Raw genomic sequence first — 144,179 nt, 5'->3', positions numbered from 1 at the left:
CCTTGGCATTCTTGTTAAAATCATAAACTGAAAGGGGCTGGCCCCGTGGCCGAGTGGTTAAGTTCGCGCGCTCCGCTGTAGGCGGCCCAGTGTTTCGTTGGTTCGAATCCTGGGCGTGGACATGGCACTGCTCATCAGACCACGCTGAGGCAGCGTCCCACATGCCACAACTAGAAGAACCCACAACGAAGAATACACAACTATGTACTGGGGGGCTTTGGAGAGAAAAAGGAAAAAGAAAATAAAATCTTTAAAAAAAAAATCATAAACTGAAAGTGCTCTGCTGAACAAAATTAAATACAAAGACCTTTCCTTGTTATTAATGTAAATTAGTTTGAACTTCTTTTAGGCCATTTGTACAGCTTCCTTTAGTTTTAATCACTTGCTATATAAATATACAGTTGTTGAATTGGGGATTGAGATGGCAGACTAGGCAGCTGAATTCTCTTCTCATCCCTCCCAAGATTCTACTGAATTAATGCATCGAAAAGTACATAAAAGGAATAAATACGTACAGTAGAAAAGACACTTAGGGCTGGGTGAGTACCAGTGAATGAGATACTTTATTTCTGGAACAAAGGCAAAAACAGATGGATGAAACAAACAGAGAAAGCCTCAGCCTTAAAAATTATAAAAGGAAGCTTCTTTAAACATGGAAGCCAATTTCTCCAATAGAATGCTACCAAGGCCCTGGACCGAGAGTCAGACGACATAATAGAAGGGGGAGTAAGAAGTGGGCTGAAACTGGTGTATTAGTTGAATGTCTACACGTGGAACATCTATAGTAATGACAATAGTCCTCGCCCATCCCCAGCACTAAGCTCCAGCCAAAACACCAAAGGGCTTAAAAATTCCAAGACTGGAAAAAAGTCTCTGAGAAACTGGACTAAAAATACAAAAATAAAAAGAATGTTAGATGAAAGGTAAGAGGCATAGAAAACAAATTTATGATTAAAGCATTCAACTAATATAGTCTCATGAAGAGACAATGGAGAAAAATGGGGGGGAAAAGCAATAATTAAATATTAGAAGAGAATTTTCTAGCATTGAAGAAAAAAAATATCTTCAGATTGAAAAGGTCCAATGAATGGGCATAAGAAAACAAATTTTGAGTCAAAATCTTTTCAACTTTAAATTCTATACTCAATTAACCTATCATCAAATTTGAAAGAAGAACAAAGACACTTCCCAATACAAAAGCATTCAGAAATTTTATTTCTCACATATGCTCTTTTTCAAGAAAGTTACTTAAGGATATGTCCCAGAAAAATGAAAGAATATACAAAGAAAACAGGAGATCCAGAAAGTGTAAGGAGAGGAGTCAAAAAAAAATAAAGTCTCAGGATGATGGCTGCACATTAACCCAGCCAGCTTGAAACAGGACAGAAGACTCTACAAAGCACTTTAGGGAAAGAAGGGAGCTTGATAGAAGATAAAGTGACATTTAAATGGAGAGAGGGAGGGAAATCAAAAAAATTAAGAATGAAATGAAAGGTAATTTAAATATTCAGGATATGTGCTAACTAGTAATCTTCCAAGTATCAAACAAAGTAAAGCAGAAAATGAAGCACTTGATGGTACTCCAGAAAAAAAGATTCTGGTCATAATTACTGCAGGGAAGAATTTTCTTCTTGTGGCCCAGGTACTTCTTGTATCCACTGGGTAGTCTAGAGAAGGAAATTTAACACCCTAGTTGAACCAATATTAAACAATAGCCATAATCATGCAAATACCATTCATTGTTCTTCAACTATTCCATTCGTTCCACAAAGAATGGAATACTTGGTTATGATTGTGGGACAGACTAGGTTGTTAACAGTCTTAACAATGTAAAAATAAAAATAAGCTGAGAGAAAATGCTATGTGAAAGGGAGAAGAGAGGAGAAAGAAAGAACAGGAATAATACTTTCTTCTTACAAATTTCGGAGTCAAGAAATAAAATGGAAATTGATGAAGCAAGAAATAACGTTTAAGGATAATACTTTAAGTTACAAAAATAATGTAAGGACTAAAAATCATATAAATGTCATCTATTTGAAGGAGGAAATGTGGTGTAAATGAGCCAGATCTTCATCTTTTGTTTCAGAGCTAATCGATATTGACAAAAGTGTATGAATCCTGAAACAGAAGCAGAAATACATTATCCAGTCTTTGGAAAGGAAGCACCGAAAGAAAAGGTAAACAGTTGAAAGAGATTGACTCTTGGGATTGGGACTAGGGAAGGGAGAGAATTGATGAGACACTAACATATTTGTATTATTTATTACCACATGCATATATTTGATACAAATAATAAAAATTTTTAAAATGAACACAAGTGTTAAATTCCAGAGAAAGAGAGAGATATATTTGGGGAGCTGAACTCACTCTCTCCCAGGGTAATCCGTCTCTGTTTCTTCCTTTTCCTTAGTGACGATGTATTCCACTTAACTCTACAGCTCTCCAGTGTCTCTCAATTCTCATTCTTTGCTGACTCAGAAATTACTTCTAATTGGGAAACTTGTAATGTCACTGTGACTTCCCTAACTTTTTCTAACATTCTGCACCTCTTTCCTTTCACCTGCAATAGAATATGAATATGAATACGATAGAATGACACACGCAATTTGTAGAGAGACAAAATGTCTTGGCGCTTTAAGCAATGATAGAATATTCTTTCACCAGCATAAATCAGTCTGAACCCTTGACTGCAAGTAACAGAAACCAAATTCAACCTAATTAACAAGATAAAGAAGTAATTGTTGACGCCAAGGAATCCTTAAATGACTAATTGCAGGAGTAGGGGTACAGGTGGACCTCAGAAAAAAAATGGAACCAGGAACTTAAGCCAGGATCCCCTATCTCCATCATCATCTGATTTTTCTTTGCATACAACTTTATCTCCCTCTTTGAAGACCAGAGGCCTCCACAAGGTGGCCAATATAGGGCAAGCATGGCAGTAGGCAGCTCTCAGTCCTCGCAGTACCCAATTTTATCACCTAAGAGAGACTTCCTCAGGTCAAGCTTTTAAAATCCTAGAGAAGAAATCTAATTGGCCTACCTTGGGTCAGACGCCCGACTGTGGATGAATTAGCTATGATCAGGAAACACTATAATTGGACAGGTTGAGTTGTGTGACATGTTCTCTCACCCCCACTGATCAATCAGCTGTTGTCAGGGGCAAGGGCCATGTAAGACCTAGGCAGCTCTTGCTGGAACTATATGGTTAGAACAGAAGGAAAGAAACTCAAAAGAAGACAGGTGTTATTCCAGGGAGTAGAATAAGGAGATAGAAATACTAGACAGAAAAAACAACAAATGTTTACTATCTAGGAGATAAAATTATTTCAAAGAAATCACTTGGTGCATAATAATTGTTAAAAATATATCAGTGTTCACTGCATTGGGGCTTTACTATTGAGAAACAATAGTTAAAGCATTAATTCAACTTCATATTTCAAAAAGGCCCATAAATGGGAAGAAGAATGATTATTTACAGCCTTAAAGATTATCTAACTTTTGCACACTACCCCCCTACAAAACAATTTCATTTGAATATCCCCAAAGCTGGCAAAATTTTGTTCTTTGGATGTATATGTAGCTTAAAACAACTAAAACTTAATTGGGTACATGAGTGATGATAAACAAGGAAGGCGACCAGGCTAAAAGTTTTTATTTTGAAACAATGTTTTAGGTTTAAAGAAATAAAGTAAATGGCTAAATAATACAACCAGTTTTCCTGTGTAACTCTAAAGGTAATCCCAAAAATGGGATACAGAAAACATATTTGGAGCAAGAGAAGTATTTTTTAAGCAAATCTGTAGCCACCTAGAAAGAGTTCTTAGAAATAAACAGATTGTTTAGAGACATGTGTCTATCATCAGCTTGTTACTCTATGCCAAGCGTTGAGAAATATTTTCTATAAAGGGCCAGATAAATAGTTTAGGCTTAGCAGGCCGTACTGTCTCTATAAACACTGTTTAACTCTGCCGTTGATGCTTGAAAACATAGGTAAATGAATGGATACGACTGTGTTTCAATAAAACTTTATTTACAAACCAAGTTGTTGCATTTGGCCAGCAAGGCGTAATTTGCTGAATTGTATTCTACACTAAGCAAGTATTCATCACCTTTATTCTATCACTCTCTTCTTCCATGTACCTTACATACTACTTTCACTCTGTTTTCGAGCACAAATGTGATCATGTCACAGTCTCACTTAAAAGCTTTTACTGATAAATCCCAGTTCTGGTCATGACAGAGGAGACTGTATCAGACCATCCTCCCTGCTCAGAATATCTGTGAAAGCAAAATAAGATATAGAACACAGTTGCTTGAAGTAAACAGACAGGAACCAAGGTAGCCAGGACTTGAGAAGCCATGTTCCCAAGGAGAAGGAAAACACGTTGAGGTGAGCTGCCCGGCTCCTTCAAGTTTTCCCCTGGGTATATTTTGAGAGAAGCAGCATAGAGCTTTGGCATTCTCACAGACCTAGAGAGGCAAGTTCAAAGTTCCCCAGACAGTCAGAACTTAAGGAACCAAAATTCCAGAGAAGAGGGAACTTTCTGCATAACAGTCTGCACAGCTTTTGCTTTTGAGATGTTTGCTGAATCCTCAGTTGCAAAGGACTGAAAGACTCAGAAACCAACATCTTGGCTTGAATACAGCACCTTGTTCTGTGCTTTGCACACTATAAATATTTATAAAGCAAATATTTAATCAAGAACCAAAAGACATGGCCTTTAACTTCAATATACTTACTATTTGATTGGAAAGTATCTAGTATCAGCAAATGAAATGGCATTTAAACAAGTCACAAAGAAATTAAAATAGAATAATGAAACATAGCACTGATAGAACATCAAACTCTTTAGGGTTCTTCAGCCTGTTATTCCTTAAGCCTCTCTGATTTCAGTTCCATCTAATCCTCTTTGTCAATTCCTAGATGGGTTCAATTAACCTTGCTAAATCCTTTTCTTATTCATCAAGTTCAACTTTCTTGCCTATTTCCAAAAAATACTTTGACTAGTCTTATCTTCCAACTCTGCAAAACTATCACAGTCATTTATGAACTGAGACAACAAGTTCTTTTTTTTTTTTTTGAGGAAGATTAGCCCTGAGCTAACATCTGCTGCCAATCCTCCTCTTTTTGCTGAGGAAGACTGGCCCTGAACTAACATCTGTGCCCATCTTCCTCTACTTTATATGTGGGACGCCTACCACAGCATGGCTTGCCATGCGGTTCCATGTCTGCACCCAGGATCCAAACCAGCGAACCCCAGGCCGCCGAAGCAGAACATGTAAACTTAACCACTGCGCAACCAGGCCAGCCCGGAGACCACAAGTTCTATACACTATTCACATTTGTGTTTGCAATCTCACACAAGAAAGCATCAAGATAATTTTCAACCTCGTAGATGTCAGAATCCTTTTAAAACTGTCCGTAGTCTACTATTCCCATTTGTTACTTGATTTAAACATCTTCTCAGGTAATATATTTAAAGAATAGTAAATGTATTGTTTGTATAGAAATAATATAAACTCATGTAACATTTTAAACAATATGGAAATTTTTTTAAAAAATTTACATCTCACTTGATATCTCCCACTCAGTAATAACTATCCTTAATATTCCTGACAAACATTAAAATAGATGGATTGATGGATAGTGTGATAGGCAGAATAATGACCCCCAGAGATGTCCACACTCCAATCCTCATTGCCATGTTACTTTACTTGGTAAAAGGGACTTTGGAGATATAACTAATGTTATGGACCTTGATATGGAGAGATTATCCTAGATTGTCTGGGTGAGTCTAATCTAACCACGAGTCCTTAGAAGCAAAGAACTTTTCCAAGTTGCAGTCAGAGTGATGTCGTGATGGAAGAAGGATCAGAGACATGTAGCATGAGAACTCAACCTGCCTTTTCTTGCTCTGAAGATGAAGGAGGAGGACATAAGCCAAGGAATGTGAGTGGCTTCTGGAAGCTCGGAATGGCCTTTGGCTTATAGCCAGGAAGAAAATCAGAAACCAGTCCTATAAACTCAAGAAACTGAATTCTCCCAACACCTCAAAAGAGCAGGAAAAAGATTCTCTCCTGGAGCATACTGATGGGAACACAGTCCTACCAACATCTTGATTTTAGCCCATTGAGATCCATGTTAGACTTCTGACCTATAGAACTGTAGTTCTGGTAAATTGTTATGGTAACAATAGAAAATTAACACACATAGGTAGATAGATGGATGCAGGACTTTGCAAAACTGAATCCTTCTATATATCCCATTTTAGAATAAAAATACTTTGTTATATTTTATATGATTTTAACAGAAACTAAAAGTTAAAATTGAAACATTTCTTTACCACAAGAGATGTTTATAAAAAGAAATTCATCTAACATTAAAAAAAGATTATGGGGCCAGCCCAGTGGCACAGCGGTTAAGTTCGCATGTTCCACTTCAGTGGCCCAGGGTTTGCTGGTTCAGATCCCGGGTGTGGACCTATGCACTGGTTGTCAAGCCATGCTGTGGCAGGCATTGCACATATAAAGTAGAAGAAGATGGGCACGAATGTTAGCTCAGCGCCAGTCTTCCTCAGCAAAAAGAGGAGGATTGGCGGCAGATGTTAGCTCAGGGCTAATCTTCCTCAAAAAAAAAAGATTATGAAAAATATTGAGATGTTGGAATCAGTTTTTAAAAAACTATATGTTTCTGATTTAGGCAATATCTATTGTCTTTGTTATAAAAATACAGAAATTAGCATATTCACACTTCTTCCCATTCCTCTCCCATATCACCGAATTTCATTAATTATATTCATTTTACTATATCAGAGTTTATAATATTTACATTTTGTTCTCCATTCAATATTCCCAAGAATCTTTGAGTATATTATTTCTTATGTTTCAATGTTTAACACCAGTCCTCTTTATTGTGGCTTCTTTATTCATGAGTTTCTAATTTTGATTCATCTTTTTGTTGGCTGGGATTGCCTAATATATTTTCAAGCAAGACTCATGAGTGCTGTGTTGCCTGAGTTCTTGCATATGAAGAATTCTTCAAACTTTAAGCGTGAAGGATAAGATGGTTGGGTATAAAATTCTTTGATTATATTTTATTTCCTTAAGAAATTTGTAAATACTGCATCACTGCCGTCTGGCACTGGATGTTGGCTGTGGAAAGACTGAGGCTAGCCTAGTATTATGTTTGTGCACATTTTTGTATTTTAATTTTTCCTCTCCTGATAAAAAAAGGATTCTTTCATTACCCCTGAAGTCCTCTAGGATATCTCTTTTTCTGGATAGTTTTGTATCAATTGTTTTCTGGACTAGATAAACCATGTTTATCTATATATCCAGATATTTATCTCAAAGAATTTATCTGCTACTATATCATTTTATAGGTTTTTTTTTTCCTGTTCCATTTTTTTTAGTCCTTTCTTCAAAAACTAGGTTTGTATTTTAAGTCATATTTATTCTTTTTTTTCACATGGCTTTCATCCCTGCAATGTTTTTATTTTCTCTTCCATTTTTCTTCTGAACACTACAAGCTCTCTTTTCACATCCTACAGCTTTTCATTACTTTTTTCTTTAAAGACTAGCATATTTTCTTTGAGCTCTTTTTAAAGAGAAATCAGTGGCCTACATTTTCTTAAGCCTGAAATTTTTGCCTTTCCCTATTTAATTATTCCTGCAGTATATTCTTTTGTTTGCCTTCTGATTATGTTTTTCTCTTTTTATTTTGTAGTTTACACCTGTGGACCCCATGCTAGTTCTCCTGTGATTATTGCTCATCTTAAAATGTAGCTGACTACTTATGGAAGAATGTGTGAAGGGATGAAAAGAGGGTTAAGTTGAAGTAGTCAATAGTTTCTATGAGAGATGTGTCATAAACACTCTCTTAACAAGTCTATTATTGCCTGGGGGAAATGATATGGCCAGAGATAAGCAAGTGGAATTATTGCTGTCCCTGAACATGTCTTTCAAAACATAGCAACTTTTCGGCAATATTTTAAGGAATATATTGACATAATGTCTATAATGAAAAGACATTAGGATTGGTCTACTCATTGTACAATTGAAATGCCAACCTTCAGATTATGCTGGCTCCTTAAACTACAAAGCATCCCCTTTATCACATCTTGTACCACCCCTCCTTTACCTATAGCCCCACCTCCTTAGGATAGATGATTTAGAAATAAAGAGTAGGATTGTTTGTTGATGTGTTGTCTCCCTCAGTACCAACTTGAAGTTCTGTGATATTAAAGTTTCTACACAGATACTTCCTGCTTCTTTCTGGGCCCACTCACACCTAGAGTGATTCTAGAGATTTTATCTCTAATAAAAAGACCCTTAGATAATATCTTTTCAGATCAAAGACACTTACTTCTAGGGAAATGTCAGTTCTGCTCTGGGTTCAAGGTGGCATTTATCAGCTCTCAGCCTCCTTGCCAACTCCTACTCAGACTTCACACTAGGTGGGTATGCTTACTTATGCAAATTTTCAGTTGTCTCTGCACTTTGCTTTTTTATATGGAGTGTTTCTTTTTCTAGTTTACATTCTTATAGTTTTTATTGGTGGATTTTGAGAAAAAGAAGTTGAAAAAATGCTTTTACTCAGTCATTTTTAACCATTAGTCTCAGATAATCTTTCTTAAATCAAAAATAAATGAAACCCTATCCCACTGGTTATGGAACTGAGGTAGAATTTGGACACAGGTAAACAACTTGGACATCAGAATGATGATTTATTAAATGAAAAATGGGAAAAAAGTCAATGTCTATGGGCATTATCAGGATAAAGAAGTTTTTTAAAATTAGCATATTTAGGTTACAATATTTTTAATCTCAGGAATGCTGTGATAAAACAACAATCTTCAAAAGTAGTGGGCGTAATTTAACTCTTGGTTTAGCTTTTTAAATGACAGATCTTCAGCAATGTACTGAAGGGATCTCGGATATTCTACACAAAAAGCATGAAGGTTTCAGCTGCCATTTCAGATCATTTCCACAAAATAGGAGTGTGAGTTGGCCCATCACAGCTTTAAGCCTTGTTTATATCATATTATTAGGCATCTTTTTCTAAAATGGATGAATTTCATCTCTGTTGAAGATCCATTGAAGCAAATAACCCTCTTCTTGATAATCACAGCAAGGGTAATAGTGAACTCCTCAGCAGTTACGGTCCCACCTGCAATGTGCTGACCACTCACTTTGATGTTGTATAGATTAGAGTAAGTCCCATCTGGGGCTTGATGGAAGTTTCATCAGGGCTACACTATGCTTAGCTTTTAGGTTCTCAAATTCTTAACCTTCCATTGAATTTATGTTGAGCTAATGTGCACTCAGAATTTACTTTGATCCTCTAGTCACACGCTTAAAAGATTTTTCATCAATCACATTTTTTTTCATCTCTCACTAGTAATAGTTAGATGCATACATGCTGTACTTTTCACATTATGGCTGACTCATTCTCTATTTCAGAATTTTTTCACTGTCAAATGACAAATTCACAATGAATCACGATACTTATCATTGTCTCATCCTTTTCCATTGTTTATCTCAGCTCTGCATCATAACCTATGCCTCTCCTTACTAGAATTTGCTGTTATTGCTATTATTGTTATGTTGGGATTAGTAATGCTCCCAAAACTCCTTAAAACTAAATAGGAGCAAGGTCAATATGGAGGATTATACAAATGATGATGGCTAAGAATAAATTAGCTCCTTGTGGCCAATACTACACCTGTTGATTTAAGATAGTGTGCTCTAGCACACAACTTTCTTGTTCAAAAATTTGTGAAAATACACCTCTTTGAGGCTTGAAAGGCAAATTTAGTAATGTGGCTAAATCACTAGCTAGCTTAGTAATGCTGCTTTTCTGGGTGAGTGATCTCAATTACAAATATGGGCAAATATTACTGAGTATGCCACTAAAAGTATTAGAATATTTGGCTAAAAAATGGAGACAATTGGCATTACAATGATGCTTTTTGTATCTCAGTTTTCATGTGAGAAAAATTTTGACTTCCTACTCTGAGGAGACAGATCTCATTTTAATGATTACCAAATTCTCTTCCATTTGGTAGCATTTTCTCCTTTACAAGTTTAGAGATTTGCTACTTAATGCTTTTGAAGTTAGGAGGTGGGTTGTTATATTTTTACTTCTATCTACATGAATGTGAAAGTTACCCATGGGAACCAAAGGAAGCCTTCTTGGCATCATTGACATTTAGATGGAAAGCATATGCTATTCATTCGCTTCCAATTTGCTGAACAATTAAACTCGTAGATTTAACACATATACTTCCCACATTTTCCCTTCTTAGCCTAGCACCTTATACAGGGCATAAAGGCACATAATCTCATATTTTGATGATATGGAAGATATTTGATATTTGTGGCTGCCATGCAACAAAATGGCATTAAAATCATTTAATTCTCTGCTTGGGTTCAAACATGTTTTCAGCAGTCTTAAACCCAGGGCCAAAATGTTGGCTAAGAATTAATAAGAATTTATTTATCACCAGCATTTATACACAGAGCCTTTAAAAATCCCACAGAAGTAGTTTCTTATAGGTCCATCGCAGCCATTAAAGATGAAAAGGTATATATCATGAATTCCATTTATTCCTTCTCGAATACACAGTTTTCCAAATGGAATTCTATGGTTTTCCTAAAAGGAAAAAAAAAGCTGATCTTTGGTATGATTGCTGTTATTCAGGATATTGTTGAAATACATTTAACTAGGCATCTACTGTTTGGGGAATTTGCAGTGATTGAGTTCCAGTTCATTACTTTCAGGGCTGCGATGCTATTGTCAGGGTCTCAAAATCAGTGAGATGGCCTAAACCCAGGTCAGAGAGGCTACGATAGCACAAAGGCAATTATGCTGCAAGAAAAATGTTGTCCACTAATCAGCTGGCAATCAATTACTAAGAAGAGAAGATAACCCTCTCCCCACTCAAGCTCTTCAGTATTAATAGTGCCGTCGGGTAATTACTTTCGGCTTGGGCAGGTGCATGAAAGGACAGACTCTACAGCACACTGCATCGAAGATTAATGAGTTCTGTCAATTTGCCCAGCAGACATCTGATTCTCCAGCTTTCTGTAGCTACTAGTTTTACACTTGCCTCAGGGCTTTTTCCCCCTGAAAAAAATTAGCTAGTAATTTAAATACATTCAATAAGCATACTTCTTTAAGGAAGGGAAAGAAACACCCTAATTTTGCAATGAAGTACGAACCAAAAAAGGCTCTTCATCTGAATATTAACATAGCAAGTGGTTCATAATGGCAGTATTCTTTTAGTCATGCTTTATTTTTAGTTGTCGCAATTAGTAATGCGCAAGATTCAGAGGCTATATAAACCCCTTGAAGTGGGATTATGCAAACCCAACATCACTGATCATCTCCCTTCCCCTTGTTGGCCCAGAAGCAGAGAAGGGAAAAACTGCGAGAGCTCCAATAAATAATGGAACTGTTTTAAAGCCTCCTACACTACAAATGGCTTGACTAAGGAGGAGACCTTTAGCCCACGGATTTTCTGGGTAAAAGCCATTGAGACATCCCCCACCGGTGCATCCCGAAGGAAAATACAGCTTTCGCCCAGAGAACCTGGTCATCCAGGCCTATATATTTGTGTCAGAACAAGAATTGCCTATAAACTGAAATGAATATCAGGAAATTTGCTGTTACTCTAAATTGATATTTTATAACCCAACTACTGTAAAATCTCATAATCTTTAAATACATGAGGTCAATGTCCTAAATGGCTATTTCATGCTGCTACCTAAAGTGTCCGATTTGTTTCTCATGACGACCTAAGTCTTCCTGGTTCATGGCTCTTCCTCAATTGCTCCTTCAATGAGTGTATAAATAAAAGGAGAAAAAACAATTTCACTCAGAAACATTATTTGTTCGTTTACCTTTCTGCCTCCATTTAATGTTACAATCAGCCATCCATGAAATTTTTTTCCAGACTACATTTATTGGATATTAGATTTTGCTAATTAATTCTTCGTCTTAATTTCTTTTGAAGCAACGTTATCAATGGTATCCAGTAAAAGGAAAAAAAAAGAAAACAAAGAAAAAAAATCCAGTCCAGACATAACTCGATTTCCACAGAAATGGATTTAAGCCTACCCAAATGTTATAGCTGTGTTTATCACTGATCCATGTTCTTTGCTTGATGCTGTTTAAATTATTATTTTCTAGAGTAAGAGACAATAGAGCAGAAAATATTTTTGATCTGGAGAAACTGTTCCTAAGAAGATAGCAGTACCTGTGTTTCCCTGAAAAAGACAAAGTCTCATGCCTCTAAAGCCACTAATCTTCAAAGTTGGAAATGTTTTGAAACTCACATCACACACAGAATCTTCATCAAAAAGAGATGAGAGACACATTATCAAAGCCGTGACCTCATACGAATCAACAAGAACTAATGCCACCTCACTCCACTAGAAAAAGACCTTAACTGTTTGAATTTTCCTCTTTACAATATTTTTACCTGTATTGACATCTTTTTATTCATCCAGGGGTTGCAAAAGTGATTATTTTTCCCAAATATGTATTACCTTCTAATGAAGTCCTTGGCAGGCATTTCATGTGGCTTATCTATAAGAGTGTCCAGACCATTGCTGAGAGCTGTTCTGCCTGGAGACATCATCCTGGTGAGCCTACCCCTGATGTGTGACGACCCAGGCCACCAGCTGTGGTGCCAAAACAGGTGTCAAATATAGAGCTAATTATACATTCATTCAAATATATACACGTGTATGTATGTATGCATGTATGTATATTGAATTAGTATTTAAATACCATTTTGACTGCTAATTCCTGGTCAACATTAGCAGGGTACTTTGGAGACCAACATTTAAGATCTATTTGGACATTTTGTCTAAGAAAGAAAATCTAAATAGTGTAAAGCGAATAGACGGGCACGGAAAAGAGGCAATATTCTAGGCAATATTAGCGCTTTGGTCCAAAGGAAGCCTAGCTCCATGAGTCTCTTAATCTCACTGCTCCAGGATTGGATATATTACTGACTAATCCTAATGGGGATCTTATTATTATTAGATGGAAAAAGACAACTCTTAGTAGAGATATAAAACATCTGGACCTCCACAAGCCCAGACTACATAAAGCAGAAGAAAAAGTGGACTTAATCTCAACTCATCTCTAAGGGGGAGGAGATAAGGAAACTTAAGGAGCTACAAGCAGAGGAAGGTTATAGCAGAGCAGCGTGATTTCCCATATCTGATCCTCATCAGTCCTGGCATGTGTTTTATCCAGATTTTCTTCATCAGGCAGAGTGCTTCTCAGATCAGCTGACTTCCACTAGAAAGAGCCCACTATGACAGGCAGGGCCAGGCTTTTCCTCAACGCACACCCTGCAGGTGGCTGCATATAGAGGTATGTTTACATACCTGCTTACAAATAGAGGTGAGCCTGGGTCCACTTAAACCGAGAGGCATTTCCTGTGGGCCTCAAACCTCTCAATTTCTTTCATCCAGGAAACAGATTTAATTAGCATGCCCGGAAATAAAATGGCTGAAAGAAACAAACACCGTCTCTGTATTTCCCGCTCTGGGAAACCTATTACCTCTTCCAAGCCCGTGTACAGAACTTGCCAACACACGAGAGGGGTACATCTCCAAGGCAGGACACATTTACAGTTGAGGCCAGCAGAACAATTTTCTTTCCTGGTCCCACCATCTCTAGAAACATCCTCATCAGGTACTCTAAATAGGAAACCATATAACTTTGTAAAATGCAATTTTATATTTAACATTCAAAGTAAAGTCTAAAAGCTCTTTCAATAATTATAATAATAAAAATAAAATAATAATAGCTAACACTGTGCTGACTAAAGTCCGGCACTGTTCTAAGTGCTTTACCTGTGTTAACACTTGTAGTTCTCATAACAACTCTATATGGTAGGGACTATTACTGTTCCCATTTCACAGGTGGGGAAACTAAGGCGCAGTTTAGTGATTTGCTCAAGATAAGACTGCTAAGTGGCAAAACTTGGATTCAAATTCAAGGGGTTCCCCTTCAGAGTCTATGCTTTTTACTGCTAAATTAGGAACAGAAATTTTTAAACACTTATACTACCAACAAAGGACCAAAACAATAGAAATAATTTTTTAAATTGTGTGAAATAATAAACTCAATAATGAGCATAACATGTAATTGAGCGATACTGTGATAGAGCTATTTAATCAACCTAACAAATCAAAACACCCCACTTGCAAGCCCAAGGCTGAGTCAATTAAATTCCTGGATTCACAAAAGTTTGTCTCCAGTGCTCACCCTAAAGCTCATTTTTCATCCAACTAATTTTTGTGGTGGTCTGGCACTATGCTAATTGCATCATTGGATTTCATCCACAAAACAGATAATTATCCGACTCTCTCTGGTCAGTGCATCTACGAGGATCAACTTGGACTGAAGCTCATCTATCTCTTAGAAGACTTACTAAAGATTGCAAGAAGCCATCAACACCGTCCAGTACCCCGACATTGTCCACATGTCCTTCTTCTATACCCCAGGCTTTGTAGGCTTTGGATGGAGTCCCAAGACACACTGGTGACAGTTTAAGCAGCTGCCTAGCTGTATCATTTTGGAAACAGGTTCAACTTCACATAACAGAAAATTGAACTCATGGTGGCTCAACCAAATAGAGATTTGTTTGTCTGTTTTCACACAATAAGAGCTCAGGATGTTGAGGGGGCAGCCTGGTGGCATAGTGGTTAAATTCACGTGCTCCACTTCGGTGGCCCTGGGTTCTCAGGTTCAGATCCCAGACACAGACCTAGCACCGCTCATCAAGCCACACTGTGTGGGCACCCCACATAAAATAGAGGAAGACTGGCATAAATGTTAGCTCAGGGCCAATCTTACTCACAGAAAAAAAAAAAACAAACAAAGAAGTCAGGATGTTGAAAGTCCCAGGCTGGTGTGGCAGTACCATGATGTCATCGGCACAATGCCTTCTATCTCTGCTTCACCTCACACTTGGGGTGTGGACCCAGTCTGCATCAGTCTCAGACACTACGACACTGGCACAGACAGGAGGAAGGGGGAAGGGCAAGGTGAAAGGCATATGCCAGCTGGATCTGGATGTCACCTAAAGAATTTCCTTGATAGTCCTATGCTATGACTTCTGTTTATATGTCATTGTCCAAAACTACATCACATTGCCATCCCCACTTGGAAAAGGAGTCTGGAAAATCTGTTTCTTAGGTGGGGACTTTGCCACTTGGAAAAATAATTTGGATTATGATAGTAATAAAAGAGAGAGTAGGGGCCAGCCGATAGTGTAGTGGTTGGGTTTGTGCACTCTGCTTCAGCAGCTTGGGGTTCACTGATTTGGATCCTGGGCATGGACCTACATGCCACTCATCCAGCCATGCTGTGGCGGCATCCCACATACAAAATGGAGGAATATTGGTACAGATGTTAGCTCAGGGACAATCTTACTCAACCAAAAAGAGAAAGACTGGCAACAGATGTTAGCTCAGGGACAATCCTCCTCACCAAAAAAAAAAAAAAAATCACTGTTCAAAATAAAGAGAGTAGAATTGGGTTGTCAACCCTCAGTCTGCCATACTCACATTAGTCCTGAATGGGAGAATCCTCACACTGCTGTGGCTTGCCTCTGCTTAACCAATTCCATAATTTGGAATCTATTGACCGCATTTCTGGTATGCAAGGACATTTCTGGTTACAAGTAAAAAACCTCAATTCAAAGTAGCTTAAGTGTAAAAGAAATTTACTGAGTTCACATAAATTAAAAGTCTGGGATATATTGCTTTCCTATACAGCTAAATCGAGAGCTGAAATAGTGTCATCAGAGTCCTTCTCCTCTACCTCTTTTTTCTCCTCTTCCTCCTCATCTTAGACAGCTTTCTCAATGTAGCAGAGAAAATAAAATGGCTGCTGGCCATCCACATCCTATAAAATTAGTGTTCCTAGTGGAAACAGTGACTGTGTATGTTATTGAGGGTCCAAAGATGAATGATAAATGATCCTACATTTAAGGAGCTCAGCAGTCTCGGGGAAATGCTTTAATTTTATTGGATGAATCAAGCTATGTGAAAATAAAGTGTTATACTCCCACTAATTTAAAATACTTTTGAAATGTACTGCTCATCTCTAGTCTGTACTAGCATCCACCATTGTTATATAAGTTTCAAGTCTAAGACCATAAGACTGAGCATCATATCCCAAAAAGTATTCCAAAAAGCAGAAATTCTGGCATATGACATAGGAAAGTGGTTCCATGGCAAATAAGTGCCAGAAACCATGCATATTATACCCTATTCTTACAGACTTAAGATGTTTACTAACATATTAAAGATTCCAGAAGGTCCTCAAGTTAGGAAACCTGTATAATTTTGTATAGTCCAGCATTGTCCAGACTTTATCATGCAATAGTTTTCTGAGTTGAGTGAATAAACTTCAGCCCTTGGACTTGAAAGATAAGAAAGAAAAGAGAATTAGAATTTACATTTCATAACGTGTCACACAATCTGCCTCTTACCTGTAAAGACATAATTCCATGTTCATGCCATAATACACGTCATAACTACAGCAAAGGTAAGCAGGAGCCAGAGCAGCGAAAAGATAAGAGAATGGTTCACTTTGGTGTGTACTGGGAAATTGAGCTATTTCTTTTAGAAGTAGCACTGTCTTCCAACAGGAATCTAAGTGCATTTTGACAAGAGAATGCTGAATGGTTCACGTTGTTTACTATACAATGTTTCAGTTACTTAATTATACACTGAAGTACCTAGAAAAGAAATATCTCTTTTATGTACAACATACCTAATAGAGCATTGTGCAGGTTGAAACTACATGGCTCTCTGTATTCCGGCATGTTGCTCAGTGGCTCATACCTTAATAGGCTCTCTGTGTACTTGATGTTGACAATAACTATGAGCCTTCAGCAACAACTAAACTGGTCTAGTAACCCTCTCTCAGTACACTTTCTGCTTTGCTACATTCACGCTATTGTGCAAGCTATCCCTGCTATGTGAATGCCCTATTGTGAGGCTGACAAAATGCCACCCAGTTCCAATCTCACCTCCTCTATGAAGTCGTCCCTGATAATAATAATAGTAGATAATATTTACTAGGCACTTACCATTTGCCTTGATCTAAGTGCTTTGCACACATGATTTATTTGATCCCCACATATCTTAAAGTTCTATGGGGTCAGCTTAATAATTATCCCCATTTTATATGAGTCCTAGCCATCATGCCCTGGTCATGTCCCAAGAACCATTTTAGAAGATTTCCATTGATGTGTGGATCTATAGATAGGACATGACTGCTTCCATCCCTTGACCCTTTTGACACGGCACTAGTTATAGGTGTTTTGTGTCAGATTGCAAATATAAAAGGGTATACAGAGTATATGAACTAAGGCTGACTGTTGAGGGACATGGTAGGTTGTTAAAATCAAGTAAACAAGGGCTTACCGGGGCACATGGACCTTGAAAATCATTATCACCCAACTACACTCTAGGCTGTCCAAAGTCTGGATCAGATGCTATATATAAAGCCTGTTACATCAAAAGAAAGAGGCAGGAATCCATTCACTGAAACTGATATTGTGCCTTTAAAGAGTATTTGATTTGAGCATTTAAAATACTGTGCTCCACTGCTGGTTTAATTTTTATAAATGCTCCCTCTCTTATAGATCTTCTCAATAGCCACATCAGAGGAAAGTGAAGCAAGAAAAAGCTCCTCATTCAGGCACTCAGTACACTCCTGCTTGATTGGAATGGATATTGTACATAATATGTCCCTACAGATGTTTCCTCCAGTGGGGCACATTGAATTTCATTTAAATGCCAAGGCACAAAGTCTAAAACAATGTGACTTTAACAAAAAATCTGATGAGGAATTTGATGAGAAAATGGCAAGAATTCCTGTGGCATTTGGGTAACAATTTCAAGCCTTCATTTTAATAGAATAAACAGGATCATATTTCATTCAAATCTGGCAATGAGATGAGCTTTGGGTATTACATTGATATAAACCAATAAAGAATTTGCAAATTTGAAGCACTAATTAACAGACACAATATTAAATGAAAAAAGTTTGCTCCAGGGGCAAATACATTTTAAAGACTTTAAACTTTTATTAAAAGACATTTTTTGAATCACTTTTTTTGTAGTTTACTCTTTCACTGGTTTTCACAAAATATGGGGAGATTGTGATATTTTCAAACTGATATTTTTAATACAGCATCTGATATTCCTTTTTACCTTTTTGAGGCAATACATCAATGTCACAGTGTTTTGAAATGTGGAGAAAAATAAGCCAAAACATGAGCCCAAATATCACAGAATAATCAGAGCAGACGATTTAAGAGATTCTGTCAGTGCTCAGAGTCCAATAAACTACGGGTGTTCAAGTTGACTCAGTGGGTACAGCCTATAACAATTATCAGAGTCATTCCCAGGATATAGCAAATCAGGCCAACTACCCCCCAGGGTAAGAGCACATGTTCAGAAAGGCCATCATACTGGCAGAAAGAGTGGTTCTACCACCTTGGACTGGAAGAAACCTCAAGATTTTACTCATATAATCAGATAACACACTTCACTCCACCACCACCAAGTCAAGAGCATCCACCCAAACCCCTTGTGAGTCTGTGACTTTTTGTCCCCAGAAGTCTTTGGGATGCTAATTTGAACTCTATTTCATCTGGATACAAATTGGAAGGGAGGTGGAAGGATGAGCTGAGGGGATACCATAGATTTAACTCAGGTCTTACAAGCAGATAACACTTCTTAAATGAATGACCTATTAATTTTCAACTCCATGCAAATATTATTTCAAAATACTTCTAGAGGAAGAACTCTCTGAAGCCTTGGCTTACTGGTCACACATGCCCTACAGAAAGAGAATGTTCTCTCCCTAATTGCAGTGCTGCACAGAGTTACTTTCTTGAGACTACGTATCTAAGACATATGTATCCAAAGATTCATACTTCAGAAAATGGGGATGTCAGCCAGAATGTTAAAGAATCAAATACATGAGACTAACCTTCACATAAGATATTGTGGGCTGGTTCTGTGTGTGTGTGTGCGTGCGTGCGCACACCCAAGTACACATCTTTGTTTGAATGTGTGTATTTTTAAACAAGTAGTTATTTTATCCGAAGCATGTATTCAGCAGAAGTCAGCTGGTGTTACTATTACCTCTACTAACAACTCTGCAATCTGTGCGCCACTCACAGGTTTTCACAGAGAATTAATTTGTTTGCATTATAACTAAATACCACATTCTCTAAGAGGGAAGAGGGATTAAGTATAGTGCAAGGAGCTTTATATACATTTTATCCTCAGAGCCACTTTATGAGAGAGGCATTATTGCACTTGTATTACAAATGAGGAAAGTAAGACCCAGAAAGTTTAAGTAACTGGCCAAAGATCACACAACCAATAAAAAATGAGCCCGAATTTCAAACCAAGAAGATTTGGCTCCAGAATCCAAGCTTTTTCCCACTATATTAGAACATCAGAAAAATTGGTTTAAAAGTGAAAGATTTAATCAAATTAGTTAAGCCATCAAATAACTAACTTAACTTATTCTAACTCATTTTTCCCTCAGAAGAAACTCAAATCTGATCCAGTGCCAAGAATGCCTGTTTTATGGAAACTGTGAACCAGTTTTGGCTGTACAACGTTTAGGAACAAATTTGTGCTCGCCCACCCTACCCCTTTAGCATGTCACGTTATCAATTAGAACTTTATTCCTAGCTCCATTTTACCTCACCCTTTTTCCTATTTTGCCAATTTTTCATATTTTACATACTCTTACAGCTGTGAGAAGTGCTTTCTTGAAGAAAGTATACTGTAAATAAATTAATTTTCTTCTAGTGTATTAATCAGCTGTTGGGTAGAAGTTAATGAGTCACCCAGTGTTTTCAGTACCATTTTTCCTCCCCCTAGTTTCTGACATAAGAGATACTTCACTGATGTGTCTACATTGTCCTTAACACAAATAAATGATATTGTATTGTAACATAGGATGTATTGACTTTATGCCATAGTATTTGAGTATTGTCAATTTTATACCATAGTATTTAAGTTACAGGATGTCAAGGAGAAGAGTGCACATTGCTCAAGGCCCATACCTCCTCTACAGGAGAAGGAGTTAGTGCACTCCCAGTTGTACACAGGATAGTTGTAATGTTAGGTGGAATCGTGACCTTGTAATTGTCTATTTGGAGATTAAGTATGATTTAAGGAGATGTTTATGGGTACCAAGTTGACAAGGGGTGGACTTGTGATGGTTAATTTATGCATCAACTAGACTGGTCCATGGGGTGTCTAGATACTCAGTTAAACATTATTTCTGGGTGCGTCTGTGAGGGCATTTCTGAATGAGATTAACATCTGAATTGCTAGACTGGGTAAAGCAGACTACCCTCCGTAATGTGGATGGGCCTCATCTAATTCACTGAAGTCTTGAATAGAATAAAAGGCTGAGGAACAAAGAATTCTTGCTCTCTGCCTGACTGTCCTCAAGCTCGGACGTTGGTTTTTCTCCTGCCTCTGGTCTTAGACTTGGACTAGAACTTCTACCATTGCTTCTCCTGGTTCTAAGGCTTTTGGACTCAGACTAGAACTGTACCATCACATCTCTTGAGTCTGCAGCTTACCAAATGCAGATCTTGGACTTCTCAGCCTCTAAAAATCAGGTGAGCTAATTCCTTATAGTAAATCAATCTCTCCCTCTCTCCCTTTCTCTATCTCCCTCTCTCTCTCTTCATAGTGTATCTATATAGCTTCTGTTTCTCTGTAAAACCAAGACTAATATACATTTTAATACCAAGACATCAGGTTGTTGCTGTGACAAACACCTAAACATGTGGAAGTGGCTTTGGAATTGGGTAATGGGTAGAGACTGGAAGTTTTGAGGTACATGCTAGAAATACAAATGTTAAGGGCAATTCTGTAGATGGAAATGAGGATAATGTTATTGGAAACCAGAAGAAAGGCAATGCTTGATATTAAATGGCAAAGAACTTGGCAAAACTCTGTTCATGTGCCAGTGTTTTGTGGAAGGTATAACTTGCAAGTGATGAAATTGGATATTTAGCTGGGGAAATTTCTGAGCAAAATGTTCAAAGAGCAACTTTGTTTCTCTGGACTGCTTATAGCAAAATGTGAGAAGAGACAGATCAGTTGAAAAAGGAATTGCTAAAACAAAAAGGAACCAGAACTTAAAGATTTGGAAAACCCTCAGCCTGTTCATATGGCAAAAAATGAGAAATGGTGTTCATATAAGAACACCAAGGGCATAACTGGACTATCACTTGATAAAAAGTTTATGTGATGACATGAGCAGAGACACTGCCAGTTTGAACTGAAGGGGATGGAGACAGGATGAAATGAAGGAAGGCTCTCAGACTTAGATCCTGCAGGACTGGACCACAGAACTATTCAGCTGTGAACGTGTGTTATCCTTCAAGTAAAGGAAAGAATGACGACTAAAGCAATTCAGAGACCATCAGAGCTACCATCCCAGTTTCAATAGGCCAGACAGCGTCTGACTGGAGCCTAGGAGGCAAGAGCATCCTGTGGAACCAGGGTCTGGGACCCCCACCTAGAGCTGTGGGAGTGACGCTGCTGCCCCAGTGGGCCTGGAAGGCAGAGCATTGAACCAAAGGGATTATTTTTGAGCCTTAAGATCTGATGGAATTCACTTTGCTAGGCTTTGGACCTGTCACCTTTCCTTCTTTCTTATTTCTCCCTTTTAGAGTAGGAATATCTATCTTATGCCTGTCTCGTCATTGTATTTTGGAAGAACATAACTTGTATAGTTTCACAGGCTCACAGCTGGAGAGGAATTTTGCCTCAGGATGAATCATACCTCAAGTCTCATATCTGCTTTAGATGTTATTTAGAAGAGACTTTGAACTTTAGACTTTAGGGTCAATGCTGGAACAAGACTTTGAGGCTGTTGGGATGGAATGAATGTATTTTTTATGCAAGAAGGACATGAATTTTGGAGGGCCGGGGTGAAATGTTAGGGACTGAATGTTTGTGCCCCTTCCCCCAAAATTCATATGTTGAAGCCCTAACCTGAATGTGATGGTGTGTGAAGATGAGGGAAGTGATTAGGGTTAGATCAGGTCCTGAGGGTGGGGCCTTCATGATGTTATTAGTGCCCTCATAAGAAACAACACGCGAGAGCTTACTTGCTCCCTCTCTCTGTGTGCATACATTTAAAAAAGGCCACGGGAGAACACAGTGAGAAGGCGGCTCTCTACAAGCCACAAGGAAAGCCTTCAACAAACTCAACCATGTTTGCACTCTGATCTTAGCTTTCTAGCCTCCAGAACTGTGAGAAAATAAATTTCTGTTGTTTAAGCCACTCAGTCTATGGTATTTTGTTATGGCAGCCCAAGTAGACCAAGACATGTATTTTTAAAGGCCTGAGTTGAATTCTGTCAGTTGCTGAGTTTATCTATTCCAATTACGCATTCCAGAAGTAGGGAAATAGCCACAGGATGGGTTCATGTCTCAGTCCGTTCAGGCTGCTATAAATAACAAACATGAATTCCTCACAGTTGTGGACACTGAGAAGTCCAAGATCAAGGTTCTGGAAGATTCAGTTTCTGATGAGAGCCCACTTTCTGGTTCATAGATTGCACCTTCTCACTGTGTCTTCACACGGTGGAAGGGGCTAGGGAGCTCTGCGGAAACTCTTGCACAAGGCCACCAGTCCCATTCATGAGGGCTCCACCTTCATGAACTGAGGCCCTACTTCCCCAAGTCCCTACTTAATACCATTACATTGGGCATTAGGGGTAACATATGAATTTTGGGAAGACATGAACATTCAGTCCACAGAGGTACAAGAACCCACTGTGAGATGCGCCTAGACAAAAATTCCATTGATCACCTGACCTCTTTAAGATTCAACTCTGACTGCTAGACCACAGTAACATTTTTGGTCTCTTGTAATTAATGTCAGTTCAGAGCCAGTGTCCAATAATCCCCCCAAAGTGTGATTCTTTTCTTTTCTTTTCTTTTCTTTTCTTTTCTTTATTTTTTGGAGGAAGATTAGCCCTGAGCTAACTGCTGCCAATCCTCCTCTTTTTGCTGAGGAAGACTGGCCCTGAGCTAACATCCATGCCCATCTTCCTCTACTTTATATGTGGGACACCTACCACAGCATGGCATGCCAAATGATGCCATGTCTGCACCCGGGATCCAAACCGGCGAACCTGGGCCGCCAAAGTGGAGCATGCACACTTAACCACTGCACCACTGGGCCGGCCCCTATTTTGTTTTTTTCAATCCACAGTAACTCTGGTAAAAGGCCACAGGTCCCTTCAGGTGGCTGGGAGCAAGGTTAAGAGTATAATTTTGGCAGTGTAGCAGGGTCCTTCCTCAAGGAGACCTGGCCTCCCCTTCATTCATGGGATTCGGGTCTGTAAACTGGCTCAAGTCTGAGAATTGACTGAGGGGTTGTGACTCTCTGTTTTTGATGATTCCAGTTAGACTTCTACTCACTTTACCTAGAATTCTCCCACTTACACAGATAAAGTAAGACTTCAATGGACTGCCCATCAATTTCACTGCTAGGGACACCATGGTCAACCAGCCAGTGCCATAGGTCTGTGCAAGTCAAGAGTATTTTGATTACTGCTTTGACTCTGTTATCCACGCCCATTATGTTATCCACGCCCAACTCGTCTGTGGTGATTAAGTGCCACCAAATGGCCCTGCCACTCTGGATTCAGTTCTCCTCGTTGCATTTAGTTGTCCAGTTCAGCAGCAGTAACTACACTTTAATTTCTGACCTACAAAGGAGAGTGACTACAGACTCTTCAAGGATGCTGGGGCTCCCTCACAAATTCATTCCTCACAGTCGTGGTAAAAGGTGTATCCTCTGCACTCTCCCAAGGAAGATAAGCAGGCCTCACATGATAAATCCACTCTCATATGCCAGAGTTGGGTGTGTAGGCGTGTGTGAGCAAATGGCCCAGAGGGCAGGGGCCAGAGGGTCTTTATTTATGTATTTAAAAATTATATACTATTTTATTTTATTATTTATTCATTAAATTTACTAAAAATTACATATAAAACTTCTATATGTATTTAAACATTAAAATAAAAGAGAACTTTCAGGTAGAGATTTTAGTAATAAAGTGCTTTAGTCTTTGCAGTGCTAACTCCATCCAACCACAACCTTAGAAGCAAGGACTCAGCTTTTCCTTTTGGTTGAATATAGTCTTTCCAAGTTTGGGACATCTCAGTACCCTTCACACTAATTTTCCCTATCTTCCCAAGATAGTGACATCAGCTTTTCTTCCATTTCCAAGCAAGAGGTAGGTGCCTGCAAATACAAATGAGCTTGCAATGAAGGGCCAGATTGTCTTTTCGAGACACCGGCATGAATCAAAGCCAAAAGGGGAGGAAGGGACTGCCAGTCCAGCACTGATACCATCGACACAACTTGAAAACAATGAGCTTCTGTATTTAAAATGTCATTAACTGGGGAAATAACTTAACTGGCATGTGAAAAACCAAAAAGTAAATTATAAAATTTTTACCCCAATATCCATTCTAATAGTTTAGCCTTGCCACTTCAGTATACAGAGCAACACAGAGCTGTTCTTTAAAAGATTAAACTTGCCTACTTTCAAATAAAAAAAATCATCTGGGAAAGTGATTTGCATATTACACAATTTCAGTGCTAAGACTGCAATGGGTTTGCCTCCTAGCCTAGTGCATTTGAGACGTAAACCTTTTTTTTAAATTTTAATGAGTACTGTATGTATATGCATTCTAATCATGTATAAAGCTATTTTTCTTAGAAATTTTTGGAAACATTGGGTTTTACACAATAAAAAAGCAGACCAAAGGGTTTTTTTTTTCTGTTCCTCTACCTAAGGGTACCCGTTAGCTTCATGAATATGGGTATCAATGAGTCACTATCATTCAAGGACTGATATGGAAAGCTTGAGTTTTGAATGTCGAACATTGTTTTTTAATTCCAACTGATATCTATGATTGCATATACCATATAATTTTAATTACCTATTTATGTTTCTGTCTGCCCCACTAGACTGTGAGCTTTTGAACACAGAGATTCTGCCTTACTCAATTTTTCACATCCAGTGGCTAGCATTGTCCCTGGCATGGATCTCTATTGGCAGGATGTTTTCAGCCTAAGACCCCCATGTGAAGATTTTTTCTTCAGTTCTTACAATCAGATGGAATGCAGCAATTCAGGGGAGTAGAATTCACAAGAAAAACACCCTAACTCAGTCTAGCCAGCAGTCTGGCTGTTCTGATGTCTGTAACCACTGCAACCACTATTAGCGTTAGGAAAATAGTATTTTGTAATACTTTGTAATTGAATCCTAGAAATCCTCCATTTTCATTACGTATACAGCCCCATGTAGCAGTCTAGGAGCAGAAGTTCCGGGACTCCTACTACTGCCTCTGCTACCTAAGCTGTCAACCCCATCCCTATCTTCTTATTTTATTTTAAACCCTAGGTGCATAGAATTCACTTATCAGACACTCCAGTTTATGACACACTGCTATCATCTGTCTGTTCAAAAAACCACCCATTTTATTTTATTTTCATCCACCATATTAGATATATATTTCCTTAGAAATACAATGTTCCTTGAAAAGTAGAGTGTTGTTTAGTTTATATAAACTTAAAGCATAATTTTATTATATATACATTAATATTTAATTACTTATTGTACTAATAACCGCATGCTGTGCAGTCCAATGTGTTCACTAAACATTATGTTTTTGAATTCTGTTCATTTTGCTGGATATAAATATAATTCATTACTTCTGACTGCTGCATTCCATCATATGCATATATCACCATTTACTTATCCACCTTTTAAATACCTCCTAATCCTTGCTGCCACAAATAATCCTGCAATGGACATCCATTCCATTTGTGGACCTTATCAACATATTTCACTTCACTGAGTACTGCCAGATTTCCCTCCAGGGTGGCTGCACTAGTTTGTACTCCCATCAGCAGTTCTTAGAACTTCTCATTTCTCTATATTCCTGCCAACACTCGATAGTATGCATTTTTTAAATTTTTCCCAGTGTAATGGGTATGCAATGATGTCTCATGGTTATAATATAGGTTGAACATCGTTTCATATACTCATTGGCTATTTTTAATTTCCCCTTCTTTGAATTGCTGATTGTATCCTGTATATATTTTTCCTTTTGGATGCTTGGTTTGTGATATTCATTTGCAAGAATTTCTTATATATTCCAGATTTCTTTGTTGGTTTTAGATAATGCAAAAACTCCTCTCAACCTGTGCACGTCTCCTTTAACTTATCTCTGGTACCCATAATTTTGATGTTGTGAAATCCATCAGATTTCCTCTTCAGTTTGTTCTTTGTGACTCTTCCTGAGATCCTTTCTACTGCAAGATTACAAAGATACTCTTCAGTATTTTTTTCTATTAGCTTTATAGTTTTATCTTTCACATATAGAGGTTTCATCCACTTGAGGTATATTTTTATGTTAGACATCCAACTTTCATTGTCTAGTTTTTAAGAAACCTATTCTTTCTGCATTGATTTGTGATATTACTTCAGTTATAACAAAAACCTTACATATATGTGTGTTGTGTGTATATAAACACCTTCATGCATAGACAAGTATACCACAAAACCATGGGCAAAATGGAACCCAGGGATGAGTGGATATGCACACCTGGCTCTCCCTGCACTGGCTCCATTTTTGCCTATGGCACTGTGGTTTCATGGTATGCCTTCCATCTGGTAGGGCATACTCCCCCTACCTTTACTCTTAGTTTTCAACATTGTTTCGTCAGCTTATTTTTTTTCGTATAAATTGTGATTGGGGTCTTATTTTCTAGTTAGTGGTTGCTGCGCTAAAGTGATGCTACTGAGTTGTGTTGCAATGAGAGCTGGTATTCTTGTCTTACTCTCACTCTCAAAAGGAAAATATTGAATATCTTCCCAAGGAGGATGATACTGGCTGCATCTTTTCGGTGGATAGACTTTATTAAATTTAAGGAATATCCTTTTATTCTTATTTTTCTGAGAAGTTTTAAGTATTGACACTTATGTGTAATAGTCACTGTTGTAGGACCATCAGATACAACAGCGAACAAAACAGACAAAATCCCTGCACTTAAAGATCTTATAATTTAGTTAGAAAACCAGAAAATAAACAAGATAAGTAAGTTACGCAGTAATACGTCCTAGACCAAGATGCTGAACTAACACAACTTCTGGATCCCTCCCCGAAGACCAATCCCCTAAAAGTAGGAAGATTTTAAGAAAACCCTGGGGCATTGCTGGGAAAGGGAATGTTGAACTAGTGGGCGTGGAGTAGCAGCACTGGCCTGAGGCAGCAGGCAGATGGGTAGGACTGTAGGATGAGAGGATTAAAAAGAGAAGACACCATTGTTGGGGTGCTGCCCTGGCTTCCCCTTGCCTTTTACTCCATCCATCCCCACTGCTTCCATATCTTGAAACTCAGACTTCTGGTCCAGGTATTCTCAGAGGTTAAGTCTGAACAAGACAAAAGTCCTGTGCTTGTGAGCCACTGAGAGAAACAGATGAGAACTAATTAACCTCAGACAAGTAGCTTCTCACCCTTATCCCTCCAAATACCCAGGGCTGGTGAATTATAATCTATGTGTGTCTCATCCTACAGCTGATTTTCCTTAGGGTGCAAAGTGTGAAGATCTAAGGAGTTGTTTAATAGGCTCTTGTTTTCTGGTACCTGGTCTCTTCACCCTAGGTGTCTCACACACACTCAAAAACATAAACACTAAAATCTTTGGAGCTGACCTTGACAAGGGTCTGGCCTTCCTCGGTTTGTATTACTGAAGAGAATAGCTGGTACTCCCAGGAGAAAATGAATTCACAGGCCCAGATAACAAGACAGTTAAGGAGCACAACTATTCCAGTGTGCTGAATATGGATATCATTAGGAGGAAAATATTACAACAGTCAGACCCAGATTTCGAAATTGAAAAACATGTCAAAAGAAAGATATTAGTATATGGAGCAAAAATATTAAAAAGGAGGCAAAAGAGAAGGGCTGGCAATTTCCAATAGGGTATCTGGGGATGGCTTCCCTAGACAGGTAACCTTTAAATAAAGACCAAAAGAAACATAGGGAGTTTGTCATGTGGATACCTAGGAGAAGAGCAAAGCAACCTAGGCTGCTGAAAGTCAAATGCTGAGCTGGAGCCAAGAGAGAGGAGGAAGGGTGGTAGGACATGAAGCCCAAGAGGGAAGAAGAAGGCAGACACAAGAGTCCTAGAGGCCCTGTTACAGCTTGCATTTACTCTGAGGGAGCAGGGAAAGTCATTGTAGGGTTCTGAGCCAAGGAGTGGTGTAGGGGAGGAAGACATTTCCTCTACCGTCTCTGGGTTCTTCTGGCCGGAAAACGAATTAAATTCACATGAGACAGAAAATTAAACAAAGCTTTATAACATGTATACATGGGAGAGGTCAGGCAAGCTGAACAACTCGCCAAAATGGCTGAAGCCCCCCGCCCCCCTTAAATATCATATCCAGCTAAAGACAAAGCAGGAAGTTGGGGGTAGGGGGAGTCAGTTACAGGAGGTTACCAGAAACAGGAATAAGATTATTATGCAGATTTAAGTCCTTGCCTTTGGCATTGATTAAGAGTTTCTAGAGATAAGGTCATCCTCTTTCTTCTTCCTGGTACAGAGAGGGAGGTACCTTTACAGATAGAGATTTCCTTTACAATGTAAATGTCTCTTAACAAAAGGCAAGCAAGCTCCACTCCTCAGAGCCTCCTTCCCTGTCCCAAATAATCCTCATGCCAAAGAGACATATCTTGGCATGGCCAAGACCAGTCCCCCACAGTGGCATGATCTAACTTATGCTTTAACAGGATTAGTCTGTTAAAAATAGACTACAATGGGGCAAAGTGATAACAGGAAGACTAGCCAGTAGAGTATCCCAGGTGAAATGATGGCATCTAGGACTAGCATGGGAACAATAGAGATATTGAGAAATGGTCAGCTTCTAGGGTGGAATGGAAGAAAGCAGTGGCTACTTCCTGAGTGAGGGGAAGCTAAGAGAGGAGAAGATTTTGGAAGGAACACCAGCAAGTTTTTGGATGTGTTAATTTTGAGAATGCTTATAGAACATTCCAATGAAATGTCAATTAGGTAGACGGATATGGAAAGTCTGTATGTCAGAGGAAATACCTGAACTAGACATAAAAGTCTTGAAAGTCATGTGACGTTAAAGAACTAAAAAGTTCTTCAATGTGATGAATTAAATAGATGGATTTTCTGATTTTGAAGAAACCTATTCCTCCTGGAATAAAATGTACTCAATCGTGACATATTAGTTTTAATACAATGTAAGATTCATTGACCAATATTTTATATGCATAGATTTTTGTATTTATATCCATGAGTGATATTGACCTATAAGTCTTTTTTCTTGATAACAACTTTCCAACACTTAGACCTCAAGTGTTGGTAACAAGGCTTTACTTACTTCATAAAATGAGTTTAGCAGCTTTTCTTCTTTTGCTATTTTCTAGAACGACCTGTATACGATAGTCTATGCCTTATAGGCCAAGAGAAGGACTTTGGGGTTTATTCCAAGTGTGATGGGAAGGCATTGGAGGATTTTTGACCAGAAGGATGACAAAATTTGGTTTATATTTTAAAGAGATTAATTTGACTATGAGGGGGAGTATGAATTATAGGGGGCTCCTGCAGTAATCCAGGTGAAAGATAATGGTGTTTTGGACAAGAATGATAGCAGTAGAGATGGAAGACAGTGACCTGATTCACAATATCCTTTGGAGAATCTAGTTGGTGATTGTGTGCGTATACATGAGTTTCTAAAAGAGGAAATGGGGACCATTGTGAGGATGGTAACTTCTTAAAAGTCAAAAGAATCACGTGAAAGCAAGACAATAGCTGCACCATACACATGACATCTTTATCTATCCCTACTCTAACCACAAATTAAATATACAAATTATATTAAAATTGTTACTACCATAAATAGGATTAATCACAAGTCTCTCAATAGTGTTTCACCTTGTGAAGAAATACTTTTAAGATCATTTGCATTACTGCCAGGAGTTCATAACTATTTCAAAAAATCCTAGACTGGGATGTTTTCAATCAAAAACACTAGGTTTCATTTTTGTTGAACAGGAAGATGCAGCTACCAATCCCAGGTGAGGATTCCTACCACAGAGAGGATGACAAAGAGCATAACAATGCCAACTACCAGAAGTAGGAGCCCACAGACCCAGGCCCACAGCATCTTCTATGGGTTCAGAGTCACCAAGAAGGACTCAACACACGAGACACTGGTTGGAACAACGCCTTGCTCACAGAAAGAAGAAGAAACGCAGCAGTATCATCATCTGTAATGTGCTCTGGTCTCCCATGACCAAGGAGTCTCTCCTGATAGCCCACACAGGGCGATGGACTGCACATACCCCTCTTGGGCTGAGGAAGAGAGGAGAGTGGGGCTGGCCAGTTGCCATATGATGCAGACACTTAAGCAATACAAGGAAGTTCACTGCGCACCCAAGACGGGGAAAGATTTCTCCTAATAAGAAAGAAGAATCTGGAGCCAAGAGATAGCTTGGTACCCGGCCTCCATCTAAGGGAATGTCCCAGGCCCAGGGCACTGATTGGACAATCCCAATACAGACAACAGGTCGTGTGATGACTGCTTCCCCAACAATTTTTATAGGCGGCTGCTATTTATTCTAACTTTTCCATTCTCAAGTACTTTTTTACACGCACATCAGAAGGGCTACTGAGAGGAAATCACCAAACACTCTTCAGAAAAAGCTAACCAAGTGTTGCAGGATGCATTCAAATTTTCTAATCCATCCTTCTTCTCCAACATATGTCAGGTTGATTAAGAAAAATTGCTGACTTTAGAAATAGTAAAAAATAACTGTTATACTGATTTGTAGTGCATCAAAAATAAGTGTATCAAAGAGAGTCAAGCAAAGGTAGGAAATGCTCATAACAAAAATTTCATTGAAAACAAAAGTATCTGCTAAAAAATGTTTTCAACCTTTCACAAGCAGCAGGTGGGTTGTGGAATTCTACCAGGTCAAGTAATTTCAGTCTTTGTTTGGAGATGAAATTGCTTAAATCTTTACCACTATAGTGCTTACCTGTGAGACATATTTGAATCAGAGCAGACTTAATATCTGCTAAGAATCCTCTCTCAAACTTAAGAGCTCATTGTCACTGGTCCCCAGAGGACAGTTCATTTTTATGAGTTTACATATATTGATAATACTTTATTTAACAGGCTCTATCTATTTAAGACCATCAACAAAACTTGTATCAAACTGCAGAAAGGCAAAAATTCTAATATTCCACTAGTGAGAGGATCCATGGAAATAGATTGAAAAGATCAAAAGGAATTTACTGTGGCTTCTTTTGAGCATTCTACTTGTTGAGTGGAAAGCTGTTTGTCTATCCTGAGAAAGAACAAAAGGTCTAATTCCTAAATATATAGAGCTAACATACTGTGGTTGCTGAAAACACACTGAGAAAAACAGGACCCAGGCTTCTAAAAGGCAAAATACACTGCTCCTAAAACACAAAAGCCACACTGTGAGAATTTATAAACCAATCTGGGACTGTCATCTAGTGCTTACTGGTATAATGTTTTGGTAGACTATGCTACTATGACAACATTTTAGTTTTCACTTACACTCTTGCCACATTTGTGGCTATGTATATTTCTCTCACTTTTAAAGTGCAAGGTTGTTTAGGGCAGGGAATCTGGTATAATGGAAATAAGATGGATCCCAAAGTGGGAAAACTTGAGTTTGAACCTCATGTATGACACTTTTTACGTACTGAAATTTAGGCAAGTCACTGAGCCTTGGTCTTCTCCTCTGTAGATGGGGACAGCCAAAATAGCTACTTCCCAAGGTTTTAAAGGAGAAGATGTCTGGGAAGCAAAGGTGTAAGCTCTGGTGCAGTCTACCAATATTGATGACTATTACTGCAGATCTTTTTAGCCCCCAGGGTGCAGCACAGTGTTTTCTGAACATTCATAGCACTCAACACCTGCTTGTTGAATGGGACACACTCAATAGAAATAGTGAATTAATCTTACATACTAAGAATTGGGAGGGCCGGCCCTGTGGCCCAGTGGTTAAGTTCGTGCGCTCTGCTTTGGCAGCCAAGGTTTTTGCCAGTTTGGGTCTTGTGCATGGACATGGCACTGCTCATCAGGCCATGCTGAGGTGGCGTCTCACATAGCACAACCAGAAGGACCTACAACTAGAATATACAACTATGTACTGGGGGCTATGGGAGAAGAAGAAGGAAAAAAATTTTTAAAAAAAATGAACTGGGAGGTTTCCTCTTCAGGAGACACATTTCAGAGGCAGGGAAACTCAAATTGGGAAGCAAGCCTAGTTTTCCCCAAAATCCACATGTTTAGTGGCCTCAGCCGTCCCTTTGGCATCCCAGAGCTTGTGACTTCCCTCATTTAACCCAATCCTATCCTCAGTTGTCTGCTTCTCAAGAAACTTATTTCCATAGAACTCGAAGTGTCAGTTAGGCAACCAGCTAAACTAAGCTTTGCAAACAAGTAAGAGAGAAGTAGAGAGTCCAATAACACCTCCCCTCCCGCCATTATCTCAATATCTTCCATTGTGCGTACCAATTAATTTCTCACAAAACCCTAGGTCCCACTCTGAGCAATATAAAAAGCCTGCTTTCAGATGTTTAAAAAGTATATTCTGTTGTTATATTTAACTAATATTGCTGTAGCCTTGCATATTTCTGTAATTGTTATGAGAACCCGAGGTTCCACCTGGACAAGTTCAGGGTTCCACCAGTAGTATACTGACCACTGGGTGAGACCACAGATCCAACAAATGAACAACGATTCCTAGTAAACACTCAGACTAAGAGAGGAGATAGTCTTCAGATGTATTTTCTGCAGGCAAATCTTTAGAGGTCTGTGTCAGAGGAAATTTCAAAAGCTTGCAAATACAATAAAACTATTATATGGTATCCTACTCTTCTTGAATTCAGAGTGCTCCAAGTCAAATGAGCAAACCATAATTAGGAGTAAAGAATATGGAGTCAACTAGCGAAAATCTGAACATCTATGACTCACTGGTTATGTGATCCTGGACAATTGGCTTGGCTTCTTCAGGTTATAAAGGGGAAAAGAACAGCACATACCTCTAGCGCTCCTACAAAGCCACTGGGGCCCTATGGAAAAGCCACTCTCTCCTCAAACTACTTTATTGGCAGCCAGAAAATTGTCATTATATATACATATGTATGTATGTATATGTATGTATGTATGTATGTATGTATGTACGTATACACGTATATATACAAATCTACAATGACCACCAATGTGAATGATATTTCCTACAGTTTATGCAGCACACAACCTATAAAGCCACATGCAGTGATGCTCCCCTCCTCATGAGTAAAGGAGATTTTACCCTGCCATTTAAAGCATTTAGGACAAGTTTAATAAATGCCTATTATTATTATTATTAATAGTTATGCCCAGCCTGTAAGTCTACAGTACAAAGTACCTAAAATATTGATGTCGCCCTTCCAAGACAATAATATAACATGATTATAATCAAGTTCCACTGTACAAATGCTTGGCACTTTCTAAATGAGAAGAGCAATCAATAGAAACATTAAACCATTTTCTAATGATTTTAGAAAATCAATACTTTTCAATATTTTGAAGTCTGATAAAATTTCTAGTCAGTCCAAGAGTTTTGCTCTGGCCAATGCCACTCCAATTTTTCTTTCCTCATTAACATTCCTTACATTAACAGAAAATGAGCTTATAGCTACAGCAAAGGATGCTGGTAGTTCAAATCTGGACTCATATTCCCAGGAAAAGCAAGCACAAAAGCAATATCAAGGAGAAACAAAATATATTTAAATTACATTAGGTTCCCCTGTTGAACTGAAATTAAAATTTCTTTGAAAAGTTCAAATTTGCTTGTTTGTTCCCTTTGGTTTGGTTTTTTTCATTTTTTTTCTGGAAGAAAATAAAGTACTTTGTAGGGTAGAAGAGGGTTGTTAAGGATTTGGAACAGGAGACAAGAATCTTTCATTTTGAAAGAGATCGGGTTTATAGACTGATATTTATTTGCATGTAAAATGTTAAATCTTAGTTTCAGCCTTTGAGTTCCAGCCTCATGGCCACACTCAAGTCTAGAAGCAACTTCATTCACATCAAATGCAGGAGGAAAGAACATGTTTATAAACGGAAAAAGAAATAGTTTATAATTAAGCAGAGCTGAATGCTCTAACAGACAATACGCAAGGAATAAAAATGAAAAACATTTCGGTCCTTCTTTTGCTTTCGTGGTCTAACACATCTCTCCTTGATGAGCTGGTCTGACCACAGCTGGGCTTTACATTTCTGTAATTAGCACAGCAGAAGCCCAAGTGAGGACACAGCTTTTCCTCTTCTATTGTTTGCACATGGGGGGCAGGATTCTAAATGTCAGATGCTTCTTCCTATTACAAAGTGGCCTACTAACTCCTCAAAACCAGTTTGAAGACCTTTCAAGAATCATTGAGTCAGGCCCCATATCCCACATTAGATAAGGATTCTAGCAGCAGCAACCTCCAAAGGACTTGTCAATTTTCTTACTCAGGAAAAAGTAAGAATAAAAATAAACGAACGTTTAGGTTACCTTGTGGAAAGTTCTGATGTAGATTTAGAGGTACTGGACTCTGCCCCTTGATTTCATTTCCAGGTAATTCCATTGAAGGACAGATGCTTTCTTTTACATCAGCAGAGAAAGCTGGAGGAAAAGTCAAATTGTGAGTTCTGTTTGTAAGTTTTATAATTCCTAGTTGTTCATTTTCATACCTACTTACTGACAGCTAGATCACCTAAGTCAGTAAATAACCTAAGAAGAAAGAGTTTCGATTTTCTTTTTCCTGACAGTTGTTAATATGTAGGCCCTGTAAAAAACTAGGCACGGATTTTATATCACTAGAAAACCGCCGGCTATCCAGACACCTAAAAGTTTTATATAGTCCTAATTACTGCAGTGTAGGGTGGCAAGGAACTAAATCAACCCTTCCATTTTTTCCTCCTATGAGTTTCTAACACCTGGAAATAAAGGCCAGGATTACCTTAAATGGGAAAGAAATCCCACGTTGCTTAGGTTATTTGAAAAGTCCGTGTAACTTGGACACACCCTCTCATCTACTTTATCTGTTTTTCTAGGTTAGGTGAAATCCTAAAGACCATGATGCAAAACAGAAGAGTAATCTTTATTTTGGAAGCTATGCAAATCAGCCTTGCCTGAGAATCTGTGGCCCATTAGCAAGTAACACGGTATGAAATGCCACTGAGCAAAGCTGTGTACACCACCACAAAATGAAAGAGCGAGATGACAGATTCATAACATGAAGAACAAGAATCAGGTGACTGTGGGAAGGAGGATAGAGAGAATCAGAATCGTGTGGGATCATTTTTCACCCCTGCTGGGTCATGCTTCTGCCCCAAGTTAGAGAACCACTACACACAACAGGATTTCCTAAACCCTTCTCTACTTTTCTTTTACCTGAAAAAGGAAGAATTTGGTTCCACCACCACCAGGACAGTCTTGATGGAAAGGAGGAATCATATCCACAAGGTAGGAATCATTGTACTGATGAATGACAGTTTCTTTCTCCCATATCAGTAGTCCCATTAAGCAGCCAAGAGTTTACCTGCGGGGTAGTTTTTAATTTTTAGAGAATTAAACGAGGCTTAAGACAAGAAAAAGATAATTAGAAAGAAGGGTAACACCTTGTAGTTACTTGGGTCTGCTCCACCCTTAACCTTAATCTCTAGTGATAACGTCCACCGCTCTCCCATGAACTTCCATCATTTCTCCTCAAACCCACACGTTATTTGACCTACAGTAGAAAGGATACTGTGGAGAGTCGCAACTCAATCCACATATTTGGATCCATTCCACTTCCCTTCCCTTATATCTGTATGTATATGAGTTCATCTGTCTGTGTTTGTGTGTGTGTGTGTGTGTGTGTACTAAAGTACCTGTATGTGCCTGTAGAAGCATTTAGTTGTCAACAATATGGCTCAGTGTTGTCCATCAGAACTTTCTGTGATGGAAAAGTTCCACATCTGCACTGTCCAATATAGTACATGTGACTATTGAGCACTTGAAATATGGATAGTGTGACTGAGAAATTAAAATTTTAATTAATTTAAAGTTAAATAGCCACATGTGAGTAAGATAGCGGCTACTATATTGGATAAGGCAGGTAGAGAGGATCAAGTCTTTATTAGATACAATATTGGAACATTTTGGCACAAATAAATAAATGTTCTGGTTGTTCACAGATCAATCTCAAGTACATAGAACAGTAGATTGTATATACTAGATATATAATATGTATATATTATCATATGAATGGAGGAGTCCTAACCAGCTCATTTGTCAGGAACAAGATATGCAGTCATTCAGGAACTCAAGATTCCAGTGACTTCCAAGGTTGACCTAGGGATTGCCATTCTATTTAACTGGAATGGGAAAGAGCATGGAAGAGGCTGTCAGAGGTTTTGATAGGTCAGACCTGAAAATAGGGTACTTCCATTTATGTTCCACTGACCAGAACTCAGTCATGTGTGCATCTATCAGCAAAGGTCAGAAACATAGCTGTGTATTCAAGAAGAAGGGAAACAGATTTTGGTAACCAACTAATAGAATATGCCACTACAAATGATCTTACTTTTCTTTCTACATTTCTTTATTTTGAAAGTTTTCTGTAAAAGTATGTGTTTCCCCAAAACCAGAAAAAAACAGTTTTATTTTTGAAAGGAATACCAAATACCTTTCCATAAGAAGATGTGATAACTAATATTTAAGGTTAAAATACAACTTTCAGGCCCTTGTAAAGGATTAATCTGGAAACATAAGATTTATAGAAGATATAGGAAATTAGAGCTGTAATGGACGTTCAATACCATATAGTCATTTGTCAGATAAGTCAGCATTTCTCAATCTTTTTTACATCATTGTCCCACTAACGAACCTTTTAGGTTTTATTTTATTTCTAATAATTCCCTCTGTGAAATTTTAATACCACAGATATACTGTCCACCTATGTTCTAGATATAGATGTAGATATAGATATATAGATATAGCTGTGCTTTATACATAAAAAGAGTAAAGTTTTTTTTTCACCCTCTCATCCCCTTGGGGGCAATATGAGGTAAGTCCATTGAAGTTAAGTTACTTCCAGGGAGTCCAGAGAAGTTAAGTTACTTATCCAATGTCACAAAGCTAATCAGTTGATCAACCAGAACTGATTCTCAGGTGTCTTGCCCACCAATTCAGTGCGATTTCACCATCCTGGTAGTGAAAACTCAAATTAGTAAAAGACACATTAGCATCCCAATTGTTCGTGACATAGTAAGGATGAGAAAAAAAAATGAACAATGTCTTACAAGCTATGATATAGTTGGTGGTTGGGGTGTTTTTGTTTGTTTGCTTTTTGGTTTATTTTTCTTTTAGGTTTTTTTTGTCTTCCTGTGTGATAAATAACAGGCAGAGGTACACCCAGACTTTCAACACTCATCATTTGTAAAACTGCTGGGGAAGAGGAAATGAAAATTAAGTCAAAGTAAATCTCACACCCAGTCAGCCCTCTAATGACCAGATGACTTATTCAGGTCACAATGTGTTTCCCCTCTCTCTGCTTCCTTCAATGACAAAGAATGGTGAGTGTCAGGAAGGGTGGCTTATGCCTTCCCAAGTACAAATCTAAAACTTGATAAAGAGAAAATAAGTGTTTCAGCAATGCCAGCACCAAAGGGATCAAGATGGCTGAATTTTCTAAGGAAATAGCATTGCCATTTCTTCCAACCAAGCACTAGCTAATGGAAAAAAATTAAAAGTAATAACCACACCTCTCACAAGCACCTATCTGAAACATGCTCTGTATTCAGAGCCAAAAATGAGGGACAGCTGTCTGTCACATGAGAAATGGCTTTTCAAATCTATGAAAGTAATTTTTAGAGCTACTTTGTTTTATACAGGAAAGATGATGGTAGTGCTATATACATTAGGATAATTTGACAAGAACAAAGTTGGTGATGTTACATCAGCTTGATAATAATAACATTTTTATCAGATTTTACTATAGGATATGATAACAGTATTTGAGCGAGAAGAAACTGTGATGTTACAGAATTATTGTAGTCTTTTACAGTATCGCCAGAAATAAGCATAATCCAACTTTCCTTTTAGTAACTGCTTAATCTTATATTGTTAAGAAAAGTTATATTCTTTCCTTTTAGTAGGACAGGTAAAATTATCATTTAGAACATCAAGCCATTAAATTTGTTTTTTTTACAGGATCATCTCTTAGATTCCGTAAAACTAGCATTCTGCATAATTTTCTACTACCTTTACAATGAAAAATAAAATTCTGGCTAGAAGTGCGCTATCTGACCTTTGCATTAATAGTCTTGCTTCTTGCCTGTCAAGCTAATAAAGAGTTTGGGGAATCATAAGGACTCATCTGGAAACGATAGAATTTCTGCCTTTGTCTTTCTTCCCTGGACACTAATGGCTTTTTGTCAGTCCTCTTCATTCAGTGTATGACACATGAAGCCATTCCATTTTAGTTGTCCATTAACTTCAAGCATTATGACAAGAACAAAGCAACCCCCTAAAGAAACTGAACTCAAACACTCATATTAAATTTCTCCAATTCCTCAGCTTATAAGGTGCTGTTTTTAATTGTCAATAATGTTCATAGGAGTAACCAATATCCATTACTAATTAAAACAAGCTGTTTAAACAAACACAAAAGGTCACAAAGCCTGTAGATCAACATATCCTGCTATTGTTTGGCTTCCTGGTGCATTACACCTGATGATTTGTTTCTATCTTCTAGTCACCTATTTTTCTAAGTAGCAAATATAGAGAACAAACACACAGAAAGCAACCTTCCACAATAGGTGACATGAGGCCCAGGGCTCCGGTGTGCCAGTGGATATTGTTTCCCTAAGATCAGAAATGTGCATCATATAACTGCAATGAAAGCAAAGAAATTTTCATTTTATTTTTCCTGAGTTTGTGGGAATCAGAGGCATAAACTACAGGGAAAATGCAGTTTTTATTAGGAAAAGGGACACCTCTATCTTTGTGCAACATTTTTAAACAAGCTTTTATCTACATGGATGCACTATTAAGACACAAATAAAATACAATACCTTGTCTGACATACTGAACAATGGCTTATTTTAAAATTTTTCTTTATTTTCATGCCACTAAGTCCCCTATAAAATATTTTTGAAACTATTTGCTCAATCTTTGCTTGAGCTCTTACATTTGAAACTGCCTTTTCTTTTACAATTGTACTCCCTGACAGCATATTAATTACATAGAGAATATAATCTCTGAATTAATACCAAACCAATTAAGTAAGCCAGTAGAAGGAGCCAGATAGACTTTTTAAGCTACTTAATATTAAGTTGTGCGATTCACTTATTATAATCAATTTCAAATTATGAACAGAAGTAGAAAGGAGGAATAATTTAAATTAACAAAACTCCCAAACCTCACTTTAGACAGTAGTATCAACATTCTCCTCCAAAGCTTTTATCCAAAATGTTTATGCCCAATTGTGTTACTAATTTACAGATATTTAATTCATATTGTTTAATTTTTTTTCTGGCCCAAACCATACCAGATGTATGAATGAATCCTGAAAGAAGGAAGAGTAGGAAATAATCTTTGTTGCTCATCTGTTACTCCTCTCTGAGTGATAAACCCTTTACATACATCATCTCATCTCGTTCTCATTTCATTCTGTGAGACTGGTAATATTATCCACAAATAAGGTTACTTATTTGCAAATTAACGCTCAAAGAGTTTATGCGACTTACTCAAAGTCATCCAACTAGCAAGGAGTGGATTCCATGCTTTGACTCCAATTGTCTCATCAAGTGCAGCAGCCCTTGGAGTAGACTAAAGTCAATGTAATCCTTTCACTTGAGCTAACCAGAAGACATACTGAGTTTGAAAGTTTTAAATGGTGTTTATTTGCAGTACATAATGGAGTTGCCTTATTCCATTTTGACCCTATGATTATACAGATTGTGACTTTGTTTCCAACTTCACAGCATTGTAGTTCTTTGGTGCACAGAGGCGCTTCATTAGTTACCATACAGTGAAAACAATACAGCTGGATAGTAATGTTGACTTTGCCATTCAATGCAAAAAAAAATATTCAGATGTTTGTATCTGGAGAGCTATAATGTTTAGACATTTGAAAATTGTGATTCTTGTCATATTCTGAGATTCTGCCAACTTGTAGCATTTACTTTAACTCCACTTAAGCCTATTCTCATTTCACTGCCTGCAAAATTAAAAAGCAGGTACATTTTTTGGTACATCCAACACTGTGAAAAACAAGCAACCTCACAAGTAGAATCTACAGGACAGTGCATTGAAAGCTAAATCTGATAGTTTTCCTGCTCATTTAAATAGTTTCCAGTGAAAAATCTATTGCATCAGGTATAAACTAAGCCAAATGAAGATGTTTTGCCGACTTATACATCACCATTTTGTTTTGGCAAATCAAGTTGAAAACAGTTTGAATGATTAAAAGCATGAGAAATTGTGTATTAAATGTTTCTATACTTCAGAAAAAAATTGTTTCATAGGTATTCAAATTAATATAAAATAGAATATTTGATTTAAGAATGAACAAATCTGAATACTGGATTAAATATCCTTCAATAACCTTAGTTTCTAAAGCACAATAGGAAAGACATTTCCAATTTTTTTAAATTTTCTGAAACACAAAACATCATAAAAGGAACTTGAAATACTTTTGATAACAAGGAAAGAAAAGTTGATACAGCTTACTAGCACCATGCAGACATTCCATTGTTTTTCATTTTTTTTCTTCCTTCCCTCTTCCCTGGGTATTAACATATTCACCAGAGCCTTATAAGGAAAATCAATGGGTGTAAAATTCAAATCCGTTGACTCTTGCCATATTTTAGCTAGTCTGGTAAAAGGTTTGGTGGAGAAAAGGGTTTAAAGCACAAAGTAAAGTGCACATTTGATGACCTGTAAGATTGAATTTCTCCAGGAAATTGAGAGCTGACTATAGACTTCTTTACCCCTAATACTATTAGGAAGAAAGTAACTTCAGTGTGACATAGAACACATTTTGTGAAATATACAGTTAGTTGTTCATTAACCCTTAAGAAAATAAAGACTTCCTTACATAACCACCTCTGAACATCAGTCTTCATAACTTACTGGAAAGAACATAGGACTGGAAAAAAGGCCATGATTCAAATCCCTATTCTCCTACTAGTTATACGACCTTAGGATAGTCGTTTAACATTTTCAGAACTTTGTTTCTTCACACATGAAGCTGAGTAATAATACTCTAATTTGTTGCAAGAATTAAATAATATAACACACTTAAAGCACCTAGCACAGAATCTGCCACCTTAAAAATATCAGTAAATATCAAGGAGAATTCTGATAATGCAATTATTCTAATAAAGTGATATAAATCAGTAAAAATGTTCCAATGACCTCATTCTTATTGATCTTCACTTCCCATAAAAATATGATTTAAAAAAAAGAAAATCCCACCACATGTAATTGCAGAGTACAGCAGACCAAAGCAAAAGAAGAGGAATCAGGCTACAGTAAAAATTTTTACCATTTCTGCCACAAGCTCATGAGCACACATTCATGGACACATGGACAAAGCAAGGAGAGAATGGGGTAAGAATATTTGACTCCACTTTGTGTGGGTGTGTGTGAGGAAGATTGGCCCTGAACTAACATCCATTGCCAATCTTCCTCTTTTTGCTTGAGAAAGATTGTCCCTGTGCTAACATCTGTGGCAATGTTCCTCTGTTTTGTATGTGGGATGCCTCCACAGCATGGCTTGATGAGCAGTGTGTAGGTCCACTCCCAGGATCCAAATCCGTGAACCGTGGGCCACCAAAGCAGAGCGTGTGAACTTAACCACTAAGCCACCAGGCTGGCCCCTATTTGACTCCATTTTTAATGAAAACTCAGATGGCCACTTTATTTTGAAGAAGATCTCAGTGGCAAGTCTTACAGACTTGGTGGTCAGTTACTAATTTAACAGTATATCATAGGTATATATGTAGTTCTGTAATATATTAGAGAGCTCCAAGCTATAAAAAAAAAAAAAAAAGTAACCTACTGGCACATATTATGGGAAAAGTGGTAATAGTGGATGACTTGTGATTTGGAGGATGGGTTGAAAAATACAAGATGAACTAAATATTGAATATGGATCATTTAAATGGTGTTAAGGAGAAGTTCAAATATAAAATGGAAATTTACATTCATAGCAGAGGAGGATGCGATGAGAAAAAGATAGAAAATAGAATGAAAGATTTTACGACTAGTTATTTAAAGACAATAAAAATGTATAAATATCTTCTACAATGCCATTTTATTTCTGCAGCAAGATGTAATATGGGACTTTAATACATTGCACTTGAGGGAAACAAACAAAGTTCAGCTGATAACTCTGTACTAGACATTAACAGGTGCAAGTAATAATGAATGTCACAGTACAAGTATGGTAAATATGATAATGTATCGTATATACTCACAAAGATCACACTCAAAATGACCCTCCATGATCCTTGAAACAAAGTTTTCTCACTCTACTTCCCGTCTGTAGTAGTTAGAGATCCAAATACCTTTTTTATTTTGAATTGTCTCTGTCCCTTTTAGATTAAATTGGCAGTGCTTCCATCAATACAATTCTCTTAAAATTTTGAGGGTTTTCCACAAATCTTATTAAGGTTCTCTCTACCAGATAAAAGCCACACCCACCAATCTTGTTTTGAGAAGTACTTGTCTATCTTAACCTGTAATGCTGCTTCAGAAAAACACCCTAAAGATTCTTCAAAGCTCTGTTGTTAAATGGAAAGGTTTTGTGAAAGATACTCTTAAAATCTGTACAGGGACTTTTTTCTGTTAGAGGCTCTTCTGAGTTTTTTCACAAAGGCTTCTATAGTCACCGCTTGGCTTCATCTTTAGAGCATGTTTTTCTGACAGTGCCTAGATTCGATATTTGCCCAGAAGCTTTTTCTTATTTTTAGAATTGTTTGCTGTCTGGAGAGCCTGGGCATGAGAAACACTTTTATTTTTTGAATTCAGCTCCTTAGTATTTAACTGAACTTCTTTGAACTTATCGTGATTCTCTTGCATTTTACTCTAAACGAAGGAAATGACCAGGTGGCAATTTCCACACTCTACCTGAAAATAACCTTAGCTAGATCATCCAGTTTATTAAATACATTTTCTACTTTCAATGTTACCACAAGTGACAGTGCTGAACTTTCCCTAAATATATAACAATAATCTCCTTTTCTCCAGCTTATAAATAATATGTTTCTCACTTTCTTTAAGCCCTCAGGAATAGCCTCCTCAACAGTGGGCTACCACTAACAGTCTCTTCAAGGCCCTTCCAACTTCCACTCCCCACCTGGTCCCAAAGCAATTGCCACATTTTGGGGGTTTTGTCTCAGCAACACCCCACTTCTGGTACCAAAATCTATCAGTTATTATGGTTCTGCAACAAATTTCCCCCCAAAACATGGTGGCTTACCACCAAAATAGTCATTTATTATCTCTTGTGATTTCTGTGGATCACGAATTCAGAAAGATCCCAGCTGGGAACTTATCATTTGGGGGGGTCTCTCCTGCGATGTCAGTCAGATGTTTGCTAGAGATTCAGTTACCTGGAGGCCTTTTTTGTTGAAAAGGAAGGACAATTCAGGAGCCCAGAGGTCAAAGTGAATCATTCCCCGGCAGGAGAACTGAGCCTTAACCAAGGGACTAGCAACATGTGCCTGACTGGGCTTCAGAATGCTTTGGAACAGTGGCTCTCATGTGCCTCTCATTTTTCCCAGTCCAGAACAGGAGAGTCTATAGTGGTCATCCTTGCCCAGGACACTACTGTATGTTGGTTGAATGGAGAATCAGATGATGTATTGCTTTAGTTCAAAGGCCTTCAAATTAAGAACTATGCTGAAGGAGTGTTAAGGGAGGAGCCTTATTCACATCTGGACCTGAGTTAGACAACAAGATCTTGGACATAGAGTTCAGGCCAATGCTGTAATAGATGAGACTTTTTGAAGCCTTGAGAGAGGAGGTGTATTTTGCATTTGGGAGGGATATGAATTATTAGGGACCAAAGAGGGACCTGTGATTGCCAGCTTCCAAGATTCTTCGCTCCTAGTGTTCATATCCTTGTGTATTCCCTTTCCGCATCAAATTGCAGCTGGCTTATATGATCAATAGAATATGACAGACGGGATGGTATTTGACTTCCAACGCTAGGTCATAAAAGGTATTTCAGTTTCTGCCTTAGCCTCTTGGATCTCTCACTCTGGAGGATGCCAGTCTCCATCTTATGAGGACACCCAAGCAGCACTGTGGAGAGACTCAGGCAGAAAACTAAAGCTCATAGCCAGCTGTCAGTGCTGGTGATTATGTCACCTAGAAAGTGAAACCCCTAGCTCCAGTCAAGCCTTCAGATGGCTACAACCCTAGCCAACTTCTGACTGCAACTGCATGACAGATCCCAAGTGAGAACTACCCAGCTGAGCCCTTCCCAAATATTGAATCCACAGAAAAGGTGTTGTTGCTTTAAGCAGCTAAGTTTGGGAATGATTTGTTACACAGCCATTACAGTAGCTTATACAGAAATACAAGAGCAAAGTTTGAAAATAGGTAATTATTCAAAATTAAAAATATAATGAAGGAAACATAGACTATATTTTGTAGCAGAGAAGATACATCAAGAAAATATGACAGGAAGAAAGACATCATGACTCAAGAGAGGAAAATTTATGTGTGTTCTGCAATGCATTTTATTCCAGTAAGAAGATATAATATGAGAGATTAATAAGACACTATATATAAGATCATTCAAAAAGCATATATCATAATTATATACTAGACATTAGCAGGTACAATTAACCCAGAATTTCATAGTGTAATCATTATAAATATGTTAATACCATACATACTAACAAAGTGCACAGAATCAGTTAAAAAAAACTACAAGTACCTAAAAATGCATATTTTACAAATGGAGACCATGTTGTATAATTTCAGAATGTAAGAAAAGTTCATCTTATTTATCATTTTAACAAGAGTTTAAAATACTGTCAGAATTGCTTTTAAATGAACTGGTATTTACTATAAACATGGCACGAAAAGTTTATTTACTCTTATTTCGCCTGCAATAAGCAATACGTATTAACCTATCCAACTTTACATATAAACTAATGGTAATTATTACAATCCATATAATTTAGCAGATTTTTTTAAAAAATTACACCCAAGCAACACCTTTCCATATGGCCAATTAGTAGAGTCGTAAACTGCAGCAAATATATGATGCTGTATTGAACATCTGTGTTGGTTATCCTATGGGAATTTTTAATAAAGGACCAAGCAGCATATTGATGTTAATTCTACGTTACCGGGACTTTAAATAAAAAACTAAAATAAATAGCATCCATTAAACTGATCATACTGTTGTAACTCAAATTGTGTTTATTATGCTAATGGAACATGAAATTAAGAAAAAGACCTTTATGCCAGTGGAATTAATTAATGAGCTTTATGAAGGCATTGGGATGTAATTTATTTCTAGATAAGTAAGTCTAATTTGCAGTTCCATGGGCCTCTGCAATGCTGATTGTAATAGTCATTCCTGCAGATGTGCTGTTCACAGCATGTCTTTCCATTAGAACTGAACACCTCATTATATAAACTGTACCTAATTAAACATAATACAGTGGTGACTTGTTAAACTGGCCTTTTTAAGTCAGCAGCTGCCTAAGCTAATAATACTATACACAAGATTTATATCATCTTCCCTATAATACTGATATTAAAATATACTGCCCAAGGGATTGATAACTAATTTACAAGTATGTAACAGGTACAGTTCTGATTCTGTGATAAGAGATTAAAGGCTAGCAGCCCATAAAAATAAAATGAATTCAAGTCCATTTGGAACTCAAGAGGACTTGGGAAACTTTATTAAAACTACATACCTTTTTAAAAAATCAGTAAAATAGTCATGAAAAGAAAGTGAATACTAAAAGTAAAAAATATAAATAAATAAGTGGGAAAGATCTAGAGGTCCTTCAGGTACTTTTCTGAGTGCATACAAAGTTTTTTCAGACTCAACATGCTGCAGTTACGTTTGTCACTTATAGTCACATCTGGATGTGAGATATGGCATTTCTGCTAGAGATAGGAAGATACTTATAATACCAGACCTTGCTCTGCTTAAGTTGGGCTTTGAACTGCCATCTTAAGAGACACTATAATATTCTTCTTTTTTCAATTGTCAGCTAGTAAGGTGAAAATATAGTCACGAAGCCTGAGCTCCGTAACCAAAGTACAACATATACAGAAATCTCCAAGCTAATTTACGCTCCTCTCCAACTTCACATTCACCTGGTTATACCATTCATCATGCATCATCCAACTCAAGTCTGAAGTGCTCTGAAAAGTGATTCTTGACTCACCCAGTCTATCTTAGGTATCTGTTGTTATACCTCCTAAAGACCACTGCTTTTCTCTAATTATTGCAGGTTTAATGCTGTATATGGTAGATGTCCAGAATATGTGTCTGTCTGTTCCTTCTCCCCACTAACAAATTATAAGACAAAGGTTATCTATAATTTATCACTGCAACGCAACTCCTAACTGGAACATAGTGCTGCCTAATGAATATTAGTTGATTGAAGGATTCAAACAATCCTCAACCTGTGACTTTGCTGCTAATCCTTTCTGCATCTAATTCCAGCAACTTTATAGGAATATAGCAGGTCACTTGGTAAATATTTGTCAATTTAATCCATTGATGGACACTATTAAAACCAAAGTCCATTTAACTTGTCAATCACATATTAATTTAACATCAGACTTAGAAATTCCGCACTTCACCCAACTTCATATTTCCAAGTTGTCTCCTTCTGGTCCCCAGTGGCCACCTCCATTCAATATATAAATTATTTGAGTCATGAAAGAGTCTTATTTCAGCAGTTACAAATATCATCTAGCGGGAATATTTCAAAGTGTCCATATGGCTACTTTGAAACATTTAAACATAAGGCATAGTAAGTTTTGATAGTTATAAAATGCTATTTAGTTGCAGTAAATAGTAGAGCCACCATAGTCCCTGCTGTTAGCTCCTCCTAAAATGGTTATGAGCTCTGCTATCCTCATTTTAGGTAGCAAAGGACATCAACCCCAGGAAAAAAAAATCCAGAGGCTAGTCAAGGACCAATGGCCCATATGGACTGACTCAAAAAAAAAAAAATAGGCAAATGAGATTCCATTTTGAAGATGATTTTTAAAACAAACATGATTAGGTAATTGGAAATTAAGCTGTATGTGAAAATATTCACAAGATTGGGTAAAATCCACAGCAGGCCAAAGCCATTTCTAAGCTAAAGATAAGGGAGTACGTATTGAAAAGGCATGGATTATAAGATGAGAACTGTTGGTCAAACAAGAACAGGACAGTCACTCAATTGGAGATAGAGATGCTACAAGAGAGACAACTGAGCTTTCCTGTCATGATTTCAGTCCACAGAGGAAAAAGTCTTCTTTTTTTTTTTTCAAGCAACCTAAGTAGGGATCTCTTTTTTATAGTCAAAAGAAACAAAATCAAATGCATTATTAAAGGGGAGGCATATAAATTAGTATAATGTTAGCTGCTGTAGCAAATAAAGCCCAAAACTTCAGCAGCTGTTCTATTAAAAAGCAGTCTCATAGAGGCCTTCAAAGGTCAAAGAAACCACTGCTTTCAAACCATTTTCAATGATTGGACTAGAGGTGTTTATTTCCATAAGAAATGAATATACTGACTCTACCAAGGAGAAGTAATAGCTATGACAAAGACGAGAGAGAGATTTTTAGGTTCTATTTGTTTTTCAATACAGCTCTTACAATGCATGAAGAATACCAGAACCAGACCTAGGAGGATGGAAATTTGATGAATGTGAAAACTTGATTGAACACAACTGACATTAAGAGAAGGCAAACTTCATATTGCCAGACATGGAAGGAATGCTGTTTAATTTTAGATACTCTAGCTCCTACTTCATTTTCTTCATTGTTTTATCGCTATTGGCTACCTTAAAGAGGAAGCAACAGAGAATAACGGAAGGAGCCAGAGACCTAACTGAATCCTGTCTTAATAGTTATGCAATTTTTAGCAAGCTTTTAAAATATTTTTGAGCTTCCATTTCCACATCCGAAAATGAGATAACACCTACTTTGCAGCTGTGGTGTAAATTTAAAGGACAGTATGTAGAAAGCTCCTATTATCTGCTAGACTATAGACTATAGATCTTAGTTTTAAGGGGTATGGCGAGTTCAGATTTGAAATGTAACCTGAGTATGGCACTATTTTGATAACATGTTAAATCCAGGTTCCTTAGAGGATCAGAATTGCTCTCCTTCTGCTTTCCAAACAACTGAAGTCTCAAGCTGTGGATATGCCAACAACCGTTGAATTTAAGAACGCAACCCCTCAAATATCAGGGAGATCTTAGCTGTGTGTTAGCCATCAAACTAACAGTGCAAATTATTCTTCAAATCTGTCTTCAGCCGTGATCCATGCAGTAGAATATTAGACCTTTTGTTCTGAAGAAGAGACAGCATATAGCAATTGTCATCCAAAGTTTCCCCGAACCCTCTCCAAACTGCTGATAACCTGAAGAGTAATAACCCACATTTCGCTGTCACCTTTGCATAATGCTGGAACTCAGCCTCCAGTCAGTTTCCTCAAGCTATTTCAGGGAGTGTTGGGAGTTGTCTCACCTGTTCTCACAGAGACTATGTCTTATACTTACAATACGCCCCTTTCTCCCATCTCACTCCCTGCTTCTAGATTTCTACTACTCAGGAACTCACTTGAGGGAAATTTTTACCTCCGTTGCTACCAGTGCCATCCTTGAAAACAAAGATTCCCTGCCCAGGATGCTGTCTCCAGTATACCCAAAACTACAAATGCCAAAGTGTTAAAGTGAGGCTACATTATCTTCCAAGTTTGCTACACTGAAGCCTCTCTAGGCTTTCACAGAGATGGACAGAATGCACCCCTCCATCATTTTGTCATCTGGGCCCCAAAACAGCACTACTCTGCCCTCACAGCCTGAGTGTCTCCAGAAAACTGATCTACTCCCTTCTCCTAAGAACTGTGGGCAATCTTCCTCAGTTCCTCCATTCCCCCTCCCCCACTCTACTTCCAACAGAAATACCTTGTATATCCCTTTCCTTCATACAAATAAACTCATACGAATAAACACTAAATGCCACAGGCTCTACCAATGTATCACACAAGCCAGACATGAGAGAAAGTCAACGATGATTCAACCAGAGCTTGGATATAATAAAATATATAGAAATTCCCATACTAGGAGAGACCCAATCAAAATACCACTGGATTAGAAAAACCTGTCTTGTCCTATAAATCCAAGGTATTCAGTTCAATTGTGGACCCAAGATACACAAGCAGGCAACTAAGCTAGTAATTGGGTCCTTTCAAAGTTTGCCATGTAGAGGTCATCACAGGTCAACCAAAGAAAACTAAAACTACTAGATGTAGAAGTGAAGCTATCAACTCACAGAGCCAAACCTATCTAAGTCCTTTAGTATCAGCAGCCAATCTGTGCTTCCTATGGCCATGATAAGTGAATTTTGATTTTTTTAAAAATCCATATCCTTACCTGCATCTAGGAGTGTCTGCAATAACTTCTTTGGAGAGGATCCTAACTATTCGATTCTTCTAGGGTCAGCTTTCAGAGTCTTGAAAACAAGAACACTCCATAGGTGTCCTTAGAAAAACAAGAACAGAAAATTGAATGTTGTAACATCAAAACAAAAGCAGAAGATTGAATTTTGTAACATCAAAACAAAAATACAACTAACTGGGGCTGGCCCCCTGGCCGAGTGGTTAAGTTCACGCAATCTACTTCAGTGGCCCAGGGTTTACCAGTTCGGATCCTGGGCATGGACCTACACACCACTCATCAGGCCATGCTGTGGTGGCATCCGACATAGTAGAACTAGAATGACTACAACTAGGATATGCAACTATGTACTGGGGCTTTGGGGAGAAAAAAAAAAGAGAGGAAGATTGGCAACAGATGTCAGCTCAGGGTCAATCTTCCTCACCAAAAAAGTATACCTTAAAAAAAATACAACTAGCTGAAGATAATGCGGTCTCATTTCAGTTTGAAAGTGAATTATTGCTATCTTGAGTCCATTCCTTTCTCTCCAATTCCACTACCGTTATTTTTGTCTAAGCCTATCTCTTCCCATCTTAACTATCATAACAGCCTCCAACTTGCTGTGCTGTCCTGCATTCTCACCTGTATCCCTGTTTTCTCTTCACCTAGCTTACTCCCATCTATTCTTTAAGCTTCGATGTAAATATCAATCTCTCAAAAAAAAAAAAAACTTTCCTGACCTTTCCTTTTCCTAGATAGATAAAGATCCTGTGATGAGCAGAATAATAGCTGCCCCCTACGCACCCATGTGTCCTAATCCCTGGAAATTGGGAATATGTTACATTACATGGCAAAGAGAGGATTAAGATCACAGATGAAATTAATGTTACTAACCAGTGGACCTTGAAATAGGGAGATTAGCGTGGATTATCCAGGTGGGTCCAATGTAATCACAAGGATCTTTAAATGTGGAAGAAGGAGCAGAAGAGGAGATTAGAGTAAATGGGAAAAAAGACTCAACCTGCATTGGTAGCTTTGAAGATGGAGAAAGGGAACCACAAGCTAAAGAATGCAGGCAGCCTCTAGTCGTTGGAACGAGCAAGGAAACAGATTCTCCCATAGAGCATCTAAACACCTTGATAATAGCCCAGGGAGACCCATTTTGCACTTCTGACTTCCAAAACTCTAAGAGAATAAATCTATATTCTTTTAAGTCATGATGTTTGTGGTAATTTGTTACAGCAGTATAAAACTAATACATTCCTTTATTATAAATTCTCATGGGACAAGTTGGGACAAACTTGTCAAACTTGTAATTACACTAATTTTTTTGGTCAATATCTGTCTCCATCCCTAGAGAGAGTGCATGTCCAGGCTGTCCTGCTCGTAACTGGCTTAGCACATTGCCTGGAACATAGTAGGCTCTCTATAAATATTCGTTGAATTAGTGAACTGTATTTGTGGCAAAATATTCTCATCCTGTACAACAAAAATGATTGCACTCCAAGTGATGCCGAATCCAGCCCCAAAGCTGAAGTTTCTGGGACTAAATGATATATGTGAGGCCTTAGGTCTTTTTTTGAAAAATCACTTTAAAAAGAGAAACACTTTAACTTATGAATATTGAAAGGACTTAAGAGTGAACAAGACATATTAAGGATAGGCAAAGAAGATCCAACATGCATACAAGTCTGTGAAAAAGAAAACTAAAACAAAGGAATAGAACAAATACTAAAAATTTTAACTCAAAAGAACTTTTCGGAAATTAAAAAAAAAAAGATTTGAAAGTACATATTGAAAGAGTACTCTCTGCATCTGAGGTGTCAACTTAGAACAATCAACATTAGGCTTTTTTTAGTAATTATAAAATATTCTAATTCTGTCATTCCCTGTGTCCTTAAGAAGCAGGATTCTCAGTGTAGAAGAAAAGAAATACGGATGCAAGAAAAAGAGTGTAAGTAAAAACGTTTAGTTCTGAATTTAAAGGGCAAGTATCAGTATAAACTCCTGAGGTATGCAAACTTTCAGGGTACATACACACACACATTTCCTAGATCTGTCCACTGTAAAGCTCTGGAAACAATGATCAACTCAGAATCTGTGAACACCACGAGAGCCCAGGCTCCAGCCTCAGCATACCATTTCCATTTACAAAGAACTGTGACTGTTTAGAGAAATGGCTAATTTCAAGTCAGGGATAGTAAATGTACAAGGTTGGCCTGGAACATCAACCTGACATATCAGGTAGCGAGAAAATTATCAGACTACAAGGGTGATAGATATATGGATAGGTAGATAGATACAGATAACTCAGGAGACAACTTAAGAAGAGAATCCAATGGTCCAAAGATAGGAAAATTTGAGCTTTAATAAGGATAAGATTGCAGTGGGTTGAAATCTATGAACTATGCTTAAATCTATGAATTTATAAAAATATTTGTGAACCAAAGAAATTTGATCATTGTCTGTGAATGACAAGAAATGAGTTCATTAATTTGAAAACTTAACAAATAAAATGAAAATACCAAGAATTAATCCCTATGTGACGTGTACCAATAATAGATTATAGATAATAATAGGTGAGAGGAAGATCTCCTTATAAAATTATTACAGCTCATAATAAAAAAGAACTTGATAGAATTAGAATAGCATCATTTTACAACTCCCATTGAATTAATGACCCAGGTAATGAGCAGCGATGTCAGTTAAAAACAAAAACAACACAAATAGCAAAAACTAGATAACATGTGGCTCCTGAAAAAAATATATAATACCACGTATAATGTTGCAAAAGGATTAAACCTAAGTCTCATCCAGACTCTGGATCCAGCTGCCAAAAGCGCTACAGAGGAGGGAAGAACAGGAGCAACTGCTTCACGAGCATGTAATCGGGAAAATGCAGCCTGCGGGAAACGCTGCAAGTCAAATGCCAGGCTCTTTGACAGATAAATTATAAATAAAAGAAAGGTAAACGGTAAAATTTTAATTGTAGATTAAAAGAGACCTAAAAGACATCAATTTGTTTAATATGCAAGACTAAACTATAGTGTCTAGGAAAGTAATAAAACCAAAAAGAAAAGCAAAGAAGTGACAACTATGGAAGTCAGAATAACAGTTCCTTTTGGAAGGAGGGAGAGACTGTGACGAGGCCCTGGGAGGCTGGAGGTTCTCTTTCTTGTCCCAGATGGTGCTTACAATGGTTTTCACCTTATAATAATTTACTCGCTATATGTTTTGGTGTGATTTCTTGTACTTGCATCTTATTTTACAGTAAAAAGTTTAAAAAATATTAATGCAGTTTCTAAGAATACAGACAACAGAGGAATAGAGAAGTAACTTCTTACTCCCTGAGTTGGTCGGAGATATACATAGAAACCAGTGCTGAGGAGATTCAGAGTGAGAGAGTTATCAGTGGTATCAATTTATTAAAGATTCTTTTTAATTCTTAGGAAAATATGCTTGAAGAATAAAGTCAGGTTAGAGTCACCTAGATTGTAAACTCCCCAAGAGCCTATCATCTTCCCTACATAACTTTTTTTGGTTGAGGAAGATTGGCCCTGAGATAACATCTGCTGCCAATCCTCCTCTTTTTGCTGAGGAAGACTGGTCCTGAGCTAACATCTGTTCCCATCTTCCTCCACTTTATACATGGGACGCCTACCATAGCATGGTTTGATAAGCGGTGAATAGGTCTGCGCCTGGGATCTGAACCAGCGAACTCCGGGCTGCCAAAGTGGCACCACAAACTTAACTGCTATGCCACCCAGCCCGCCCCTATCCCTCCATAACTTTTGTTTTTCTTTTCTCTTAAGCCATTTTTTATTTTTTAGATTTTATTTTCCCTTATTCTCCCCAAAGCCCCCATACATAGCTGTGTATTTTTTGTTGTGGGTCCTTCTAGTTGTGGCATGTGGGATGTCGCCTCAGCATGGCTTGATGATTGGTGCCATGTCCTCACCCAGGATCCGAACAGGCGAAACCCTGGGCTGCCAAAGTGCAGGGTGCAAACTTAACCATTCGGCCATGGGACCAGCCCCTCCCCTTATAACTTTTAGCATGATTATGGGCATGGGGGAGTTGGGAAGTGGGTAGAGAGGATAATAATTTCAACATAATTATTAATAGTTTTGTATGCTTATTTGAAATTATCTTAGTTTCATACACATCAGAAAGTTGGGATTTTACTCAAAACTAAATTTCCAAAACACATACAGGATCAATATAATCATTCGCTAAACAATTTAGACCCAATTACAATGAAGTAAAATAAAGTTGGATATTGCCCTGGAAATATAATAAAATTAATAGGGACAGAGAGTAGATTAGTGGTTGCCAGGATCCGGGAGGAGGAGGGAAGGAAGAGTGACTGCTAGTGGGTATGCGATAAAAATGCTCTAAAGCTGGATAGTGGGATGGTGGCACAAGTCTGTGAATAGACTAAAAGCCGTTGAACAGGACACTTTAAAATGGTGAACTTTATGGTATGTGAATTATATCTCAATAAAGCTGTTAGACACACACATACAATAAAGAGGTGTTACACACACCTGTTAACACATACACACACCTTAACGAGCACCCCTCGCTCCCCCTCGCTCCCCCTCGCTCCTGCTCTCACCCACTCTTTTTCTATTTTTATTCTCTTGTCCCTTGACCAGAAAGGTAATCGAATTAATTCTTTTAAAAGTCAGTTATGTGTGTTTTCTCTAAATATCAGGGCACACACACAGTTATAAGAGGTTGCATCGTTTTATTTTACTTACTTTAAATTAGAGCTTTGGGAATTTGTCATGCAAATTTATGCAAAATAAGAATATGAGTGGGCTACTATTTCAATTCAGAGACAAGAGCACTGTCACTTTAAAAAATAGAACAAACCTACCTTACTGTTCTTCTGGTCTTTCTGATTACAAGAAATAGCAACTATTTCTGGTTGAAGTGCCTTCTCACTATTATATGTATTTCTAATAGACATCAATAGCACATTACACGTATTACATCCCGTAAGTGAAACACATATCGGCAAATTTGTGTGCAGCCTGCATTGAATGGAGCAGAGATGGTAGCATATTTGATTAAAATACTGGGTAAAAGTGTTTCTATCAGAAAAGTCTTCAGTATAGAAATAATTTGGTTTACGTATACATAAATTATATTAACTGCCTTGGTTTCTAAGTGTTTAAGTGTGACGCTACAGAGATTTTTAGCACTATGTCCCTCTACTACATTTCTCATGCCACTACAGATTAGATATGTCTTCAAAACGTAAATGTAACACCAGAATTTTATCTTATCTTTTCACGACTGCTGTCTATAAACCAAACACTTCAATAATGTTTTCTAAATTCAAACAAGACTACTGCAGTTTTGCACTGGAAATTTTAAAGACTTAACTGGGCTCTAATTGAATTCCATCTCCACAGACTCCCTGATTATTTGAAAGGCATATCAAATTTTACTTATAGCAAATGCTTAAAGCTTAAACATTTTATTTGCATTTGTTTCAAGGCCAGAGATTTATTGAAACAATATCAAAAAAACATTTTTTAAACTTTAGTAAATACAGTGTCTCATTTTATAAAGCAAAATACTCAAAATTTGTGCCAGTTTTCCTGTGGTTTGTAAAATCTGGTGTACAGTATGTTTGGTGAGTGAAGCCAAATCATTGGGATAGAAAATACAGTCCCAAGTTAATACATCACTTTACAATCTAGCATTTATCAAACACGTAGAGGAAAGCAGGGAAACTGCGCTAAACATGCTTTACATTTTAAGGTAGTGAATATAACGGAACATTTTCTTAAATGAGTGTGTCTTTCTCTAAAATAAACTAACTCCCATTCAAAAAGCAGATTCTTAAAAATGACAAGAAAACAAATTACAAGAGAAATCTGTCTGTCTATGATGATTTCTTTTTGCCTTCCTGCGGAAAAATGGAACATGTTCACACTGCCACTGTCCCTTTTAGCTATGTGATTTCAGTCACAACGATATTTAAAAAGCAGAATTTGAATCATTTAGTTAAGCCAGACATTAGCCTAAGACCATGGCATTCCTATACCGTGATCTTCTCATGCCAGGGTGCTATTTATAAGAAATGGTTTGACCAGTTACCGACATTCTGTTGGGTAGCACTACGAGGTTTTAAAGTTCGTGAATCCTTTTTCTCGTTTTTCCTAACACACTTTGTGTTTATTTCCTTTTCATTCCTAAAAGTTGTCTTTTTGCCCTAAAATTTCCTGTTAATTCTGTATATTTTTAACTCAACTTGCACTCTTAACGCACCAAATAACTTGTAACACTGCACAGCATGTTATGAAGCCACCGAATATGTATGAAACCTGTTTCTACCCTAAGTTGTCATTTCATAATCATCAAATATTAAGCTCAAAGCATAATCTAATGGCCTCACTAGTTTCATACATTCATGTACCTTAGACTTTGGCTATGAATCTCTCTGCTTAGCAAGACATTGATTAAAGTAAAAATGACATTGTATGTGGCAAGGGGTACACCAAAATATAAAACATTCACTGATTTATATGACTAGGAACGATTCTTCATGCAAAGACTGCTGGAATGGACTCCCCATAAGAGGAGGGCCTTCCTTCTCATTCACCGCTCTATCCCTGGCACCTAAAACAGAGTCGGGCACATATCACGGGTTCACTACATATGCACCAAACAAATAAATACATTACCAGTGAATTAATAAGTAAATGAAAGTCATGACGACTTGTAACTGTAGCAAAAATGCTTCATATAAATACCTGAAATGTGAACGCATAGAGAAGCATCACAGAATGGCTGTGAGTTTTAAAAAAAATTTAAAATACCTGGTATTAGTAAAAATGTAGAAAAATGAAAGAGGAGCTACCACCTACTGCTGGTGCAAATGTAAATTGAGACATTTTGGGATGACAATTTATAATATACGTTACAAGCTTTTCATCCAAAAAGTCGTTTTTTACAAATTTATCCTAAGAAAATGATCAGAGATGGGCACAAATGTTTATTGACAAAGAATAGAGTTGTTTATAATAATAAAAAGTTGAAAGGATTTATGCATCCCAAAATGATGGAGTGGTTAATTAAATTATGGAATACCAATAGAATGGAACACTATGCAGCATTAAAAATTGTCAGAGTATTCAATACCATAAAAAGAATGTTCTGGAAATACTGTTGATTAAAAAGAACATCGCAAAATAGCATGATCCCTTTTTCAAAAAAATATTCCTATTCATTAAAAAGAGTGGAAAACACTTCAAAATATTAATGGTAGTTATTTCTTGCTGGTGGGACTATGGGTAATATGTATTTTCAATATTTGTTATTGTTATTTTTCAATATTTTCTACAATAAAAAGACATTACATTTGAGGTCAGATGACTTTAATGATATTAATTTAAAATCAAAATACAAAAAAAACTTTTAAACCAGATAAACTTGGCTTTGAAATTACACTCAGGCACGATTTTCTTATCCTGTCCCCTTATGCATATAATACCATCTATATTGTGGGGCTTGGGCATAGAAAGTTGCACATAGATGCTCGATAAATGGTACCTAAAAGTAACTACATCCTGTAAATGCTACACACAGGTGTCTAGAGATGAAGATTAAGAAATGTATTTTTGGGAAACTTGTCCTTTAACATCTTTATCCACATCAAATATGTATTTCACTGACCATTACACAAGTCTATTAAAAAAACAATTAATTACATATTGAAGGACCGTGTGAAGTTACAGCCAATGCAATTGCTAATGCAGTTCACCAAAGTATTTTTGAGCATATTGCACAAATGCTTAAATGTGACTTAAAAAAAATTCTATCTAAAACATTTTATAACTGGCCAGCTTTTATGACAATTTAAATTTTTCCATATGGCCAACAGCTGACAGTATTATGCCAGCTTTAGTGTTCCTCTCCTTTTTTATATAAATATGCACTTTCAAAAACAGATTTAAATTATTGAGAAGAGAACTATGAATTTTTATAGAGTTCATGTTGACATAGGGCTTTGTAATACTTAAACTAAACCTTTATAGTATATCTTTTATATCATTTTTCTCCAAGGCACACGTGGATTTTAACTCTATGAAAATCTTGAAGAGGTGGGTTTAAAATCTCTTTAACACTATTGATTCTTCCATAACAAATTTTGTGCTAATGGCCTAGCTCAATCTTTTTGACTACTGAAGGAGATCCAGCCTTAGATTTCAAAGATCTGCGTTTGAGCCCTCACACCTCGCTTCAACTTACTCTCCTTATTTTTAGCATGGGGATAAAAATGTTTGTATCACAGGGACAGTAAGAGGATCAAATAAACTCAGACACAAGGAAGTGCTTTGTCAATGGTAAAACCACTGTATGAGGGTCTCCCAAAGAATATTTAGTCCACTGGCCCCAGCTCTGCATGAAACAGGTTTCCATACTCACACAAGCTTGGGAAACTATTTCCATGTTGGAGAATCGCTGGCACATTAGCACAGTCAACCTGTGATTCTCAAGATCGGACAGGAGGTTGGTGGAGAAGAGTAGAAATATTTCAGAATCGCCTGGAGAAGATGATCAGAAGAAACATACAACCCCATCCCCCAGCTCCCACATACCCAGCAACCAGATCTGAACTCGCCCTTGAGGTAGAGAGACACTGTTGTGGTGAAGAAAATAAACCTGTTTTTTGAAAGTATCTAAAGTTTTCTGATATATGCTCATGTCAGAGTGTTTAAAACTACTCTATTAAAGTTGATAATTTCTACATTAACATATGGGCTTAACTTTTTAATGCCATTATTTCACATGCTGTTTTGAGTAACATCTATTAATATGGCCACAAAAGGTGTGTTCTTCAGAACATACCTTAGAAAATACTGTAGTAAGTTACCATGATGGCAGTTGTTATTCACCACACTGGCTTAACGCCACATTGGTAGAGAGGCGCGGTCACCCAAAGATGCAACCCCTGCATGGGACTCTGAAAGGTCTGTGTGAGGTGTTCAAAGGCTATCAGTTAAGATGTTTTCTGAAACTGGGCAGGTATGTAATCAAAACGCTCAACTAAAGGAATGTATAGACGAATATGTCTATGACCTTGGGATAGGAAAAGCTCTCTTAAACAAAACGCACACACACTTAAACAGAAGACACAAGATTAATAAGTGCTCTTACGTAGTTAGCAAGTCTGATTTGTCATAATTGAAGTGTCAAAAGAAAATTAAATCCTTAGGTTTAAGTATGCCATTCATTCTTTCCTTTATTCATCCACTCACCAAATATTTGTTGCATATCTACTACGCAACAGGTTTAGAGGTGATTTTTTCAGATACTTGTGTACTAGTTATTTTCTCACAAAGATTTTCCTTGGGCGATCATATTCAGTAGTAGGAATTTTCAGTCATGACAGCTGGGCAAAATTTGAAATTGTGATCTCTCAATTCTGTCCTTTCTCCCCACTTCCTTCTCCTTCATAACATGAGGCTTAAGACAAAACACCGCCGGTCTTCACTTTCTGACCTGGCAAGATAACACATTTCTTCCAACATGATAAACCAACATTTAGGTGAGAGTAATTGCAATGCCTTGCACATAGTAGGAACTAGATAATAATTTAATATGATTTATTTGATTTTTGGTTTCATTTTTCAAAAGTAGGTCTTTTTAATTTAAAAAGTCACTGCAATACATTGATTTGTGTAAATGCGATCAACGTAGATTATGTACCATTTGAGGTTGAGGATTAGCAACTAGGAGAAAAAAGTTAAGACAGTTCCAGGACTCGCCTGTGAAGCAGTTAGCATTTCCAGCTTATGAAGTCTCTGAGGATATTCTGCATGTGTTGCTGCAATCTTATGAGCACGAAAGCAATCTGCTCATCGAGCCTGCCTCTTAGGATGCGTCTTGGTGTGATTTTCTTTGAATTTATCCTGTTTGGGATTAGCTCAGCTTCTTAAATCTGTAGGTTTGTCATTTGCCAAACTTGAGACATTTTCAGCCATTATTTCTTTGAATACTTTTTCAGCCCCACACTTGTCCTCCCCTCCTTCTGGGACTTGGTTGATATGATTGTCAGATCTTCTGTTATAGTTCCACAGGCCCCTGAGGCTCTGTTCATTATTTTTTAATCTATTTTCTGTTGTTCAGATTGAGTGATTTCTATTGTTCTATTTTCAAGTTCACTGATTCTTTCCTCTGTCCTCTGCATTTCACTGTTGATCCTATCCAATACACTTTTAATTTTGGTTATTGTATTTTTCCATTCTAGCATTTCCACTTGGTTCTTCTTCATATCTCCTATTTCTTTACTGATATTTTCTACTTTTGCATTTGTTTCTAGTGTGTTTATAATTGCTCACTGAAGCCTTTTTCTGATGGCTGCTTTAAAATCCTTTAAATCAGATAATTCCAACATCTATGCCATCTTGGTTCTGGCTACTGTTCCATGTATTTGCTCATTCAAGTTGAGATTTTCGTGCTTCTGGATATGACCCATGATTTTTTATTGTATTCTTGACATTGTGGGTGTTATGTGGTGAGACTTTGGATCTTATTTAAGTCTTCTGTTTTAGCAGGCCTCCTCTGACACAGCATCAGCTGGGGAAGGTGGAACCTCATTTCTGCTGGGCGAGAGTAGAAGTTCAGGCTCCCTACCAGGCCTCCACTGACATCGCCCTGGCTACAAGAGCAGGGGTACTTCATCACTGCTCCACACACGGCCTCCACTGACACCACAGTTCAGGGAGGGCAGCTCATGACCTCTGGAAGGAGGTCCAAGCCTTGGTTCCCACGCAGCCTCTCTGACACACCTCAGTGAGGAGTGAGAGAGGTGCCTTATTACCCCCAGGTGAGGGTGGAAGTCCAGGCTCCCCATTCAGCCTTTGCTGACACAGGTGGTGGTAAGGCCACCATTTTTTCCCATGTTGTTTGACTACAGTAAGGGGGTTATTTTCTAAAAGTTTTCTGTCTTGCTAAGCTGACCCTTCCTGATCCTTTTGTTAGGGAGATCAGACATTCATTGGGGTTTCCTTTGTTTGTAATTTTGGCATTTCTAAATTGCTAGCTTCTCCAGCACCCAGTCTGGGATTATACATGGCAAAAATAAAATCCAGGGAATTCACTGCCATATTATTCCTCGGGTCCCAAGGTCCCTAAATGGTCTGCCTTCTTCTCTCTTTCAGAAACTTCTTAGGTTTGTTTTACATACATAAGGTTCAGAATTTTTAACAGTATTTAGCAGGAGGAATAGAGAGAAGTGTGTGTGTTCTATCTTTTCCAGAACCAGAAGTCAACATATTTCATTTTAACGTTCTCTATGTTATATGCATGTTATTTCTCCAAGGATTTTTGTGGCCTGATACTATTATGATTTCATTCATTCAGAGGTATGTTTAGAAATGTTTTTCAAAACACTATACCTTGCATATTTCTCTGAGAAATTTTCATTTCACCATTAAAATTTTCTTAATCTGTAATGCACAGCCAATTGCATTTTTGCTGCAAATATATGTTTCTTAGAAGGTATAACATCCACAGGCACAAAACTCAATTTTACCGAAAGTACCAAGGTACTGATATGATCATTCCACTTGGGTGAAGGATGAGATGCTACTCATCATATCTTTCAGAGACTTTTTCCGAATGCACACGACCAGAGCCTGATTATTCTCTTAATTTCAGCCTCACCTGAACAGATGTTCCTAGTTGATTTTCTTCTACTTGTGCACTGATAGTCTCATTTATTCTGATTATCATTTTGTGTTTTTATTGAGCATGATCTTCTATTTGCTCATTTTCATTCCCCATTCCTGTTTGAGCACCTCCATCATCTTTCACACAGTTTGCTTTTGATGTCTGGAAAAGCCAATAATACCCACAAATCTGCTGTGGCTCAGATGCTCACTACAAAAGTCTTTTCCTTTTCAGTCCATCTCCTGAAGATATTTTCCTGGCAGGCAATAAAACAACTTTGGAGAAATAATGTCTCATTTACTTCTCTCCACTTAATTTGCTTTTTAAATTTTTTCTCATCTTGGGAATTTGTATGAGAGAAAAACTTCATTGTTTTGAGTCTGTCTCATGAACTAAACATAACCTTTGACAACATTTCAATGATACAAGGCTCATTTGGAAATTTGACTAAAAGTGGAAAACCTATTTGGTGTAGCATGCTATGCTAACCATTGCTATTTCCACATCTGCACTATTTTGAAACAAAGGACTGTAAAATCTGAGTAATCTTGTCCCTGACTGTTCACCTGGTTAGCAAAGGGGCTTCATGAAACTTAATAGGTAGGTAACATAAATCCACAAAAGTAAAACGAATTCTTAAGCTGATTAGAAGTCTCTGTACTACCACTCCTTTTATTTTCTCCAATCATCTAATAAAAAGTAAAAAAAAAAAAAAAGTAAAGAAAATAGGGTTAAAAAATCATAGAAACACTGGGCCCATTACTTTATTTTTTCCTCTTCTTGGCGTGAAAAGAATTGCTCCTGAAATCCTCTTGGCCCTTATGACGTCATTATAGAAATGCCCTCTCACAAACCTTCCCATTTGTTTCCTTCACTGCCTGCTCTGTAGTTGAAACAATTCTTTTCAGAATAATTTATAAATTGTTTTGTATGACACCAGTGACATTTATTACAGGCGTCAAGTTCAGCAAAAGATACCCAGTCATTTCTATCTAATTCATTTATCAAACGTTAAGGGCTACGGCAAGAATTTAGAGGTCATGTCACACAGTATCTCACAGTGAGGAAGACAGTCTTGTTCCCAGTCGAATGAGCTAACGTGGAAGGCATTGGTCAACAGGAAATCTTAAAGAGAAGAAGGAATGGCAGCATTGAAGAGAGAGGCTTGAGACAGAGGCCAAAGAGTAACCACAGTACCAAGAGTTGATCGGATTTGCTCCATTTTTTCTTTTAATTTTAGAAAGTGGCTATTTTCCATTATTTCTTTAAAATTGTTTTACTTGGTTTTTCAAGTTGTTGTATTACATGGGTAAAAGTGACGCTTCGGATAAATCTGACTCTTCAGCCTTAATTAAGATCTGACTTGGTATACCATTATGCACACCATGGGATTATATTTGAAATGTAGATAGAAACCACGTTCAATTTTCCTCCCTGTACTGCTCACCATAAAGTTTTAATGCAATGCAGCTATTTCCCCAAATTATTTTTCTCCATTGAAATTTTATTTGAAGAATTTGTTATCACAGAATGGGGTTTATAGAACTCTGCATCTGTCTGTTGGGCAATAGAATTCCTTTTCCTCCATCTTTGCTTCTACTCATTTGAGAGTATATTCAAAATCATAGGAATCAGTCTCTGCTTTAATTTCATTGACTCCATCCAACAAAAGAAAACAATAACTGTTGGATAAAACTGTAGCATCACTCTCTTATTAACTTCCACTCTTACTATGTTTATAACTCTGGCTGTAAAACTGACCACACTGGTGTTTTAGATGTAATTGATGCTCAACCTCAAAGAAGAAAATATTCCAAGATTTTTATTGAATGATATCTTAAATTGAAATATTTTTTAATTGAACTATTTTTAAGTCATGTTTCAACACTGATTATTGATGTATTATGGGTATTATGAGTTTACTCAAAAAAACATTATTTGGGCAGATATGAAGCTGTCCACTAGTCAATAGAAATGAGAAAAGATTCTCAAACTGATAACCAGAAATTTCTACACTCTGGGATCTTGAGGAATGTGTAAAACAGATGCCACTTAGAATCGTAACAAAGACCACTAATGAGTAAAGACTCTCACCAAAGTTGGCTGAAGCCCTGTTCAAATGGCTCCCTAACCCAGCTAAGGAGATGGCAGCAATCACAAACTGTTGCATCATCATGTGAGCTGGACTCTGTTACTAAGCATCCTCCACCGTGCTACCCTCACACTGGCACCTGCACCCTAGAACTTTCTTTTCTTGCAGCATGGGACAGTAGGAATTATTCGTTCTGGGATGCTTAATGCATTCATGTTTAATTCTTCACATACTATTCAAACACTTGCATGTTGATAGCACCTTGAGGTCTTTGAAGTTTATTTTTGTGCATTTTCTTGTCTCTTGGCCCACGTCCTCCCTTTTCTTCATCCGTCTGCCTTTATGTCTCCACCATATCTATCTATATCTTGCAAAGAAATGGGACTTTAACATTTCCCTTGCAGTACTCCTTCCTGAGAGTCAGTGCCAACAAACTGCAACCATTGACAGGCCCTGGTGTGCTCTCAGGCTTCTGTGCATCCCCACCAGAAGCAGTGAGAGACGACAAGCACCCGCAGATCGAGCATCCAGGGTGGGTGCAGAGCTAACATCTACCACTTGGCAAGCCGCGTTCTGGGAGGCTTACTTTGCTCTCATTCCGGGATTATTATAAAAATAAATCTTTTAACACTTGTTTGGGATTAAAAGTGAGGGAATCTAGACTCACATTTTAAAATGCACATCCTGATGAATAATAAATACACTTAGTAAATATACATTAAGGGAGAATTGTATTTTCTGCAGCTTGTTGTGTTTCACCGAAGGCATTCTCCACATAACAATGAATTAACAGAACTCAAATAGCATGTCGAGATTGGAGTAATGAGTGTGTAACTTGTACCACCTCCTGGAAATGAAAGAGACTGAAGAGATAGCAGACCAAAATGAAAGGGGCTCTCTATGGGAAGAAAGTGGAGTGGCCTTGAGGACCTTCCGGGGCAACAAATAGGAGACAGCCCAGGGTGTGCTGGGGAGAGCACTGGGCTCAGAGCAAATAACGAGAGTTCTAGTCTTGGCTTGGCCACCAATCCTCTGCCTCTCAAATGCCTGTGAGGATCACGAGACCTCATAGCTACAGAATTACATGCAGCGTATGTAACTGACCTACGTGAAAGAAGGGCAGAAGTCCTGCAACATCAAGATCGAGGAGACATCTAAGAAAATGACTCTATCAGCTTGGCCACAAACATATCTGTGAAATTAACCTTCTGCCTCCTTAGCTTCTCCCCTTTTTCCATGTTCATTTCCACTAGTCCTTCCCTTCCAAGCCCCGGCTGTAATCAGGAGCTCACAGGATCCACCTTCCCTCTCTTAGTCTTCCCTTCATGCCTAGTCCCTCAGCTGTTGGACCAACCCCTCCCAACTCACCACATCGAAGTCTGATTGTCCCATACCCTCTATTTTCTGGACCCCATTCTCTGTTGACGCCACGTCAGAGGAACACATGGCCTCAGGAATCAGAGAATCTAGGTTCAAACCTAGCTCCTGGCTTGCCAACTCTGAGACCTGGCAAATAACTTAACCTCAGGTGCCTTTGTCTCCTCATCTGTAACCTGAAGCTAATAATAATACTGGCTTCACAGCATTCTTGTGAGGGCAAATAAGTTAATAAGAATAATAATGGCACAGTGCCTGGCTCATAAATACACACTCAATAAATGGAAGTATTATTTGATCTAAAATGCTAATGATGGACATCAGTTTAATGTCACTCTTCCAAAGGAACTCCTGATTTTACCAGCAGCCTTAACCTATAAGAGTTAATTGTGTGATTTGTAAACCCCATGACAAGGTGGGAGACACTCTAGGGCAGCGGAAGAAGGGTCCCTTGGGACAGGCTATTCCAACCTTCATACAGGATATTCCAACACACCAGACAGCCCTACTTGCTGTGATTCTGATAGTGTGTCCACACATCCCCTCCCTCATTTGCATAATAACGGAAAATGCTGTGGCCTGGACCAGAAGACGGAAGCGTATATCTACCAGGATATTGTTTACTCTGGGGCCTTGTCAAATGATCTGCTCTTTATCCAGAACCGGGTAAACAGAAATACTTTTGCAGAAACAAGTAAACACTGTACTGTGCAGCGATTTCACAAACAACTATTTAATAGTCCATTACCAGCTTTTCCAGACAAGCAGTCACCGAACCTCCTTTTTTGTGGAAAGGGCAGTCATTGCTTTGTTTATGGCTTGCGGTGGGGGGGACAAGGAAGGTGACACTAAAATTACTTGTCCGTCTTTGAAGCTTTCCAGGTAAGCTGTGCCCAGACTCAAGGACAATGTGCTAAGACTGACTCCTGTGTCGCCCCTGAAAAGCCCTGGGAATTTTAATTGAAATTGCTTTTCAGTACTGGCAAGCTGCCTTATTTGCAATTTGTATTATGAAGGACAATGCTAAATAAGAAGGGTGACTTTTTTAAAAATACAAACTGCAAAACCGTATGTTGGCAACCCTCCCCTCCCCACCTAAGGAATAAACACGAGATATTTTTTCACTAAGGGACAGTCAACATCTTTGGTTATCGATATTCAAAACCCAACTGAAACAGTGCAGCAAGCTGTAGTGGGAGATGGTCCCCAAAGTAGAAAGCTATTCATGGAGATGGAAACAAGCAGAACAAACAGAAAAATCTCCATGTTTTCATCCTATATTTCAAAGCCATGTTAAAGTCACAGTCCCCAAAATTCATGAAACTCCATAAAACAGAAAGACTTTTACTTTTTCCCCTCTCATTTCTACTTTAGTTTGTTTACTAATTTAACAAAGTAATTTTTTTTTTTTTTTGGTAAGGAAGATTGACCCTGGGCTAACATCTTTTGCCAGTCTTCCTCTTTTTGCTTGAGGAAGATTGTCACTGAGCTAACATCTGTGCCAACCTTCCTATATTTTGTATGTGGGATGCCACCACAGCATGGCTTGATGAGCAGTGTGTAGGTCTGTGCCCAGGATCTGAACCTATGAACCCAGGGCCACTGCTCAAGTGGAGCACATGAAATTAACTACTATGCCAACAGGCCAGCCCCCAGAGTAATATTTTTTAAAACTAAAAATTGACAACTTCCCATAAATACCTTTCCTGCAAAGGTCCCCTCCCCCCGGCTCTCACTTTTATAATGTCTAAGCTGATGGGCCTGCTGCTTTTCTGTGACTTACGAACAGTTTTCCCTAGAAGGAAATACCACACTAAAAAAGATTTATCTTTTCAAAAACATGCCCAAATTAGAGAATGATGCTTAGCCAATTGTGAGATATGATAGTATCTTAGGGTAAAAAAATCAAATCCTGCTATGGAAAGGAGGCAATCTCAACAAGCCCCCAGCTTCTTAACATCGGAACATGGAAACCGTTTTCTCAGGGCCCAAACATGTGCCAGAGATAATATGCTGAGAGAATAATTATTTCCCTGTGATGGGCTACTATGATTATCTATCCCATTATAAGTCTAGCCCTTGAAAATCCAAAGGTAAGCAGCAGTTAAACAGCTATAAACAGTGGTTAATGAGAATTTTGAGGAAATATGATGAGGTGACAACACTGTGAAACCCACTGCAGAAATGATCCCTGGGTATGAGAATGTTTCCTAAACGTCAGACTCTGTGCACGCTCTTTTTTCCCTCATGATCATCTCCCTTTTTCTCTGTCTCTCCCATTCTTTTTCCTTCTTTCTCCCATCCTGTGTTCCTTTTTCCAGCTCATTGTTCTCTCTCCCTGCTTCCTCAGCCCTCTCTCCTCATCGTTGTTGCCTCCATTTTCCCTTTTTCTCTTTTCCCCATATCTTACTTCATTCCCCCTATGACGTGTCACAATATTGCAAGGAAGTTTACTATAAGCATAATTGGGTTTCCTGTTGTTATTTTTTAAATCAAAGTTAACTCTTTTATATCACTCATTCTGTGTACAAAAGGAAACCCAGTCAAGATGCTTTTTATTTTCATATTCTGTGCCTGTTTATTTCAAAGCCATTTGCTACTGACATAGGGGGAGAGGTAAGGAATAAAATATATGATCCTTACCCTCAAAAAAATGCCAAAGCTCTAAGGACTTCTTCAGATTAGATTCCTTTTACTCTATCTGCCTTGTTTTCCAACTTTTTTTTTTAACATTTGCTCATCATAAATTTATTGATTACTTAATGTTTGCCCAGAAGTTTAAGCATGTAAACAATGGATTGGTGGAAGGATTATAAGGAAAAGAGAAAGTTTTTCTACTTTTGCTTCCCAAATTTATTCCTTATCTTTTCCTTGTGAGGAAATCAAGGCAGAAAGAAATGAAAGGACAGGAACGGCACCCACACTACACTACACACACACACACACACACACACACACAGTCTGAAGTATGGGAACTTCCTCTTTCCTCCCTTCCCCTGCCTCAACACAGGCCTCACCCTGAGACTTGGCCTTTCTTCCAGGCACATTAAAGGGAAAAAATTGGGGCAGGTGTTTGGAGGGGGACAGTAGGCAGAGGCCAAATTCTTTCCTTCCCAAATCTGAAGAACTTCATCCAGGAGTGCAGATGCGCAGACACTCTGACAGGTATGTGTGACCACCTGTCCTGCACAGTGGATATTATCATTCCTGAACGTTGAGTTTTAGAGAGGTGAAACACTTGGCTCAGCAAGTATATGGCAGATTCTAACCCCGTTATCTAACTGCAAGGCCCATGCTCTTTCCACTGGAGTCCATGGCTGCCTTCTCTGCCTTGACACACTCCAATGGCTTCTTTAACACTCAGGGTAAGTTCCTCCTACTTAAGTGATCCTTCACTCTCTCCTCAGAGTCCCGTCTCTACCTCTACTATAACACTTACTACACTGGTGATAATTATTTACTTCTCTGTTACTTCAACCACTCACATACGAGCTGCTTAAGGACAGAGTGGCCGTCCTGTTCATCTCTGTAGCTCCTGGGACCCTTTATATAGCACCCTATCCAGAGGGCTTCAATAAATTTTGCTTGCATTGAATTAAGCCAAACACCAAAATATGGTAAAGAATGTTGGGTTTAGAAAATCTATCTTATTCTAAAAGAAAAAATACCGAAGCAGTTAGATTATCACAGAAAAAGAGAAACTAAATCGAAAATATCACAGTCCCGCTTCAGATTGAGGGGCCAGACAAGAGAAACAATTTTCATGAGGAACCTATGAGAGATACAAGAAAAAGACAAGAGCACCCAATGGGTTGATTTGGCATTGTAAAGCTGATAAACGAGGCAGAAAATGTGTGTTGGTCAAGCCTGACAAGGCAATAGCTAGATTCCTCAGGAGAAAGAGAGGAAATGTTCTCTCACCAGTGATTCCAGAATAACATCTATTAGTTGGGGTTCTAACATTACATCCAATTAACCGGCCATCTAAAAGGCTATAATCTTGGACTCAGACACTCCTTAGACAGATAGGGCATTTTTCTCAGCCAGTATTTTTTCAGCTTTATTGAGGTATAATTGAAAAATAATATTGTAAGATATTTAAAGTGTACATCAAGGTGATTTGATATACATATACGTTGTGAAAGGATTCCCACCATCTAGTTAATTAACATATCCATCACCTCGCATACTTTATTTTTTTGGTGAGAGCTCTCTTACTCTACTCTCTTAACAAATTTCAATTGTACAACACAGTGTTACCAACTCTTAGCAAATTTCAATTGTACAACACAGTGCTACCAACTATAGTCAACGTGTTTTACGTTAGATCCTCAGAACTTATTCATTTTATAGCTGAAAGTTTGTACCCTTTCACCAACTTCTCCCTAGTTTCCCCAACCCCAGCCCCCAGAAACCACTTTTCTACTCCGTTTCTATGAGTTTGACTTTTTTTAGATTCCACATATGAGTGATACCATGCAGTATTTACCTTTCTCTGTCTGGCTTGTTTCACTTAGTTGATGCCCTCAAGGTCCATCCATGTTGTTGCACAAGGCAGATATTCCTTCCTTTTTAAGGCTGAATAATATTCCATTGTGTGTGTGTGTTGTGTATATATATATATATATACACCCCACATCTTCTTTATACCTTCATCCATTGATAGACACTTAGGTTCTTTCCATCTCTTAGCTATTGTGAATGATCTTAGCTGGTGTTTTAATTCAGCTTAAGCTGACAGATGTAGAGGAAGGTTCCCTGCCCTTTCCACCCTTAACCGCAGTTTGAGCAGATTTTAAAATAAAGCTCTCTTTTAATTGAATCAACCTGCACTATGAAGTGGCATCACTTCTCTTATGGCTTTTATTTGGATTCCTACTACTTCCTTTAAAATATTTTTCAAAAAAATGTTTTCAATACATAGTGATGAACTCTTATTTTATCATTAAAATTATGTAATAATTTTTTTTTGAGGAAGATTAGCCCTGAGCCAATGCCAACCTTCCTCTTTTTGCTGAGCAAGACTGGCCTTGAGCTAATATCCGTGGCCTTCTTCCTCTGCTTTATATGTGGGACGCCTGCCACAGTATGGCTTGATAAACAGTGTGTAGGTCCACGCCCAGGATCCAAACTGGTGAACACCAGGTCATGGAAGCGGAGCATGCAAACTTAACTGCTACGCCACCCAGCCAACCCCTGCAATTATATAATTCTGCCTGAGATTTTTAACTTTAATTTGGAATAATATGTCATTGATTTTATCTGAAATGCTTTTGTGTATGCCATGTTTATATTTACCTTAGTTTTCTAGCACAAAAAATTGTAAACCCAATTTTGTAGTTCTGCAGTTAAAATGGATTTAGTAAGGTAATTTATTTAGAATGGTAGAAAAATATGGTATTCTGGTCAACTAAATATTTTAACAAACCGAACTACCCCATTCACTATAAGTCAGAGACTGATTCTCAAAAACTTGGTGGAATACTCTAACAAGACTTAAGATTTTATCTGTTTTGATTTCGTTGGTGTTTTGAGTTCTTAGAAAGTCATCATTATAAACATTACAAATCATCCTTAAAAATTGTATTACATGGTGTTACCAAGGTAGAAGTTGTAAAATTCTAGCCAGTATCCATGAACAGAAGGTGCACAGATGATTTTAATGGCTCAAGGGCTGGCACTGATGAAAGAGACCTTCCTGGGTCCGAGGCAAAGCTGTGAATAGTTCATTCCAGGTACCTCCTTCCCACCCTCATCAATGTCTCCATTCTTCTTTTCTCTTTTCTTCCTCCCATTTCCTGCCACCATTCCATCCCCCAAATTCCCCTCCCCCACTTTATGTTACAGTTAATCACTGCTGAAGTAATCACTAAGATATTAGTTAATAAGGGATGAAGATAAGGTTACCATGATCCCAGGAATATTTGTACTCTCATGGAAGCTGCTTAAACAGTTGCCCTCCAGACTAAAAGGAGAAATGACTTGTCCTTAACTTAATACAAAAAGCACTTACTGGTCTGACCCCTGGCTTTGTAGTTCAGTCTCCCAGAACTCCTCGGCACAGACCTTTAGGCAGCTTTCATTCCATTCCATGCCTCCCCACATCCCATATATTTTTCCCTCTACCTGGTAAAAGCTCCCTTTCACCCACCCCACTCCGTACCACCATCACCTTCTTCACGTTGGTGACTTGCCCTTACAGGGAGAACATGGGTAAGTACTACATGGAGAAGCCTTCCCAGGCCTCCTGGTGTGCTTCGGATGCCCTTCCTCCGTGCGCCCCAAGCATCTCTGCATAGAACACTCACTATTTCACATGATGATCATTGGTTCTTTTCTGTTTTCCCCACAGCTAGACTACCACCTCCTTACAGCCTCATCAGTCTTCAGATTGTCAACATCTAGCAAATTGCCCAGTACTCACAGTTCATTCAGGTTGAACAAATCACAGATTGCAATAAAATGAAGGAGGTTTGGGATACCACTGTTTCATGGGGGGATGGAATATATAGAAAAATACTGGAAATACTAATGAAAAATGTTGTCAACTCTCACTGTAGAATATAGGACTTAATATGCACAGAGCCTATAGCACTATAAAGTTTCCTGGGTTTTTTGTTTTAAAAAATCCCTGATACAAGCTTATTAACTTTTCATTTGTTCCCCTCTCACTAAAGGAGAGCACAAAGCAAGCCTGTTCTTTAGGCTTCCCAATTGTCTAAGTTCCAGATAAATAGGCTTCCCGGGTTTGTGTGTGCTTTTATGCGCTTTAATCAATATATTTCCCAGTTTGAACAAGACAATAAATTAATTCCTGTCTTTTTAAAACTAGTTCCCACTTACTCAAAGATGTCACTACACAACTTGGAGGCAGACTTGAACAGTGAAAAAAAAATTTCTTCGGCCCAGAAGTTCGTATACCTGCGAGTTTTAGTCCTGGCTATGCCTCTGGCTGACTCTATGCCCTTAGGAAAATTACATAACGTTTATGGGCCTTGGTTTCCTCATCTATAAAACATAGGCGTTGGACCAGATGACTTTTAAGCACCCTGTCAGTTTAAAAATTCTATTATTACATAAATCTTTAATTCTAACATAGAGCAGGTGGACCCTGAAAAGTCCTGGAAATGACGATACTGTACTGTCACACAAAGAAGATAATCTCCACCACACACGATTCAATTTAAAATTCACGGCAAAGTCAAATTTGCACGCACAATGTCTGAGTGACCAAGAGTAATAAAACTCATCCATGGAAGGAGCGGGAAGCAGGGGGGAGGGGACCCAGGCACTCTGGGAAACAGTATGCAGCCTAAATGTATTTTCTCACACTGATGTATTTTAAATTTGTGACTATGAATATACCACAGTGAACAGCTTGAAGTTCTTTGGAACAAACATCATCTCTTCTAAGGTCACTCACACAGTTTCTGAAGGAACTGCAATAATAACATTTGGCATATGTAGATAGAGTGCTCTGCAGACTGGAGCATGGAGAATTATGCCCTGCATGTTCCAGAAAAGATGATCCATGATTCAGGTGAAAAGAAATGTCAGGCACATTTTTGACAGTGGCAGCAAACCCAAACAGTATAACCATACAATCAATATGGACGCCCTCATTAAAATCCCCAAGTAGCCGTGAGTTTGATTTTCAGCGGGGTCTGGACAGGAATAATGGATTTGGTGGCCCGGAGGAACATTAGAGGTTTTAATAAAAGGAACTTAAAATTACCAATGTTGGCCCTGGTTCCAAGGAAGCCTGGCTCGGTATCCGTAACAACACAGGATGAACCTAATTCCTCGCCTCTCGGATTCTTGCTCTTCAGTTTAAAATGCCATTTTATATGCAGCCTGATGATGTCTCCTCAAAAATAAACTCATAAAAATTGCTTTAAAATTTCTGATCAATGTTTTCAGTTCACATAGATATTAAACTGATTTTCCTAAAGACTGAAAACCTAATTATGCATTCAATTAGAGTTTCTTAATAAAGATTAAAACTCTGAAGTCTATTACAAGCCCATATTTGATTCAACTGCCATTTTATCCATGCTATGGAAGTGTAAGTGGTAACAATGAATATAAATTATAATACATGCCATAGAAAGAATGCTATTTGTCCAAGTAGGTTACTATAAAGAATTAAATTTTGCTATCAGTCCCACGATCTAGCTAAAATTGGTATTCTTTATTTGGTCTTTCAATGTAGTCCAATTTCCTACTTTGAAAAACAAATTCTAGGGAATAAAGAAAAGAGATTAATTTATCATTAAGACTCTGCTTAATTGAAGTCAATTCCGAACAAACTTGAATTCAATTTCTGCTCATTAAATTGAATGTGCTCTGCGTTCCTCTCTGCATTGCTTTGAGCAAGCAGCTGAGAACAAGGGACTAACATCAAAATTATTAAATTGAGGAGATTTTATTTGGTCTTCACATGCCAGAGCCGCTTTGATGAGGAGCTGTTTTGGCACTGAAAGGAAAGAAGAGCAGCTGGAGGAAAAATCAAATGAAACTAAGCCTTGGAAAATTGAAGAAAACGCAAGCTTAATAATATTTAATAATTAAATTTCCACAAACAATAGCGGCAAATGAAGTAATCTGCAAAGTCTGTGAACTCATTTGCATAATTGATGCCGGGCCCCTGTAAATGAATAATGAAGATAATAAAAGATGTTGCTAAAAATGGGCACAATAACAGCAAATTTCATCAAGCCGCGCTCTCTGATTAATCTGCTCTTGCAAATCAGCAGCGAGCGGGGAGCGCGTGATTACCCGCGCCGAGGCCGGCAGCCGGCGGCGGCGCTGCCCTTTCTCTGCGGGTCTCCGGGCGCGTCCCGCCCGCTCCCCGCGCCGCCCGCGCGCCTCTCGCCGCAGCTGCCGCTGGGGCTGCCGCGGGCGCCGCTCCGCCGGAGCGCGCCTCCACCCGCCGCCCGCGCCCGCGCCCGCAGCGGCGCCCTGGCCCCGGAGCGGTTTAGCCGCTGCCTTGTGTCGCGGCCGCGTGCCGGGCGATGGCCGCCCAGACCCCCGGGCCCCCGATCGCCAACCCCGGGGCTTCCCACCCGCGCCTCGGTGGAGGGAGGCCCCGGAGGCGCCATCGCTCGCGCCTGCCACCTGGACGCTGAATAAACTGGGAAACAATTAGGTGGCCGGGTGGGGAAGGTGCTGGGTGACTGCACTGCCAGGCGGCCGCGTGCCCCCGCGCTCGCAGGGGTTGGCGATTGGGGGCGGTTGGGAGTTTGTGTTTAGGGAGGAAGGTGAGAGGTGCGGGATCTGCCCACGAGGGCAGTCGCTCTCGGAGAATCGGGGAATGGCTCTGTCAGGTCGCAGGCCCTCCTCCGCCTTTATCCCCATCACGCACAAAAAGAATGGGCCTTGCAAGGGATGTTTATTATGCACTTTTAAGTGACTATTCAGAAAAGAGCAGGAGGCACAATAAAAAAGGCTTCTGCCCCACCAATTCCCTTCCCTTGAAGAAAAAAAGAAAGAGAAAGCCACCCACAAAGGTAAGCTGGGCGTTTCAGATTTTGTGGGGTTTGTTTTATTTATTTATTTTTAAAGAATCAAAATAACATTTTCCAGTTTGCGACTTACATTTTCCAGTGCGTTTTTCTCAGGGCCAACCCAAGGGGCTAATAAAATCTGAGAGCTGTTAGTCCCAAATACATTTTGTGCGGGAGTTTGTGAAAGCAACTTTTGCCGAGTGCAAACGTCAGACGATGAAACTGAAAATACTTCCAAAGTCACAGGCTCCTCTTCCAATCACAGCGCCTCACATTTCCAGCGCTCCGGGATAAAGTTGTCTGAGGAAAATAAAAGTGTTGATAAACCATGGTTCCAGATTGTTACTTATTTTACAACCCTCGGTTTGCAATCGATCATAGCTTGGGCCTAACAGGACTGACTCCGGCTTTTCATTTGTTTATAGTGTGTGCAATGTTTTATGCCTCAAATGTACCATGTCAGCTATGTAAAATAATGCAGTATTTTTGTTCGCATCCTGGATCCACTTGCACAATGGTTTTTGTTTAAAATGAAGGCCGTGATTATTTTCCATTATTACAGAATGGAAACTTCAATCCTAAACATCTGAGAAACATAGCTGAAGAATCCACTGCTGAGCTGGGAAAAGCCGAGAGAAGCTCGTGTTTACTTGATTCACAAAGTGCAATTGACTCTATTTAACTTGACCAATTTAAATCCAATCTAATAAACCACAAGCTTGCTTCTGCTTCAAAAAAGCCAACAGGCCACCCTGAGGCCCAAAGTCCATCTTTCTCAGTGCCATGATGTCAAATAAACCTGTGATGCCCTTGTTTTTGCTAAGCGAATGGCTCATATGTTGCAGTTAATTTTTCTGGTGCAACAATCACATTGTAATTTTCCATGACTCTTCTCTATAAGTACAAAGAAACCCTGGAATCATGGAATTTTGAGCCAGAGGGAACCTCTTCACTTTACATGGGAAGAAATGGAGAGAGAGAGAGAGAGAGAAGTGAAGTGCCTGCCCGCTCTCACACGGGCTCTACCACCTGCCTCCAGGTCTCCCTGCTCCCTAACAGGTGGTTTCTCCCCGCCTCAGCCTCTTGAAGAGATGGAAGGAAGGAAACTGGGAAAGGACTCAAGAGCAACACTTCAGGAAGCACAGGGAAACCAAGGGAATGCAGTAACAGAATTAACAGGATGTGGGAAAGGTTCGAGTGATAAATCCAGGTGGTTAAATGAGTTTCAAAGCATCAGGAGCCAGGTCATAATAGAGAAACCATGGGAAGGGCAGAGGCTGTGTAAAAAATAATCTGGGAAAATAAGGACTGTGGAGAGAAAGCAAGTGCTTTTTAAGATGTGTCAAACATAGGGTCAAAGTTAGATCAAGAGGAGAAAAGGAAAAGTCTGGGGGAATGTCTGTAGACAGGCAGAAAGAGAGTGAGTGAACTGATGTCCTAAAGATTCCTTCTGTACGGCGCTGCTGAGGAAGAGAGCGTGACGAACGGCCTCACGAGAATGAGCTAGTGCAGGGCTGAGAGACACAGGAATGGCCGCAGTCATGGTGAATTGTGGGCAGTGGTGAGAGTTTCGTCCCAGGAGCATGATGAGAATGCCAGCGCCTGACCCACATCAAGGCTGCTTCATCTGCGGCGAGATGGAGAGTGTCCTAAACCAGTCAGCCCTCAGATGAAGAAGCGTGCTGTCCAATGTCACCCAGCAGCTGGGTGCCGGGCAGAGGAAATTCAGGCTTTCTCTTCTGCATCTGCGCATGCCCACGGTCACGCCCCTTTCCTGGTTCGGATTTGGAATTGTTCAGTTAGGAAGGGCTCTGAAGAGATGCCTTTCGATTTCCTTGGGGTTAGCTGGTTCAAATCTCCCTCATGTATAAACTAAGAATGTGTTCTACAGTGTTCCTCAGCTTATTAGTTTTCCTGGAAGAAATGGATGATTCTCATTGTCACTTGAAAACATCCACATTTTGGAAATGCCTGGGCTAGCGAAGTGTAATAATAAAATTCATTTCAATTGGTCAGTCTCGAAGGTTAATTGAGCAGTTATACTTTATTCTAATTATTTCTGGCTAACATTGAAGTGATGGCAAAGTAGTAAGGATTTTTGGCCAACTCCTTGGGTTTTTTCCTCTCTGTCATTTTTTTTTTAATGACTGCCCAGTGTGGGCAAGGACCTACTACTCAAAGCAGATGACCTTGGCAGCAGTGTTTCTGAAATCCTGGGTTCTGGAATACTTTAAGGCTCTTCGTCACCTTTAAGAGCTGTCCTTATGAGGCCAGGAATCTAGCTGAGTTTGGTGTGGGTAGACAATGGGATGCTCTGGTTGCCTGGAAACCCTGGTGAACCGATGGTGACCACATCCGTTATAAACCGGGGCCTGATTCTTAGCAACTTCAAAGGTTTCTGGAGCAGCGCTAGCTGCCAGCTCTTCTTACATAGAGCAACAGGCAGAAATCGTTGGTAATCTGGCAAATGACAAACTTCATACCCTAGGATGTTTACTCTCTCTCTGTATACTGAATTTGCACACAATCTAGAGTTATTATTTCCTCACAAATAATTTCTATCTAATGAATAATGATGTCTTTGTTGTGAGCCGATAGTCCAAGTAGCAAGTTTCCCCTAGTCAGAATTATCTACAACTATTATGTGTTTTCGCACTCAAACTTTTCTTACAGAAACAAAAACTTTTATTAAAATAGTTAGAAATTATTTTAAAATTAGCATATAAAATAAAGAATGCAATATTCAAGCAGGATACCCATAAGCCATTTCAAGCATAATTTATGGTTACATAGACAATTTAAACAATTAGGGATTTTCCCCCACTGACTATTAATTCTTTTTAACGATGGTTTTTCTCTCTCTGTTCCTCCCAAGCTAAAAAGCACAAGTTATTTATCTTTCCTGGTTTGTTCACTATTTTCCAGGATTTATTTACAACCCCCTAAAAACGAGTGTTGAAACTCTTGCATCTGCCCTATTTCTGTTTACTCTACCCTTATCTCCAGCTGGAAAACCATAAGGAAAAGGAATTTAAAGAAAATTCTAAATTCATTACTCCCACTCTCTTCCTATCTCACCATATTTGACTCATCAATATGTGCTGAGCACTCACCATGAGACAGACATTGAGAAACAGGTGAACAAGTGTGGTCCCAGCCCTCCAGGAGCTTACAACCACCTGCGGACGGGGTACCTACATGTACCCAGGAAATGATTATGTAACGGAGTAAGTGCTATAAGCACTTAGCCCAGCCTCAAAACTTTGGCGTATTTTCATAAGAAGATGAAAAAAATGAGGAAAATTGTATGATAGCTTATTTCATGTTAACTTCATGATGGTCTTTTTCTAGCCATAGACATCATCTTAAAATCCCTCCTCTCCAACAGGTACTAGAAATATTCACTTATTTACAGTTCTAGTAAGCTGTTAGCAACCACAGATTTAATTCTAAATTATCCCATAGAATGTACCTTTTCACAGAGCTTGAGTTTTAAAAGAAATCCCAGACATACTTGGTTCAGCATTGACCTGTGTGACATTGACTTGTTAGAGTGCCATATATATGAGATCTATTTTAAATATGTGTATATGTACATCTAATATATACATGTTTCACTCTGGATATTAAATTACAAGTTTGGTAGTGACTTGAGGTGCCATTAAGAAATTGGTCTAAGAGACCAAATATAAAAGTTGTCAGGCAATTAGGAATTGGTGAAAGTTCTTGGACTTGACAAATGGTATTATAAACAAATATTGCTGTAGCCTGAGAAGGATGGACCAACAAATGTATGACCACTAGCCAGAAGAAACCATGGCTGGAGTGTGTCCTGACTTCAGGGGATGTAAAGAGAATGTTGGAGTGACTGCAAAGTAGAATATAGGAATCTGCATCCTCGGAGACTGTACTCTGACAAACCCGTTATATCAGATGCTATTGCTTTCACCTGTTTGTAGCAGGCCCCTACTCTACTGGCATCACTAGGTAGGAATTTGTTTTTCACTTGGCAGGAGGCAGGCCAGGGCTAGTTCAGAGGCCCTACAATTCCAGGAGAAATTCCGTTTCCTCTCTCTTCCTCTCTATCATCCTTAGCATCTACTTTTTCCCCTTATGGTGACAAGATGACCCCTTTACCTCCAGGCATCGTGTCTGTATTCCATGTAGAAAAGAAGAAGGGCAAAAGGTATGTACCAGCTGAGTTCATCCCTTTTTATAGGAAAACAATAGCTTGCTAAGGCCTCACCAAGTAGAGTCTACTTCTGTACCACTGGATAGAACTAGGTCACATGGCCTGAGCGTTAAAGAATCTGGGGAGGTGAGAAATGCTAACAGGGCACATAGCCCAGGCCCAAACAAATCCAAGGTATCTTGTTAAGGCAAAAAGGAGAAATGGACATTGGGTATAGAACCAGTGCTGATTCCGTCAGTGTTTCCAATTTTAAAAGATGTCACCTCACACACTAATGCATTCAACTACCCTGTGTTTATATACAATGTAGTACTGTTGTAAAATAAACATATCAAATCATTTTTGTATCTCAGTACTCTTTCCTTCAGTAAAGAGGTAGCATTTTTGTAAATGTATCCAGTAACTTGACCAATTTTAGAGGCTGTCAAGAAACCCAATATTACTTTATAGTAATAAAGATATATACTCTACTTCATTCTGGATCTTAATCTCACACTATGCTATATTTTTAAAGGGTTTTGTGTCCTTACTGCTGGAAGTTTATTTGCTGGCTTATAATAAATGTATGGCTAACATTCAGTAATGCTTTAATACACAAGACCGGTGTGAAGGTATTTGAGCAACCCCGGGAATTGTGGTGATCTGGGTGGTGAAAGAAGAGGAAGCGTTGGATGGGCAATATATTTCAATGATTATATATGCCTATCATTAAAAAGCATTTATTAAGCACCTATATGCACGTATCACTGTTGTCAAAGAGATGTTTTACTCCAATCAACTCTGGATTTTATTAATCCTTTTACCTATTTTTTATAAACTGTTTTTCCACTCAGCAATATCTCAACCAGAGTAGACAGAGAGGGGCAGATAAAGCTCAAACCAGTCAACCTAATCGTGTTATTAGCTATAGTTAAAAGTTTGCTGAGGGAGGAGATTGAAACTATTTGTAAAATGAGGTTTGTGTTTGTGGATTTCAGTTATCCCTGCTATTCCTAGTACCTCTTTCCATGGACAATCAAGAGTTGGATGAATCTAAAACTATTGTTTCGGAGCAAGATTTGGTTGCTATCTGTCAGAGATCATAATTAGCATCAAAAAGCATTTATTCCACCCTACTTTTTTAAAGGCATTGTACTAGCTGGTAGCAGTGGGGACATTTGGAAAAAGTAATGTTATAGCAGCCCTCTTACCACATTGCACATTTTCTTAGAAAAAGCAAGTAATGAGTACATAAGTGTATATAACCTTCAACATGATGGGAGGAAAGAATACAAGTGTTTTTTTCCTCAATAATTAGATTCGCATTCTTAGGAGTCTGGCTGAAGGCATCAGCCAACGTGTATCATCTCATCCAGTTATCCCAAAAGGGAAGTTTGAATGTTCAATTTACACAAACGTGTTGACTTAGGTTTTGCAAATGAAGGACTTTTTTCTAAACATCTCATGCTATGCTCCACGTTAGACTCTGCTCTCAGTCTTCCTTTGATTGCAGCACAAAGAAACTTGACTCTGCCAATTACTGTGTGACCTTAGGCAAGTCACTCACTTAACCTTTCTGGGCTTCCTTTCCTTCTTCTTAAAGTGGGGGCAGCAAAATCTACTCTGCAGGGTTGTTAATGGGGGAAAAAAGGTGACTTTGAATGTAAAATCACTTTGTAAAATGTGACGTGCTATACTAATATATTATTGTTTCATTAATCCAAACATCCTATTGAGGAGTTTTTATCTGATGCTGAGCATCTGAATGACTTTGAGCTTGGAATAACTTTGATGAAGTACCACACGGTCTCAAAGACCAGCCATCGTTGGCCAGCTAATTGGAAAATCTCTGGTTTTGAAGTGAGTTCCAAGGTGGTATATAATGCACTTCTGCTTCAGCCATCCTATTTAGGATAAGCTACTTCGGAAATAGTCACAAATCATTTTCCAGGTTTGCTATAGTAAATGGGTACTCAGCCTTCAGAAAGAACAGAAAGGTAGGTAGCCATTGTCATCATTCATTCATTTAGTGTAGAGTGTTATTAATACCTATGAAATGTATCAGAAGAAACCTTTACATTTTTATATGCATTTGCCCTTTTAAGGAATGAAGTAACTAAAATTAAGATGACATTGCTGAAATGGGTGTGTCAGTCTTCACAAATTGCTACCACCCAAAATCTGGTTATCGTTTTTCCTTTATTTATTTAATTTTTATTTTGTTTTATTGAGGTAACATTGGTTTATAACATTATATAAATTTCAAGTGTACATGATTATATTTTGACTTCTGTATAGACTACATCATGTTCACCACCAAAAGTCTAGTTGCCATCCATCACCATACATATGTGCCCTTTACCCCTTTCGCCCTCCCCCTGCCCCCTTCCTCTCTGGTAACCACCAATTTGTTCTCTCTATCTATGTGTTTGTTGGTTTGTTGGTTTATCTTCTACAATGTATGAAATCATATGGTAATAGTCTCTCTCCCTCTGACTTATTTCACTTAGCATAATACCCTCAAAGTCCATCCCTGTTGTCGCAAATGGCAGTATTTTTTTCTTTTTTACCACATTTTCCTTATCCATTCATCAGTTGAGGGGCATTAAGTTTGCTTCCATATCTTGGCTATTGTGATTAATACTGCAGTGAACACAGGGGTGTATGTATCTTTTCAAATTAGTGTCTTCTCCTTTATAACCTAAGTTTCAGCTTTGCTCTACTCAAAGGACTCCCAATGATGAAAATATCATGTAATTCTAGCCTAATATTTTGCATTAAATCATCCATGTGCTTTCAACTCTTTGGTTGTTGATATCACTATAAATCTTCTCTTGGGTACCCAGTTTTTATATCAAGCATTTATAAACTTCATAAACATTTGGTGGAAGATGTTTTTTATTATTATTTCTTTCTAAATTTCTGCTCAATTCTTCTGGTGATTTGTAGCAGTAGGTGCATGCTAAATAACATCAGGTATTCCACCAAAGTATTTTTTAATGCACGCTTCCAAAAATTTGTGGGTAATTTCTAAAATAGGTTCTGAGCAGAGGGTCTTAGAGAGGAAAAAGGATCATTAGTATCCCTCCTCGGCTAATTTAGCCAAGTACATTCCACAACTCTCCCAATCAGTATATTAAGCAGATGTGGTCTTTGTCCACCTAGTAAGTTGCGTTAGACCTTTCAACACTCTGCAGCCTTTTTATCACTCAGCTGCCAAGTTCCCTAGGGTAATCATAGACAGCTTGTCAATTTAATTGCAAAGAAACAGGCTTTCTTGTGACCATTCCAATTTTAGCTGCTACTTTAAATTGTACATGATAGTTCTTCCATGCTGTCTGCCCTTTAAACAGTGTGGATCTCTGCAAGCCTCTTAATGGTGATGGAAAAAGGAGGCAACGCTGAAAATCTGGCTTGCTGATAGAGACTGTAACATGCATTTTATTAAGTTGCTGCTTTAGGAGGGGAAGCTTTTCCTTAAGCCCAGTATGCTGCCATTACATCACCTAAATTATTTTTTTTCTTTTCAATCTTCCGCTTTCATGCACATTTTCCTCCTTTCTGGGTGATAGAGGATTCATAGGCCATCTGGATTCTGAAACATCTGGACACTGAATTTCTGCAGAGGAGAATCAGAGGGAAGAGACGATCAGTGGTACTGGGTGTCTCTGGAGAGATTTAAATCAACGAGGATATTTTGGTTGTCTCCCTTTTGGAAAGTTAACACAAAAAGTGAAAGGAAAAAACAGCACCTCATAGGAACCCAGTGTTTCAAGAATGCTAAGAGTATAAAAGAAAGTCGGACTTTTAGATATAAATTTAGGTCACTAACTGAATACGTCTTTATATTAGATATCATTTCTAGAATTTTCCCCTATTTTTTCATTGTCATGCATTTTTGGATTTAATTTAGTTAGATATACTTTTAACAGTGCTGAATTTAGATACTGCATCATTTTTGCATAACATATTTTACCTTAAGCTATGTATAATTCAATTCAATAAAATTTTATTAATCAAGTGTTATAAGTAAAGTCATAAAACTAACATATCAAAAATGTTCATGTGTTCAGCTTGATCGAAAGACTAGATATGGGCACCACTTAGGTAAATCAAGAAGAGTTACTTTTCTAAGATATGCAGAAGAATATTAGTACAAAGAGATAAATAATGTTTCCCAGGTCAGGTGGAGTTGTAAGCTTGTGAATCCAAAAATCAAGAACCAAAATGATAACATATGTGTGTGAGAAGGTCTTGTTAGACCTTTGGAAAGTCCAGCTGCCCTCCTACAAGCTCAGCTTTATGTGTATATGCATGTGTGTGTGTGTATGTGTGTAAGTGTGTGTGTGTGTAAGGATTTGCACAGAGACAGAGGCTGCCCTGGAATGTGCAGGGGACCACCTCCTCTGGACCATGAATCTCGGTGATGTACCATATATAATCTGACTACTCAGTTCAGTACAGTCTAGTCAGGCGTGAGCACAGGGCTTATTTATCACTCTCAGCTGTTCCCCGCTAACACAGCCTGGTCCACCATCTTGACTGAACTTGAGCTGCAGAACCAGAACAAGGATGAGTCACCCAGATTGCTCAGCAAATCACCGCAGCAGGCCCTTAGACCAGTCTTAAAGCTCCTCCTTTGTGTAAAGGCACTAGACTTAGCTGTCAGGCGAGTGTGAAGAGCTATTCAGATTCTATGATTTATTTCCCATGCTATTGCAAAATTTTATTTTTTCTTTCACTATATTTTCTCTGGTAAATATTTGGGCTGTTAATAGATTTTCTTTCCTGAAAAAATTGAAATTGCTACTCTTTAAGTACTCTTTAAGAGTACTCTTTAAGAGATATGAGTTTGAAGCAACCAGTCTTATGCGCCTTCACGCAGTTTTCTTGAAGTACGTGATGCTCTGCCGTATATAAAAACAGTTAAGACTGTCAGTTTCTTGATTTCTAGGAAACCAGAACTGCTCAAAAGAAAAAGAATCCAACAGTAAAATTTTAGTAACTACTTTTTTTTAAAATCAGGCATACCTACATTTAAAAATAATAACTCTCTGAAATAAGGGACTACAGACATATTCTCTGATTTCTGCCAGTTCATTGTGTCCTTAATTTCCTCTAACTGCGTCTTCAGCGAGCCCCACAATGAAGTACAATATTAGATGTTCACTTGTATGATATCAACCTTGTATGAAGAGAATGAATAAAAAATGAAGTTCTTAGCTGTGATCTATTTCAGATTAGCCATTTTCATTTATAAAACTGTTTATTTTACTTTGTCAGCTTGAAGGTCAATCTAACTTCAAATTGCATATTGCAGAATTTCAACAAAGATATGAGGCCCATCGCTGCTCCCTTTAAGACTAAAGGTGAAAAGCTGAGTCTTAACCGGGATATTGGGTAGAGCTTTATGAAATGGACCAGATCACATTGATATAAGACTTGCAAAGACACTTCACTTTGAAGTCAAAACATCAGCGCCTGGACAGGGTGGCAGGTGGCATCAGTATTAGCAAGTATTAATTGTGGGCATTAACCCAGGACAAGAAAACACTTGTCACACACTAAGGAAAGAATGAACAATAGCCATCATATCAGCTACCGTTTATTGAACACTTACTGTATATCAGGCATCATTCTATGCATTTTAGATTATCTCATGATGTCTCCACAATAACTCTTTGAAGTAGGTACTATTGCTATCACATTTTACAGATGAAAAAGCTGAGGGACAAGGAAGTTAAGACTCTTGGCCAAGATCACACAGCAAGTACATGAGGGAGCAAGGTTTCAAACCCAGGCAGAAAGACTCCAAAACTCATATTCTAAATGACAAGGTATGTGAATATGCAATGTAGAGGACACTACAAAGACTATAACTCAATGTGCTCAGATATTGACCTGTAATTAAAAAAAAAACCTAGCACCTCCTACAGACTCCGATAGCACTCTTAGATCATCACATCTTCCAATAATTACATATTTCACACACCCCGACTTGGTGGTAAACTTCACGTGGACAGAGACCATGTCTGTTTTGTTCACGACTGTAATGTTGGTGCCTAGCACATTACCTGTCACATTGTAGCCATTTAATCAATATTTATTGACTAAATATTCAATAAATAGATTTCTTGAATATTTACTGAAATGTGATTTCTTGTGAGGCACTGTCCATTCCTCAGGATGGTTTTAAATAAGGCCACAGAGTTTAGCAAAAAGAATGTTGCATTTGGACATAAAACTTAAGTTCTATCCTAACACTGCAACATCTCAGTTCTGAACAACAACATCCTTGGACAAGCCACTAAACCTCTGGAGTCTCGATTTTATCATCTGATCAGCAAATACAATAAAGATATGTTTCTTAAGAAAGTTTTGGGTGCTACGCAAATCCTCATTATTATAACTATGGGTTCTTCTATTTGATGACGAAATATCTAAAAAGGTAGATCCAAATAAGGAAACCAAATCCTTTTCATGGAATCCAGAGACAGGAACACAGACCAGGAAGACACAAATGCTAAATGCTCATTTCACTGAAAAGAGCTTATGTCCTCAAACTTGCCTGAATAGGCCTGGTTGCTTTTCTTGTTACATATCCCATCTTAGTACTTGTACTGAAGGAAACAGCAGTGCAGGTATGCCTCTGAGATTAAAGCATTTCTCAACTGATTCAGGTCAGCAAGCCTTCTACCCTTTAAGATAGGCTGACTATTTAAACATTTTAAAATGCACCCCAAATTCTTTGTCCAGAGTTTAACCCCCAAAGGCGTCTTCAAGCTTTTACTCAAGTCGACCTTCTCAACATTTCAGCCATGTTTCCTGAAGACACTCCCTCCTTTAGGGTGGCTTATTTGAGAAGCAGTCTTTTGTCTCCAGTAAGGAAAATAGTTTTGCTTTTTGGTTATATATTTTCTTTTTCTGAAAGGACCAAGCTCAGAAACTACTGTGAGATAAAATCATAGATGTACTATTTCATACGGAGGGAGCCCAGATTTATTTTTTCTTTGATGGGAATTTTAGCAATGCCCCCAAAATATATAGCTTTCCTAAATCAGTCAGTTACAAAAACGAAGTATGTCTGTATTTGGCAAGTGAATTTAAAAATGGATTCTCATATTGTAATAATTCCTTTTATAAGTGGAGTTGCTTATTATAAAATTTTACCATTTTGACATTATCTTACACCAATTAGAAGTCCATTCAACCTCAGCTGAAACCCACAACTTTTAAAATACTCTTTAAAACCAATTTCCATTGTAACAAAAACGATGAATAATTTTTTGTTATTAAGTATAATAATAGCTGACATATATTTTATGATCAAAAACATTGCTAATATAAAAACGGATTTTAAAATTGCAAATAAACCTTTAAAAAGTGACTTATCCAGGGGTTCTAAACTTGTGGTCCATAAATAGAATTAAGAAAGTCTTTGAATATGCATAAAAACAAAAATTATACTTTTATTTTCATAACGTCTAATTAAAATCTTGCATTTCCTTCCATTATGAATGTCAGGAACCAATCACAATAGTATTAGCAGTTACCTGTGATTTTGTCATTAACAAAAATCACAAACATTTTCAAATTATATTCAGTTACTGCAAATATTTCAAAATATCTTTTTTACCCATCACTCCATCCAAATTGTGGTAGTTCTTAGACAAACTACTAGAGCATATTGTTTAATGTGTTAATAAAGAAACTCACATTTCTTGATCACAATGTTTCAAAATTTTGCTAACTGCCCTTCCATACAATTGGTTTCCTTTGAAACCCTATGTAATTTACCTTATGCATTTAAAAACCTTACACTCACACCCTAATCCTTGGAACCTGTGAATGTTACCTTAAATGGCAAAAGGTCTTTACAGATGTGATTAAGTTAATGATCTTGAGGTGGACAGATTATCCTGGATTATCCCAGTGGGTGCTAAATGTTATTACAAGTGTCCCTGTGTGAGGGAGGTAGAGGGAGATTTGACGACAGAAGAGAAGACGCCCACATGACAACAGAAGCACAGATTGGAGAGGTGACCTTGAAGATGGAGGAAGTGGCCACAGAAAATGAAACAGGCAAGAAATAGATAGTCCTTTGGAGTCTGCAGAGAGTGGATGGCCTGCCAATACCTAGTTTTGGCCCAGGGCAACCAATTTTGGACTTCTTGATCCCAGAACTGTAAGATCATAAATTTGTGTTGGTTTAAGCCACAAAATAAATAAATACATAAATAAAAATAATAAATAAAAACTTTATTCTGAGAGGGAGTCCACAGGCTTTACCAAACTATGAAAGGGGTCCTTGACACCAAAAAGCATTATGAATATCTATCTAAAAACCATATTAAACAGTTTAGAGTATGCTATGGACTGAATTGTGTCCCCTCAAAATTCGTATGCAGAAACCCTACCCCCCAATGTGACTATATTTGGAGATGGGGCCTTTATGGAAGTATTTAAGGCTAAACGATGCCATAAGGGTGGAGCTCCGACCCAATCGTGTTAGTGTCCTTATAAGAAGAGACACCAGAGCTGGCCCACTCTCTCTCCTAGTGAGGACACAGCAAGATGGCGGCCATCTGCAAACCGGGAAGAGAGCTCTCACCAGAACCTGACCATGCTGGCCTAATTTTGGACTTTTAGCCCCCAGAACTGTGAGAAAATAAATTTCTGTTGTTGAAGCCCCCTGATCTGTGATATTTCGTTGTAGTAGCCCAGGCTGACTGATACAGAGCAATTCTAGCTTTTTCCTTTTCAAAGGCTTTCTTGCTACTTCCTTTAGTGGCAAATCTGGATACTATCTGGGACTTTGCTGTACTCCTTTGTCAGGATTCAAGACCTAGACCCACTTTTAAGCCCAAAGTCCTGTGAGTTGTTACTTAAATAAACATCATAAAAAGGAAACAACGTATTAGACAATAATAAACAACATTTAAATACAGTTGTCATTTGTTTCAGAAGTAGGTGGCAGTTGCTGCTGCTGCTATCAGATTCTATTTCCATGAGCAACATTGTTTTCACAAGTCCTCTGTGATCAACTCCCTCTGAGACACTCAGCGGCTCCTGGTACACACAGTGACTTTGCAGGCCCTGCCCCACAGGGAACACCACAATTCACCCAATTAGGCAACTAGGTGTCCTGAATTTTTGTTAAGGACCATATTCCTACATCAGCACTCATAACCTCCTTCAAGAAACACACGGTACCATTTCTGGTTAACCTTAAAACAATCACATTAAAATAAAGAGGACTGTCAGTGGAGCAATTTTATAAATAGCTAAAATTAAACAGAGCAAGACTTGCAGTGCTAATGCATAAGCAAAGAACTGCCTGCCTGCATTTCATCGAGAATTCCTGATAGCAAACTGCAGTACGTTTATTATACATTAATTCAACACAGCACTCAAAATGAATTTATGCCCTGGCTGAAGGGTGCAATATTGAAACTAAATATTATTTATTATCTTAATATTAGTAACCATACTAAAAAAAATTGTGTTAACAATTCAGAGTGTTTAAAAAACTAAGGATACCACAACTCTCTTTACCAACCAACGGCTTCTGCCTTAATTTATGCAAGTGTAGCCTGTAGCTAAAATCTTTGTATATTTGTTTCCCCATGGTATTAGTGCTCAAAAATAGGACACTCTTTCAAGGGCACCTTATAAACACAGAACTATAATTTATTTGGCAAATTAAAGCTCATATAAAATGTGCACACAGAGGTACAGATTAACATATTTAATTTCAATATTACCTGCAAACCTATTTTTTCCCATACACTGTTCTAATTAGTCATATAAAATCGTGTCTGCGTATTATAAGCAATTATTTTAGTGGAAATAGACACTGGATCTGAATTAAATATACTGTAAAAAAGATAACGCTTTCATGGAAATTAATATATCCATTTGTATCCAGAAAAATGTGTTCTAGTTAAATGGCATGAGAATGTTAAGCATTCAAAACCTGATTGCGGTAAAAGTTGAGATTTTTATGATTTAATAATACAGAATAATATGCAATCTTGGTAATACACCAGTATTTATATTTTGATGCTATTTCCAAGTTTCCGAATCCCCAGTAACCATTAGAGTCACTTTATGCAGGAGGATTTTTCCTATTATGAATATTCACTCCCCCTACAGTTGAATGTGCAAATTGTTTGTGAACATTCTATTTAGCAAATGATTCTTTTCCTATTAAGCCTATACTGGGAATGATAGTGGGGTACGTATCAAGCTTACATTGCATTAAAATAGTTGCAAATAGATGCTGATAAAAGATTATGCCTGTAAGTAAACGGAAGCTATAACTTAAGTGGCAGGATTATTAGGCTTTCTAAAAGTTGTAAACTGACATAAAGGCTTCGCCACTTAAGGATTTTTGGAAAGAACAGAATTAAATTGAAGACACTTGACCCAGCACAGGGCATGTGACGGGATGATCTAGTACCTCAGACTGGAAGCTTCTCATTCTTAGGTCTCAGCTCAGATGTCACCTCCTCAGAGAAATCTTCCCAAACTCCTTATCTCAGAAGGCTCCCCAGCCCCAGCCCAGTCTAGTACTTTCACCTCCCCACCTGATGTGTTACTTTCACAGGACAAATCAGATTTGTTCATTTCCTTGTTTATTATGTGTCTTCCCTACTAGAGTAAACTCTGTAAGGATAGGGACCAATCAAGCATTTAGCACTGTTCCTGGCACAAACAAGGAGCTCAATTACCATTTTTTGATTGAATGAAGGAGCTAATGTGATATTTCTTTAAGACATTTCTCTAAGATTATTTAGGATTTGGTTGTCAAGAAATCTTAGATTTATTAAAAGGTTTTTAGGATATTCCCTTGGATTCAGGATTAGCTGTCCATTCTATTCACAAAAACATGGGGCTAGAAAAATCGCGTCCTTCCCCTCTTGTGTACCTTCCCAAGCAGACGAGAATCTGCCTTGTAGATTTAAATGTATGTTGTGTGAGGAGAGCCCACACAACTCCCTGAATGACACGTCATTGTTTTTGCGGCTACCCGTCATGGCCCCAGGTAACTCTTCCTGCAAAATACTGCAAACGTCCACATATCACTTCTTCTAACCCTCATTTTCGCTAACTCTCATCACTCCGGGCCTCCTGGAATGGTTTCCTAGTTTGGGGCAATTAGAATCATTAAGTCCAACCAGCAAAACCCACTAAGATTCACCATGGTTACTCGTTTAAACATTGTCAACCTCTGGTCTGTCCATCTTCTAAAGACTTTCAGAAAAGACAAGCCCACAAAACTCATTGCAATGTATTATAATGTCAAAAAAGTGTTCCTCCTGCCTCTCCAAAATCCTTGGTAGAGGCTTTCTTTTTGGAGTCTCAGGGTAGATAAAAAACAGCTTGTCACCACTCATTAACCATGACCTGTTCTAACATTGTAACAGAGGACCTGATATTGTATAACATTGGATCTAACGTTATATAAGGGGACCAGCTCCTGGTCTTTTCCCTATCACTCATTATTTTACATGCCTGGTTCTGTTCTTCTTTCCAATTTGAAATGACTTTCACAACTCAATCTGAGGGCCACACCACCAGGAACACCATACCCGGTTTCTGTTATTCCTCTCTAGCTTTTGTGGTTTTCAATTTTTTTCTTTAATAAAATGAGTGTAATGTTAAATATTATTCACAATCTTACCTTGTTTTGCTTTAAATTGTAGCGTCAAAAGCCTGTTTTGCAACTTTGTCATTCATCCTGCTTTCTCCCATGACTTCTACGTACATTTTAAGCAGAAACTTCTGTTACACTGTTCTTGAAACACTTCATTATTAACTTCTTTCTAGCTAAAGGATTTTAATCCTTTGTTTCATAGTCTTTTTCTTCTTAGCTTTTTTTTTTTTCTGGTGAGGAAGATTGTCCCTAAGGTAACATCTGTTGCCAATCTCCCTCTTTTTCCTTCAGGAAGATTGTCCTTGAGCTAACATCTGTGCCAATCTTCCTCTATTTTTGTATGCAGGATGCTGCCACAGCATGGCTTGACGAGCGGTATGTACATCTGTATCTGGGATCCAAACCCTCGAACCCTGGGCCACCAAAGCAGAGCATGCAAACTTAACCACTGCGCCACCGGGTGTACTTTTCTTAGCATTTTTGAATGGCTTCCCATTGCTCATAAATTCAAAATCCTCACATGGCCTGCAGCCCCTGGCTTAATCTGGCCCTCCCTTCCTCTTCAACCTCATTTCATGTCACCCGCCCCCAGCTCCACACACAAAGTTCTTGCCACGCTCACCCGTGTTCTTTAGCAAGCACACCAGGTCCAGTCCGGCTCCGGGTCACCTGCTCGTGCCATCATTCCGCCCTGGCTCTCTTCACCCAACCTCTCCTCCCTTTTCCAGGCTAACTCCTTCCTACTCATCCTTCAAGTCTCCTTGAAAGTGCCACTTTCTGCAGGAGGCTCACCCTGACCACCTCATACCTCAGAGTCCCAGGAGATTTTCTTTCACAGCACTTTCTCTTATTTCTCTAAGTATGTGTTTAACACTCGTGGCATGAAGAGAGGCTGGGTCCTTGGTGCTCTCATCTCTCTCCACCCTCACTGGTTTGGCAGTGCCACCCATCTCAGGGCTTTAAATATCATTAACATACTGACAATTCCCAAATGCATATATCCACTCCAGATTTCTCTCCTAAATGCCAGATTCATATGTCTAATTTTCTGCTTGACAGTTGACCTAAATATACTTATAGACATATCAGACATCACACGTCCACCTCTGAATTCCCACCTTCCCCCCAAAACCTGCTCTACCTGCAGCCTTTCCCCCATTTCAGGTGACGGCACCTCCATTCTTCCAGGTGCTCAGGCCAAAGAACCCTGGAGTCCTTCTTCACATGTCTTTCTCTCTTACCCTCCTCCAATCTTTCAGGGAATCCTATTAGGGATTCCTTCAAAATATGCTCAAATTTTGTCCATTTCTCACCACACCCCACTCCTGGATCACTGCCTGAGCCTCTTACAGGGCTTCCTGATACGTTTGTCCTTCACACTGTATCTCAACACAACAGCTAGGTGGAACTTTTAAAACCCAAGTGAGATTGTATCACTCATCTGCTGAAAATCCTTCAATGGCTCCCCATTTCCCTTGAAGGAAGAACCACAGACCTTACAATGATTTGCGTTGTCTGTCTGACTCTCTTCTTCACTCTGCTCCAACCACAGCAGCCACGCTCCTGCCTTAGGATCTTCGTATTGACAGGTCTCTTGTCTTAGAAAGCCCTTCACTCAAATATCCCCATGGATAATCCCTCACCTCTTTCAAAGCTTTTCTTTTTCTTTTCTATATCAATTAGCACCTTCTACCTTCATATGTAATCTACTCACTTTTTGCAACTATTATTTATTGTCCATACTCCTTACCAGAGTGTCAGCTCTATGAGCTCAGGGACTTTATTCACTGATATATCCCAAGTAGCTGAAATATAGTGGGTTCTCAACTATTTATGAGATGAATGTAAAGGAGCCTCCTATACAAACTTCAGTTTACAAGTGTTTACAAGGTTGTTTTAAGGATAAATGAAAAAATATGTGTGAAAGTGCTTTGTAGGCTAAAGTCCCCATTGATGAAGACCCCAATCTTTATTCCTTCCACAGAAATCACCGTTGTTATCAGCGGCGTATTTTTTTCACTTAATCTATGTATATATGATCACAAAAAATATATTATTTAATATGAGCTTCTTTTCTTAAAATAGTGAACAGCATCATAACATTGAAAAGCGAAAACCCTTCACAAGACAAAGTTCTTTATGTGAGTGAGATTATTGTTACTTGGGAGTAGGGATTAAGGGACTCTCAAAACAAGTGATGAATTATGTATTTTGCAGTAACTCTGTACTTTTACTCCAGCATGACCCTTGAATATCCTCTTCTGAAAATGGAGTGCTGTATGAAAACAGAAATAAATGCAATTTCCTTAAGGTTGAGGCAAAGATCGAGGAGATAAAATTCACTTTTCTAAGAGATAGTCTATTTGGGTTGCCATTCTCCTTGTGTTCTGAGGCATTCTGATGGGATTTATATTCAATTTCTGAAAAAATGTTGAGAATTTCAGACTCAAAAACATCACAAAACAGGATATTTTCTCAATCATCTAGATGTTTAATCTTATATCTACTTCTAAGTTTTGATTTCAAAGTTGATGTAAATTATAATTTATTGCTATTTTATTTCTAAAACATTTGACTATTTTTAAACCACCTAACATGAATATTTCATCTTTATTATCCATATATAATAACCATATATCACTAATTTCAACATTTTCTTGAATGTAAACGTTAATTGGTTCTTTTGAAATGTTTTTTCCCTACTGAATGCAGCTTAGTTACCTTAAAAGTAGATTCTGCCACGTTCTCTTTTAAAGACCTTGTCTTGTTATTTGTTTTGGTAACTTTGCCAATTTTTATATAATTTTTGCAGTCTCCATCAATATTTTTAAATTAATTATGATTTCTAAACAAATTAAAATAGACCTATAATAGGTTCATTGTAGTTTAACCCAATAAATCTACCGAGGAAAACTGAAAGGTTGGGTCAGTGAAGCCATGCTGGAGTATCATTGCCAATTTAGCTATCAAAAGTAATCCATTATGATACAGTTTATTACAAAGTACATTTAACACATTAATTATTCATCCACAGCGCAAAGCTTTTACCAAAAGCCTGTTCTTGGTTGCTTTGTTTTCCTAAATAGTTAGACTCCACAATTTTGTAATCTAAGATTAGCATTTGGCGCCTTAATCAAATTCCCAAAGTTCTGTAATGTCTCTTTTTATTGCCAGCAAATCCAGATGGAAGTGGCTTTTTAGTGTTGTTATTAAGCGTTAGTTTATTAATGTTATCTATTAAGCCCAAGCTGCACATTGCCCATTTAAGAACTTACAGAATCATACTTGATAAATGTACCACGCGAGTCCAAAAGGTTTAAGAACAAAATGAAGACTTTAGTATATAAATTAAAGCACTTTGTGTGGTGCTTAAAAAGCATCTTGGACAGAGAGTTCTGACTCATTAATTATAGATTAAAGCAGAGCCTCTCATCAATAAAATTTTTTAAAATATAGGCACAAGTTCCCAAAATGGACTTTAACTCAAACTCGAAGAGGAGGAGAGAAATGAAGCCAGTCAGAAAAATATTAGCTCCTCATGTGGGAGAGAGGGTGGGAGATGGATGGGGCCCTGCGTCAGGGAGCAAATGTAAGCTGAGCTGTAGGAATCACCTGCTGTTATAGAACATTTCTCCACGAGAAGACTAACATAAAATTAATGGTGCCGACTCCTACTGAGTTGTCCAGAAAATCACTTTCACAGAGGTATGTACGTACTCTCCAACTGTTGATTCTTTCATTAAAGACCCCCAAAAAGTCACCCTGCTCACATTTCCAAAACTTCACTCATATGCTAAGGAAAAAATGAAATCATCTGTAGATGGAAGATTGAAAATGTTTTATGTCCCCAAACTTCTCCTAATATTATTTCCGTGAACAATTTTGCTTTAAAAATCGAGTTATTCATTTAAAAAGCTAAAAAATATATAGTGGCCATTATTGTTGCAGAGGTTCTAGAACAAAGGCCTAAGAGATGCACTGACTATAAAATCAGACTCGTCTGGGGCTCCATCTGATGGGCAGGGAGACTGGAGATCAACCTTGTCACCCCTCCGCCCCCGAAATGAAGGCTGTGAGCTCAGTGGAGAAGAGGACAGTGTGGATGGAGGGTCAAGGAGGCACAGGGGTCAGGCTAAGTTCCAGCTCTAGGACATGGCCTAGAGAAGAGGAGGGTTTTAGAACAGCATGGTGAAGACTGGCAGGATGGTCCTCACCCTGCACCCCAGCCCTTCCCCTGGGTCCAAAGCCAAAATCACAGATACAAGAACCCTGTCATGAAGAGCACATAGAACAAAGCCCTGCATCTGAAAGTCTCTGGTAGACACAGAGCACACAAGCCGAATGTGCTCTGGGGCCTAGTACCGGGCCGATAGGGGAGAGGAAGGCACACCTCTACTTCAACGGGGCCAAGGAGCTGGCATGGGCGCACAGCTACGGCAACATCTCAGGTGATGGTGCTGTCATTCCTAAGCCTAGCAACCTGGTTTGGGAGCAGGGAGAGATAATGTCATAACATTGAAGTACAGGAGATCCTCTTCCTTTACCCATACCCCTACCCAAGGACTTCCTTCAATAATCAGAGAGGATTTGGGGCAGGAGGGCACAGATTAAACTGAAATTTACCATGACTCTTCTCGGGACCCTATTACATACCCTTGACTGTGTGACACAGAACATTCACATTGCATCCTCTCCTTCTCTTCTGGAACATGTAACATCCTTTAGTGGCACCTAATGGAGCATTTAACCTGAAATGTGGAGTCCAAGCAAAACCCCCATCATTAAACCAACAGGCTGCCCTCAGAAATTCCATGCTCAGGAGGTAAGAAAAAGGCTGGCCAACAGAGTAAATTATTCTCCTCCAGTGTTTTCCCCCAGTTAGATAAACCTAATAGGTGGAAGTCAAGTAGAATAATTAGCCATTTAGTGGCCTCTCTTACTCATTGATTTGTACAAGCTCTTTACATCTTCTGCTAAGAAATCCATATGCAGCTGCTTGCCTGCCTCTATGCAGCACTGCTGAGCGTGGCCCTACAGCAAGTCATTTGCTTAAACTATAGTCATAATAAAGGGCTGGGATGACCAGATTCTGAATCTGTCGCCATCCTTTGCTTCTCCATTTTCCAGTCTTTGCTACTTATTGATAGTTTTTAGGTGAAAGAGTAAGAATTTGTTACTTTACTTGCACTTTGTCAGCAGGATTCACCCCCAAAGTTTTAGATCAAAATAGCCCTGGGCAGCTGTGGGTGACCTCTCTGGCCATCAAAGAGTAAAGCTTGGCCCTCTCTTTTTACTGTAAAGGAGCTCAAGATATGACAGGTGAACCAATGCCTCACCATAAAGTGCCAGGGGAGTGACAGAAAGAGTGACAGACAAATTAAAGAGTAAGTTCTGTTTAGCAATTTTGGGTGACAGCACTTAAAATTTCTAGCTCTAGGATTGTTTAGGAATGACAGTATGCAGCTGAGAAAGGCAGCCCACCCGTTTGAAAAGAAAGTTGTGTGAGAACTTAGAAAAAGCCGTCCTCAAAATGGGAAAAAATTCCTTACATATGTTATTTAAAGAGTAACCCATTAACCTTTTACACACTCTTCAAATTGTCTATTGCCACATTTCCCCATTAGCTCCATGTTTGAATCAAGGTTTTCAGACAGATTTTGTTTCACTACCCCATAGAAATGTCATTAGAAATTGAATTTAGTGTACATTCATGGTTGCCGTAGTTGTTTAGTTGTCATTTTTCCAGGCAATGGACTGTGCTATACAAACATCAGCTTCCGCCCAGAGAAAGGCATCAAGATGAAGCCTCCCCTTGATAAGGTGTTTTCTGCATGTGATAACAAATGGCACCCAAACTTGCATTGATGTCACTGGGGACAGTAATCACTTATTGAGTGCCTATTGTATACTAGAAATTTCGCTAAGTATTTTGTGCTCATCATCTGTCTCTGACATATATAACGGATACTCAACAAATGTGTGCTGGCAGGAAAGAGGAAGGAAGAAGAAAGGAGAGAGGAAAGGCGGGAAGGAAGAAAGTTTCCTTATAGTTTATAACTTTTACTGAACATTTACTTTTTTGCAGATCATTTTCAGAACTTGAAAAACAAGTTGTTGTGCAGGTAGAAACGTTCTTTTTTTCCACTGGGATTTAGTGAAGCAGGTCCCACAGCTGCCCAGAAACATGCGCAAATGGCCTTTGGATTGTGCCTTGACAGCCTCTAGTGAGGAATAACTCTGCTGCCAGCAACTAAGACTAACAGCTCCAAAGTAAAGAAGTAAACAACACTGAGTTTTCCTCGCTCCAAAGAAAGCCTGAGAGGACTCCGTTGCCATCAGCTCCTGGCTTCCCCTTTGCTTTTTTCACTCTGAAGATTTGCAGTCAGGAGGCACCTGCTCAGAACAGAGATTACTCGCATACGGGATCAACAGAAGAGAGTGCAAAGGTCCAGGCCAGGAGCCAGCTGTCATCTAAAGAGGGACTTCAGCTGCAAAGCCTGTCCAAACATCCATCACAAACAGGTTTTGGAAGTTTTTATATGGGTTTGAGCCAGGTTTTTACCTTATCCATATCCCAAAAAGATGATCCATCCCCGTGCCAGAAACTTTCAAATAATAATAAAAATTATTTGATTATAAGAAAGAAAGGGAAAAGAAAATGACCAGGCCTCAAACAGAGAATGACTCAAACAGAGCCTGAGCAGTTGGGAGGAGTCTCCCCGTTGGAGAATCTACACCATATTACAGACTGAATTTCAACAAGCTATTTGGGATGATTTCGTGACTAAGCATGAAGCTGGAATTATACTGCCTCCTTGGTCAAAGTGCTGTGGACACTTTCCCTTCATTATTTCAGGTTTTTTTCTATGCTGGCACTTTATTCAAGCTCACAAAATAACTGTACTTTGTAAACCACAAAAGAAAATGTACGCCCTTTTATTTCTATTGTGTTGGGAGGATTTGGTGGGGGGTGTTAATGTTAACTGTTATTGATCATGTTGTCATTATTATTACCAACTTTAACCTAGTCTTCCATATCCATATATTTTGCATATGCAAAACAACAAAAGCAAATAGCCATTTGAATGTAATTTGGGTTTCTTCCTTTGTTCTCAATCTGGTATGATTCCAACTAGTTTCAACTCACCTCCTAACCCATTGCCTGAACTTTCATTTGCTGCTGATTCCTATCCTTTGGGGTTTGATATTGGAGAAAAAAACATAACTATCTTAGGAAATGTAGAAAAAAGTATTTAATACTCATTTAAAGTTTAATTCACCCACAAGTAAAATACACAACTATGTACTGGGAGGATTTGGGCAGAAAAAAAGAAGAAGATTGGCAACAGTTGTTAGCTCAGGTGTTAATCTTCAAAAAAAAAGAAGTGCAGGGTTAGATTTTGCCTTTAAAGAAGAAATTTAATTTTAAAAACACTTTAAAACTTATGACTAGAAATAAACTTTCTTAACCTGAGAAATGACATCAACGTAAACCAAGAGCAGTCATCATATTTAATGATAAAATTATGAAATAATCCCCATTTAAATCACAAACAAAACAAGATGCCCACTATCCTACTATTACTGCTTCTGGTCGATATTCTCCTGGAGGTCTTACAATAATAAGGTATGAAAGTAAAATAAAATATGTAGAAATTAGTAAAGACAAAGTTGCCTTTTCCATACAATGAGATTACCTATAGCTTATATTCAAGATAATACAGGCAAACTATTGAAACCAATAACAGAGTTCAGCAAAGTCATTGGATAAAAGTAATTCGACTGGTTAACACATATTGAATTCTCACTGTGGGTCAGGCACATTTCTAGGTACTTTCTGTATGTTATTAACTAATAATATTAACTAATCTAATACTCACAATAGCCCCTTGAGAATGATACGATGACTATTTCCAAAAAAAAAAACTAATGTATAGAAAGGTAAAATAACTTAGTGTTATAGGTTGAATTGTGTTCCCCGAAAGATATGTTGAGGCCCTAAGCCCTGGTACCTGTGAATACAACCTTATTGAAAATCAGATCTCTGCAGATGTAATCAAGTTAAGAGGAGGTCGTTAGGGTGGGCCCTAATCCAATATGACTGATGCCCTTATAAGAAGACAGAAATTCGGACAGAGACACACACAGGGAGAATCCCATGTGACAACATAGTCGGAGATTGGAGTTATGCAACTACAACCCAAGGAATGCCAAGGATTGCTGGCAGCCATCAGGAGCTGCCAACACCTGATTTCAGACTTTTAGCCTCTAGAACTGCAAGACAATAAATTTCTGTTGTTTCAAGCCACCCAGTTTATGGTACTTTGTTAGGGCAGCCCCAGAAAACTAATAAACTTGCCAAGGATCACACAGCTAGTAAAATGACAAAGATGGGACATAAGATCAGCATCCCAAAATACTCTACATCAGTAAAAACAAGTCAGAAAATGTAACGCAAAAACAGATACTATTCACAATTACATACACTTCAAGGTACCTTAAAGCAAATATAATACAAAATGTTCAGGATAAAATTGATTCTCATTATTTGTCATAATTATGTTCTATAAAGTTGCCACAAACACTCAGGTAGCAAATACTGAGCCATTGCTCCAAGGAGAAATACAGGGTTAGGGTCCTGCCAGTATCTGTGACATTTTCACCAACTCATCAATATATAACCTTGTGTCATGTGTGTTTCTGTTTAAAAAAAACCTCATTTAATATAGATTGCTGATTTATTCACACTAAACTCACAGCCAACAGCACTATAACTCACGCCTGAACAAAGCTTATCTAACACAAGTATTTTCTTCTGTAAGGCACAGCACAGCCTACCTGCACTTAGGAACACTGGATAGTCCTTCATCACCATGCTTGGAGGCCATTTTAAATAATAAAATCAACCAAAAAAAAGCACAAAAATGTGAAAAACATGGCACTAAATGAACTGTGAAAAGGACACGTCCGTTTACAATATGAGAATTGCAACAAGAAGGCAAAACCTCACCTGTTGGAACTCAGCCAGGAACATCAATGTATGTCTGGCAACTCAAATTTTTCACCACTCTACACGTGTTCATGAGTTTCCAAAAAACCACAGTGAGTATTGACTTGGGGGTTACAAATAAATTTTAGGATGTAGGTAAATTCACAAATATGCAATCCATGAATTATGATCACCAACTGTATTTATGGATAAAATTATAAAACCTTATGAAAAGACAAAAAAAGACCTAAATAAGTGGAGATGGAAGATGGTCATGAATAGAAAGACAAAATTATAAAGATGTTAATTTTACCAAAAATTAATTCCATCAAAATCCCAAAGAGTATTTTTGAGGAACTTGAAAAACTGATCCTATAATTTAAAGGGAAGAGTAAAGAACCAAGAATCGTTGAAATAATTTCGAAAAATAAGGTGTAGAGACTTATTCTGCAATATATTAGAATTTAGAATAAAGTTATATAAATTAAGATAGCAACATTTTGACATAAGGCTAGACAAATAGAAGAGAGGAATAGAAAAAAGAGACCAGAATTGACCCACACATATATAGAAATGTTCTTACGTCTGAGATGGAGTTACAAATCAGAGGAGAAAGATTAACTCTTCAGAAAACATAGTTAAGAACAGTAAGTTGTCCAGGTAGAAAAAAAAGATAGATCCCTACTTCACATCATATCAAAAATAAATTGAGAGACAGTGTCAAGATGGTGGCATAGGCAGACTCTGCCTCCTCCTATGGACATAACAAATTTACCGCTACACTTGGAACAATTACCCATAAGAGATAATGAAAACTAGATAAAAAGAATCCCCACAACAAGGGAGAGTGCTGACTGAGGTGGAAGAGGCAGAAATTTGGGGGCCAGCCCGGTGGCACAGCGGTTATGTTCGCATGTTCCACTTCGGCAGCCTGGGGTTTGCCAGTTCAGATCCTGGGTGCGGACATGACACTGCTTGGCAGGCCATGCTGTGGTAGCTGTCCCACATATAAAAAGTGGAGGAAGAGAGGCATGGATGTTGGCTCAGGGCCAGTCTTCCTCAGCAAAAAGAGGAGGATTGGCGGCAGATGTTAGCTCAGGGCCAATCTTCCCTGGGAAAAAAAAATTCTTTATTAAAAAAAAAGAAATTCCTTTCTGGAGAGAAAAAAGTCACCTTCAAGCTGCAGTGCCTCACAGCCGGCTGGGAGCAATCATAAGATAGGAAGCCTTCCCTGGAGGAGTGGGAGATCTGAGCTGGGGAGAGTTACCACAATAAGCAGCTTTTGGACTCAGCACAACTGAGATGAGTGTCATAATATCTGGTTTTGCTGACTACTAACTACAATAGGGAATACTCCCAGAAAAGCTATAGACATAAGCAAGAAAAAAGCCTGCTCTTAAAGGGCCCACACACAAATTCACCCATTTCAGAAAGCATCCTAAAATCACTAGAAAGAAAGGTACACAGTCCGTTAGTGGAAAGAGGCTCATTTGATAGGCTCTATGCATTTCAGTGAGAGGTGAGATCTCTCCAGGGACTAAGACATTGGTGGCAGACATTATTGTAATTTAGTACAGGCGTACTGACACAGATGCCAGCAGATAACATTGGAGTTCTTCCCCTGTCCTGTTATCCCAGGGGTTCTGCCCACCCACTAGATCACTGGTTTAATCCAGCTCAGCAAGGGCAGACAGCCCCACCTAGGGATTGGCCCCACTCAACAGCAAGCCCTCAGGCAACTTTTGAGCCAGCATAGGTGAGGTGCCTGGACCCTCGGCAGCTGGGTGAGCAGGTCTGCCTCGTAGGGAAGGGCATGCATGAGGAGCAGGCTTGCATTGGTGGAGTGTGTAGAGCCTCTACAGTGGGGTGACTGGGTCCGCTTCAGTGGGTTGGAGCATGCGCACAGGGCAGGACTGTGTCAACAGGGTGTGTGGCCCTGTGGGTGGTGGAGCTTGTCAGGTGCAGCAGACTTGTGCTTCTCAAACAGCCACGTAGAGGATTGGCCCCACCTTCCAAAGTCTGAAACAATTGGGTGCTCCCATTCCTGGGGCCAGCCTCCCTCAGCTGCAATCTTGAGAGAGCTGACAACAGCCTTGCAGGTAGAGGCCTACAACAAGTGTAAGACACTGAGACTAGCAACCAGCAATGCTGGGGGCCTATTCACTTAACATAAAAACTGAAACAGGAAGGTGCTTTTAGACCTTGCAGCCAACTGTACTGGGGGGTCCCCACACTTGATAAAGTGATTGAAGGATCCATAGCAGCCACACACAGCTGAGCATTACAACCAGCTGGCGAGGGGGACAACTTAGCCTCCACAGGCACCTGCAGCAAGAGCAACCCTGCCACAACAGAAGAACACATGTAGCCCACACTGGGGACACTCCTGGAACATTTGGAACTGGTGACGAGAAGGAAGCACACTGCTGAGCCTCACAAAGCATCTCCTACATAAGGCCACCTCTCCAAGATTAGTATACGTAGCTGACCTACCTAATACATACATGTAAGCATAGGGAAAGACTCAAAATGAGGAGACAAAGGAACAAGACAAAACCCCAGAAAAGGAACTAAATAAAACAGAGATCAGAAATCTACCTGACAAAGAGTACAAACTAGAAGTCATAAGGATGCTCACTCATCTTGGTAGAACAATGGATGAACTCAATGAGAACTTCAACAAAGAATTGGAAAATATAAAAAAAAGAACCAATCAGAAATGAAGAATATAATATTGGAAATGAAAAATTTACTAGAGGGAATCAAAGGCAGAGTAGACGACACAGAAGAACAGATCAGTGAGCTGGAAAAAAGAAGAAAGGAAAGAGAAGGCTCAAATGAATAAAATCAGAAATGAAAGAGGAAACATTACAACAGACACCTCAAAAATACAAAAGGTTATAAAAGAATACTATGAAAAGCTAGACACCAACAAACTGGATAATCTAGAAGAAATGGATAACTTCTTAGAATCATAAAACCTTCCAAAACAGAATCAAGAAGAAATAGAGAATTTGAATAGAACAATCACCAGTAAAGAGATTGAACAGTATTCAAAAACCTCCCAAAAAATAAATGTCCAGGACCAGATGGCTTCCCTGGTGAATTCTATCAAACATTCAAAGAAGCCTTAATACCTGTCCTTCTCAAACTCTTTCAAAAAATTGAAGAGGAGGGAAAGCTTCCTAATTCATTCTACAAAGCCAATATTACCCTGATAACAAAACCAGATAAGGACATCACAAAGAAAAACCAAAATTACAGGCCAATATCACTGATGAACATAGATGTAAAAATCCTCAACAAAATACTAGTAAATTGAATAAACAATATATTAAAAAGATCATACACCATGATCAAGTGAGATTTACTCCAGGAATGCAGGCATGATTCAATATCCACAAATCAATCAACATGATGCACCACCTTAACAAAATGAAAAGTAAAGACCACATGATCATCTCAATAGATGCAGAGAAAGCCTTTGACAAGATACAACACCCATTTATGATAAAAACTTTGAATAAAATGAGTATAGAAGGAAAGTACCTCAACATAATAAAGTCCATATATTACAAACCCACAGCTAATATCATACTCAATGGAGAAAAACTGAAAGCTATCCCTCTAAGAACAAGAACGAGACAAGGATGCCTGTCCTGCCACTCTTATTTAACATAGTATTGGAAGTCCTGCCAGAGCAATCAGGCAAGAAAAAGAAATAAAAGGGATCCAAATTTGAAAGGAAGAAATGAAACTGTCACTATTTGCATACAACATGATTTTATATATAGAAAACCCTAAAGAATCTACCAAAAAACCTTTAGAAATAATAAATGAATACAATAAAGTTGCAGGATACAAACTCAACATACAAAAATCAGCTGCATTTCTATACACCAGTAACAAAGTAGCAGAAAGAGAAATTAAGAATACAATCCTATTATTAATTACCAAAAAGAATGAAATACTCAGGAATAAATTTAACCAAAGAGATGAAAGTTCTAATCACTGAAAACTATAAAGCATTGTTGAAAGAAATTGAAAAAGACACAAAGAAGTAGGAAGATATTCCATGCTCTTGGACTAGAAGAATGAACAAAGTTAAAATGTCCATGCTTCCTAAAGCAATCTACAGATTCAATGCAATCCCTGTCAAAGCTCCAATGACATTTTTCACAGAAATAGAACAAAGAATCCTAAAATGTATATGGAACAACAAAAGACTCCCAATAGCCAAAGGAATCCTGAGAAAAAAGAACAAAGCTAGAGGTATCATACTTCCACAAAAACAGACACACAGATCAATGGAACAGAATCGAGAGCCCAGAAATAAACCCACACATCTACAGACAGCTAATTTTTGACAAGGGAGCCAAGAACATATAACGGAGAAAGAAAAGTCTATTCAATAAACGGTGTTGGGAAAACTGGACAGCCACATGCAAAAGAATGAAAGTAGACCATTATCTTACACCATACCCAAAAATTAACTCAAAATGGATTAAAGACTTGAATGTAAAACATGAAACTTCTAGAAGAAACCATAGGCAGTACTCTCTTCAACATCAATCTTAGCAGCATATCCTCAAGTACCATGTCTGACTGGGCAAGCAAAACAACAGAAAAAATAAACAAATGGGATACATCAAACTAAAAAGCTTCTGCACAGCAAAGGAAACAATCAACAAAATGAAAAGACAACCTAACAATTGGGAGAAGATATTTGTAAAGCACATATCTGATAAGGGTGTAATATACAAAATATGTAAAGAACTCATTACATCTCAACAACAAAAAAAGTAACAACCCAATTAAAAAATGGGCAAAAGATCAGAACAGACATTTCTCCAAAGAAGATATACAGATAACGAACAGGCAACGTGAAAAGATGTTCAACATCATTAATTATCAGGGAAATGCAAATCAAAACTACAATAAGATATCACCTTACGCCTGTCAGAATGACTATCATTAACAAGACAGGAAATAAGTGTTGGAGGGGATGTGGAAAAAAGGGAACTCTCATACACTGCTGGTGGGAATGCAAACTGGTGCAGCCATTATGGAAAACAGCATGGAGATTCCTCAAAAAATTAAGAATAGAACTATCTTATGATCCAGCTATTCCACTGCTGGGCATTTATCCAAAGAACACAAAAACATGAATGCACAAAGATATATGCACCCCTATGTTCATCGCAGCATTATTCATAATAGCCAAGACTTGGAAGCAACCTAGGTGCCCATCCAGGGATAAATGGATAAAGAAGATGTGGTATATATACACAATGGAATACTACTCAGCCATAAGAAACAATGAAATCTGGCCATTCGTAACAACATGGATGGACTTTCAGGGTATTATGCTAAGCGAAAAATGTCAGAGGAAGGAAGTCAAATACCGTATGATCTCCTTCACATATAGAAGATAAAAACAACAACAAACAAACACATAGAGACAGAGATTGGATTGGTGGTTACCAGAGGGGAATGGGGGAGAGAGGAGGGTGAAAGGAGTGATTAGGCACATGTGTGTGGTGATGGATTGTAATTAGTCTTCAGGTGGTGAACATGATGTAATCTACACAGAAATTGAAATATAATGATGCATACCTGAAATTTATATATTGTTATAAAGCAATGTTACCACAATAAAAAAAAATTTTAGTAAATTGAAATGAAAATGACAGACCCAAATATAAAAAGTAAATGTTTAAAACATTTAGGAAAAATAGAGGAGATACTTAGAGATTTCCAGGTAGGAATAGATCCATTTAGTAGGACAGAAAAAAAACACAAACCATAAAGAAGATTAATAAGTTAGACATTAAATTTTTAGAAGTTCTGTCCAATAAAAGACACCATAAAAAGTTAAAATGCAATCTACAGGGCTGGGAGAAAGTATTTTCGACACACATAATTAACAAAAACTTAATATGCAAGATCTGTATATAAATCCTTAAAATGAATAGGGAAAAGACAAAAATTGATTAGAGAAATAGACAAAGGATATGAATGTACAAAAGATACTCAACAGCATTAGTAATCAGAGCAATTCAAAACTCAATAAACTGCATTTCATACTCATTTGATGAGCAAAAATTAAAAAGTCTGATAATCCCACATTTTGGTAAGGATATGAAGGAATGAGAACTTTCAACACCGCTGATGGAAATTGAATTGACAGAAACACATTTAAAAAGAGCAATTCGGCAATATCTGCCGAAGTTGAAGCTGTGTGTATCCTTATACTCTGTAATTCATCTTCCAGGTATAGCACCTAGGAAAACTTTACATGTGCGTGAGAAGACATGTACAAGAATGCGCGTTGCACCATGTTTTGTAACAGCAAAACTCTGCATATTACCTAAATATCCATCAACAGTAGGTTTGACTAATTATAGTTATAGCTATACAACAAAATGTCATATAGGAGCTAAAATGGATATATCCAAAAGAAAGATGCAGCAAAATATATACGAATTTCATTTATATAAAGTTTAAAACAAAACAATATCATATACTATTTATTCATATATGTGTGTCATAATAGTACAAAACATTCATGAGAATAATGAACAACCATTTTAGGATAGTAGATTTTTCTGGGGGAGGGAACAGTATTGAATAGGGCTAGTCAATTGTATGTACAATTTATTATTATTTTTTAATCCATAGCAAAGACAGTAACCTTTTAAGAGTTAATACAAGAGAGATTGGGTGGGCGTTTGTTATAGTGTCCTCTATAATTCTCTATAACTTTTTAAATATTTAATTTAAATAAGAAATGTTAAAGTCTGTTGAAGTTGGAAGGAACTCGATGTCAGTTTAAGTCCTAAATTCAGCACTTGCTGTTAAAATTTAGAGCCTGCCATCAAGTTCTATAAATAAGATAATAGAATGTAGGAATTACACTTAATCCTCTAATTACTCTCAGCTTTAATCAAGCCTTTATTAACATAATGTGACTAGCTTGGGGTCTTAAAACCTGAGAGGGGATTTAGGGAAGAGTAATCAAAACAATGAAAAATAAGTAGGTGATATAAGGAAAGGCGAGGGGAACAGGGATGATTTCGAATAGTGGAAGAAAGCAGAGAGGAAAATAGATTGAGGAGGATGCACGGTTTGCTCCTTTTATATTGATGTCTGTGCCTCAATTAAGGCCTGGCTGAAATTAGCTGTTTGGGTTATCTATTGCTATGTAACAAATCACTCTAATACATAGAGGCTTAAAGCAATCATAATCATTTATTTTGCTCATGAATCTGTAATTTGGCCAGGTCTTCAGTGAGGATGGATCTTTGCTGCTCCATGTGGCATCAGCTGCAACAGCTCACCTGGGGCTGGATGGTCCACTTTCACAAAGATTCACTCACTTGCTAGCAAGCTTATGCTTGCTATTGACTGGAGACAGGACTCTGGGCCATGATCCTCAGTCCTTCTTCTTGTGGACCTCTCCACAGGCTTCTTGGACTTCCTTACACCATGATGTCTGGATTCCAATAGTGAGAGTCCCACGGGGGAAGTACATGACATTTTTATACTCTATTCTTAGAAGTCAGAGAGTGTCATTTTCACTAAACTCTATTGGTGCAGGTAGTCACAAAGACCCACCCAGTTTCAAGGGGAGACGATGTACACCCGACCTCTTGATGGGGGAGTAGCACAGTTGTGCAAGATATTTTTGCATCCATCTTTGAAAATATAATTTGCCACACTGACCTTCTCACTCAAATCTCTCTCTGTGTCAATCTATTTTTCTCACTGTTTCCAGAAAGAGATCTGATCAGGCCATTCTCTTGTTCAATGACAAAGGAGATTGCTCTCTGTTCTTCTCGTCACAAAACCCGATTCGTTCTATGGAGCTACAAGTCTTCATGGAGTCAAAAGCTATCTCATAATTCATTGAGGGAATCTTGAAACATTCACTTCTGTGCCCAAAGCTTAGGAAAGGCTGACCAAAAATATTGATGTTTCCAATGCTTTTCTACTTGAGTTTAGCTAAAATAACATGACAGGACTTTCATATTTCATGTAACCTTGTGTCAAGCCCATGTGCAGACTTATCAGCAACCCAGATGAATGTGAAGGAATTCACATAGCAGTATTTCTGCCACACTCTAGACATTCAAATAGAACATAATTCATCAATCAAATCAGATTTTAAAATATTTTTTAACCCAGAAAAGCAAGACAAGGTAGGCCTTGGAAAGTTTTTCTTTGAAGCTCTTCCTTTAACTTATTTGACTCGGGATTTTTCAGCACAAGAGTCAAAAGTGGTATTTGTCAATGCAAGCATCTGAGGGTTGGTCACACCATTAGGTTCCCATTTTCACCCTATCCACCAAATTAATACATTATCTTCTTGTTTTTTACTAAACTTGGAAGATTAACTACGATTTTGCACCAGAACAAGTTTTACCACCTCTTTTTTGCTGAAACTGTTAAGCATGCTCCCTGAACAGATGCCAGCTAGAACTCTCTGACATGTGAGACTAGTTTGCCCTGGGGACAAAGTTGACTAAAAAGGTTGTTGGACTCTATTAGGTTGCACCATTTTAAATTGCTGAAAGTCAACCAGTCTTGGCCAATAAAAAACGGGAATTTCAAATGGTTCAATACATATGCATTGATCAGACTGAGAAATTTCCTTGCAAAATCCAAGAAGTCAGGGATTTGATTCAAGATCAACTAGAATGAGCCCTAACTGAAGATTCAAACTGCTTTTCCAAATACACAATGTTTTGATGTAAAAGCCGAAGAAAGTGGTAACACTGACTCTTAAGTGAGTCAAGTGGGTTCTCTATGTGGGGACCCAACCATATGAAAAAAATAAGAAACTTTTGTTTCTCTGGACTGTTTTTTAGCTGCTGTGTAAATTATCAATAAAACTTAAATATGACAGCTTTTAAAAATAGGTTTGATGTTATTGGATAAAGTCTTTGCAGATTTTTTAACAGACCAAATTTAACTGGAATGGTTGAAAGGTTTTTGTTTCCTAAGCTGTGAAGTGGAGAAACTAATCCTGATTTACCCTAGAAGTTAGAGGTAACGAAAGAATCCATAAGCAATACTTAACAAGTATTTAATACTATAATTATGATCCATAAAATAGATATCCACAAAAAATATGACCAAAATGACTGGGAATTATCATTAGTATAACATAGTAGTAAGGCTGTGGCAGAGTTTAGCAGACAGCCACCTATTTCATTGCTTTAAAAAAAAAAGAATAAAACACATCCTATGCTAAGAAAATTAGAATCAAAGAGGTGTAAAATTTAAAAACACATTAACTTCATTTGATAGTCTTTGGGAATAAACACAGGATTAGGAGAAAGCCTTTGTGAGTATTTTGGAGGAATACAAAGTTTGCCAGAATGCTTAAAGGTTTGGGATTAGCTTTTACATTTCTCATGTCTTTTTATAAAGCCTCACTTGTACTTGGTGTGCTCCAAGTTGAGTTATTTAACAATGAAAGGATAAAAATTACATTGAGTGTAATATGCACAATATACTACTCTACTACTCTTGAGTTTCTCTTCCAAGTTCAGTCGGTAGCTAATAGCATGGCCCTCTGGATATGGAGGAAGACGAGCTGTTTTGTACACCCACCCATCCAATTCCATCCCAACATTCTTCTCTCCAATCACAACAGTTTGTCCGGAAAAAGAAATATGAGGACAAATTCACGCTTATTTTTTCACAGGTGGTGACAAGAACCCCGTGATTACTGTCTCACCACATTTGAATCTGTACTGTTCAAATTTCTTTGAATTTCTCAAAAACTTATGGTATATAGTTTGCCCTATTTTATCTTTAAGTAACACATTTAGCAGCATTTCTGAAAGTGTGCTTCGTAGAAGTCTAGCTTCACAAGATGTTAATAAAATTATTAAGACATAAAAGAGTTTCATGTCAGTGCTAGGCTAAGCAAATTTATTTATTTATTGTAATTCTCATCTGAACTTTTTACATACCAGTATACATTATAAATCTTCTAGGGTATGTATAGCATGTGTAATTTCTCAAAGTTAATTTAATCATGGAAGCCATTTTGCAAAAATATCTCAAGAAACTAGAACATACCCTATGGAACTCGGATTTAAGGCATTTCTCATAATATTTTCTTGATACCAATGTAAGCTATGGGTTTCTTAATAATGGGGTTCTTGTCCAAGATTCTTATTTATCTCCCTCTGATTCTAATAACTTCTAAATATTTACTTGGGAGTTTATTTATTCAATAAATACTTATAAAATTCCTACTATGCTCCAAGTACTGTTGTGCATTTTGAAGACAGAAATGAACAGTTTTTTAAATGTCCCTTTCCTTATGGAACTTACATTTAGTTAGAGGAAGTATCAATTTACACATAAACAAATAAATGTCAAGAGTGCAGATGCTAATGACTGCTAATGAAGAAAAATAAAAACAAGATGATGAACTAGAGAGTTTCTAGGGGGTGAGAAGAGTGATTGTAGCATTTTAGAAAGGTGATCAGCATGATTTCTCTGAGAAAGTGACATTTGAACTAAAGAAATATGAAATGAATCTTTCCCCTTACTATTTCTCTTATCCTTTGTATTATTTTTCATCAAAATAATACTTGTACATAAAAAGAAAATTAAAATATACTGAAAAGTTTATAATAAAAACCAACAACTGCTACTCTATCTCTATCCTAGCTCCAATTCCAGAAGCATACTGTTTTAATAGTTTATGATTCTTGTTTTTCTGACAATTACCAATATATGGAAGCCATACGTGGAGGCTGGCAGAACAAGATGGAAAGATCTTGGGTTCCTCAAAGTCTTGAAGCCACCATATCATCCCAGAGGTTCCTTCTTTTGCGTGAGAGAGGACTAAATCTATCTTCATTAAACCTTTGTTATTTGGAGATATCTATTACTTGTAGCCAAACCGTAAGTGTTATAGGATCCAATATTATAACCCCAGGCAACCCAAAGAAAAACATTCCTGGCATCCAAGTCAAATGCATTGTTTTTCTATCTCTATAGTAATTGCTCAAAATCATGCTACCTTTTAGTTTGCTTCCTATTCGGATTGTGACTTTCCCATAGAGTTTTTTGTTCATTGTTTCTCCTTTTCTAACTCTCTGTTCTGTTTTCTTAAAAGAGAAGAAACGTGCTGGCTTTACCCCATCATTCATGACATCAGCTTTTAACCCATTCTATCTAATCTTTGGAATCTGTCCTTTTCTTCTACTTGAGTCACGCTTCAAGGGGGATTCAGACGTTTCCAGGACCACTGTCATTCTGTGCTCTTTTCCTTGGACACTTAGTTTAGTTCCAGTTTCTTTTATGCGCCATTTTTCTCTTTCATGGATTTTACCCTCATTTTTCCAGAGTACACCATAAAGCCATTTTCTAAGCAAGAATGCCTGCAAGTGAATGTTCCAAGTCCTTGTATGTTTGAAAAAGTCTGTTTTTCCCTTCATACTTTGATCAGTTGTAACTTTTTCTCCGAATTTTGCAGGCTTTGTTTTGCTCTATTGTCTTCAAGATCCCATACATTTGGGATTGCTAATGTTAGCCTGATTCTTGTTCCTTTCTTTTGACCAATATTTTCTCTCTGGAAGCTTCTCAGACATACTGTTTATTGTCGATATCTGAAGTTTCATGATGCTGTTTAGATGTGTAGGTCTTTTTGCACTCATTCATCTCAACATTAGGTAGGATTTTTTAATAACAAAGACTTGTGTCTTTCTAGTCAGCTCTAGATATTTTTCTTCTATTGTTTTGATCATTTCTTTCCCTCTGTTCTGTGTTTCTGGTACACCTATTAGTTAAGTTTAAATATCTGGATGGATTCACTGTATCTGCCAACTCTGAACTGAAGTTCCTTCAGAGTTTTTCCCGGCAGGTCAGTTCTTTCCATTGTTGCAGTCCCCCCTTCAGTGTCCTAGGCTGGCATTTTCTCAGTAAAAAAAAAAAAAAAGGTCCATCAACAAGCTTGTATTCTCCTTCCATCTTGCACAAATTTGTTGAAATACCTTACCTCATTCGCAGATGGTAGCCCTCTCTTTCTCTTGGTTTATTCCTTTGTATCTTCTGCATTTTATTTTATTCTCAGACCTTTGTGTTCAGTCTGCCATCTTGCCAGAACACTTCAAGTTTACCTTGGGTGACACAGTTGAAATAAAACTGCTGCCCCAATTTCTCAGCAGTGCTATTTTTAAACATAAGAATGTATTGTACAACTTAAGTAACACTAAAATACATGTTTAAGTATTTAAGTATTTTATCACTGTAAAATAGGATATGAAGAACAAAATACACCCAGGTTTTCTTTTCTTAAAAAAAAAAAACAAAAAGAAGAAGAATGGAGTGCTATTCTTCTTCTGTTGTTATTTTTCATTTTCTTGTAGAATGTAGCTCTTGAACTTACATAGTTTAAAAACATTTTTTTTTCATTTAGGTGATATCTTAAAAGCTTTTCTATACAAAAACTTAAATGATTTTCAGTAGAGATTTTCCCTCTGTCCTTGAACCAATTTCTGATTCTTTTAAGACGTGTTACCCACTGTGATATTAACGTATTACTATAAGAGTTGGAACAGCGGGAGACAGCTTCTCCTGCCTCAGGAGAGAGAGAAGGGATGTGTGCCTACACTTTGGATGAGAATTTCCTTGATATCTAACTTATACTCTTGGCAGCATCAGTGTTAGAGTAACATTTCTCCACTTTAGCTGGTTTCTAAAGTACTCAAGGATATGCAGGCAAACCATATTTCTATATATCTATAACTCTTTAAGTTCTTTGTAGATGACTGAAATATATTTATTCAATAAATATTTGTGCTGAGCACTATATTTTGCCCAGGGAGACCACAGTAAACAAGATGTCATGCCCTTGGGTGGCTATTAGGGATACAAATAAGTAAACAGTAAGTTTCTAAAAAATGTGGTCAACGCTATTATAGAATAGCGAAAAGAGCAAACAAAAGCAACAGTGAACCCCACGAAGGAGGGTGGGGAGCTGAGGTGAGAGAAGCCTTCCTGAAGAGGTGACCCCTGAGCTGAGACTCAAAGGGCCAGCACAAAGTAGCCAGTGGAAGGAAGTTTAGGTAGATGGAACAAAAAGAACATTCCAGGTATTCGAAACAGTATGTTCAAAGGTCATGAGGCAGGGCCAGTGACAAACTACAAACAAAGATGGCAAGAGATAAAACTAGAGAAGAAAGCAAAGGCTAGATTCAAAACCATTTTCAGTATACCATATCAAACAATGTGGACTTTCTTCTGAAACAGGGATAAGGAAGTATGCTCAGTATAGGAGCAAATCCTTCACGTTCTCTTCGGGCAAGTTCTGATTTTTTTCATAGATGAAATAATAATGTGACAAATATTTATTACAGTTTTACTATGTGCAAGATACTTTATTAGGCAGGTAGGAAGTAAAAGCATTCAACCTCAGGTGAAAACAGGTCAGGATATTTGGGGCTGCTGTGTATTCTGATGAGAAGGGAACACAAGCAGGAGCACTGGGTGGTAGAAGATAAAACTGAAAAGTTATGTTACAGCCTAATACCATAATAAGGATTTGGACATTAAGTAATAAATACGCTATCCAAGTTTTTTGAGTAAGGAAGAGACCTGAGTATATGTGCATTTTATCCAAAATGTGTATCCCTACTCTGTATTATACTGCACATGTCAAGAAATAAATCACTTGGCTTGAAGCAATTTATGCTTTGCTTCTCTTTTATTTCATTTATTTAATTAAGGACCTGTACTATCTAAATGAGCCACTTTGGCTTGTTTTAAATATTGATTTGGAAACTACTGCTCAGCATTCTCTCTGAATCCAAATTGAACATTTATTCAACTTGCCCTCAAAGAGCTCACAGTCTAAAGTTACGACCAGAAGTAGCTTTCATAAGCCCCCATCATATTCTTCTCTGTTATTGTTCAATGACAGTGAAATTAAACAGGCACCAAATCTCATAGCAATCCCATGGTTCTTTCTGCATTTCTCCATCTTCTTCTGCGGGCTTCTCATTTAAGCAATCAAGTTAAGTTAAAGACAGTGGTTTAGGTCATGCCATATACCTTCTCCCACGGAAACTATCTAGACATCATTTATCTTCTGGAAACCAAAAAGCCCGTTCTACTTCTTTCTTGTGAACAGGAGTAGATCCAGGTTGTGTGGACATGGACGTTATTCATTTGGGGGAGGGAGAGAATTCTTTAAGAAAATAGAATACAAAATTGTACATATAGATTCTTAGCTTTGCTCCTTGGAAGAACATGGAATGGATCCTGAAAAATAAAGGGCGAAGCTTTATTAGCTTCATGAAAAATTCTCCTCTCATGAAAAGCAAATATATAAACAGGCAACATACTTCCAAGAGTTATCAATATGATCTACACCTACATTGGCCATCTGAGTATAAGAAATATTTCAGAAACATGGAGGCCCATTAAAGTGCCCTGCTTTCTGCTATAATCGCCCACATTTGCCAAAACCTTGACTTGTCACAGGGAAGAGATCTCATCTGAATATTCGATTTGAGCTATTTTACTCCATCTTTTAGCTATTTTACTCATTCTAGATTCCAGTCTCTGACACTTTAGCAATGAATCTGTGCTTCATATCTGCCCTTTCAGTAAGTTCCACCCAGAGAGCTAGGCCATTTTCAAATGCTGGCACCCACAAAGCTAACATAATAAGAGAGACGAGATGTGTTTTATCAGGTAGAAAACAACAATAGGGGGAAAAAAGCTGTTTGGGGTAGTGTCCTTAAAAGTCTGGTTCTGAAGCCAATTGGCTGCTGCCTTTAGCTGCTTAGTTCCGTGGAAACCAGTTGTATGACTGCAGATAAAAGGCTGGAGACCTCTGGAATATGAGCAAGTAGCACCTCATTATACAAATAGAAGCAACTCAACTATGCATGCCCTCAAACTGAGCTCTGTGTTCTGCTGCATTTCAAAAATATCCATCTGTTCCAAGAGAAGAAACAGGAAGTTTTGTTAATTATCTCTCACAACCCACTAGTTAGTTTCCAGAAAAATCACTAAAGCCATCTTTCCTGAATAAATTTAACAAGTAAGTTACAAGATGCAGCACAGTAGATAAACTTTACATTACTCCTTTTAAATGAACCAAATCTATCAGTAGGCCAATTGCACGTTCACTGCTTCAAAGCCCTTCCTGTGTCCTCAGGACTCAACAGACATGAGTATTTTCTGTACACAACTTTTTTTGTACGACAATATTGATTAATAAAGCAGTATCACACCAGGTACATGCAAAACACTAGACATTATACAAGCACTTGAGGGCTATTTTCTGATTTATTTGCTTTAAGCACAATTTTGCTTCAGAATCCCATTAAAATATCTCACCAATGGTGAGAAACGGTGTGAACCATTAATTAAAAGAAATTCATGGGAAACATTTTGTTGGTGGTTATTAGCTAATTTAAATAGATATCGCCCAAACTTCCTCCTCAGTGCAATTGTGTCGTCTTAACTAAGACTCCATGCCAGGGTGCTATAACGGTATTAAGAATACACATGCCCAGCTGGACTCCTGCCATCATTCTATAAATCATTGCCAATTATGCCAATAAAGCAGCCCGGGCAATGATTGATTTCTTAGTTATGCAGTCAGCTGTTCTTTGACACTTTGTTTTCCTTCAAACGTCTCAACCATGGCCTAGTTTCCTGAAACCATCATAGTTTACATTCCCCCAAAAGAGACATTTGTACACATCTGTTGGTGAGAAAAAGAGTTTAGAAATTCAGTGAAACCTCATTAATTCCTTCTAACTGTTGAGGAGGATAACCAGAATTTGTGAAAACTCTGGATTGTGAAAGACTTTTTTAAAAATACAAAGTTCAGTGTTTTTTTACTTTTATATATCCATAACAACTCAAATTAATCTAACAAAGAATCACTTTTTGCAGTGCTCAGAGTCTGTGAAGTATATGGTAAGTTTATAAAAATGTGACAAATATTTAGCATTATCATGACAACTGACTGTTACCAAGGGTCACTTCTTCACTAGCAAAGAGAAGCATAATATTATGAAAACTTTGAAGCAATGACCTCCTTTATTTCTGGTAGAATTAATTATTTGTCAAAACTTAAATATGTTTTTGATCTACTATCATGGATCAAGACTGGATATTTGATATTTATTCAGATATTAACCACTAAACCCAGCTGGAAAACAAAGCAATAGTGTGGAAAGCCCAGAGACCTGGAAGCCAAACAGACTTGGATTCAAATCCCAGCTCTATCCTTCACTAGCTCTATAGAATTTATGTATTAATTCAGTCAACAAATATGTACTGTACAGCTACTCTGGGCTGCAGATACAGTGGTGGTGACTATCATGTGAAGGTTAAATTCTCTATGTGGGGAGAAGAAAATAATCAAATAAAGGAACAAGAAAATTTCAGATAATGTTAAGACTGTAAAGAGTGGATTGGAATGGAATAACATGTTAGGCGGTTAGAGAACACTGCAAGGAGCAGACGATGCCCCAGTTGAGATCTGAATGGCACAAGGACCAGTCATGCAAACGCTGGGATGGGGCAAATTCTTCAAAACAAAGGGAACAGCATAGTTGCTGCAAGTTGAAACAAGTTTGGTGTGTTTAAAGAAAAGACACAAGGCCATGGCACTCTCTCTCTGAAGATACTGAAGTGGCAAACGTCTTCAGGTGTAAGATGGGAATAACAGTAGTGCCAATCACGCTGGATTATCATTAGAGATTTTATTTGCAAAGTATCTCAGCAGTGCCTAGCACATCTTAGACACTCAAAGAAAGTAAGTGTTCTTATACTTGTTATTATAATTAATGTTTGGGGCACTGAAATCCTGTAATTCAATATCTCCAAAATCAGAAGAAGTTGACTACTCAGAACTATGAAAATTTCCAAATAATGCCAGTGTGCTGTGTTTATCTAAAGAACTAAAACTGACTTTTGCTTCGTCTCCTCATAGAAGCAAACATTCATATGTGATTTTAAATGTACATGAATATGTCTTTTAATTTTAAATATGCATGAATCTATGTCTGCTATGTTCAAATCATTTTAAGAAAAACCGCATTGAAAGGTACTCCAAAAATGTTATGGATGTGCAGCAAAAATTGATATTGATAAGGGGCAATGTGTCCACATGGGTCATTTATAAACATGCATATTCTCTGCATTGTCAATACAAAAGTGTTCAAACACACAGAGCGTGTCACAATTGTTGCACGGCTGTAACCAGAATTAAGTATTCATAATACGCTTTCTAAAGTAGCAGTCCAAACCTCTTAATTGTACCAAGCATAATCAAATTCACAAGCATCCCTCTTAACATTTAATCTTAAGTCATCCCTGGGTGATAACCGACTCAATCATCCCACTTCGTAATCATTGCCCTAATATTTACTAAGGCCTAAGCTACCTAATTCTTCCAAACAATAAAAATGTCCGCGCACCAAGAAAGCTACTTTCAAACATAATTCGAATCAAATAGGCAAAACCTTGGAGCTGTAGAAGAGAAAAAAAACCCTTCTAATTCAGTAAGACATATTACTAATTAAAAGAAGTCATCTTATTTAAATACGCTAGCTGTCTAGAGATAAAATGAGAACTTGCCGACACGCACCCCCTTGTCTCCGTGTGTTCTTTAAGATCCACAAGCCACAGAGAAAATAAATTATCTGGCTTCCACTTAAACATCTTTGTCTTAAAATCAAAAATCAAAATAAATTTGAGCAACAAAGTAAATAAAGTAGCATTAGATTATAATCCGAAATATAAAATAGATATCCATGAGTCCATACTGATACAAATAAATGATTGCATAAATAAATAAACGGGGGAGAAGAGACAAATCTCCATGCAGAAGAATTCCAAATAATTTATGTAGATATTCTGTCCACAAGGAGATGAAGCATCACTTTTCACTTAAGTGTGGGCTACACACAGTGACTTCCTTCCGAAGAGGACAGTATGGAGAGTGGGCAGAAGAGTAACTTGGCGGTGGAGAAATCTACTATCTCTGGCAGGTGATCAAAGCCAACATCTATAACAATAAGCGATATTGATAGAGTGCACCCTGGAGATGATGCTCTGAGAGACGATGAGATGATGTGCTGAGAATGGTACTTCACCTCTGTTGTCTTCTTCCCAAAAACCCACAACCCATCTAATCATGAGAAAAACATGAGACAAATCTCAATTGTGGGACATTCTACAATAATACTTGACCAGCACACCTCAAAACAGTCGAGGTCATGAAAAACAAGAAAAGTCTGAGAAACTGTCACAGCCAAGAAGAGCCTGAGGAGACATAATGACTAAAAGTAATGTGGTATCCTAGATGGGATCCTAGAAAACAAAAAGGTAAAAACCAAGAAAACCTGATTAAAGCATAGACTTTAACTTAAAAAAATAGAACAAGGTATATTTATGAGTGTCCCAAATCCTTTGAAATGAGCCTAAGTGAACCAAGAGTAAAACATATTATTTTCATTAACTGATTTTTTTTTTCTAGCAGAGGCTATTGGTTAACTCAATGTAAAAACACCATCAATAACTGAAAGGTAGCATTTGAGGAAAGCATCAAGTTTATCAACACTGTATCCTCATGAGGTGTTTTAAAATTTTACTGATTCAATTATTTATTTATAGTTTTTGAAAGTTTTTTTTCCTGGGGAAGATTCACCCTAAGCTAACATCTGTTGCCAGTCTCCCTCTACTCTGTATGTGGTTTGCACCCACAGTGTGGTTGATGAGTGGTGTAAGTCAGCGCCTGGAATCCACACCCACAAACCCAGGCGGCTGAAGCGAAATGCATCGAACTTAACCACTACGCCACCGGGCCAGTCAAAAAATTTTACTGATTTAAATAACAACCGTAACATTTGTAAAGTAATCTATTTGGAGAAGCAAGAAAAAAGGCTCAGGGACCTCACTTACCCCCTAGGATTAGCTCTCCTTCTGTGGAACTCTTCGTAGTGTAGACCCTTATGGAGAAATAACAATATTGAATATTGACAGACTTTTATTTAGCACTTGCTGTGTACCAGAAGCCATTATAAGTATGTATATGTATTACCTCATTTAGGTCTCACGTCGTCATTATTATTATCTCCAGTGCACTAATGAGGAAAGTGAGGTACTTGAGAGGTTAATTTGCCCGGTAACAAGGCTAGTAAGTGACAGAGCTAGTTTCTGAACCCAGGCTGTCTGGTCCCTGAGCACGTACATTGGTTTTCTAAATGGACTACATCCCTTCCCCTCTTCTTTCTCCTGAGGCCTCTGTCTCAGCTGCTAGAAGTCTGCCCTGCCCGCCTCCCTAGCCCCATGCTGAGTGCTCCCGTTGTCGGCCACCGCCACCAACTTTGGGAAAACCTAACAGGATTTCTGAGTAGGCAGATCAGTTTCTTGTCCACAGTAGTTTAGTTCTCCAGGAAGTAGATTCTAAGACAGAGTTGAGCGTGGGGGATGTTTCTTGAGGAGAGCTCTAGGGACCCACACCTGTGGAAGGGAGCAGTTGAGAGCAAGACTGGGCAGAGGGAGAAGTCAAGCTGTGACACGGGCCCAAACAAGCTCAGCGGACTCCTCAGAGGCTCTCGGTCTAAAACAGCCCTTAGGATTATCTCCAGTCAGCCGAGTCGGCCAAGCTTTCTTAAATCGCTTGATAAACTACCTAACCATCCCACTTAACACCCACCACGATCAGCACAGAAGAAACCAACTCTTCAGTTCCCTCTGTGGCCATGCTTACGCTGAAGCACCTGTGCCGGGCTCCCCATGGGGAGTTTTTCCCAAGCAGGGCTTATCTGAAGCAGGTAACAATCAGAGTGATTTCATCTGACAGTTATCTCCCCCTCTACCTAAGTGTAAAACATGGAGTTTGAAATTCCACCATTATACATTCATTCTTTTTTCTACTTTGAAGATTTTTTTGTCAAATACTAAATTGAAAATACTCCTCCAAAAAGTCAATATAAACTATTCTCAGCTAATCTTAGTGAACCTTAACTGACTGTAGCTGAGAGCAAAGAAGAGAACACTTTGAAAGAGAAATGGGGCACTAAAAGAAGAAGTAAGAGGGTGCCAAAAATAAATACTACCTGACTTCACAGCTTTGCTGAGACTAAACTCTGTCCCTGAGTTCTCACAAAGCGGTTCCCCTCTTACCTGTCACTTTATACCCTCAGGTCTCTGGAAAATAACATAAAGATATTTCGTGGAACATCCTATGTTTCATAATCGCATTGTAGTGTGTAAGATAGAGTCTAATTATTTCTCTGAAACTGATCTCTTTCCAATCAAACAATGTTTATTCCTACTTGGATCTTCTTGATTTTTGTCGCATAATGCCAGGAGAAATATGCCTAGAGATGTCTTTGACACAGACTTTAGTCCTAGCAGAACACCGGCTCCCACACATATAACAAAGGATTTAGTGCACACCCTTATATTTACAGATGTGAATGCAAGTTGAAGATGTGAAAATTACTGGAAACCAATTTACAGCAACTGAAGCAAATTAGGGCTTTAGGGCTCATTGCAAACTTAAAAAAAAATAATGAAACAACCAGCTCTAGGCAAACCATATGTGCCATCCCAAATCTTTATTAATGGAAGTATAGCTACACGTTAAAGAGAATTGAATTTCCACAGCACAGATCCGAATAGTCAAATGCACAGACTGTAAGCCTTTATTCTCAAGGTGAGTTACCAAAAGATTGTACAGTGATTTAGAGGCAGCTTTTGCAGTAGCCTTATACTCAGATGTTTGAAAGACCTCTACGTTATTAGCTACACTGCTCAAACATCAATGTACTTTTTGAAGTTTGGAGGAAAAAATGCATTTTATTTTGCCAATATTGGAAAACAACTACCTACAAAAAACAATCAAAATAGTTGGCATATATATCTTGACTACAACTGAGATTTTCAGCATATACCAAAAAAGTTCCAAAGCTTGAAACATTAGTAATAGGTCAAAAGCCAGCTTCTTCTAATATTAGTAATAATTTCTATGGGATCATAATTTCCATACGTGTTATGAGATGTTGGATAGAGAATGTGACATCTCTGAACAGAAATAAAGATCCAAAGGAATTTTCCACTCAGATGACACCAAAAATGACCCTTCAAATGAGCCAATCATGCACCAGCTCTTACTAGTATACAACAACAGAGGACAAAAGATGACACAGCAGCCACGTCCTACAGGTCGACTTGATCTCACCACGTTGTAGTGAATTCAATTGTGACTCGTAAGCCTTGCTCAACTCTTAGAACTGATCCACCCATTTCAGACTTTCTCTGGAAGGTTCTCCATCCTCAAATACATTTTGCAAAGTTGGTTCAGAGCAAAAGAAGAAACATGGGAATATCACAGTGGATGAGAATTGGGTCAACACCTAATGTGTCTTATCCTCATCAGTCTGATTTTCTTCTGATTCTCAACCCTATGCAGATGCCTAATCTCCTCTACTTAAACATTTTTAGCTCTCCAACTGGTTGTTCTAAATGTGAAAACAAAGCCGAATTGTCAAGTGTCTCAATCTTACTCAGTCATTGACTATACTTACATTTCAAAAATGTTATTATCAACTACAGTTCACTATCATCCTAAATTATTATTAAAGTAACATCGAAAAAGATGCAGATTACCCAATTACCCCCATTATTTGTAAACTGCTTGTATGAATTAAAATTACATTATAATTTCCACAATAATGTCCTAATATTATTAGTGTTATTCATAGTGGTATGCTTTTTTATCAACCATATTTGAAGTGTACTTGTTGATAGTCCTCATCATTACCTATGATTTAGGATGCAGCATTATCAGAGTTTGACCCTAACATTTGCTTTCTCAAGAAGAATCAGCTCTCTTTGATTCCTCCAACTGCTACTATCAAGGTTGCTCTGAAACATTTGAAGATACCAGAGCAAAATCCACCAATCACTAATCATCCATATACATGTCTCTCTGGAACACTCCATTACCAAGGCAATAAAAAATGATGGTGCTTTTGAGCACAGCATCAGTATTTATATACTGTAGATAGTTTTACAGTTGAACATGTTATTATGTTTATGCCTAGCAGTTATAGCAATGTTCCCTGTTTAGTGATGACATACTATAGGAGAGTACTCACAGAAAACTGACTAGAAATCATTCACACCCTATCATCATGAGACGGACAGCCTGACACTAAAAATCCTATTAGCTACAACGTTAAATGATCCTTTGTGTATTACTTACTCCAGCATTAAGATATTCTGAGGTCAACTAATTCAAACATTAGACTTCCTCACAGTTATGCTAGCCCCTTTTTCCCACTTAATATGTTGAAACTCCATGAGTGGTTTTAATTATTTTGCATTTTAAATGCTTACCATGCACTTTATGTAAATTATGATGGCCACAGAAGTTTTGATGCGTGAGGTATACTGACCACATAATTGCCTAGTCATGTAATTCCCTTAGTAGGTCTCTTGCAAAGTTCTCTCAATTTCTTCATTTCTCTTAATATATGTCATGCAGATTTCTTCCAACACATGGTACGCACCTATCAGAAGTTTCACTACTCTGTTTTATTAAAAGCATGGAGGGTGTGATTTCCAATCCTTTATAATTTCTGGATTTACTAATTAAATTGCTTCAATCGTGTCAAAGGCACTTTTTATCACCTAGAATATTAAAATCAGCCCTTTTTGGAGAACAAAGTCAATCAGAAAAACTCTAAAAGCATGAAAAAGTGTTTCCTGTCTTCAGATGACTTAAAAGGAGCTCAAAGGAAATTCACCAAATTTAAATAAAAATTCATTATCCTAAAGAAAATACGCCTGCAAATTAAAGCCACAGCAGCCAGCACCCTGAAAACAAGCCTAAGTAAAAGGCAGCCCCACCTACAAGGGGCACACTCTTCTTATTATCATCTTTTTCCCATGACCCTAAATCTGTTTAGACCCATAGTAAATTCTTTATCTGATGCAGTCAGCAAAAGGGGTGTTTTGATTAACATGTTGGACCAGAGAGAGAGGAATTAAACATTTTTAAACACTATATGTGGCAAGCACAGCCCAACGTACTTTATATCATTTAGTCCTCACAACGTCCTGCAAGGTAAGTATTGTTACGTCCATTTTTCAGATGCAAAGACCAACGGTGAGTGATGTTACATAATTCTTCAGAAAGTGCTGGATTAGCAAGTGAAGAGCTGTGATGTAAATCAAGTTGTTTGATTCTAAAGCCCCTGCTTTTGCATGTACCGTGCTGAATATACATATCACACTACACACAGATTACTACTCTCCACAGAATTCGAATATGCGAAAAATAAATTTGGATCACGAGAAATATAATTTATTCTCTTTGAAGATTCAAAAAACATTTAAGAATTTTGTCATGCCTCAAGTCATCATTAGAGACATTAGTCATCCTTTCATTATCAATGTATCACAAGTGCCTATTAACACAGATGTATGATCAATGGAATGACAAGGAATACATCTATACATATGCATTCTTCCTATAGGAACACAACAAATTTCAGACTTCCAAGACGAAGTAACCATTTCATGACTATACTTTAAAATATGATTCCTCATTAGGCGTGCTCGTACAGGGCGTGCTCGTACAGGGCGTGCTCGTACAGGGCTGTTTGCACATAGCCCTCATGTGAACCTTTAGACATTCTTCAGTTCACAGAGCACGAGATGCTCATCACCATCCTTGCCCTTTAAACTCCAGGGCACTTTAGGTCCAAGCGTAAGATCCGAATCCCCAGAGAGCTACTGTTTTGAATCTCTAATTAGGAAATGATTTCAAGTAGCCCCTAACATCATCCAAAGGAAAAGATTGTTTCATTTGTTTTTCCAATTCAGCAGACTAAAGATAACCCTAAACAAAGTCACTTCCATCACATTACCACCACAAGGCCAAACACTGCTAAGCTTCTCTAGGCAGAATTTGGATTTTTAAAGAAGTTTTTAATGATTGAAAGCTTTCCTGACCCAAAACATAGATTCTCTATCAACAGCCCTTCCAGCCCTTGCTGTGAGTTGAGGGGAGAATAGGAAGACAAAGAGGCCTCCCCAGGCTTCCTTAGCTCTTCACGGCGTCTGGACAGCTGCCTACTCTGCCAGGCTGGCCCTGATTTCCCCCATCCTAAACTCGAATCTCAGTGGACGCTCAATCTCCTGCCAAATACAAAGTTTAATCATTTCTGCTTCGGTATCTTTGTATTTCTGCATTGCTATGCAGCATTAGAATGGGCAAGCTGATAGGGCCAAAGATAATAATGTGCAATGTAAGCATATTCGCAGACTAAATGAATCTAGAGCTATTGGTGCTTTCTCCCCAAGTTCCATTGTCAATGATGCAGATGCATGCCACAGATGGAAAATCTTCCTCTTCAGATGACTTTGCTAGAACTATGATAGATAAACTGTTTCTGATTTATAGGAACTTCCTAAAAGATCTCCTACTTGACATGTTGCAAAAACTAGGAAATATGCAGCTGTTAATATCAGAGAAGGAAGTGATCTGGGAAAAATCGTCTGGTCAGATTTATTAGTGGTCTAGGAGATGCAGAGAAAGCAAACAAACTTGAAGCTTTGCATATAACATGAAGCTTAGGATATATTCCAAACTTTCGACGGCTGGTGACATTTAGGAAGGAAGAGTAACAATTTAGAAAATCGAGGAAGTTGTATTAGTTTGCTAAGGCTGCCATAACAAAGTACCACAGACGGGGTGGCTTTAACAACAGAAATTTATTTTCTCACAATTTTGGAGGCTGAAGGTCAGAGATCAAGGAGTTGCTGAGTTGGTTTCTTCTGAGGCCTCTTTCCTTAGCTTGTAGTTGGCCATCTTCGACCTGTGTCTTCACATGGTCTTCCATCTGCACATGTCTGTATGCAAATTTCCTCTTCGTACAAGGATACTGGTCGCCTTAGATTAGGGCCCACCCTAATGGCCTCATTTTAACTTAATTATCTTTTTAAAGACCCTATTCCGAATATAGTCACCTTCTGAGGTACTGGGGTTGGGGACTTCAGCATATGGATTTGGAGGGGACACTATTCAGCCCATAACAGAAAGGACATGAAAAATACAATCCCCTTCCAAGACTGCCTGTACTCTGAGATGATTTCTGTTACAAACGATGCAGAGTAACCCATTGTAGAAGGAGAGCTCAAGACCTGAGGTATAGATACCAAAGATGTTGCCATGGTTACATGAACAAAGGCAAAAGTAAAAGCCTGAGTAGATGGGGCAATAATTTAATCATGAAAACTTTTAATAAAAATTGTGAGGTTTGATATAAATTTTATAGATTTTTAAAGAAAAGAACGTACGTCTGATCTTCTATTCAAAATTTGGTTCTTATGTTCAAATATACATTACAGATACTTTCATTCATTCATTTTATTCTGTCTATGTTTATTATCGAGAGTCTACTGTGTGCTGTGCTGTATTCCAAATAATAGCCAGTGTTTTGTTTTCTGGTGAACGATATCTATACAAAACTGAGCCCTTTGGCACGTGAGTGTTAAACTAGATTGCCATTTGTTTTAATTGTTAGTTGCTTTTTCTAGTTTCTATCAAGATACGGCAACATAAATTTTAGCCAGTTTTCAAATGCAACATAGGTAGGAAATAATTAGTCATATATATGTATGTCATCATCCTTTGTAGTCAAAAATACCATAGCTAAAGCCAAGATTGCCCAGGTGCTTCCACGTGTTTAGAATAGTAATTATTAATGGGTGTCCTTTTCTCAGCGGCAATATTTGGGTTAGCAACGGTCCCTATCAAGATCTGGAGCTCTCAATGGTGCCAGAAAATTTACACTCAGATTGTGCCACTTAATGACTCTGAGGATTCATATCTGACTTTTCCCTTAGCTCTAGCTTTGAATAGAATTTCTAAGGAAAATAACAAAAGGATGTTTGTAAAGCAAGACATCCTCCGGAAAGAGTTTATCCTTATCCTAAAAAGAAGTGGTAAACAGACAGTCACCACTAAGTGAGGTCCTTCCAGGCTACCAAGTGGCCTCTGGCAATTCTGTGTCATAGGTTTTCAGGCAGTTAAATCCAATTTTCAAAATGTCATCTTCAAACCCCAAAGCTTGGTAGGGAAATTGCAAAACCCACAAAGGGAGAAATCACTGTAATACAGGTTGTCTCTGTTCATTCTTAATGGACTTCTATTATTCAAACAGACCATGTGACTTGGAAAGTCTTTGTCTGCATTAAACTGCAGAGTGGTTTGAATATAGTACAGATGCCCTGGAAAGCAAAGATGAACATTTTTTCAAATTGAAAACATGTAATGGTTGCCTAGTAAAGAGATAAAAACTTGGCTGATGAAGTTAACCCAAATTGACTTATAAAACTCCTGAAAACAAAAAACTTTTCATTACACATCTCATTTCTCATCTCCAAGCTTTGGCAGTGAGCAGTCTGTCTTTGGAGAGCTGGTCTGATGACGAAAGCTTTTGCCACTCCATTTCATGAAAACCATTGTTTGTGTCTCTGAGTTCAATGAAAAGTCAAAATTAGCAAGAGAGCAGGAAGAGTTACATGCAAGAAAGTTCCAAAGGTCTGTAGAGATTATTAATCAGTTAGATGAGAGCATTGCCTGTTCTCCATGGAATCTTTTTCTTATAAGTGAAGCAAGTCTGGCATTGCCAGCAAATGTCAATGCCATGCAGAGCGACTAGATAAATTTAGAGCGAATGATTTCCCATTTAAATAGAGACCAATGGAGAGTCTATAATAAAACAATTTGCACACAGTTTGGGATATGACAATGGTAATTGTTCTTATGTTGAAAACAAATCTTTCCTGATGTGTGCTTGTGGCAGAGCAGAGTATGTCGTAATATAGCCCTTCCCACATCTATAAACAGTACCAGGAAGGCCATTCAGGATTTGTAACACTTGCCCAGCTTACCCAGGAGCATAACACATTGGGAGGAATGACTACACACAAGAGTTTTCAAACCCTTATTTTGAGCTGGAAAAAGAGTGTTCAATACTAGCCATCTGAAAGCAGAGAAAAAGTGGAATGCCCTTTCATCTTCAGCTGGTGGTTGATGTTCTCGTTACCTGGAACTTCTAAAGATGTTTTAATCCTGCCGGAGCACTGACTCTCAACCAGGCTGCACAATGAAACTACCTGAGGAGTTTTAATAAACTGATACCTGGGATTCACCCCTAGAGATTCTTATTTCAGTGATTTGAGGGATGGTCAAGTAATGGAATTTTTAAAAGCTCCCCAGGTGATTCTAAAGAGCAGACAAGGTTCAGAAAGACTGCTTAAAAAAAAAAAGGAAATTATTAGATGACATTTTGTCATTTATAGCTAAAAAAGTTAAATATATCTAAATAGTTCATATCTCTTTTTTACTAACATCACGACAATCATCCAAACCATCAAAGAAAATGTGAAATAACAGAATTTTTGAACTAGAAAGGACTTGAGATCTTTCAGTCCAGGGATTCTCCAGCCAGTTCTCGGGCTCCTGCGAGTCCTTTCGGTGGTGTGTCAACCCCTTGAAATTACAAGTATGTGTATTTTTCTGAGAAGAGTATCCATAGATTCCATTAGCTTCTAAAAAGGGGCTCTGGGCCCAAAAGGTTAAGAAACACTTACATAGTCTAAATGCCCCAATTTGCAGACGATGAAACTGAAGACCAACATGAACACAGAAAATAATATATTCCTCACCACCCTTCCAGGACATCTCAGAACCAAGCCCATGATGGCCCATATGTTTTTGAACAAAACTGGTTAAAATCCCCTCCCAACCCCCAGAAAAATGGAGCTCCAAACAGACTAACGTTTTGACTAAATCAAGATTTCAACCAGGTAGCTCAAGTATCCAGAACTGCAGAAACGGTAATGTTTTTGAAGACTTCCCTAGACTATTCACAGAAGGGGCCCGGACTAAGCACTTTCTCCTCAAGGATTTATCAGACTAAATGTCAAGTCAGGAAGTGAGCAAATGTTAGCCGAGCCCAAGCTGAGATTAACTAGTGCTCCCAGTGTTGCGTTGTAAACTCAATTTGATTTCTCCAAAGTTTGTATCATGTTTAATTTACACTGTTCTGTGACCTTAGTAAAGTGTGGTTCCTAAGTATATTCATTGATGATGACCTCATTGTGAGTCCACAGCCATTCATGAAAAAAAAGATTCTCTAGAGGAGGTCACTCATATGTCTGTATATCCCTTACATAGCACACTACAACTCTGGGTGGGGGAAACCAGAGGGAGAGAGCTTTTTCCATAACAAAGACCCAGCTCTAGGTAGAGTCACATTGGAGAAGGTAGAACTTTATATGACATTTTTTTTCCCTTTAGCTGTTCAGTGAGACTATTAAGAATTATTCTAACATCTAATTTCCCCAATTTTCTGATTTTGGCATACGCTACCAGAAGTTTTTAGGAGTTCCCTCTGATAAGGTATACATAATATTCTTCACTCGGTATCCATAAACAAAGAAATTTGTCAGGTTTAAGTTAATAAGTTTGGGAGGTTGGAGTCAAACCTGTGTCCTGCAGAGTCCCATAGAAATTATGATATAGTTATGACTATAATACAGTAAAATGAGCATGAGTTTTGGGATCAAACTTAGGTTTAAATCTCAGTTCTGCTACTTATTAGCTGTGTGACCCTCGACAAAGTACTTAAACTCTATGAACCTCAACTTCACTTTATAAAATAGGATTCATTGCACCTCCATCAGAGGGTCGATATGTTGATGTAAATACCAAATACAGTGCCTTGAATACGATCTACTCAAACGTGAGACACCTTCTTCCACTACCTTCTAAAGCTGTGTTCTTTCCACTAGACCGAGTAACTTTCAGAACTCTTCCTATTCCTCTTCCTCACCTCAGCACCACTAACCAAAGACACTGCTAAAATCCAGAGCAGAGAACGTTGCATTAATGAATGAAAGATGTTGAACACTTTTCTTCCCATGTGCTTGGAATTCTTACTCTAATCGCAATAATAGGTCAAAAATTAATATCATGAATCAAAAAAGAGGAAAGGGAGAGAGAGAAAAAAGCCAAATCTAAGAAAAAAAATTACGAGAAATTTGGAAGAAAGAGAGAGATTGTGGCAGCCAGTCACAACACTGGGCTGAGGATCGTTTACAAGATGGTACCCAATTTATTCATTCATTCACTACATGTTCTCTGAAGAACAGATTAATACGAAGTCAGAACTATGTTAGCCTCAGTGTGAGGTGGAGTGTCTGATATATATTTTACAAGACATCATTTTGGCCTTTGGGAGTTTTTTATCACAGAGGGAACATAAAACTATTCAGTAAAATTGTAAGGACATACGCGATTTTATTTAATGAATGATACAAACATTAAATGCTATAATTATTCCTAAAAAGAGGAGAAAGAGTTGGGGGAAGTAGGTCCTGAACTGAGACCTAAATGGCTGGAAATGTCAACCTAGAGGATATAAACTTTGGAGCAAGTGGAGAAACCAAGGACTGAATGGAGGACTAAAGGACCAGAAGATGTCAATCTATGAAGCAAAGTTAGGAAAAGGTCCTGCGCAGGTGGAATAGCATCCTGGAGTTGAGACTTGTTCAAGAGGCATTAGAGAAAATAATCCTTACCAGATTGTGTTTTGAAGGCCTGAGGGATAAAATTATGAAAGGACTTCAATGTCATGACCATGTCATGTAGCCCTTGGATATTTCCTAAGCCTAGCAAGCATATTCAGGGCCATAAAGGAAGAACTAATTCATAGTAGAAACAAAATTCTTCAGAAGTTCCCTAAGAACCTAAAGAAAATCTAAAGACACCTAAATATGACCCATTTTAGATTTCCCTCTGCATTTCTACATGTAGCCATTTCCCAATAATTTGCAAAGTGCGTCAGAAGTCCAAATAACCTCAGACTACATACATAAACAAGAGGCAAGCCTATGCTTCAGTTTGGTGATTCTAGGCTTGGTGTATGATTACCACTCAGCATTCAACTGTTAACACCACCCAGACATATCTGCGTCACTTTTTAATTTATCCATCATTCTTAATGCCGCAGTTTCAAAATCCTTTGCCAAAGCACACAGGAGTTTTTTTTCTAATTTTACATTGCTCCACTTGGCAATAAAGGGAAATCAGTTATTGACTACATTATCCATAGTTCTTAAGGAATGGCCAGACTTTCCCAGTGATTCTCATCTCCAAATTTCCTACACTAGCAACTCTCTAGGCTGGAGACACAGCCCAGGCAAACTTCAGAATACTGTCTGTCCTTAGAGTACTGTCAAGGGATCATTTAAACTTAAGAATTAACATGAAAGATTCTTGTGTTTGCAGACGAAAAGGGACTAAACATTGTCATTTTCTTCTCGGCCTCAAGCTTAGGGTTGGCTGCCAAGGGGAACAGCCCTACTCAGTTTCCCTTGGAACTCTATGTAAACAGCTTGAAGCCAAGAGAAATCAACTAATCCTAGCTAGTAAGATCAAGGGTTATGACCTCGCTCTGGGAATGCTAGCCTGCCCTGACTATGATGGAACACAGAGGAAAAGAACCAATATTATTATATGAATGCCTGCTTCTTCCGTGTGGGTGGGATAAATCAGGGAAGCAAGAACAAAAAAGTAAAAGCAAAGCCAGAGTGAACTAGCAGAAACAAAGTTAAATATAAAGGGAAGGGAGCTAGTGAGAAGAAGAGTAAACAAGAGATGAAAACTGCGTGCTAATAGAAATAAAAAGAATGGTTGAGATGGAGATAATGATGCTTCCAGCAGTGTTAAGCAGTACCACTTTTTTCTCCTACCTAAACCACCATTGGCACCCTTGCAAAAGTTGCTATCTCTTCCCAAAGTTGAGCACAATTTATCTTAAAGGCATCTTACTGGTTAATATATCTTTACAATAAACTCTCTGCTAAGTGTAAAGAACTGGAGAAATAAATTGAAGTGGCTTTTAGTGGTGGCTGGGGGTATCGGATTGACAGCCTTGCAAATGGATGGCTTCTTTTCTCCCAAGAATAGATACAGCCCGATAAACAGAGGTGTAAGATTCCCCCACTGCTTCACCAATATGCCTTCACCCCGACAAAGTAATGGCTGCAAGAAAGAACAAGTCACCTTTTCAGCCACTTCTCTGCTGATACCGCTCAAGAAGTGACTTTTAGCACCAAAGTGAGAGAACTGTTTTCCCTACAACCAGCAAAACAGAGACACAACCCACCTGTTTCACTTGGAACAGAGAACAGTCCAATCAGATATGAATAACTTTTGACTACCCTCAGCTCGACTGGTTTCAAAGCACTGAACTTAAAGTGAAAATTAACTTGAGTTTCCCATTACAATTTCCCACAGCCATCGAGTCCTCCAACAGTCCCCGGCACTAAATCAGCTAATGCAGTATAGTGTAGCTATTTTATCTGGTTCTCCCAAAGATATCTGAAATGAGTACTCTGCCATCCATGAAATCAAATGAATCTCAGGGACATTTCTATTTATGCAGTGTGAGGGGGATCTTTCAAAAGAGAAAGGAAAAGCATAAAACAGGATGGAATGTTTCCAAGAGAACAAGTAACGTGCATTTTCCCTTCTGAAAGAAAAGCAGCAAATATGTATGAAAAATTGAGGGGCATAAGTTAAAGTGGAATCTTAACATCATTTATTTATGTACTGAACTTAAGAACCACTAAAGTCATCATCATCACATAACCTTAAAATGAGCAGAGACCAATATAACACGACTATCCGATCACAGTCAGTAGATGTTAGAAAACATATGCTTTGTTTATCTTATACTTTCCTAAACAATCATACACAGCTTTCTTTTGTTCCAGGAGTCATTCAAGCATATAATAAGAGTTCCAGCAAGTTGAAACTTCTTGTCTCTGGTTATTTTCATGGAGCTGTAAACCTGCTGCCGCCAAGTCAGTAGTTTTCTTATGTTGTCAGAGAGGATTAAAAGGAAAAAGAATGTCATCATTCCAATTCTCATTAGTAAAGAACTTCTCCATCTTCAGTCCCTTCCATTAACCCTCATTAGCAGTTTGCATTTACTTTTAAAACAATTTTAAACATCCCTGGCGCTTTCAAGGTAAAAAGCACTAACCTTCACCCCGTGGTCTGCAGTTCACACTTACTATTCCCTTAGCTATTACAATTTCTCACCCTGGCTTTTTTCTCTTGTTGTATCTCAGAGCAAATCTCCAATCATCAGCCTTACGGACACTCAACTGGTTTTCCCATGAGTTTCAGACCTTGTCTTGTCTTTGCTCATCTATTAGTTCATTCATTCATTCCTTCTTTCACTTAACAGACATTTACACAGCATCTCCTCGAGTCTTTATTTCTCCTACGATCATGTTGAATCAAATCCAAAAGAAAATATTGTACAGTTGAAAAGGCACCAGAACAGAAGTCCTGGATCTAGTGTCAGTTCTGTCACCCACCAAGTATGTGCCCTTGATCAAGTCACTTTCCCAATTTATAACTCTGTTAATAGGGGTTGGGCTGTATCATGTCTAAGACCCCTTATAGCTCTGAAATTCTACAATTTCATTGTCACTCCAGGAATTCAGTGCAAACAGACAAATCCACACCGTGATGTTATAACTTTGAGATATCAGTTTGAGGATATTTACATTTTCAGTGGTTGAATACAAGAGCTATCCTAAAGTGAAGTAAGGAAATTCTAACTTTGGTACTTTTTGGTATGTTAATGGGCCACTAGAGGAGTATTTGAGGACAGAGGTGCTCCAATTCCTTTTAGGAGACTAGTCTTGACTACTGGTCTATTTACTGTCTCCAATTCACCTCCTTCCATTCTCCCTTTACCCACTCCAAGCAGGCTTTCACTCCTACACATCCAATGAAACTGTTCTCATCAAGGTCACCAAATGGTTTTCACAGAGTTAAATCCAGTAGTCAACTGTTACTCCTCATCTTACTTGACTCTTCATCAGCCCTTGACATGGTCCATCGCTCCTCCACAACACTCTTTCTCCGTTGGGCATCTATGACTCACTCTCTTCACCTACCTCATTGATCACTCCTTCTCAGCTTTCTTGGCTAGTTTCTCTTCTTCAGCCAGGCCCCTAATTTTGCAGTTCCCTCCAGCTCTGAGTTGTTGGTCCTTTTCTCTGTGTGCACTCACTCCCTTGGTGATCTTGTCTAATCCCATCGTTTGAAATTCCATCTATATGCCAAAAACCCCCAAATTTATATCTCTAACCAAGACCTCTTTCCTGAACTCCACATTTGTATATCCAGATGGTTAATATGCCTCTGAAAAAAGAATTCCTGATGTTCTTGGCCAAACCTAATCCAAACAGTTCAGTCGATGGAAGCTCCATCTTTCCAGATGCTCTGCCAAAAAGTCTTTGGAGTACTCTTTGGTCCCTTTATTTCTCTCCTACCCTATATTTCATCCGTTATGATATCAGCTCTACATTAAAAATAAATCAGAAGCAAATTACTTCTTACCTCTACTGCCATCTCTCTCCTGGAGCTGCAGTGGCTTCCTAATAGGTCTCCTGACTTCTATCCTCGCCCCTTGACTTCTGACACAGAAGTCATAGTGGTCTTTTGAAACACTAACTCAAGCCCTCCATTGGATATCACCAAAGTTTTCACAATGGCCTGCAGGCCTTACATCATCTTGTTTCCATAACCCTTCTGATTTCACCTCCTATGAGTCTCTCTGTTGTTCATTCCACTCCAATCACACAGGCCTTCTTACCTCAAACATGCCAGGCACAGACTTAGTGCTAGCTCTTCTGATTGCAGGTATCTGCACAGCCAATTTCCTCACCTCCTTTAAGCCTGCTCGGTTCTCATCTTTTCATTGCATCATACCCTGTCCATCCCACCCGGATCAGGCACTCCTCATGCCCCTTACCTTGATCCGCCTTTTCTTTTTCCATAGCAATTATCACCTTCCAATGATCTAAGTAATTTACTTATTTTATTTATTGCTTATTTTCTGACTTCCTATACTAGAATGTAACCCACGGGAGGACAGGAATCTTTTTCTGTTTGCTCATTGGTGTATCTCAAGTACTTGGAACTGTCACAGGCACCATACATGCTTTATATTTGTTAAACAAGTGACGAATCAATAGATCACTGAGTGAGCGGATGAATAAGTAAGATTGGTCCTATAGTTATCATATTATAATCAACATCATAAGAAGCTACATATGAAATAATAACCTTAATATTACTCCAACTATCCAATCAGTGCCCAATCTCACTGCCTCTTCTTGATCATTTGATGCTCCCGTTGGATAGAGAGCCTTTAGAGTTCACATCTCCCCATTGTGGAGACCTTTGACCTTCACTCACCAGAATCCTCAGAACAAAGTTTAACCTGCGGTTGAAGAGACATAAAGAGCTCTGTACCCATCCTGGTGACTTACAATAAAGCCTATAAAATAACTACCTTATATTTCTGCTGTAAGAAGTGTAAGAGAGAAGAGTAAAAGTTAACATTATTGAGGTCTATGTGGCAGACATTATTCTAAAGTTTCACAAGTATAAACTCCTTTCTTCCTTACAACAACTCCTACCTCCTGACCTCACACCTCTCTTCTCATTATTGCATGTGATCCATCTGGACAACACTCGGAAAGTAACAAAAGTGCAAATGGGTCAGAAGGGAAGATACAAAACTAAGGAAGTACATCATGGCCTTTAACATTTCTAAAGAAAAATGTTATCTCTGTCAAGCACAGCTGCCATATCTCCATGAAGCCAGGCTGAGAAAATGTTTACGTTGACACACTGAAGGTCAAATATTCAAGGTTAATTAAATTTCTCCAAGGTGAATCATGGAGATGGCCTAGTTAGAAGTGGATATAGAATTTTTACTGCCTAGCCATAAATTGGCACTGACTTGCCAAATACACTTAAGCACATTTCTAAGTATTTTTGCTTATAATCAATTATTTTACATATTTTCTGTTACTAGTCTTTTACAAAATTGATTGACAAAAAAATTTACTAGCTTACCTGTGCTCATCTCATTATCATTTCAAGCAGCTTCCTATTACCCTACTTTCTCATCTCCATAAACACAAGAAAAAAAATGTCGTTTCAACTAACTTCCTTGAAGTCACCCTCTACCTGCTTCCAATCATGTTAACCCTCTCACAGTTGAAGATCTTTTCTTCCCCCAGCTATTTTCATCAGCTCATTCAGCATCCATTTATTGAATGTCTACTGAATTGCAGTTACCGTGCTAAGCACAAAGAAGCATAATCCACAGTCCTTCGATCAGAGAATTTAGTGTCTAATTGTAAAGAGGAAACCAATACCCTGAAAAAGTTTCATATAATAACCCTAATGTCCATAAAAAGAGGACTAGACAAATAAGACAATTATGTTCATAAAATGGTATACTACAACTTAAATCAATAAATTAGATTTAAATGCATCAATATGGCTAGTTTAAAAAAAATTGAGTTAAAAAAGCAAATTTTCAAAAGATATATGCAGTAATTACACTACATTCTTTTACAAAAAAAATTACAAAATGACATTATGTATTGCTTACAAATATCAGAATGTGTAACAAAAACCATAGACTTAAAGATTAGCCACCAAATTCAGATTGGTGACTGCCTCTGGAGAGGGAGGAGGGGAATGGGGTTGGAAAGTATATAATGTGAACTTCAACTCGATCAGTAAGGTGCTATTTCTTCATTTGAAGAAAAATATATGAAACCAGTATTTTTAAATGGTAAATTTTCCTAATTTGGGATAGTGAATATATGGTACTTTCCTATATTTTAACATGTTTTTTCCCTAATGTCTTCCAAATTTATAAATGAGAAAGAGAGAAGAGAGGGAGAGATGCCACACTGAAAATACCATTCACAATAGATGGGAACACCAAAGGCCATAGAGATGATACCAAAGACATCAGTGGTGTCAAGGGAGCAGCAGGTATGAGGGGCTGTGAAGGGACGGTGGGGAGAGACCAGTGAATGGGAGTGTTCCTGGAAGTCCTCCTCAAAACACCAGACTGGAGTCAGGCTTGAAGCATGACTAAAAGTCATACAGACTGAGATGAGCAGGAAGAGTACTCCAAGGAAGATAGCAGAGGGAAAGACGAAGATGCAGGAAAGGACAGGGAGCATTCAGCGGAGACAGCCTCAGGAGACCGTCTTGAGTTTGAATTTTAACTCTGCTATTTACTAGCTAAGTGACCTTGGGGAAGTCACTTAATCTCTCTGAAATTGTTTCTTCAACTTGAACATGGGATAATAATATCTTCCTGGCTGCATTATTGCACAGGCTGGAGAAAATGTATTCGAAGATGCCTGACATATACAGCAAATGCTCACAAATGAACGTGATGATTAATGATTATTACCTGGGACTAAGACTCAGGTCTCTCAATTTCTTGAGTCAGTGATCTTTTCATAACACCACACTGCTGATTTTGTAATTTAGCCTTATCCTAATTTCATGTAACCAAAATTTTCACAATAATAAAGCCAGCGACCTCAGTGGAATCCTGGGCAACTCACTGGAACTGGATTTTAAAATATGCCTCTTAAAAACAGTGTGAAGTTTCCTTAAAACATTAAAAACAGAACTACTGGCAATTCCACCTCTGGAATTTATCTGAAGAATACACTAACTTGAAAAGACATATGCACCCCCATGTTCATTGCAGCATTATTTACAATAGCCAAGATATGGAAACAACCCCAGTGTCCACTGATGGATGAATGGATAAAGAAGTTGTGGCATATATATAAAATGGAATATCATTCAGCCATAAAAAAGAATGAAATCTTGCCATTTGCAACAACATGGATGGACCTTGAGGGCATCATGCTAAGCGAGATAAATCAAACAGCGAAAGGCAAATACTGTATGATCTTGCTTATATGTGGAATCTAAAAACAAAGCAAAAAAACAAGCTCATAGATAAAGAGAACAGACTGGTGGTTGCCAAAGGCAGGGGGTGGAGGGTGGGCAAAATGGTGAAGGGAATCAAAAGGTACAAACTTCCAGTTGTAAAATAAATAGGTCATGGAGATGTAATGGTGACAATAGTTAATAATACTGTATTGCATATTTGAAAGTTGCTAAGAGAGTAAATCTTAAAACTGTTCATCACAGGAAAAAAAATTCTGTAACTGTGTATGGTGATGGATATTAACTAAACTTACTGTGGTGATCATTTTGCAATATATACAAATATTGAATTATTATGTTGCATACCTGAAGCTAATATAACGTTGTCACTTATACCTCAATTTTTGAAAAATGCCTCTTTTGACACGCACTACAGCTTCAGACTCTACCTTTCACTGCCTCTATTGGTTGTTCTCTGAGAACATTCCTGATTATTTCATATGTCCTAAATATGACCTTGAAACAGCCAAAGCTAGAACTTTTGGTCAATTGGCTTCCCAGTTGTTGAGTCAGCTGCTGGCTAAAATTTGGAATGCCAAACTTGTCTCAGCCAGGACGTTAAAATAGGAGAGTTACACGTTTAACGCCTTGAAGTAACTGGCCTTCAATGTTTACCAAAAACCCAAGTGCACAGGACTTCGGTCACGTTGCTGTTATTGATAAAGCCTTCACAGATTTCTTCAACAGACTCTAACATATTTTCCATTTTACTCAGATTGCTATGAAAGTAAGTTTAAATAGCAATTAAAAAAAAAAACTTCAGCAGACTTCCCCAATGCTGCGCCATGTGAATATACACTAATAGACGCTCTGGAAGTCCCCAGGACTCTCATACATCCAGTATCAGTAAAGGGAGGCTGCATCCACATGGCTCCAAGAACGACGCCTCTCTCCAAGCAGACGGATGGTCCCTGGTCACTCTCCTGAGCCAGCTGCAGCACCATCTAAGCCCAAATTTGGGCAATTGACTTCTTTTTCTCAGTGAGGTTTTGGCAACCATTGTCACTATCCTGGGAAGCTGTCCTTTCTTGGAGATAAATTGCCATGGGAAACTATCTTTTCCCTTTTAGCACATATTTGCAAATTTCATTGCTCTGCATGGACGGAAGAAGCATATGCTGCTTCTCAACACCACTCGCCTCGAACAGCTGAAAAACACACGGTTGTTAGGAGAAATGGACATACCCCATCCAGAAATCTCCTTTTGTGAGACAGGCTCAACTAAAAATGCCACAAACTTGCATTGATAACGTGCTGTTTTCGTCCACCGTCAACCCACTATTACTGCCAACAATCTTTCAAAACAATATTAGGGCTCTCAGAATCCTCACCAATCTCCCACTCCTCTCCTATACCTTTTCTTTCATCTCCTAAAGAACAAAGAAACAGATCTGTGATTTTCTCAGGGTTAATTAATGATATTTATTGAAGGCACTAACTTTGTCACATTGTTTTTGGTTTATAGCAGCGTTGTCAAGAGGGGGTTTGAAATGAGCTAAGATGACATCTCAGCCTTTGAGGGAAAACCCACACAAACCCACAGCCAGGGCTAGAGTTTGACATTTGAGAATACGTTCTAGGTGAGAGAACCAGAAAGAGGATAGGCCAAGAATCAGCAATTCTTTTAATCCAATGTCCTTCCAAAGTGATAGGTAACGGAATATACCACCCCAGAATATGCCTCTTGGGCAGAATGATTATTTTGAGCTGAAGGTAACTGAGAAGAAATAGATACAAGAAAAGCTCTCTTCCCTCCCCCTTTTTGCCTAAAAGTGGGATATAAATTTGTAAAGATGTCTCCCTCCCCCTTCTACCAGGAAGGACAGATGTTACCAAAGACAAGTATCAGCCCAGAGAGAGCACCAGAGGAATCCACATAACAAACTCTACTACCTAGCCCTTATCTTCCATTAGTTCCCTCATATATTAATCTTCCCACAATTTGCCACCCTAGAAACTCAAGGTCCTTTTTCTCTGTCTTGTCACTTCTCTAAAAATTTACTGTTCATTTGTCAAGATGCTACATAAGCCCGAGTTCTAACCACTCTTCTGAGTTACTCATCACTAAGTATTCCCATTGCATGCACGATGCATATGCTAATAAACTTGTTTGTTTTTCTCTTGTTAATTTGTCTTTTTTCAGTCAAGTTTACAGGGCCCCAGCCAATGAACCTAAGATGGGTAGAGAGGAAAAGAGTTGTTTTCCTCCCCTACAAATGCACACTAGGGGACAAGAGGGGCTTGGTAAATTGCCTTTCTCTGTCTGCTATAAAGAGGGATGTTACCCATCTCTGAGATTACTGGTCTAGTGTTTTCTATAATTACAAAACCTCCCAACAATTACAAATAGAGGATAAAAGAAGCTATGATTTTCATTTTCTAATTTTGAAAAATTCTGAAATTAAAGGAATTTTTTCTCTTTCTTTAAGAGAAGCAGAAACCAATAGGCACAGCACATCTAATGATGCTTTAAAGGTAACATTTTGGAGTTCATCTCCAAAGACAGGCTAGGCAACAGCAGAGAAATCTATGGGACTTCAATTAGCCATCATAGTTTTTCATTTTATTTTTTGATTAACTTTTTTCATGCATAGCTGAAAAACACTAAACAGAATGAAAGGCAAGTTTTGTAATTAGACTAGATTGCCCAAAGCAAGAAAAAAAGAGAGACAGAGAAATCCTGTAATTCAGCTCCTAAGTAACATTCTCCACATGATAGAGTTCCTTCATACATTTTTTAATCAGGTTTTAAAGTTTTGCGTGTATACATTGAAATGAGTGTTTCTGTTGGGAAAATATACTATTTTGCATCAAGGCTTTCATTTTCTCTTAAACACATCTTTTCCCTCATATTTTAAAACATATAGTACATAGAAATGTGAGAAGGCAAGGAGGAAAGGAAAAATATCATGAGAGAGAAATAGATGATAAAACTTACATATGTGACTATAGCTCTTTCAAAAACATTATTCATTAGTACATATATTAAACTATAATACGAATCAAATCATATCCTCTGGGATAGCAAATAAAAAACTGTGTCGTATGCTTATTGGGCAGGAAACTATATAACTCATATAGGAAAACATTTGGTTGAAAATAAAATACACTTTAATTTGGCAAAGTTTTTCATGTTATCTTTATGGTCAAAATGGAAAAATTGGACTACATGATAGAATAGGTGAACAAGTGTACCCAAAACCATATTGATGGATCAATGGCACCCTGGAGTAGAGTTTCTCACGGATGACACAGCTCTCTGCTTTTGGACCATCAGCCTTTCTCATCAATAAATTACGTAAGAGAATAGGCTTAGCACATTAGTAACAAGAACACAAACTGAAAGGAATAGCTAAGAGGGTAAAATAAATATGTTAAGATTCCAGAAGGACTCAACAGGTTAGAAGTACAGGCCCAAACTAACAAGATATAATTTAGTAAGGATAACGGTTAGTTCTATATTGGGATCAAAAATTTAAATACAAAATTAGAAAATGGTGGAAAACCAGGAGCTAGGGTTCCTATCAGAAAAAAGTCCTGAACACAGAATTAGAGAACACCTGTGGCATAAATCAATTTATCTCCCTTGTGTCCCTCTGTTTTCTCACCTAAAAACCGGACATAACAGTATCTACCTCTCAGGGTTGTTGGGCAGTTTAAATGAGATAACACGTGAGACCAAATCTTACAGCAGTCTATGTAGACCGAGGTCTCATGAGCCCACACACAATGACAGTGTCAGGTCAAGTGGTATATTGTCTGCATTGTGCTGGGTACTGGTCAAACCAAGGGAATAACACTACGATCAGGTTTAGGGGCCTGACTTTTAGAGGAATGGAGGAAAGTCAGAAAGCATTTATTGAGCATCAGCTTATGGGCCTAATAGCAGGCTCTGGGAATATTCAGGGGAAGCCATGGTCTCTGCCCCCAAGGAGCTCTCAATGTAGAAACAAATGATAGGAAAGTTCACCTAAAAGAAGGTGGTCAGTGTGTTGACAGTTCTGTAAGCAAGATCAATGAGAAATAGTTGTCTGAATCACCCTTACCTCACCCACCACATCTAACCCAGCGTTTGCTCATTGCACCTATTCAATAAACCTTTTCTGAATGAATGAGTGATAGAAGTTTTGTCTGGAAAAGAGAAGACTTAGGGAGTACAAAAAAATCTCTTTAATATTTAATCTTGAAATTCTAACTTAAGAAGGAATAGACCTATATTTGTAGCTCCAGAGAAGAGAACGGAGGCAAAAGGGTGAAGGGACAAGGAGGCAGAATGAGTTTTCTATAGAAAAACGTTCTAATAATTAGAGCTTCTGACAGAGAAAGGACTAGCTTAAGAACTAGCGAGTGCTCATCACTGAGAGTGTTCAACAAGAGGCTATCTAGGACGATCAGGATGCTGTGGAGGAAGTTCCTACACTGGGCTATGGGAAGCTGGACTGTATGGAAAAAAATACTTTCCATTTCAGAGACGCTGATCTGAGGATTAAAAGGCTATAGTCCTGATACCCAGTGCCAGTATTGTAGAGTCTGTCATATTAGGTACTGGGATATTAAACTGGACAATAGCATTTGATTTAAGCAGCCAAAAAAAAAAACCAAGAGAGAAGATGACAGTGTAAACATTATCTCAGGTTATAACGAGGACTCCACGAAATGTGTGGCATCTGATACTGATACATAGACATACACAGCTTAGACTTCATGCCACATTGACAGAAACTCTTCCTGAAGTCCTTGGCTCCACCATGGAAGACTGAAGTGGTCTTCCACGTTGGTCAAGTGCATAAAAGGAATTTTTGCCAGTGTGTTTGCACAGGAGTATTACTGCTTCATAGGTAATAGCTCACGTAACAATTCCCAGACAACAACTGCCCTGTGCCGACCCTGAATAAGATGAATCAAGTCGAGTTAACCCCAGACCAGAGGGAAAAGTGTACCCAAGTCTTCACTGAGGGCTGCCCTCAAAGCCCTAGTCCCCAGACACCTCATGTTCAATCAATCTGGAGAAACGTATCAATGATAGCCCTGCTCATAGGCAGTCATGGCAAACACCATGAAGATGGCACATGAACGTCCTCTATTTGATAAACATTGTTTTATAACAGCAAAAACATTAATGCTGTAAGACTAATTAAGGTTATTATATTTCATCTGGGCCCAGGAATCCTAAAGCTTGGCCTTCTTTGTGTATCTCCATTCAAAGCTCCCAAGCCACGGCGTCTTTCGCTGAGGTATTCGCCTTCATAATTAAGACTAACTCTCTGAAACCTGAAAGAAAGATTTTGTCAGTAGGTCTAAATTACCCCTCCAGGGAATGTGTGTACTGTTCCTCCTCTGAAAGTTGTATTTCCTTGCTTTTCTTTGCTTTTAAAAAATCCACTTAGGATATTTTTTTTAAAAAAAAATTTTAATTTAAAAAGCTAGATCTTTTTCTTTCCAGGCCTCTTAATTGAGATCCAAGGTTTAGAAAAGTCTGACAATCTGCAGGGTCCTTTTCCTGGGACCCTGCTTTCTTACGTTTGTTAGTAGGTCAGGGACACTGATTATACTATAAAATTAATATATGTATTTATGGTTCTTAATGGCTGCATCCAATGTTGCTTTGCCTCTGGGCCTATTGACTGGAATCAAGGTAAAAGGGACAGTGCCAAGTTTCCCAGACAAGGTTGCCTACAGAAGCAAAACCGAAAGCTTAACGCAAAAGGGAAGTACAACTGTGAAAAGTCCATGTCCAAAATTAACAAATAGAGAAAGCCTGAAAACCACACACCCCAGGGCTCCATTTCATCTTCAAGAAAAACCAGGATCTAACTTTTCACTCAGAAGTTTCCATCCCAGGTCACTTCAGCAGCACAACATTTCAATTCTATTATTTAAGGAATGGTTTGAAATGTTCCCCAATCCAGTTTAACACGTCCCAAAGCGCATTTCCACAGTGTGTAAGTGCACTGCCAAATAGCCAGGCCCGCCGCAAACACAGGTAAGAGCAGCTAGGCCAACAGAGGAGGTTACATTTGTTTGGTAACTTTCCCCAGGCTATTAGTCCAGACTGCAAGAAGCTCAAATGAGACGTGCTTCTCAGAGTTTGCAGTAAACTAAGCAGAATAGCAAAGAGCACAGCCCAGGGCCTAGAGCAAAGGACGAAGCAGGAGCAGTGACGGCCACCTGAATGTTCAAGCTCCTCAGCAGTGTCACCAAAATGCCATCTAAGGCCCATGGCTGCAACGTGAACCTGTGGCACGTCTGACTGAATGCCAGAACCCAGAGCAGCAAGTTACAAAGAGCTAGTTCAATCCACCTCTCCAGCCTCTATTTAATTGTTTAAGTAAACATGATGAAAAATACACGACGGTGTACTCAAGCTGTAAAGGCCTCACGACCTTACCTCTCCAGAGGACTTCGGACTAGTCGGCGCTACCTTCCCGCTCCCTCCATTTGCCACAAGTTGTTATATTAAATTCAGGCTCAAACCCGCTTAGGCTGTAATCCGCAATCCGTTTTTCATTTAACTTCTAAACATTAAGATAAATAGAAATCTCATCAGTAAACATTGTGACAGTTATCTTTTTAACTGTCATTTATATAAACTTATGCACATCCCTTTCTAAATCACCCTCAGATGTATCAGTTGTTCAAATATAAACATATTTAGCAGAATTCTGTCATCTCCTCATATGTATATTCATTGGTGAATGACTCACTTCATACATCTTCATAAACCTGAGAAACTGTCTTCTGCGTTATTCACAGATTCCGGTGATGGTCATGCCAGCAGAGTCAAAAGCTGACAATGTATGCAGCCAGGTCGGCCCTGGGGAAGAGGAGCCAAAAGTCATGGCTTTGGAATCATTTTAATCTGTCTCTGGGTACAAGAAATGTCACAGAGGTTCACCTGAAATCAAATTATCCCTTTCTCTTTGCTTGTTTTGTACCACCTAATCCTCTAACTCTTTATTAAACTTTATCTTTCCCATCTGCTCCAGCGAGTGCTCAACACCTTGTGGACCAACTGCGGGCTGATTGGTTTTTATGAGCAACGGGATCTCAGTTTTATGCACATGCTTAGGATTATCTCAAGGACAGAGAGGATGAACAATCCATTAAACAGAATAAGCAACTACACATCTCAAGGTAGCTACGGCGTAGACTTGATTTCAAAAGAAAAGGCTGAATTAAAATGTCTGTCCAAAATGTCCGACCTCCCACACATAGAAACAGCATTTTCTGTCCTCCCCGTTCTAGTGAGTGCTACTACTAGAAATCACATCTCAGTCCCACTCAATCAGACTTCCCAGCCCTTAAATCTTATTTTAAGATCTGACACTACATTAAGAAAAAGATCCTCTGGAAAGCCCTCTTTGCGCTGATCTGTGGGCACAGCGTGCCGAATGCACAGGCGCATGCGCACGCAGGCACACATACTTTTTAAAAGGAAAACGCATCGTTATTTCTTGATGTAGACAACTTATTTCTTTAGTTACTGTAGAAATATATGTATCCCATTGCTTAAATTTATAAAACCTCAATCCTGAAAATTTAGTCAAATACACAGATTTATCTGAGAAAGCCAATTTATATTGCTAGTCAGTGCTAATTACAGACATTAGAAAATCATTGCGGTTATTTCTTTCAACATTTAGTTCAATGTAGAGTAATCTACTAGGAGCCCGTTTTTCCACCTCCTAATTTAAATGTGAACACTGTTGTAAAAGTCTTTGCTTACTTGATTTTCATAAGAATTCCTTACACATACTCATCTCTCTTTGCGCCCCTGTTTTATTGATGAGTTCAGTCTGTTTTCTTGTTTTTGAAAGGCTGACCTTTCAAACAAAGGTACTTGTTTTTTCTGTTACTCTAAAGCTTTATGATCCTGTAATAATAACAAT

General features: G+C 38.2%; 1 long non-coding RNA gene across 1 annotated transcript; it reads left to right on the top strand.

Moving 5' to 3' along the window:
- Positions 1–74,023: 74,023 nt before the first annotated feature.
- LOC139079156 (uncharacterized) lies at positions 74,024–143,270 on the top strand. Its single transcript, XR_011532505.1, has 3 exons — positions 74,024–74,519; positions 135,197–135,306; positions 143,044–143,270. It is a non-coding gene; the product is annotated as an uncharacterized lncRNA (long non-coding RNA).
- Positions 143,271–144,179: the final 909 nt, after the last annotated feature.

This window comes from Equus przewalskii, chromosome 24, assembly GCF_037783145.1.
Source record: "Equus przewalskii isolate Varuska chromosome 24, EquPr2, whole genome shotgun sequence".
In the NCBI taxonomy this organism is placed as follows: Eukaryota; Metazoa; Chordata; class Mammalia; order Perissodactyla; family Equidae; genus Equus; species Equus przewalskii.
This window is presented reverse-complemented; position numbering and strand designations above follow the sequence as displayed.